The sequence below is a fragment of the Salmo salar genome, chromosome ssa03 (assembly GCF_905237065.1).
Source record: "Salmo salar chromosome ssa03, Ssal_v3.1, whole genome shotgun sequence".
Classification (NCBI taxonomy): domain Eukaryota; kingdom Metazoa; phylum Chordata; class Actinopteri; order Salmoniformes; family Salmonidae; genus Salmo; species Salmo salar.
This window is the reverse complement of record NC_059444.1, coordinates 64,986,118-65,128,076: the sequence shown is the minus strand read 5'-3', so window position 1 is coordinate 65,128,076 and position 141,959 is coordinate 64,986,118. Positions and strand designations below refer to the sequence as shown.

At 46.9% G+C, this 141,959-nt stretch overlaps 5 protein-coding genes and 1 pseudogene across 7 annotated transcripts; 3 read left to right on the top strand and 3 right to left on the bottom strand.

Moving 5' to 3' along the window:
• Positions 1–8,471: 8,471 nt before the first annotated feature.
• LOC106601296 (glucose-6-phosphatase catalytic subunit 1-like) lies at positions 8,472–12,318 on the top strand. Its single transcript, XM_014193403.2, has 5 exons — positions 8,472–9,051; positions 9,269–9,378; positions 10,102–10,207; positions 10,393–10,508; positions 11,484–12,318. The coding sequence occupies exons 1-5, from the start codon at positions 8,834–8,836 to the stop codon at positions 11,990–11,992; spliced, it is 1,059 nt and encodes a 352-aa protein (XP_014048878.1). The 5' UTR covers positions 8,472–8,833; the 3' UTR covers positions 11,993–12,318.
• A 6,876-nt stretch (positions 12,319–19,194) lies between these two features.
• myst2 (Histone acetyltransferase MYST2) lies at positions 19,195–31,636 on the top strand. 3 transcript variants are annotated; one of them, NM_001279036.1, is given in 14 exon segments: positions 19,195–19,336; positions 22,885–23,032; positions 23,883–24,044; positions 25,028–25,267; positions 25,447–25,529; positions 25,684–25,770; positions 25,963–26,061; positions 26,352–26,462; positions 26,922–27,107; positions 27,249–27,338; positions 27,445–27,585; positions 27,673–27,766; positions 28,494–28,747; positions 29,298–31,636. In NM_001279036.1, coding segments are annotated over 14 exon segments (1,809 nt in total). In that variant the 5' UTR covers positions 19,195–19,321; the 3' UTR covers positions 29,397–31,636.
• A 9,966-nt stretch (positions 31,637–41,602) lies between these two features.
• LOC106601180 (shiftless antiviral inhibitor of ribosomal frameshifting protein homolog) lies at positions 41,603–45,924 on the bottom strand. The gene is made up of 8 exons (XM_045715125.1): positions 45,645–45,924; positions 44,880–45,015; positions 44,172–44,221; positions 43,942–44,001; positions 43,314–43,607; positions 42,990–43,093; positions 42,738–42,898; positions 41,603–42,576 (listed from the first exon to the last, which is right to left on the bottom strand). The coding sequence occupies exons 5-8, from the start codon at positions 43,506–43,508 to the stop codon at positions 42,359–42,361; spliced, it is 678 nt and encodes a 225-aa protein (XP_045571081.1). The 5' UTR covers positions 43,509–43,607; positions 43,942–44,001; positions 44,172–44,221; positions 44,880–45,015; positions 45,645–45,924; the 3' UTR covers positions 41,603–42,358.
• Positions 45,925–59,520: 13,596 nt separating this feature from the next.
• On the top strand, positions 59,521–66,494 carry LOC106601273 (retinol dehydrogenase 8). Its single transcript, XM_014193355.2, has 7 exons — positions 59,521–59,709; positions 61,316–61,472; positions 61,609–61,770; positions 64,224–64,403; positions 64,520–64,613; positions 65,822–66,005; positions 66,145–66,494. The coding sequence occupies exons 2-7, from the start codon at positions 61,382–61,384 to the stop codon at positions 66,358–66,360; spliced, it is 927 nt and encodes a 308-aa protein (XP_014048830.1). The 5' UTR covers positions 59,521–59,709; positions 61,316–61,381; the 3' UTR covers positions 66,361–66,494.
• Positions 66,495–67,566: 1,072 nt separating this feature from the next.
• On the bottom strand, positions 67,567–68,822 carry LOC106601181 (microfibril-associated glycoprotein 4-like; annotated as a pseudogene).
• A 461-nt stretch (positions 68,823–69,283) lies between these two features.
• On the bottom strand, positions 69,284–117,220 carry LOC106601274 (neurogenic locus notch homolog protein 2-like). Its single transcript, XM_045715124.1, has 27 exons — positions 116,921–117,220; positions 114,882–114,954; positions 95,862–96,004; positions 95,310–95,645; positions 94,104–94,460; positions 93,723–93,878; positions 93,417–93,602; positions 91,406–91,519; positions 89,049–89,162; positions 84,360–84,593; positions 83,774–84,223; positions 81,510–81,896; positions 81,037–81,265; positions 80,702–80,903; positions 79,970–80,126; positions 79,256–79,440; positions 78,991–79,123; positions 77,058–77,315; positions 76,736–76,848; positions 75,967–76,502; positions 75,389–75,864; positions 75,015–75,240; positions 74,639–74,898; positions 74,100–74,404; positions 73,758–73,905; positions 73,530–73,627; positions 69,284–73,411 (listed from the first exon to the last, which is right to left on the bottom strand). The coding sequence occupies exons 1-27, from the start codon at positions 116,982–116,984 to the stop codon at positions 71,927–71,929; spliced, it is 7,425 nt and encodes a 2,474-aa protein (XP_045571080.1). The 5' UTR covers positions 116,985–117,220; the 3' UTR covers positions 69,284–71,926.
• Between the last annotated feature and the right edge of the window lie 24,739 nt (positions 117,221–141,959).

The window sequence follows — 141,959 nt, the reverse complement described above, 5'->3', positions numbered from 1 at the left end:
CAGAGGCACCTTCATTCTGAGAGTCACTCCCTTGGAGTTGAAAAGTCTACACCAAGATTACTAGACTTAGACTAAGCAGTAAGAAGATTTGAATAGAGGAATATACACAGGATAGCCTATAGCCTACATAGAAAAATAACATATTAGATCAAATGCTGGCCAGATAAAATCACACATCTTTAGCTATTTACCTGAGTTCACTTGAGTTTGATTTTCATTTCATAATAAAAGACCCATGCACAACTATTAGGTAACTTCAACCATGGGAAATGTTTTTCTTTATGGCAACAAGAAAATCTAGCATAAAATACTTAAGGTCAGGGTCTCTTGGTTCAGTGCATACTGTGAGGAGTCTGAACTGACTTGGGAAAGTTTGTTGGAAGTTTCTATAAAGAACCTTACTGTCATAACAAGACTGTTTATAATTTGGATTCTCTTGGCAGACTGCCTGGCGAGACATCGATAGCAACATGGGTGTCACATCTGTCTATTCTCAAGGGCAATAGATGGAAAGTCGCCAATAAGTTGAGGTTCATGATAGTATAGTACAACACTTCCTTTGAGCCTGTAGTTCTTAATTAGTCTAGTTTCTCTTTCAACAACAACTTCTATAACAGATGTATAAATGCTGAACAGACCAGATGACCTTATAAACAAGACCTCAACTTTATGGCTAAATTGTACTGTGTAAACACAGTGATGCTATTTTAATATGCTAATCTAGCTAATGCAACACATCCGATGATTGTTTATTCAATATTGTGCTTGTACCCATCCCTATTAAAATAAACCATAAATTAAATCTAGGCCTATGTATGGTGTGAGACCCCAGTATTTGACTACCCTTTGGAACTTCCTCAAAGGTAAGCCTCTCCAGCTGACGAAAGAGGATACTGACAGAGTCCAGAAACTCAGGGTGGAATCCTACCATGTGATCTGCAAGGATAACTTTCACAAAAATCTCCCATTGACATGAATGCATTATTTCCGCAAAAGTCTGAGCCTTGTGATTCCCTGGTGCTAAAAGTCTCCAGTAGACCATTATCCTCCTTTTATAACGTGGTGAACAACAGCAACACTAGACAATGTAATGAACGCATGGTGCCCTGCACAGGTTTCCTCTCTAATGCATCATGCATCCTCACACTTGTGATGAATGTGTTGGGGATGTCTGTAATCATTAACTAATAGACCTAGTTTGGTCATAACTCACAGTCCCAAACAGCCACAGCTCAGAAGCCTGATCTCCATACAAAGCAGACAACCATCAGCTGAACATTCAATATTTGGACAACTGTGTGTTTTTCAGCACAGTCCACTGGGACAGATGCTACCTTGGTGTGCAGGGCAGTGATGTTGGTGATGTGGTCTATGGCAAGGGTATTATTGGTGATGGAGTGCCCGGTTTAACCTCTGTTTTAACTCTGTTTATTAAACCTGGTTATAGCACTCTGGTAATCAACATGGCGCAATTAAGACAATTGCCTTGTTATTCACAGACGTATATGTGTAGACATAAACAAGAGGCTCTTGACTGAGTAAACATCTTCACAGTGATATGTTGCATAGCAGAGATCAACCACAGTTAATGGCCTTCTTGAGTTGGAAATAACAACTTTCTCCCCTCTCACACCAGTAGCAAGTCCCTTAGCTGGCTAGAAAATATCAATAGGTTTGTAATGGATTTATATATCCTATCCTATTATACCATCAGGGAAGAGTTCAACAAAACACACTTAGATCATGCATCTCTCACCTGGTTTCCCTCCCCACCCCCCACACACGTTCACTTGTCTCCCCCCTCCCTGAACGTGTTTCTCAAGGGAAAGCCATCCGCTCCATTAGTGCAGTTGGAGGGGTGGGGGACGGACATGAAATGTGAATTGTAGGATGTGTGTGTACGTGTGGTGGGCTGCACAGTGGGACCATGCTAGTGTTATTTTTAGCTCCCTGGGGAAGATTATGGTTTGTGGAGCAAACAATAGCAGCAGCAGGCAAGGAGCAGGCCTAATGTCTGTCAGCCGGCCACGGCCAGATAACATATCACCTTGGAAACTTGTGCTGGTTGGGAACACTCAGCTAGAAGTAAACACAGACCCTCTCCTCCTTCCCTCCTCTTCCCTCCTTCACTCCCCTCCATGCCAACACTCACTAAACGAGGCTACACTCTTTTCCATCACTAGCTCGACGTGCCTGTCCAGCGTGGGTTTTTCCATATTGTCCTCTTTTTTTCTCTCCTCCTTTGGCCTTCAGCAACACATGCTAAGTAGTATGTCCGGAAAAAGTCATCTTTCTTAACATGGTTAACCATACGCTCTTAGAAAAAAAAGAGCTATCTAGAACCTAAAAGGGTACTTTGGCTGTCCCCATAGGAGAACCCTTTTGGTTCCAGGTAGAACCGTTTTGGTTCCAGGTACAACCCTTTTGGGTTCCAAGTAGGACCCTTTCCACAGAGGGTTCTACATGGAACCCAAAAGTGTTCTACATGGAACCAAAACGGGTTCTCCTATGGGGACAGCCAAAGAACCCTTTTGGAACCTTTAGAGAGTACATGTAGTTTAAAGCAGTCTTTGAATGAAATAAGAATGACGGATCACCAATCACCACCTTCCGGAGACACCTGAAACCCCACCTCTTCAAGGAAACCTGGGATAGGATAAAGTAATCCTTCTAACCCCCCCCTTAAAAGATTTAGATGCACTATTGTAAAGTGGTTGTTCCACTGGATATTATAAGGTGAATGCACCAATTTGTAAGTCGCTCTGGATAAGAGCGTCTGCTAAATGACTTAAATGTAAATGTAAATGGATGAATGAGACATTGAGGGCATTTTGAACTCTTGAAAGGATAAATTTGTCAGCGATTCATTGGCGCTTATATTGAACCCATACTCTTGTTATTGTTCAACTCCACTAGCCCCATAAGAGGGACAATCAGGCGGCGGGGGAAAAAGAACACTTCACATTTTCTTCATCTGGTATCTACTCACTCTGAGCTCTCAACAGGGCAGAGAGCGATAACTGGAGGAGCAGCCCCTGCACATGCATGACGTGATGATGGTGATGAGTATGTGTGCATGCATATGTCTTTCAGTGGAGGCTGGTGGGAGGAGCAAGAGCAGGACAGGCTCATTGTAATGACTGGAATGGAATTAATGGAATGGAGTCAAGCATGTGGTTTCCGTATGTTTGATGCGTTTGACACCGTTCCTGTCACGACTTCCACCGAAGTTTCTCATATATCCATTTGTTTTGTCTTGTTCCATTACACACCTGGTTTTCATTCCATAATCACTGCATGTATTTAGTCCTCTATTCCCCTCCATGTCTTCGTGTGTACTTGTTTGTTAAGTGGATATTGTCAGGCGCTATACTTTTGCTATGTTCCGTATTTTTGGCACGTTATTGTTCTTATGTGCTGTCATTTTTGGACCGGAATTAAAGTGCGCCTGTTTACTACACTCTGCTCTCCTGCACCTGACTTCGCCTCTCGTACACACCCCTAACAGAATTACACACCGAACCATGGAGTCAGCAGGAGCAGGGACCCTGGTTAGAGGAGTCGAGGAGCGCATCCAGGAACATTCTGCTATGTTACATCATCTTGGTGCCATGATGGATCACGTTGTCCAGACTATGGACCGCTGGGAGAGACAGGAAGTCTCCCCAGTGCCTCGACCAGCGCAACCAGGGTTACCTCTACCCGTGCCATCCGGAACCAGTCCCAGTGGGATGCGTCTCTCCCTTCCCAGGGAGTATGATGGGACGGCAGCACAGTGCCAGGGATTCCTGTTACAACTGGACCTCTACCTGGCCACTGTGCACCCAGCTCCCTCGGAGAGGGAGAGATTGTCTGCCCTCGTCTCATGCCTCTCAGGGAGAGCTCTGGAGTGGGCAAACGCTGTGTGGGGAGAAGGAGACGCGGCGTTGAACCACTTCGGGGGAGTTCACCCGTCGCTTCCGGGCCGTCTTTGACCATCTGCCAGAAGGTAGAGCGGCGGGGGAACGGCTCTTTCATTTGAGGCAGGGGACGAGGAGCGCCATGGAATTCGCCCTGGAATTCCGGACCTTGGTCCGCCAGAGCAGGCTGGAAAGACAGGGCCCTCATCGACCACTATAGGTGCAGCCTGCGCGAGGGCGTCCGACGTGAGCTTGCCTGCAGGGATGCCACCATCTCCTTCGACCAACTGGTGGATTTGTCCATCTGGTTGGATAACCTGCTGGTCACCCGCGGACGTCAGAGGGGGCTCTGTCGGTGCCATCTTCCAGCACTCCTGCTCCGGTGCCCATGGAGTTGGGAGGGGCTGTGCGTAGGGAGACTGGAGGAGGAGCCATCACGTGCACAATCTGTGGCCGCAGAGGGCACACTGCTGGTCGGTGCCGTGTCAGTTTCTTTGGGAGTAGAGGCAACAGGCAGGGCACTCTGGCGTCACCCCAGGTGAGTCTGCACCACACTCATCCAGAGTCCTCTGTTGACCACCTGTTTGTACCTGTTTGTTTCCCTGATTTTCCCCCGCATTCCCAGCATAAAGCGCTCGTCGATTCAGGCGCAGCTGGGAATTTTATTGACAGAGCGTTAGCCCTTAGTTTAGGGATCCCCATTATTCCTGTAGTTACACCTTTCCCGGTTCACGATCTGGATAGTCAACCATTAGGGTCCGGGCTAATCAGGGAAGCCACCATCTCCTTGGGCATGGTGACGCAGGGGGGTCACGAGGAGAGAATCAGTCTCTTCCTCATTGACTCTCCAGTGTTTTCCGTGGTACTAGGCCTTTTCTGGTTAGCTCAGCATAACCCCACTATCTCCTGGCAACAGAGGGCTCTCACGGGGTGGTCGCGAAAGTGCTCGGGGAGGTGTGTAGGGGTTTCCGTTGGTGCTACCACGGTGGAAAGTCCAGACCAGGTCTCCACCGTGCACATCCCCCCAGAATATGCAGATTTGGCTCTCGCCTTCTGTAAAAAGAAGGCGACTCAATTACCACCTCATCGACGGGGGGACTGTGCGATAAATCTCCTGGTAGACGCTGTGCTTCCCAGGAGTCACGTGTATCCCCTGTCGCAAGCAGAGACGGTGGCTATGGAGACATATGTCTCTGAATCCCTGCGTCAGGGGTACATTTTGTCCTCCACTTCACCCGCCTCCTCGAGTTTCTTTTTTTTTGTGAAGAAGAAGGATGGAGGTCTACACCCGTGCATTGACTATAGAGGTCTCAATCAAATCACAGTGAGGGACAGTTACCCGCTACCTCTTATCGCCACGGCATTTGAGTCAATGCATGGGGCGCGCTTCTTCACGAAACTGGATCTTAGGAGTGTGTATAACCTGGTGCATATCCGGGAGGGAGACGAGTGGAAGACAGCGTTTAGTGCCACCTCAGGGCATTATGAGTACTTAGTCATGCCGTACGGGTTGATGAATGCTGTTTTCCAATCCTTTGTAGACAAGATTTTCAGGGACCTGCATGGGCAGGGTGTAGTGGTGTATATCGATGACATTGTGATATACTCCGCTACACGCGCCGAGCATGTGTCCTTGGTACGCAGGGTGCTTGGACAACTGTTGGAGCATGACCTGTACGTCAAGGCCGAGAAATGGCTGTTCTTTCAGCAGGTTGTCTCCTTCCTAGGGTATCGCATTTCCACATCGGGGTGGAGATGGAGAGTGACCGCATTGCAGCCGTGCGTAATTGGCTGACTCCCACCACGGTAAAGGAGGTGCAGCGATTTTTAGGGTTTGCCAATTACTACCGAAGATTTATCCGGGGTTTTGGCCAGGTGGCTGCCCCCATTACCTCACTGCTGAAGGGGGGTCCTGTACGGTTGCAGTGGTCGGCTGAGGCGGACAGGGCTTTTGGGCAGCTAAGAGCTCTGTTTACTTTGGCTCCCGTGCTGGCCCATCCGGATTCCTCTTTGGTGTTCATAGTGGTGGTGGACACGTCCCGAGGCTGGGATAGGAGCCGTGCTCTCACAGCGCTCTGGTACGCCACCAAAACTCTGCCCCTGTGCTTCCTTCTCGAAGAAGCTCAGCCCAGTGGAGCGTAACTATGATGTGGGGGACTGGGAGCTGTTGGCTGTGGTTAAAGCATTGAAGGCATGGAGACATTGATTGAGGGGGCTAGACTCCCATACTCACGGCCTCTTGCCTGGTAGCGCCGGTCGTGTGGGAGCTGGACGCGGACATTGAGCAGGCGTTGCATACAGAGCCTGCTCCCCTCCAGTGTCTTGTCAGGCGTATGTACGTTCCGTCTGCTGTCATGATCTATTGGGCCCACACGTCACCCTCCTCTGGTCATCCGGGGATCGGTCAGACGGTGCGCTGTCTGACTGGGAAGTACTGGTGGCCCACCTTGGCTAAGGACGTGAGGGTTTATGTTTCCTCCTGCTCGGTGTGTGCCCAGTGTAAGGCTCCCGAGACACCTGCCCAGAGGTAAGCTACACCACTTACCCGTTCCACAACAACCATGGTCACACCTGTCTGTGGATTTTTTAACCGATCTACCTCTTTCACAGGGAAACACTAGTATCCTGGTCGTTGTGGATCGTTTCTCTATGTCCTGTCATCTCCTCCCTCTGCCCGGGTCTTCCTACGGCCCTACAGACTGCGGAAGCCCTCTTAACGCACGTCTTCCGGCACTACGGGGTGCCTGAGGATATAGTGTCTGATCGGGGTCCCCAATTCACGTCGAGAGTCTGGAAGGCGTTCATGGAACGTCTGGGGGTCTCGATCAGCCTTACCTCGAGAGAGTAAACCAGGATGTGGGCAGGTTTCTGCAGTCCTATTGCCAGGACCGGCCGGGGGAGTGGGCGGCGTTCGTGCCCTGGGCCGAGATGGCACAGAACTCGCTTCGCCACTCTTCCACTAACCTTGTCACGACTTCTGCCGAAGTCGATGCCCCTCCTTGCTCGGGTGGTGTTCGGCGGTCGACGTCACCGGTCTTCTAGCCATCATTGATCAGTTTTTCATTTTCCATTGGTCTTGTCTTCCTACACACCTGTTTCCAATTCCATTAATTACATGTGGTGTATTTAACCCTCTGTTTCCCCTCATGTCCTTGTCAGTGATTGTTTTTGTGATGTTATGTTACGTGTGTTTTGTATCGGTGTGCGACGGGTATATGTTACCCATGTTATTTTGTATTTTGGTTTTGGAGTTAGTTTTTTAAATTAAATACTCCAGATGAACCAATTTGTTTCTCCTGCGCCTGACTTCCCTGCCACCTACATACACGAATATGACAAATTTCTCCCCCTTTCAGTGCGTATAGGGGTAGCAGCCGGTTCTGGCGCCGTGACATCAGGGTCAGACAGAGGCTCCTGCGGTGGACGACTGGTTCAGGCACGCGGAGGAGACATGGGAGGCTGCCCATGTTCACCTCCAGCGAGCCGCGCTTCGCCAAAAGAACAGCGCGGACCGTCACCCCAACACCGGGGGACCGGTCTGGCTCTCGACTTGAAACCTGCCCCTCCGCCTGCCCTGCCGGAAGCTGGGTCCGCGGTTTGTGGGGCCATTCAAAGTTCTGAGGAGGGTGAACGAGGTGTGTTACAGATTACAGCTTCCCTCTGATTACCATATTAACCCCTCGTTCCATGTGTCTCTCCTCAGGCCGGTGGTGGCTGGTCTGCTCCAGGAATCTGAGGAGCGGGAGGTCCCTCTGCCCCCTCTGGACATCGAGGGGACCCGGCGTACTCCGTTTGTTCCATCCTGAATTCGAGGCGTCGGGCAGGGGGCCTTCAGTACCTCGTGGAGTGGGAGTGGTACGGTCTGGAGGAGAGGTGCTGGGTTCCGTTTGCGGATGTTTTGGACCCCGAACTGCTGCGGGAGTTTCACCATCGCTGGCCGGATCGCCCTGCGCCTCGCCCTCCGGGTCATCCCCGAGGCCAGTGTCGGCGCGCCGCTGGAGCCGTGCGTTAAAGGGGGGGCACTGTCACGACTTCCACCGAAGTCGGCTCCTCTCCTTGTTCGGGCGGCGTTCGGCAATCAACGTTACCGGCTTTCTAGCCATCGCCGCTCCATTTCTCATATATCCATTTGTTTTGTCTTGTTCCATTACACACCTGGTTTTCATTCCATAATCACTGTATGTATTTAGTCCTCTCTTCCCCTCCATGTCTTTGTTTGTAATTGTTTGTTGTTATGTGGATATTGTCAGGCGCTATACTTTTGCTATTTTCCGTGTTTTTGGCACGTTATTGTTCTTATGTGCTGTCATTTTTGGACCAGAATTAAAGTGCGCCTGTTAACTAAACTTTGCTCTGCTGCACCTGACTTCGCCTCCCGTACACACCCCTAACAGTTCCATTGATTCCGTTCCAGCCATTACAATGAACCCGTCCTCCTATAGCTCCTCCCACCAGCTGCCACTGGTGTGTGTGTACATGCGTGCATGTGTGTGGGGGTGGGGGGCTTCCAGCAATACCACACCACAGGTAGTCCCCATGGTGATGCACTGACCAGCTGGCTGCAGTGCAGTCGGTCATGATGTAATGTTTGTCCAGTTCTTTTCCCTCCTCACTCTCTCCAGTTCAAAGATCAGGCGTGGTGGAGTGACCAGGTGTTCACACAGGGTATAAAAGGGATAGCAGCGGTGACAGGAGTGCACTGGACAGACAAGCAGCACACACTACAAGGGCTGCACAGAGATCTCACACCACTACCTCTTGACTTTATCAGACAATACACACAGAACTATGGTACTGCCAGCGGGCATCTCAGGAGACACCTCTGCTCTTCTGACATAGGATATCAGACACAGCAGCAGCAGCTATAGACTAGTTGTCGAAGACTGTTCTTAACGTTAGTGTGACTGTCAGATACAGTGAACTAGAGAGCAGCCATGGACACTGTCCACGCCTATGGGGTTAGCACCACACGATACCTCCAGACTCACTACAGGGACACTCAGAGCTGGTTCCTGTTTGTTTCCATGGCAGCCGACCTGCGGAACACCTTCTTTGTCTTCTTTCCTGTGTGTTTCCACCTGCGGGAATCAGTAGGGGTCAAGCTGGTCTGGGTGGCTGTGGTGGGAGACTGGCTCAACCTTATCTTCAAATGGTAGGTGACTACTAATACTAATCACAGTGCTCAGATGCTAAGATAAAGAATAACAATATAATATGTATATTTACAGGATGAAAATACTGTAGGTTCCGAATGTTTTAACTATGCTATGAGAACGATCCAACAGATGATCCCTCCAGTGCGTATGTTTCCAGACAGAGGAGGATTCAATATGTGATACATGATATATTACTCTCTCATGTCTACACAGGATCCTGTTTGGCGAGCGTCCCTATTGGTGGGTTCAAGAGACTCCTTACTATGGCAACTCATCAGCGCCACAAATTGAGCAGTTCCCTATGACCTGTGAGACTAGTCCAGGTGAGTGCCTGTTTGTCTGCTGCTGGTGGCAAAACCACTTTCCTTTCTGGAGAATCCATGCAGTATTATCAACTCAAATGAATTCAATTCCATTATTTTATTTTATTTTTTATTTATTTAACCTTTATTTAACTATGCAAGTCAGTTAAGAACAAATTCTTATTTACAATGATGGCCTACCAAAAGGCAAAAGGCCACCTGCTGGGACGGGGGCTGGGATTACAAATAAAAATATAGGACAAAACACACATCACGACAAGAGAGACAACACAACACTACATAAAGAGAGACCTAAGACAACAACATAACATGGAAGCAACACATGACAACTGTCAGTAAGAGCGTCCATGATTGAGTCTTTGAGTTAAGAGATTGAGATAAAACTGTCCAGTTTGAGTGTTTGTTGCAGCTCGTTCCAGTCGCTAGCTGCAGCGAACTGAAAAGAGGAGCGATCCAGGGATGTCTGTGCTTTAGGGAAATTTAACAGAATGTGACTGACAGAACGGGTGTTGTATGTGGAGGATGAGGGCTGCAGTAGATATCTCAGGTAGGGGGGAGTGAGGCCTAAGAGGGTTTAATAAATAAGCATCAACCAGTGGGTCTTGCGACAGGTATACAGAGATGTCCAGTTTACAGAAGAGTATAGGATGCAGTTCGATTCCATTCAGTTCGCACATTTTCTTTCAAGCAAAACTGTACTTGACGGCAGTTCTCCTCCCACAGGAAGTCCGTCGGGTCATGCCATGAGTGCTGCAGGGGTTTACTACGCTATGATCTCATCACTCCTCGCCATCCTCCTCAAGGAACATGGGGGTCACATCAAGAACTGGTAAGAGGACAAATTCTATGTTGTTTATCAGAGTTTATCCGCTAGATAGTTATCTAGATTGAATGATCAAACTCTGCTAAGTAGGTGACTGTGTCCTTTTGTGTGTGTGTGTGTGTGTGTGTGTGTGTGTGTGTGTGTGTGTGTGTGTGTGTGTGTGTGTGTGTGTGTGTGTGTGTGTGTGTCAGGTGTGTCCGAGGGACCCTGTGGGCTGTCTTCTGGTGTGTGCAGGTGTGTGTCTGCCTCTCCAGGGTTTTCATCGCTGCCCACTTCCCTCACCAGGTTGTCGCTGGGGTCGTCACAGGTCAGTGGAGAGCCCCAAGTCTTATACTGAATTCTAAATCAAACCCTACACCCTACCCTGTAGGCCCTTCTTTCAGTTCTGGATAAGCAATATGGTAATAGCCCTGCTTTGCACACTGATTGACTTGGTGTAACTTCTGCCATAAATGTAGTTTATGCCATAGATGTTGTTTATGCATACACACATGATAACATACGCACTGTACACACACATGATAACATACGCACTGTACACACACATGATAACATACGCACTGTACACACACATAACATACGCACTATACACACACATGATAACATACGCACTGTACACACACATGATAACATACGCACTGTATACACACATGATAACATACGCACTGTATACACACATGATAACATACGCATTATACTCACACATGATAACATACGCACTGTACACACACATGATAACATACACACTGTACACACACGTACACATAGATTTAGTGTTGTAGATATGTGCTAGTAGAGTAGTGGCCTGAGGGCACACACTCAATGTGTTGTGAAATGTATTGTGATGTTTTACAAATTGTATAACTGCCTTAATTTTACTGGACCCCAGGAAGAGCATCTACAAATGCAAACTTTTCAGATATACACTGAGTGTACAAAACATTAAGAACACCTGCTCTTTCCATGACTTAGACTGACCAGGTGAATCCAGGTGAAAGCTATGATCCCTTATTGATGTCACTTGTTAAATCCACTTCAATCAGTGTAGATGAAGGGGAGGAGACAGGTTAAAGAAGGATTTTTAAGCCTTGATACAATTGAGACATGGATTGTGTATGTGTGCCATTCAGAGGGTGAATGGGCAAGACAAAAGATTTAGGTGTCATTGAACAAGTTATGGTAGTAGGTGCCTGGCGCCTTTGTTAGGTGTTTTCCCAATTGAGAACATGCAAGTGAAAGCTGGGAAATAACTTCTCTTTGACAAGCCTGTCCGTTTTCCTAGGCATCCTAGTGGCGGAGACCTTTGACCGGTTCCAGTGGATCTACAGGGCTAGCCTGAGGCGCTACATCTACACCACCCTCTCCCTGCTCTCCTTCGCTGTGGGCCTTTACCTGGTCCTCAGGGGCCTGGGGGTGGACCTGCTCTGGACCCTGGACAAGGCCCAGCGCTGGTGCCAGCGGCCCCAATGGGTCCACATAGACACTACACCCTTCGCCAGCCTCTTGCGCAACACCGGCACTCTGTTAGGCCTGGGCTTGGGCTTGCACTCGCCCCTCTACACCGAGGCCCGAAGAGTAGGCGGTGGCGCCACATATAGGCTGGCATGCGTGGGCGCCACACTGCTGCTGCTCCACCTACTGGACTCATTCAGGCCACCAGCCCACACCAGGGCTCTGTTCTACCTGCTGTCCTTCTGTAAGAGTGCCACTGTGCCCCTGGCCACTGTGGGCATAGTGCCCTACTGCTTGGCCGGGGCAGCGGGACGGAATGGAAAGAAACACCAGTTTTGAACTAATTCGAACTTATTGTAATTCTGTGAGAAATGCCCTGAAGGGACAGACAGAGACGGACTGTCATAGGAGAAGCAGGAATGTTCACCCCAGTTGAAAGGGCTTGAAGGTCGGTCAGTAGACACTTGTTGCTGCATGAGGTGGATGTTTAATATGACATTTTTTTTCTCTTTTTTTGTCACATGCACAGATGTAGTTGCAGTGTACAGTGAAATTCTTAAGCTCCGAGCTCCAGCAGTGCAGGTGTGAATGAAACAATAAAAAAATACAATAACAATTATTATTATTATGTATACATGTTTACAACATGACAATGATAAATATAAATGTTCATTGGGTGTGGGCAGGGTAATTGTCCGTTGGGGGGGATAAAATGTCCATAGAGGGATCAGCTGTCGTTTTTCAATGGAAAAGTGCTGGTAACCTCACACAGTGCAGTGGTCATGGACAGGGCTTGCCCTGACAAATTAGACAGCAATATAAAGCCGTTATTAGCTCACTACTTCATTTTATTTTTATATGATATGAGAGACAATTATTTTAAAATTAAATATACATATATTTTTATTGTGTACAATCCAGATTAATCATGTTCTATGAAACAGGCCCTATCCCTGTAAATGCCCTGTGATTTGTAATACCCAATGGCACATTTTATTTGACTACCAAATAGCATAATTAATCATCACTTACTGTAGATAGACCACAGTTCATTTATTTGCTATCGCTCTCAGCCAGCAAAGCCTGTGGAGGATTCAGACTTTAGATTGTAAAATCAAGAAGCACTCCCAATCGGTTTCTTGTCCTCATGAAATATTGTTATAGGGAGAGAAGGAGGGTGAGCATAGAATTACATATATACTGAACAAAAACGCAACATGTAAAGTGTTGGTCCCATGTTTCATGAGCTGAAACCAAAGATCCCAGAAATGTTCCATACGAACAAAAAGCAGATTTCGCTAAAATTTGACGTACAAAATCCCTGTTAGTGAGCATTTCTCCTTTGCCAAGAGAATCCATCCACCTGACAAGTGTGGCATATCAAGAAGCTGATTAAACAGCATGATCATTGCACAGGTGTCACACAACACAATGCCACAGTTGTCTCAGGTTTTGAGGGAGCGTGCAATTGAATGACTGCAGGAATGTCCACCAGAGCTGTTGCCAGAGAATTGAATGTTCATTTCTCTATCATAAGCTGCCTCCAACGTTGTTTTAGAGAATTTGACAGTATGTCCAACCGGCCTCACAACCGCACACCACGTGTACTGCAGTCCGCCGCGTAACCGACTTCAGTGGGCAAATGCTCACCATCGATGGCCACTGGCAAGCTGGAGATGTGTGCTCTTCATAGATGAATCCCGGTTTCAACTGTACCGGGCAGATGGCATCGTGTGGGCGAGTGGTTTGCTAATGTCAATTTTGTGAACAGAGTGCCCCATGGTGGTGGTGGGGTTATGGTATGGGCAGTTATAAGCTACGGACAATGAAAACAATTGCATTTTATCAATGGAAATTTGAATGCACATCCCGTGACGAGATCCTGAGGCCCATTGTCATGCCATTCATCCGCCACCATCAACTCATGTTTCAGTATGATAACGCACTACCCCATGTCACAAGGATCTGTACACAATTCCTAGAAGCTGATCATTTCCCAGTTCTTCCATGGCCTGCATACTCACCAGGCATGTCACCCATTGAGCATGTTTGGGATGCTCTGGATCGACGAGTAAGACAGTCTGTTCCAGTTCCTGCCAACATCCAGGAACTTCGCACAGCCATTGAAAAAGAGGCCACAATCAATAGCCTGATCAACTCTATGCGAAGGAAATGTGTCGCACTGCATGAGGCAAATGGTGGTCACACCAGATACTGAGTGGTTTTCTGATACACGGACAGCCCTACTTTTTTTTTTTAAAGGTATCTGTGACTAACAGATGCAGATCTGTATTCCCAGTCATGTGAAAGCCATAGATTAGGGCCTAATGAATTTAAATGGACTGATTTCCTTATATGAACTGTAGCAGTAAAATCTTTGAAATTGTTGCATGTTGCATTTATATTTTTGTTCAGTATAGAACTCTATAGAACTCGGTGGGAGTGAGACTTAGTAGCATGGGCGAAAATCTGATATCAACTTTGGAGGGGACAATTACATGAAATTACATTGTAATATGGTAAATGTATATTGAGGAACCAAAGAAATAAGGTGTTTGCCGTACTCCTAACTACGGGTACCCAAAACTACACAACTAATCACAACAGCAATACCATTGCCTTTAACAAATCTTAGTTCAGTCACCAGTTTAAGTTGAGAGTGGGGGTATCCATGGCATTTTTCAATTATGTTCCTATTTTACAAGTAAAAAAAATTGAGAACCTTTCATAATGTTGCCAAAGACTCAACAAACTTACCTGAGACTCCCTGTCTCTGCCAGTCTGTCCCTGCATATCTGTCCCCACTGCTGTCTGTGTGCCATCTGTTGCCTGCTCTGCCTAATGACATCATTGTGAAACATTTCCATTAGAATTTCATTTCTTTCTTATGAACATTTTATCAACTAGTCTTTGAGATATTAGGCTACTAGGGTTCTTACTTTGCGTTTTGGTGTACTGAAAAATACTCTGTCCGTCTTTTATTTTTCTGCCATTTTTCTACCTGGCTGGCTGGCTACACACAGCTGTATGAGTTCACCATTTACACAACATATGCTGCAACCTTTTGTAATTTTAATAGTTTGTTTCTTATTGGCTGGCTTCCAACAATAGCTGAATTTGCAAAGCTAGCGAGCACCAATTCCGTTTCAGTGGTGTTTGCTATAATCTTTGCTACCCGGGTTAAATAAAGGTGAAATAAAATAAATAAATAAAAGTTCCCTTGCGACAATTTAGTTTTTGCAACGAGACCATTAAATATATTTAAGACAATGGTAGAAGAGAGTGTAGTTCTGTTCAGTTTGGACTTCAGTTTATCGCTAACCTTATCAAAGGGACTTTGAAGCACTAACTTACATCATCTGCGTGCTGATCTTGGAATAAATTGACGATAGCAAAGATTCCATCTTTGACGAGGCCACATAAATGGAATAGGTACTAGCTAGCTTAATAGTTAATATTTGCCCGCTAGCTCTGCATATTCAGCTAGTGTGTGTGCGCGATTGACTGGATTAACCTCACGTCAGTTACGTTCATTGAGTGCCTTTCAGACAGTGGATACCACCCCTCTGTTACCTTGCCAAATAAGGAACTGGCAGTGGATCAAACCATTGTGAGGCAAAGGGTGGGGGGGTCGCAATCTTTTGAAACTTAAAAACGTGCTATTAAGTGTCTATAATCAGCACAATTGCTTTCATTGCGTATTATTGATATTATTTAAATTACATAGTTATGTTTCAGTGATATATGATATGTGATATATCCCCCCCCCCGGGATTTCCGCCCCTGCTTAGTAGTAAAGACAGAATGTGTGGGGGAAGGGAGGTCAGTTACACAAGACCTCCCCTGATATACACTCAATGAGCGCTCTATGATGAATGAATGGTCTATTTACATCCTCATCAAACGACTTGCTATGCATCTTGTGTACTGTACTGTATCTTACCTCAGAAAAAAATACACAGTCTACTTTTATGTAAACTATATGTGTCAGTGTAATGTCAATGTATTTCCCTGTATTTTTGGATCCTGGGACTGAACACCTCCCTCTGCAACTGGATCCTGGACTTCCTGACGGGCCGCCCCCAGGTGGTGAGGGTAGGTAGCAACACATCTGCCACGCTGATCCTCAACACTGGAGCTCCCCAGGGGTGCGTACTCAGTCCCCTCCTGTACTCCCTGTTCACCCATGACTGCATGGCCAGGCATGACTCCAACACCATCATTAAGTTTGCAGACGACACAACAGTGTCTGATCACCGACAACGACGAGACAGCCTATAGGGAGGAAGTCAGAGACCTGGCCGGGTAGTGCCAGAATAACAACCTATCCCTCAACGTAACCAAGACTAAGGAGATTATTGTGGACTACAGGAAAAGGTGGACCGAGCACGCCCCCATTCTCATCGACAGGGCTGTAGTGGAGCAGGTTGAGAGTTTCAAGTTCCTTGGTGTCCACATCAACAACAAACTAGAATGGTCCAAACACACTAAGACAGTCGTGAAGAGGGCACGACAAAGCCTATTCCCCCTCAGGAAACTAAAAAGATTTGGCATGGGTCCTGAGATCCTCAAAAGGTTCTACAGCTGCAACATCGAGAGCATCCTGACTGGTTGCATCACTGCCTGGTACGGCAATTGCTCGGCCTCTGGCCGCAAGGCACTACAGAGGGTAGTGCGTACGGCCCAGTACATCACTGGGGCTAAACTGTCTACCATCCAGGACCTCTACACCAGGCGGTGTCATTTGCATTGTGTGCCCCCCCAACCCCTCTTTTTACACTGCTGCTACTCTCTGTTTATCATATATGCATAGTCACTTTAACTATACATTCATATACATACTACCTCAATTGGACCAACCAACCAGTGCTCCTGCACATTGGCTATCTGCATTGTGTCCCACCCACCACCCGCCAACCCCTCTTTTACGCTACTGCTACTCTCTGTTCATCATATATGCATAGTCACTTTAACCATATCTACATGTACATACTACCTCAATCAGCCTAACCGGTGTCTGTATGTAGCCTCCCTACTTTTATAGCCTCGCTACTGTATATAGCCTGTCTTTTTACTGTTGTTTTATTTCTTTACCTACCTATTGTTCACCTAATACCTTTTATGCACTATTGGTTAGAGCCTGTAAGTAAGCATTTCACTGTAAGGTCTACTACACCTGTTGTATTTAGCGCACGTGACAAATAAACTTTGATTTAATTTGATTTACACTATCTGGGGCCCTTGGGATGTCCCTACCTCTAAACCCTAACCTTACATTTCAACTTCAATGTGGGGGGTAGGGACTTCCCAAGTAGAGGTTGACCGATTAATCGGAATGGCCGATTAATTAGGGCTGATTTCAAGTTTTCATAACAATTGGAAATCGGTATTTTTGGACACCGATATGGCCGTTTTTTGTTCAATTAAAAAACAAAATGTTACACCTTTATTTAACTAGGCAAGTCAGTTAAGAACACATTGTTATTTTCAATGACGGCCTAGGAACGGTGGGTTAACTGCCTTGTTCAGGGGCAGAACGACAGATTTTTACCTTGTCAGCTTGGGGATTCAATCTTGCAACCTTACGGTTAACTAAACCAACGCTCTAACCACCTGCCTTACATTGCACTCCACGAGGAGCCTGCCTGTTACGCGAATGCAGTAAGAAGCCAAGGTAAGTTGCTAGTTAGCATTAAGCTTATCTTATAAAAAACAATCAATCAATCAATCATAATCACTACTTAACTACACATGGTTGATGATATTACTAGTTTATCTAGTGTGTCCTGCGTTGCATATAATCGATGCGGTGTGCATTCGCGAAAATGGACTGTCGTTGCTCCAACGTGTACCTAACCATAAACATCAATGCCTTTCTTAAAATCAATACACAAGTATATATTTTTAAACCTGCATATTTAGTTAATATTGCCTGCTAACATGAATTTCTTTTAATTAGGGAAATTGTGTCACTTCTCTAGCGTTCTGTGCAACAGAGTCAGGGTATATGCAGCAGTTTGGGCCGCCTGGCTCGTTGCGAACTGTGTGAAGACTATTTCTTCCTAACAAAGACAGCCAACTTCACCAAACGGGGGATGATTTAACAAAAGCGCATTTGCGAAAAAAGCACAATCGTTGCACGACTGTACCTAACCATAAACATCAATGCCTTTCTTAAAATCAATACACAGAAGTATATATTTTTAAACCTGCATATTTAGCTAAAAGAAATCCAGGTTAGCAGGCAATATTAACCAGGTGAAATTGTGTCACTTCTCTTGCGTTTATTGCAAGCAGAGTCAGGGTATATGCAACAGTTTGGGCCGCCTGGCTCGTTGCGAACTAATTTGCCAGAATTTTACGTAATTATGACATAACATTGAAGGTTGTGCAATGTAACAGGAATATTTAGACTTATGGATGCCACCCGTTAGATTCTTTCACTGAAAGAAAAAAACGTTTTGTTTTCGAGATGATAGTTTCCGGATTCAACCATATTAATGACCTAAGGCTCGTATTTCTGTGTGTTATTATGTTATAATTAAGTCTATGATTTTATAGAGCAGTCTGACTGGGCGATGGTAGGCACCAGCAGGCTCGTAAGCATTCATTCAAACAGCAGTTTTGTGCATTTTGCCAGCAGCTCTTCGCTGTGCTTCAAGCATTGCGCTGTTTATGACTTCAAGCCTATCAACTCCCGAGATTAGGCTGGTGTAACCGATGTGAAATGGCTAGCTAGTTAGCGGGGTGCACGCTAATAGCGTTTCAAACGTCACTCGCTCTGAGACTTGGAGTAGTTGTTCCCCTTGCTCTGCATGGGTAACGCTGCTTCGAGGGTGGCTGTTGTCGATGTGTTCCTGGTTCGAGCCCAGGTAGGAGTGAGGAGAGGGACGGAAGCTATACTGTTAGACTGGCAATACTAAAGTGCCTATAAGAACATCCAATAGTCAAAGATATATGAAATACAAATCGTACAGAGAAATAGTCCTATAATTCCTATAATAACTACAACCTAAAACTTCTTATCTGGGAATATTGAAGACTCATGTTAAAAGGAACCACCAGCTTTCATATGTTCTCATGTTCTGAGCAAGGAACTTAAACGTTAGCTTTCTTACATGGCACATATTGCACTTTTACTTTCTTCTCCAACACTTTGTTTTTGCATTATTTAAGCCAAATTGAACATGTTTCATTATTTATTTGAGGCTAAATTGATTTTATTTATGTATTATATTAAGTTAAAATAAGTGTTCATTCAGTATTGTTGTAATTGTCAGTATTACAAATAAAATAAAACAATTGGCCAATTAATCGGTATCGGCTTTTTTTGGTCCTTCAATAATCGGTATCGGCGTTAAAAAATCATACTCGGTCGACCTCTACTCCCAAGGATTCCGAATAGCAAGGGGCCTTTACACAAGGGACCATCATGTACACGTTACAACACTACCATCTGGTGGCCAATTGAATAACAGTTGAACCGTTTCAAAACATTCCGAAACGTGTCGACTTGCTTGAACATACCACGGAAGTGTGAGAGAAACGTTGAGCGGTATGCCCAGTCAACCAGTTTCTTTAGTGAGCATTTTCATTTTAAAACGCTGTGTTTATTTTTACTGCTAAGGAATAGCTAACGTCTTAAAACAGACGCCGTTAAAGTGAAATATGCCTCGGAGAAAGGTAAGAACGTGGTTGATTTTGATACGTAACGTTGGTGGTAAAATACAGGTGACTGACTCATGCTAGCTATATGTAATGTTGATTTGTTTAGTTAATTAGCTATCATGTCACTATAACGTGACAAGTAGGAGCTATTTGAGCCCAAGTTTGCGTTAAAGCATAGCACAGCACAATAAGTTTTGTGTAACATTTAGAATAGCACAAATGCCATGGCAAGCTGATGCGATACTGGTCTAGCTAATGCTAGCTATCCGTGAGTGTGTGCATTCATGGCTATAGTGATGGGGCGCATTTGAACATCATTTCACAATCGTTTTAGCTAGCTAACGTAGTTATCTAGCTAACAGATTAACCACCAGTTAGCAGTGATAAAACCAAAAGCTTGGTGGAACAGGCCCGCAGGGTGTACGGAAAATGTGTTATCTAGGTTCAAACCTCTCTGGCTTTAGCTACTTGAATCGTGCTGGTGGTGAGGGAAATAATTGTCTTCCTCAAAACAACGATTTCATTGGCCTGATTCAGGCATAACATAGTGTCAATTGGTTTAATTTTCTCATGTCCCGCCTTTCCTCACTTGCAATTGGTTTAAAGACATATAGGGTCTTCATGATTGTTGAGTCATTTAAATCTCGAATGTATTTTCGCTACGCTAGTTGTTAACGTAACAGTATGGTAATGTTGTTTAATATACATATGTATGGTCTGTTTCATGTTCATGTTTGTTTTGGAACATTTCCCGAGTGGATTTCAATTCTGGCCGTTGGTAAATGTTTTGACATGGTGCATTGTGGGAAAAGTACTGCGGAAGTGTTGCTTGTACACATGCTCCTCCTCCATATTAATTAAGATGTAAACCATTGACGCCTGTAAACAATATTTTCGGTGATTCTTGTATTTTATGTGCTTGTGCCGTTGGATTATGATTTTTTTCTGTGTAGAGTACTAGCTAGTATTCCAGTCCAGTTTTGCCTTCAGAAAGTATTCATACCCCTTGATTTATTCCACATGTTGTTTTGTGACAGCCTGAATTCAAAATGGATTAGATGTTTTTTCTCACCCGTCTACACACGATACCCCATAATGACAAAGTGAAAACATGTCGTTTTAGCAAATTTATTGCAAATGAAATCAGAAGTATTCACACCTGTGTCAATACATGTTAGAATCACATGATCAGCAATTACAGCTGTGTCTTTCTGGGTAAGTCTCCAAGAACTTTGCACACCTGGATTATACAATATTTGCACATTATTATTTTTTAAATTCTTCAAGCTCTGTCAAGTTGGTTATTGATCACTGCTAGATAGCCATTTTCAAGCCGAATTCAAGTCAAAACTGTAGCTAGGCCACTCAGGAACATTCAATACCATCTTGATAAGCAACTCTTGTGTATGTTTGTCCTTGTGTTTTAGGTTATTGTCCTGCTGAAAGGTGAATTTATCTCCCAGTGTCTAGGTTTTCCTCTAGGATTTTGCCAATGCTTAGCTCTATTCCATTTATTTTATCTTAAAAAACTCCCTTGTTCTTGCTGATGACAAGCATACCCATAACATGAGGCAGCCACCACCATGTTTGAAAATATGAAGAGTGGTACTTCGTGATGTGTTGGGATTTGCCCCAAACATAATGCTTTCTATTCAGGACATAAAGTACATTTCTTTGCCACATGTTTTTGCAGTTGTAGGGGGCTTTCACACAATTGGTTTGGTGCGTTTTTTCCGACCTCTGGTGCGTTTACCCCCTATTTGCACTTGGGAGCACACTGAACAACGCACCATGATTTGTTCAAAAAGGGTGTACTCGGTCCGATTCAATTCATACCGTGGTGCAGTTCACTGCAGGTGAGAATGCAGTCCAGACTAAACACAGGAAAATAACCTGTATCACATTATTATTTGTTGTTTGACTGCGGGCATTTGATGAAATGCACGCAGCATCATAACTTGAGATCTCTGAAACATTCTGTGAGTAGCAGAGAATTTATGAGTGCATCCGATGCAGATTAAGGGAGACCGGAGCTATATTGGGGATATACAGTGCATTCGGAAAGTATTCAGACCCCTTCCCCTTTTTCACATTCTGTTACGTAACAACCTTATTCTAAAATATATATTTTTTTAAACTCATATCTACACACAATACCCCATAATGACAAAGCAAAAACAGGTTTTTATAAATTCTTGAAAATGTATTAAAAATATCCCACCATATTTACATAAGTATTCAGGCCCATTGCTATGAGACTCGAAATTGAGCTCAGATGTATTCCGTTTCCATTGATCATCCTTGAGATGTTTCGACAACTTGATTTGGAGTACACCTGTGGTAAATTCAATTGATTGGACATGATTTGGTACCACAGTTAACAGTGCATTTCAGAGCAAAACCAAGCCATGAGATTGAATTAATTGTCCGAAGAGCTCCAAGACAGGATTGTGTCGAGGCACAGATCTGGGGAAGGGTACCAAAACATTTCTGTAGCATTGAAGGTCCCCAAGAACACAGTGGCCTCCATCCTGGGGCGGCAGGGTAGCCTAGTGGTTAGAGCGTTGGGCCAGTAACCGAAAGGTTGCAAGTTCGAATCCCTGAGCTGACAAGGTACAAATCTGTCGATTTGCCCCCTGAATAAGGCAGTTAACCCAATGTTCCTAGGCCGTCATTGAAAATAAGAATTTGTTCTTAACTGACTTGCCTGGTTAAATAAATAAAATAAAATCCTTTTTAAATGGAAGAAGTTTAGAACTCTTCCTAGAGCAATCAGAGCCTTGGTCAGGGAGGTCATTAAGAACCCGATGGTCACTCTGACAGAGCTCCAGAGTTCCTCTGTGGAGATGGGAGAACCTTCCAGAAGGACAAGATTCACCTACCAACAGGACAACGACCCTAAGCACACAGCCAAGACAATGCAGGAGTGGCTTCGGGACAAGTCTCTGAATGTCCTTGAGTGGCCCACCCAGAGCCCAGACTTAAACCTGATCGAACATCTCTGGACAGTCCTGAAAATAGCTGTGCAGTGATGCTCCCTATCCAACCTGACAGAGCTTTAGAGGATCTGCAGAGAAGAATAGGTAATGGGTAATCACTGCCAAAGGTCCTTCAACAAAGTACTGAGTAAACAGTCTGAATACGTATGTAAATGTGATATATATTTTATACATTTGCTAAAATAAAAAAAAAACATTTTGCTTTGTCATTATGGGGTATTGTGTGTAGATTGAGGAGGGGAAAAAACGATTTAATCTATTTTAGAATAAGGCTGTAACGTAACAATGTGGAAAAAGTCAAGGGGTCTGAATACTTTCCAAATGCACTGTAGGCTACTGAATATAGCCTATTCACGTCGCAGTTAGCGCGGCTTTTGCGCTGTTTCCTCCCACATGTTGTTGGAAGATTGGGGCACACAAGTGATGCTTCATGATAATCATAAATGGATTCAACGATAGCATTTTTGTTCATACAAGCTAACAGAAACCAAACCAAAGAATCGTGATGTTTATGTTACTGATGTGCATAACTGATGATCGATCTTTCCTCTTGTTCTATGAAAGAGGAATGCTGGGAGCAGCTCCGAGGGCACTGAGGATTCAGACTTCTCTGCTGACCATGAGCACACAGACAGAATCGAGACCTATGGGAGAACACGGAGGAACACGCGCCTCACCCGGGCATCGCTGCGACTCAGCCAAAGTTCACAAGGTAAATATGTTGTTTTCAAATCAAATTTTATTTGTCACATGCGCCGAATACAACAGGTGTTGTACAGGCCTTACAGTGGCGTGCTTACAAGCCCCTAACCAACAATGCAGTTTTGATATGGAACTGTCATGAGATGGCCAAGATATTTATATTATTATGTTTCTGCAATAAGAATATGCTGAATAACTGTGAATCCTATATGAGTCCCTTGGATTCCAGCCCTATGAGTTTTCAGTCTCGGTCATTGAACCAAATGTTGTGACAATAATCTGTCAGAAGATTCAAAATGAAGATACTGACTGTAATGCGGGGGTTGTCTTTTGTCTGTAGATATACCCATAGATGTGCTCATGGGTTGTTATCGCTTGCTGTACAATAGCCATTGTATATCAGCATTCAAGCTCATGAACTGTGAATGGGTTTAGACAGCAGTCATCCCCCCCCCTGATCCCTATTCGGTCTGGTGGTCATGGTTTGAGTAGAGGATGATATAGTTCCCACTCCCTTTTGTTATTGAAAAAAAACTGGATGCATTCTATGTGGTTTTTGAAAAGCTTGGCATGTCCCTTGGTCCTCAATTTGATAACTGAACTGATATTGTTATTAAGTTGTTATATACAAGAAGTAGCCTACTGCTTGGGCCTATGTTTTGTTTTGTTGCCTGTATATGAATCCTATATGGTCAGGTATGTTGTGGAAATGAATCCGTTTGTTAAGGGAGTGTAAGTGTCTCTGCTTGAAAGGGATTTCTCCATTGACGAGACAGAAGACTTGTAGCTCCTAGCATGCTACATTACTGCTGAGGGCCAGAGACCCCTGAAAACGACTGTTAAAAAATATATATTTTTAGATTCCAGCCCTGTCCAGATCAGCCCAGCAGAGGTGGTGACCTTCTCTGCCCGGCGAGTGACCCGTAGCCGTAGTCTGCAGCAAGGGCCGCCGGTCACCCCCAAGAAATACCCTCTGCGTCAGAGTCGCTCTTCGGGGTCGGACACGGAGCAGCATGTGGAGGGTAGGAGGACGATGCAGCATGGTCACTTTCTCTCACAGTTCCCCCCCCCTCCATTGTCCACACCTGAGAGCTGGCCACCCACTGCGTTATTTATGATATATTTTCATTGTATCATTTTAAGTTTTTGAAGAGGCAGTGGTGCTCAACCAGCACATTTCTACTCTTTAAGTTTGTTTTGGACTTGTGTCCTCAAACATAGATGATTTGAGCTTGTGTTGTCCTCCACATGTTATTCCACTCATTTGTTATGTTTCTGCTGGTTACTCACAGTTCTGCTGAAAATTGCAGCCTATGCTTGTAGCTACCATCCCTATTCATTCCTTTAGGTTCCGTTGCTGGTGTGGTGGGGTCGTTGTATGTGATCATGTATTGGGTGTTTGGTGTCACGAGAGTCATCATCCCCTCTTGCCCTATTTCATACCCCTCACTTTTTGCCTTTGGAAAAACATGCCTTGGGAAAACCTGAAGGGGGCGTGCAAGAATTTTGTGAAAAACAAATGCATCACCAACATTGACAAAAAATATATAGCATAGTGTGTGTGTATAACAGCATCACAACAAAATGGAATCTTGTGTCCTGAAACTGTATAAACATGGTACTGTGAGATAGTTGGAATGTCCTCATTCATAATTCTTGATACATGCCAGGCACTTGAAATATGAACTAAGCCCCATCGTGTGGGCTCCCGAGTGGCGCAGTGGTCTAAGGCACTGCATCTCAGTGCTAGAGGCATCACTACAAACCCTGATTCGATTCCAGGCTGTATCACAACCGGCCGTGATTGGGAGTCCCATAGGGCGGCGCACAATTGGCCCAGCGTCGTCTTGGTTTGGCCGGGGTAGGCCGTCATTGTAAATAAGAATTCGTTCTTAACTGACTTGCTTAGTTAAAAAAGGTAAAATAAAAAAATGTGAGGTGCCTGTCGGGCTTGTGAGTATAACAATTCCTTTACGTGTGTTCTTCTCCTCGTTGGCTCTTCCAGACCTGAAGCGAGTAGCAGACCAGGACGAGTCTCCGCCCCGCACCCCAACAGGGAACGCTCTCTCATCGGAGTCGGACATTGACGTGTCCAGCCCTAATGCCTCTCATGACGAGTCCCTGGCCAAGGAGCTGTCACTCAAAGACTCTGGCAGCGACCTCTCCCACAGGCCCAAGCGCCGTCGCTTCCACGAGAGCTACAACTTCAACATGAAGTGCCCCACACCAGGCTGCAACTCCCTGGGTAAATTATCTCATTCTTAACTGTCAGCTCCACCGTCAATAAGGGCAGGACATTTATTTACATAGTTGACTTTTTGTGCAATATGGACCTCAGAATGCTACAACTTCAAAACACACACTGTTAATTGTTATGTTCTGCATTTGTTTCACTTGACGTTCTCTGTTTTATTTGTTTTTCAGGCCATTTGACAGGGAAACATGAGAGGCACTTCTCAATATCTGGCTGCCCTCTCTTCCACAACCTCTCTGTAGATGAATGCAAGGTAAATCTACAAGACCTTGGAAGTTGGCTTTAGTGTTGAGGTGTGGGATTCTTGGGCCGTGTCTGAAATCTGTCTGCCTACTACTTAATAAAACAACATACTGTAGGCATATCTTTAGTAGGGATGGCTTACCAAACGGGATTTCTCTTCACAGACGAGGGCCTCCTCTCGTGACAAACAGGTGGAGGAGCGGACGTTGTCCCACCGGCAGGATGAGAACAGACACGCTACCCGTCACCAGGTACTATGATCCTGATCCTGGGCCTTTCATTTGGTCAACCATCTCATTTTATCACTACGCTATTGTTTTTGGTTTGGATTTGTCCTTCCTTGCAATAAATGTTTCAAGAAAGGCAATAGGGTGCAAATTAGTTAAGGATTTGGATATAAAGGCAGTATCATGGCAGTATCATAACATTGCATAATGGATTAGGCCCCAACGGAGAGGCAGATGAGGTACAAGGAGAAGGTGACGGAAATGAGGAAGAAGAGGAACTCGGGTCTGCTAAAAGAGCAGAAAGACCAGTACATGGTGAGTGTGATGATCTGACCTCTAATCCAAACTCTAGGAAAGAAAAAACTACCCTTTTCCATTAGTACCAGAAGAAAAAGCTTCCTTGTAGCCTTCGCGTTGTAATAGACCCTTATCCCCATACGAAACGTAAACAAATATAATACTTGCAAAATTAAAAAGTGTCTTGCAAGCACAGTTTGACAACTGTTCGGACAACAGATATGTTGAAGGTAAATAATGTGTCCGGTTGAAGAGATGTGCTGATTGTTCTGAGGTTAAAGGCTTCTTCTCCCTCTCTGATGTCCCAGGATCACCGGCAGTCCCACGGCAACAACCGAGAGCCCCTCCTGGAGAACATCACAAGTGATTACGACCTGGAGCTCTTTCGAAAAGCCCAGGCACGTGCTTCGGAGGATCTTGTAAGAGAGAGAACTCATCGCCCTTCCTCCCATTTTCCTCTTTCTTTTCCTGAGCCTGTACTAGTGACTGTCTGGACTGGGCCCAGTCGACGCCCAGCTCTCAGACGGGGAGCATTCTGGGTAATCTGGCTACTCACACTGTCTGGTGTTGTCAGTTACAAGACCGGGTAGTTTATGGAGAAGTTCTTCTTCGCTCTCTTTGAGCTAGATTTACTCTAGCCGATATCTTTAAGAGGCTCCCCTTTCAGTCTTCCAAATCAAAGCTCTCTCTTATCCTTTCCACACACATTTCTAACCTTTTTTCCAACTGAAAGCGTATTCTCCGTGGTCGCTTCCACGGAGAGTAATGAGTTCTTCTCCTGTGGCGTTTTGCCTGCCCCTCTCCCTCGCTGCGTTGGTCAAACCTCTCTCTTCCTCCTCTCTTTTCTGTCCCCTCTCCCTGTTCTCCGCCTGGTGCAGGAGAAGCTGCAGGGCCAGGTGGCGGAGGGCAGCAACATGATCAAGACCATCGTGTTTGGCCGGTACGAGCTGGACACCTGGTACCACTCGCCCTACCCCGAGGAGTACGCCCGCCTGGGACGCCTCTACATGTGTGAGTTCTGCCTCAAGTACATGAAGAGTCTGACCATCCTGCGCCGGCACATGGTGAGCGCGTTGGTGCATGTCAATTAGTTTCTCTGGTGTTTTCTGATTGTTCTTAACGGATGGATTCAGACGTTTCAGAGTGGATCTCAGTTCTCAATAGGTTTTTATATGATGATTGGTGCTGTCCCTCCCCCTGTACAGGCCAAGTGTGTCTGGAAACACCCACCAGGGGATGAGATCTATCGAAAGGGAAACATCTCCGTCTTTGAGGTGGACGGTAAAAAAAACAAGGTGAGAGATTGCTGTGGTCCCAGGAATGTTATGTTATCGTGCCTTGCAAATGTTATGACTACCCTGCTCTGACCATAGCCCTGCTACATGACCCTATCGTCCACAGATCTACTGCCAAAACCTGTGCCTTCTGGCTAAGCTCTTCCTGGACCACAAGACCCTATACTACGACGTGGAGCCCTTCCTCTTCTACGTCATGACAGAGGCTGACAACACCGGCTGCCATCTTGTTGGCTACTTCTCAAAGGTAACCAGTCACTCGTAGTTATAATGCTATGTTTTATTTATAAACTGCTTTTCTCAAACTCAAAACGTCTATTCCCTCCCATTTTAGGAGAAGAACTCGTTCCTGAACTACAATGTCTCCTGTATCCTCACCATGCCACAGTACATGAGGCAGGGCTACGGAAAGATGCTGATTGACTTCAGTGAGTACAGCCACTAGCTTGTGGTCTCTCTGTAACTCTACCTGACCTCTCTGTAACCCTGTGTGTGGTCCTGGTTTCTCTCTAACCCTGATCTCTCTGTAACCCTGTGTCTGGTCCTGGTTTCTCTCTAACCCTGGTCTCTCTGTAACCCTGTGTGTGGTCCTGGTTTCTCTCTAACCCTGATCTCCCTGTAACCCTGTGTCTGGTCCTGGTTTCTCTCTAACCCTGGTCTCTCTGTAACCCTGTGTCTGGTCCTGGTTTCTCTCTAACGCTGGTCTCTCTGTAACCCTGTGTCTGGTCCTGGTTTCTCTCTAACCCTGGTCTCTCTGTAACCCTGTGTCTGGTCCTGGTTTCTCTCTAACCCTGATCTCTCTGTAACCCTGTGTCTGGTCCTGGTTTCTCTCTAACCCTGATCTCTCTGTAACCCTGTGTGTGGTCCTGGTTTCTCTCTAACGCTGGTCTCTCTGTAACCCTGTGTCTGGTCCTGGTTTCTCTCTAACCCTGATCTCTCTGTAACCCTGTGTCTGGTCCTGGTTTCTCTCTAACGCTGGTCTCTCTGTAACCCTGTGTCTGGTCCTGGTTTCTCTCTAACCCTGGTCTCTCTGTAACCCTGTGTCTGGTCCTGGTTTCTCTCTAACCCTGATCTCTCTGTAACCCTGTGTGTGGTCCTGGTTTCTCTCTAACCCTGACCTCTCTGTAACCCTGTGTGTGGTCTGCCCTCTCCCAGGTTACCTACTGTCCAAGGTGGAGGAGAAGGTGGGCTCTCCAGAGCGGCCCCTCTCAGACCTGGGCCTAATCAGCTACAGGTCCTACTGGAAGGAGGTGCTGCTGCGCTACCTCAACCAGTTCCAGGGGAAGGAGATCTCCATCAAGGAGATCAGCCAGGAGACAGCTGTCAACCCAGTGGACATCGTCAGCACCCTGCAGTCCCTCCAGATGCTCAAGTACTGGAAAGGGAAGCACCTGGTCTTGAAGAGACAGGTATGTCACCTACCATTTCTTCATATATTTATTCTTTATATATTATTTAATCAGCCAAGAACAAATTCTGATTTAGTATGACAGCCAGGACATTTCTCCAACTAACTGTGGAATTAGTTGGGGTTTGGGTTATTCCATTAGACGTCAGTTCAGTCTCGATATTGTCGTAGACATCCACTTATCATTGAGCCTAGCAGTGCTAACGTGCTACTAACCTCACGGAGGCCTCCTTTCAAGTCTCGTCACATTGACTTTACTATTGGAAGTCTGGAGAACTTTGGTATTGGATTTTGAGTATTAGTGACGTTTCCCCTCAGGAGAGGCTTTATTTTTTTTATTTGCTTTGTTTCTCTTTCTACCGCGTCAGACTGTTTGCCTCTGCTGTGTTAGTTGTGTATTCATTTAAAAAAACTAGAAAATGTCTAGTTTCCATCTATACCACTGTTGTCTGTCCTTTTTTATTGTCTTCCTGAGGAGAACTTCCACAGGTTTTGGAATGGAGCGTGACAAACCTTGGCTTCTGAGGCTAACATGCTACTATCTCCTCCAGGACCTAATCGACGACTGGAAAGCCAAGGAGACCAAGCGTGGCAGCAGCAAGACTATTGAACCCACCGCCTTAAAGTGGACCCCACCTAAAGGAACATAGGACACTCTTCCCCCTTCCCCCTACACCATACCACACCAACTCTCCAACCCACGGACCTGGGTTCAAAGCTCACTATCAGAATAGTTTACTTCAAACAACTTTTTGCTCATTATACTGTGTTAGTGCAGAATCATTGATAATTATTATTGAGAGTCCTAACCAAGCTTAAGTAGTAGATCATAATATCAAGAAGAATACTGATGGTGGGTTGCTTGAATCCAGACCCTAGCTTTCCTCACACAACTTCTCAGTAGAACCGTGTTAACCTAGTGAGCCAGTCAATATGTATGGAAATATAGCTGTCTTTCTGGGGAGGGGTCAAGGTAACACAACAATGTATCCATGTGTCTTGATTGGCTTTAGTGTTTCTGTTTGGTTTTGGCTTTAATTTAATGTAATTTTTTTTTACTTCTGTTTGGTTTTACCACTGTTTTAAGCTGTTTTGGCTAATGTGTTTTTTTAAGCTATTTTAAATGTGGCTTCCTAAAAGATTGCCAATTCCCTTTCTTCCCCTTCTCTCCACAGTGTGCACTCTTTCAAGTATTTAAAAGCATCGGGGTGGTGAAAACGTTGGCTGGAGGAAGTTCCTTATCCCAATCCATTCCTTTTAAATCCATGAGGGAGAGTGCACAAGTAAACACTTTGGGAGAGAAGGAGGAAGAACGGAACTGGAATTCAGTCAGGCTCTGTCTGAGGCCGAAGTACGAATTTGATGTCAAGTTCAAGTCATGCTGTCAATATATTTAAATGATAGAGAGAAGATTTTATGGTACAGGTTTGGCAAGACAAAGTATATTTGAAGAAAGTTTTTAAAATGTGCAGGACTGGTTTCCTAGCCGTACTGAGAACTAGATTTGAACGAACATGTTGCAGAGGAACAAGCAAATGCACCCAGCAAAAAAGACAATTTGTTTTGCGTTGTGGTCAACCCATTTTATGTCAGTTTGTGTATAAGGATAAAATAATGGATGTTTTTCACCAACATTTTGAATTGCTGCAAATGTTACTGACTGCTAGACTGATTGTGCAAATACATTGGATGAAACCAGAAATTACCTCCATCTGCTGTGTGTATATATAAAGATTTTGAGTTCCACAGCAACGTATGGCCCTCATCTCAAGAATTTATAGCCACAATAAGGCAATAAATATATAAAGTGCACATCTTTATAGTGGCAGAAGAAATGGCCTTTACTGTCCATATGTCAAAAGTTAACTCTTTACTAACATTGTAAAGAATTGACAAACTTCACTGTCATTCTGAAATTGTGTTAATCCTTGTGTAGAGTTTTTATTCAGTTGTGTTTCTGGGTTCTTGTTTATCTTGTGTATTTTAAAAATAAGCTATTTGATCTGTGCATTTGTATGTCATAGGGGAGAAACAAGCTCAAAATCTGAGAGGTATTTCTTCAAGGCTGCCAAATATACTGTATATTTCACCGTCATATTTCAAAATGTATTTCAATGGATCCAGGTTGAACTAAGAAAGTAATTCTCCAATAATATGGCGTTTTATGATTATTTTCTGAATATAAGCACTGGTGTTGAAGTGTTGCATTTCCAATTTAAATTGCATGTTAAAATAGTTTTTGGCCAGTCAGGCTTTATTCATTCCTTCTGCTTTTGAATGTTAAGTAAAAGGCCTTGAATTATACCTGCCCATCAGATTGTTTACTTCCTTATTTTGACTCTAAAACTAGATTGTACACGGTCCACTATATTTTGGGGTATGATTTAGTTGCAAAGTTCATCAAGAATCTATAATATCAGCATCTTTGGCATGAATAGATGCTAACTTGGCCTAACATCACACAGAGGTATTATAGCAGGTCAACTTGCAGCTCGTTTCACTGTATATTTTATTGGAACCTGAGAACACTGCTACAACAGGTCAACTGTTAATTGCCCACTAACAATTCTCTTCCTTTACCTCTGCCTTTCATATTTTGCCTCCCAACATGTTGCTGTGGTCTGTGTTGTCTTGATGCTTCCTCCTGTGCCAGTCATGGCAGCTATAGAAAGCAACTCCAGGACAGCTCGGTTTACCTGAAACCAGTGTGCGTGGTCAAAATGTTCACCTTCATACAAGCATTTGTTCTTCAATAAGCTATCAAAAGAGCAGTAGACCACTGTAGCTACACAGCAGTACCTATGTACAGCATTAATATGTAGATAAGTTGTGTGCACCTGCTTTTGTACTTGGTTCCTCTCCAATAAATCTAAACTCCAAAATGTCTTGATCCTGTGTGCAAGGTGTTTTTTCTGAACTTTCTGGGGCAGCATCCTGTTTCCTCAACCAGTTGCCACTACACACTGCAATATGTTGCTGTCTCCGGTGCATGGATTAGTCTAAAATGGCTTCATCTCCACTCCATGACCTGCACCAATCTGGTAGATCTAGACAGTTGAAAGCAAATCAACACTAGAAAAAGTGCACTTGATTGAACAAATTGTTTTTATTAAGGAAATTTGAACAGCATTGAGCCATTGCCACAGATGTGTAGGGGTTCACTGACAAATTATCAGTATTTGATATGAAGCACAGAAAATATTAATGAATCTTGAAGTTCAGTAATGCTCTCGTGTGAATTATCTTAAGTTAGACAAATATACCTGTTTGTATGCATAACAAGCCATCTAATATTATGCAACAACAAAAAAATACTTGATTGAACATGACAAGCAGCTTGTATTGCAAAGGAGAATACAGAAAGATACAGTTAAGGAAGACATAAAATGTCAATTAGTAGCAGCAAATCCCTGCCCCAGTTTTTAAACACATGGGTCAAATAATTATTTACCCTTATTACACATTCCTTACTTATGCTACATCAATTAAACTTTGTTGCATGTATTGGATTGCTTTGACCCAGATGAATAATTTGAGCAAGATTGATTATTCCAGTAACTTTGAACAATCAAGTTATATCTCATCTCTAGTAATACTAGGGCTTGTTCCATTCCTCTTGTGACTGAAAAAACAAATATGGAATAAATACATTAGATTGAAATTGCTCTGAAGAATGATAGCTAACATATTTATCATCTGGTAAGGTGCTTGACTCTACCTCCACTTGGGGACCTTCGACCCATGAGTCCAAAAAACATTTCTTTATTTCCTGATTAAAAACACACACACACAGTTTTATTTGAGAAGTACATAATGTAACGACCCTGGGTTTATAAGCGCGGATATCGACTCTGCCGCACGAGCATGCTTTTGCGGCACAGTCGATAGCGCGCTGGACTTCGGGCTTAGAAGGTCGAGGGTTCGAGACCGGCCAAAGCCAAAGCAGGCCAATTAATAATTTAATTTAAAATGCTTTCAAATTTGAAACACCTACTTCGAATCTGTTGAGGGACTCCTAAATCTGGAAATTAAATGTTGAATTCATTCTAACATTTCTATAAATTATAGCCTACAAGCTCATTTTACTATGACCCCCCCAAAGAACAGACCAAATCAAAAGATATGAAAATTGTATTGACCTGAGCTTTTCTCCACGAGTTGTTGAACCTGCTGCGATTTGGACCTCTTGGTGAGGTCAACCACGCGGAAGGCCAAGCCACTCTCCAACGGATCCCTCTGTAACAATAATTGTAACAGTGAATAGGTAACAGAAGCCTTCTATCAACCTTTGCCATATCAGATGTCCTAAACGTGAAACCTAAAGATAATAGCTTGAACGCAGCAGGACGCAACAACATTCGCTGCTAACCAACTAGATCTATACACTTCAGAAGAGGGACTGCGTTTTACCTGCCAGTTTTCAATCGACCAAATATCTCAATCGTCGCTGGTTGGGGTTCCCAGGGCACAGTAAACCTGCGCAAACACTACAATTATCAAAACCACTAACTTTAACACTGTCATCTCGGTAAATTTGAGGGAATAGATGATAGGCTGCAGTGTTTCTTCTGTTTGAAACAAACAGATATCTATTAAGCAAAGCCAAAGTTGTAACAGGCTTTTTAGTGTGGTCTCTCTCGTGTGCCTGTCAATCGGTAACGCAGTGGTCAATTTATATTCCAATGTTTTGCTCCGCCCCTCTTTCCATATACCATCATATGTGCATTTTTATGAGTAAATATTGTTTTTGACATAACTTTGTGCGCAACTGGTGAGCAAACTCACGATTGTCTAAAGCCATCTGACCTTTTTCTCATGATGCATGTGTTGTTTTTCTCAACCCATTTGTTTTACATTGTGTGTTCGAATTGTTTACCTCTGGATAAATTATCGTCCAATAAGGGCAGAACACCCAGAGGTGAGTACTATTGAGTTAGGACAATAAGCAATGACTTATTGAAGAAATATATATTGCAGTTGACTTGGTGAAAAAAGGCTAATGGAATCAATGTTGGACAAATCAAACCCTCTCTAATGAATGTATTGTAATGACCTGACTAGATCATAAAGGAACAATTGTCCAGACAGAGGATGGAGTTAACGAATGGACGGTTTATTAACTCAACTTAACACAGGCTACTATTTGGCCGTAGCCCACGCCAAATGAATGAAAGGTACCCTACAAACCAACCGTGGCCTTCTCTTGTGAAGCACAGACGTAAGAGAGAGAACAATGGCTAAACCCGGTCTTAACTTCCAATGCTCCATCCCCCTGCCCAATGCTCCATCCCCCACGCCACTCCGCCAACCACCAGGCTACCCGGTATCAGAACATTCCAGGCATTCCCGTGATTGGCAGATAGCAGGTTGATTGGCATGACCCCGCGAACATTGGTAGGTACGACACAACCCACTAATAGCCTAACACATAACCCACGGCTGTCTGTGCGGATCGCTACAATATGTACTGAAAAAGGTTTCTTAGATCTTAACAGTTCTTATTCGGTAATTTCACTCTTTCTATCTCTGTGTCAGACAGGGGCGTCATGCAACCCAAAAACCTGAGGGGGCACAAAGTATGCGAGGATGGCTGGTGGGGCTAGAAATATAAAATCACAATAGCTAATTTACAAATTAAATCCGGAACGCAATTATGTCATTAATTAGGAATGTATGACATTGCTTTGTTCATTATCACCAATAATTCGGATATTTGCCAATTTAGAGAATTTAGCATTTTTCAAACATCTGAAACAGTTTTTTTCTGCAATCTAGAGCCATAAGCATTATGCTTAATTATATGTAAAGACAACATGGTTATTTTTCTGCATATCTAATCATACCTCTTGAGCTGTCTGTATCCTACTGACGGGTGTTTTTTTTATTTAAGAAACTAAATATGCTACTCTGCATTTCTACTAAAATCTGAGTAAAATATTGAAAGGAATGAGTCTTCTTCAGTACATTTAGTAATTGCTTGCTTTTCTAGTCCACCAACCTTGCCAGCAGGCATACCAGCTAAGATAGTTAGACAAGTTACTCTAACTTGATAGCCTGAAATGTCTTGGTAGCTAGTTATGAGGTTGGGCGATTTGGAACATATCTGGACTAGCTAAAGCCAACTTCATCAAATTGCTACAGATGTAGGATCTTCATTTGATCACTTGAAATATTAAACGAGAGCCGCACACTCTAGGAGCTCAGATGCAAAAATGTAATTACCTAATAACCAACATTTTGACAGACAAGCTGTCTTCATCACGGTATAATGACAAACACTGCGGGGTGACTAGTTTATATAGTGTCAAAGGACACACACAGGTGTCTGTAATCATGGCTGGGTGTGGCCTGACATCATTGGTTAATTCTCAGATATAAAAATAACATACCAAAAACATGAATGGATAGCATACAATCATAGATACAATTTGGCTACATAGGCCTACAAACATTTACAATAGCAAAATCACAATAATCACAAGAATGGCTTCAGATCAAAGTCTACGTTAAGACCGAAGGGAGCAAGGGTCTTTAAATTAAAGATCCAGGCAGCCTCTCGTTTTAACAATAAATTGTCGAGGTCACCCCCTCTCCTAGGGAGGGTGACATGTTCGATGCTGATATAAAGTAGGGATGCAATCGACATGGTTTCATTCCAAAAACTTAATTAGGTCACCCTGTTGCAGGATAAGTTTCCTGCAATGCAGGAAATGTAAACTTGTAGTGTATTTGAGGTTTAAAACGGTTTCTGAAGTCTGTCACTTCCACTCTGAAATAACAGACTTGATTTTCCCTTACAAAAAATGTGCATTAATTATAATCCACATAATAATTCCCATTTCCTATTGCTGCAGGATTATTTTCCTGCTGTAGTAAACTGCCTCAAATTAACATCCTACATCTGCAGGTGTCTAGTAGTATTACAGAGAAACAATAACAACAAATTAAACAAAAAAATGTTATGTTATTTTTTTCTTTTTTCCCAGGACACATCTGAGGGGGCACGTTATCATGTGACCCTTATGGGCATGACACCTCTGGTGGCAGATCTGCAAGTAGCATGTAGGCTTACAGCTTCCATGTGTTTTATGGCATGCATCACATAGCAGGCATAGGCTAAGGTCTATGTTAATACACACAAACAGTTGAAGTCGGAAGTTTACATACACTTAGGTTGGAGTCATTAAAACTTGTTTTTCAACCACTCTACAAATTTCTTGTTAACAAACTATAGTTTTGGCAAGTCGGTTACTTCGTGCATGACACAAGTAATTTTTCCAACAATTGTTTACAGACAGATTATTTCACTTATAATTCGCTGTATCACAATTCCAGTGGGTCAGAAGTTTACATACACTAAATTGACTGTGCCTTTAAACAGCTTGGAAAATTCCAGAAAATGATGTCATGGCTTTAGAAGCTTCTGATAGGCTAATTGACATCATTTGAGTCAATTGGAGGTGTACCTGTGGATGTATTTCAAGGCCTACCTTCAAACTCAGTGCCTCTTTGCTTGACATCATGGGAAAATCAAAAGAAATCAGCCAAGATTTCAGAAACAAAATTGTAGACCACCACAAGTCTGGTTCATCCTTGGGAGCAATTTCGAAATGCCTGAAGGTACCACGTTCATCTGTACAAACAATAGTACGCAAGTATAAAGACCATGGGACCACGCAGCCATCATACTGCTCAGGAAGGAGACGCGTTCTGTCTCCTAGAGATGAACGTACTTTGGTGCGAAAAGTGCAAATCAATCCCAGAACAACAGCAAAGGACCCTGTGAAGATGCTGGAGGAAACAGGTGCAAAAGTATCTATATCCACAGTAAAACAAGTCCTATATCAACATAACCTGAAAGGCTGCTAAGAAAGGAAGAAGCCACTGCTCCAATTTGGATTGTTTACGCAACCCTACCCAGCATATGCGACATCTTATAACTGAGGGTATTCATGAGTAAAAAAGTGTTCCTAGAATTTGACCTCATTGAAAAGTCATCCCATCTGGGCGATACATGTCAGTCATTTCTATTACAGGTACCGAGGAATGCATCGGTTAGATTGACTTCAAGCCACTTAGGTTGAGAATTTCTGTCAGTTCCTTCTCAACACTTCTGCCTTCAGTCTGGAATGTCACACTGCCAACTAAAACGCTCCTGAGGGAGAGCATGATTAGTCCTTAGTGTTATCTCTCGTTCCACCAATCAAATCAAATCAAGCTTTATTTATACAGCACATTTCAGACACGGAATGCAACGCAATGTGCTTTACAGGAAAAAATATATATTAAAAACCTACGAAAATAAAAGCTGAAATATTTACTACACAACAAACATAATATAAAAAACCAAAAGAATGACACAAACTGAACAACTACAAAGCACCCTAAGGAATCAGCAGCTACTCTTCCTGGGGTCCACACAAAAACATAGAACGCGACAAGTAACAAAACACTGATACACTGATATACAAGAACCGTCACACAAATATAAAATACAACAATATACAAACAATACAACTAAAGAATGTGTATATATATTTTTTTAATTTTACCTTTATTTAACTAGGCAAGTCAGTTAAGAACAAATTCTTATTGACAATGACGGTCTACACCGGCCAAACCCGAACAACGCTGGGCCAATTGTGCGCCTCCAAATGGGACTACCAATCACGGCCGGTTGTGATACAGCATGGAATTTAACCAGGGTGTCTGTAATGACACCTCTAGCACTGAGATGCATTGAGTTAGACCGTGTTAGAGTGTGTGAGTGTGTGTCATTTCACAGTTCCTATTGTGCCATGAGATGTTGTTTTATAAAACATTTTTAGGTCATTTTGATGTTTGCTTGCGTAATTGGAGATAGAATGGAGTTCCATGCGATCATGGCTCTGTATAACACTGTGACGAGTCCCCTGTCTTGTTGTCACGTCCTGACCATAGAAAGCTGTTATTTTCTATGGTAGAGTAGGTCAGGGCGTGACAGTTTTTTTTTCTAGTTTAGATTTGTTCTAGTTGTTCTAGTTTTGCATTTCTATGTTGGGTTTTGTTTGGGATGATCTCCAATTAGAGGCAGCTGGTCATCGTTGTCTCTAATTGGAGATCATACTTAAGTAGGTGTTTTTCCCACCTGGGTTTGTGGGAGATTGATTTTGAGTAAGTGTATGTTAACGCTTTGTCACGGTTTGGTGTTTTTGCTCATTCAGTTTATTTTGTATGTATTGCATAGTTTCACAGTTCAATAAAATATGTGGAACAATAATCACGCTGCACTTTGGTCCGCTTCATCCCACGACAACCGTGACACTTGTGGTGTACGTATGGGTGTCTGAGCTGTATGGTATTTGATTATGCAGACAATCTGGAATTTTCATCAAAGTTATATTTCTCATAAACTACAAGATAAGTATTTAATCTCTCTTTAACCCTCAACAAGGAAAGATTGGCATGCATGTTGTTGATGTTATGCAGTTACTGTGCATTCGGAACATTTTCAGACCCCTTTTCCACATTTTATTAAGTTATAGCCTTATTCTAAAATTGATTTAAAAAACAAATCCTTATCAATCTGCACACATTACCCCATAATGACAAAGCGAAAACAGGTTTTTAGAAATTGTTGCAAGTTTGTTAGAAATAAAAAACAGAAATACCTTATTTACATAAGTATTCAGACGCTTTGCTATGAGACATGAAATTGAGCTCAGGTGCATCCTGTTTCCATTGATCACCCTTGAGACGTTTCAACAACTTGATTGGAGTACACCTGTGGTAAATTCAGTTGATTGGACATGACTGGTACCACAGTTAACAGTGCATGTCAGAGCAAAACCAATCCATGAGGTCAAAGGAATTGTCCGAGGAGCTCCAACACAAGACAGGATTGTGTTGGGGCACAGATCTGGGGAAGGGTACCAAAACATTTCTGCAGCATTGAAGGTCCCCAAGAACACAGTGGCCTCCATCCTTTTTAAATGGAAGAAGTTTAGAACCACCAAGACACTTCTCAGAGCTGGCCACCCAGCCAAACTGTAACCAAGAACCCGATGGTCACTCTGACAGCGCTCCAGAGTTCCTCTGTGGAGATCGGGGAAGCTTCCAGAAGGTCAATCATCTCTGCAGCACTTCACCAATCAGGCTTTTATGCTAGAGTGGCCAGACAGAAGCCACTCCTCAGGAAAAGGAGCATGACAGCCCGCTTGGAGGCCTCTAAAAGACTCTCAGACCATGAGAAACAAGATTCTCTGGTCTGATGAAACCAAGATTGAGCTCTTTGTCCTGAATACGAAGCATACGTCTGGAGGAAACCTTGCACCATCCCTATGGTGAAGCATGGTGGTGGTAGCATCATGCTGTGGGATGTTTTTCAGCCTCAGGGACGAGGAGACTAGTCAGGATCAAAGGGAAAGATGATTGGAGCAAAGTACAGAGATCCTTGATGAAAATCTGCTCCAGAGCGCTCAGGACCTCAGACTGGGGCGAAGGTTCACCTTCCAACAGGATAACGACCCTAAGCACACACCCAAGACAACGCAGGACTGGCTCCGGGACAAGTCTCTGAATGTCCTTGAGTGGCACAGCCAGATCCCAGACTTGAACCCGATTAAACATCTCTGGAGAGACCTGAAAATAGCTGTGCAGCGACACTCCCCATCCAACCTGACAGAGCTTGAGAGGATCTGCAGAGAAGAATGGGAGAAACTCCCCAAATACAGGTGTGCCAAGCTTGTAGTGTCATACACAAGAAGAATCGAGACTGTAATCGCTGCCAAAAGGTGCTTCAACAAAGTACTGAGTAAAGGGTCTGAATACTTATGTAAATGTAATATTTCATTTTTTTTGTATATAAATTAGAAAATGTCTAAACCTGTTTTTGCTTTGTCATTATGGGGTACTGTATGTAGATTGATTAAAAAAACAACAATTGAATCAATTTTAGAATAACGCTGTAACATAACAAAATGTGGAACAGTCAAGGGGTCTGAATATTTTTTGAATGCACTGTAAAGGCAAGGCGTGCTGCTGTTTTCAACCAGCTGCAGATTTGCTAGGTTTTTCTTTGCTTCATTTGACCATATTACCGGACAGTAATCAAGATGGGACATACCCCTCACCATCTTCACAACAACTTAGTCAGTATGATAATTGACCATCCAATGATCAACCTATGAGCTTAGTCCCTCTGTAACTTTCTCACACATCATTATTTACTATTCATTAAGGATTATCCGCAATCAAGGTAGAACCAACATTAATGTAGAAGTGTTTAGAAACACTATATTCTTATTTACAATAAAATTGATTCCAAAAAGACAATTCATGATTTACCATTCATTTCTATTGGGCACAAAATTATCTGAAACACAACTTAAACTAACTGCAAATGCGTCCAAAAAGTTTGTAGTCACAAGCTTGATGTAGTCATTGTGTGCTAGGAACATGGGACCAAATTCAAAACCTTTGACTATTTTATTTATAACAATCTTTAGGGGTGTCAATTTTGACCACTACTTTTTTGAGAGAAAAAAAAGTGTTACTTGTTAAACAACATCTCTTTCTCTGAGGAATTGTATTATTAGTATGAAATACATTTCCCAATGTCTTTCCGCATACAATATAGCTCAGTATTTCAATTATTTCGTTTATAAAGTCAATATTGCTTATCTTTATCAATCTTTATCAATAACTTTGAACCCCACTATAAATGTTTTTCTCAGGTTATTCTTAAACAAACAGAATAAATTGTGCTTTATTGGTGTACAGGTATCTTCTAAATTATTTACAGTGATATTTTAAAATCCACGGTGGCATGTCTGTGATTCTTTTTCTCCTAAAAATTGTGAAAGAATCCAGCCACCCATATCATAGACTGTTCTGTCTGCTACCACACGGCAAGCGGTACCGGAGCGCCAAGTCTAGGACCAAAATGCTTCTTAACAGCTTCTATCCCCAAGCCATAAGAGAAACATGCTAAAAACCTTGGCGTGATCCTGGACAACACCCTGTCGTTCTCCACTAACATCAAGGCGGTGACCCGATCCTGTAGGTTCATGCTCTACAACATTCGCAGAGTACGACCCTGCCTCACACAGGAAGCGGCGCAGGTCCTAATCCAGGAACTTGTCATCTCCCGTCTGGATTACTGCAACTCGCTGTTGGCTGGGCTCCCTGCCTGTGCCATTAAACCCCTACAACTCATCCAGAACGCCGCAGCCCGTCTGGTGTTCAACCTTCCCAAGTTCTCTCACGTCACCCCGCTCCTCCGCTCTCTCCACTGGCTTCCAGTTGAAGCTCGCATCCGCTACAAGACCATGGTGATTGCCTACGGAGCTGTGAAGGGAACGGCACCTCCATACCTTCAGGCTCTGATCAGGCCCTACACCCAAACAAGGGCACTGCGTTCATCCACCTCTGGCCTGCTGGCCCCCCTACCTCTGAGGAAGCACAGTTCCCGCTCAGCCCAGTCAAAACTGTTCGCTGCTCTGGAATGGTGGAACAAGCTCCCTCACGACGCCAGGACAGCGGAGTCAATCACCACCTTCCGGAGACACCTGAAACCCCACCTCTTTAAGGAATACCTAGGATAGGATAAAGTAATCCTTATAACCCCCCCTTAAAATATTTAGATGCACTATTGTAAAGTGGTTGTTCCACTGGATATCATAAGGTGAATGCACCAATTTGTAAGTCGCTCTGGATAAGAGCGTCTGCTAAATGACTTAAATGTTAAATGTAAATGTAATAAGACTCCTGAACAGTTAATCAAATGGGTATCTGGACTATTTGCATTGACCCCCTTTTTTACCCTGCTTCTACTTGCTGTTTATTATCTATGCATAGTCACTTTACCCCTATCTACATGTACATATTACCTCACTGAACCTGTACCCCGCACATTGACTCTGTACCGGGAACCCCTATATAGCCTCGTTATTGTTATTTTATTGTGTTACGTCTTTGAATATTTTCTTATTTTCGTACTTTTTTTAAACTGCATTGCTGGTTGAGGGCTTGTAAGTAAGCATTTCACGGTAAGGTCTACACCTGTTGTATTCTGTGCATGTGACAAATACAACTTGATTTGAACCCGAGTCGTATTGAAAATTAATAATAGTAAGATTTCATAATGCATTATTTGTGTTTTTGGGGGGGGAAACCAAAATGCATTATTTGTGTTTTATAATATATTCTTGTTCAAGTTGATATGACAAATCTATTTGAACACACACATTACTAGAAGGCTAACTCCTGAATAGGTAACCAAAAGTAAAGTCAGAATTTTGGGCAGTAGCCAGTGCGGTCAATCTCCCCTTGTCATTCAGACATTAACAAAGCAATAACACGTGGCAATAAGCATGAACAAAGTCAAAAGCGAAACACAAAACTAGTTATGTCATCTCACTTATATCATCTGACTGTTGTGAATATTGAGTGGTATTTTCATGGTTTTTAAAATGAAAGTAGAACCAATACTATGTCAGTAGCCCTATGAGATGCCATCCTTACACTGAATGTGAACCTAAGATAAGCGATCATATCCTGATCGTTGGAAGCACCATTGGGGAAGCATGGAAGCTGCTCACGACTGTTGGTCACTGGTAACATCAGTGCTGCTCTAGCTGCTGCTGCTACCACTACTGCTGTCCTCTTCACTCTCCTCTCTGATGTCATCCATGATGAGGTCGTACAGGTTCTCCAGGCTTCCTTGGCTCAGGCAGGTGTTGACGGTGGAGCCGGAGCTGATGTGGATGGAGCTGGGATTGACCACGCGAGGCTTCCTGTTCCTCTGGCGACTGCGGGGGTGGACACACTCTGTCCCAGGAACATGGGGCTCTGGAATGGAAGTACAAGGCCAGTTAGTTGGCTGGAGCCAGCAGCCAGACAGACATGTAAAAGGACGCCATCTGGTGGTACTTGTTTGTAGTAACACACTCTACAAACCACAGTACATTGCGCTAAACAGCAATCCTGTGTGTGTGTGTGTGTAGTTTAACCTTGTCTGTTGTAACAGTCCTCAGCGAGGCAGCTGTGTGGGATAGGTTTTCTGGGTCCAACTACTCCTACCCCTCCCTTGCGTGGAGGGAGAGTCTCTGTTGGGATCACCAGAGTTCGGCAGGAGTAGCAGGGGGAGCCCAAATCCATCCTCCCAAAGCCCCTGATGGACAAATCAAACCAAGTGCATAGAGATTAAATCACATTTATCATTTATCATAATCGCACATGTACAGGACAGCTCCAGCGTTTACCTGAAGGAGCGTGTGCATTTGGTGCAGCAGAACTCTCCAATACCCCACATTTTGTCATAAGGGACAGGGTCATATTTCTTCTTGCACAGGTGACAGTGAGATACCTAGGAGAGATGACAGTCAGTGGAGGCCCCAGTTAGTTGATGAACTGGCCATGTGAAATACACATCCTAAGACAAAGTAACAGGAACACCGTTACAGACACAGGCAGGGAGAAATACGTTTGAACTATTGTGCATGGGTTTGGCATGCATATCAAACAGAGTGTACCAATGTGTGAAGACCACGGTGTATACCAGGTGGGTATGTATGGAAGAGCATTACCCTCTTCCTCTGGGGTACCCGACGCCACCAGTCCTTGTCACAGGTCTGGCAGGCAAACTGGTGCAGGACCGAGGGGGTGAGGTGGCGCTGGGCATTATCAAACATTCTCTTGTTCTTCTCAGTGAGAGGCAGGACCCGCAGATGCTCTCCCAGCTCCTGAAGACTCAACACACACAAAGGCAGGGACGCACTCATGCGCGCACACACACCTTTCAGTTAGCCATCCACTTAACCCTTAATCTCTTGACGGACCTTGATATCATTATCGTCTTCAGGCTGTTTGTTACCTCGGGGCTGTAGGGAAGACAAATGTAAGTCATATAATTAGAAATAGTCAAGGCAACTAATTTACCAACCTGATTATCAGATTGGATATAGGACCAATGTAATATGACAGGAGTTTTATCCCCTCTTTCAGCCCTTGAACAGTGTTGTTATAATAGCTCACAAATCTATTACTAATGTGTTAATACCCATTAACAATATGGTTATGGAATAAAGAACTTCAAAATCAACAGAGATTTTTAGCATTATACTGAAATGCCAAAAAATCCAGATGTCTTCTGATGAACATTGACTCTTTAACCTAACGAAAGAGGGACTAACTAACACTGCGACTGCGTTGTACCTGCTGTGCAGGAGGGACCTGAGGTTCCCTGTCCTCAGCTGTGAGTCTCTGCACCACATTCTGAAAGAGAGAGAGAGAGGTGGGTCAAGGGTCAGGGTACAACTGAACTATCATGTTTATGACCACAAAGACCACATGTTCAAAGAAATACAGACCAGCCTGGATACACCCCTAAGCCAAATGGACACACACAAAGCGACAGAGAATAGTATGGAATTTATTCATGTGACCTTGACTGCCCGATCCGTCTGTAAGCATTTTCTGTCCTCATCATCCAGCTCTGCACGGCAAGAGTAGAGAAAGAGGAAGAATCAGAGATTAGATTGTCAACATGGCCAACCCTTTAACGCAAATAAAATAGGTATGGTTGTTAAACCACCAGAGACCATGTCTGAATAGAGAGGTTAAAGAGGAAATCAGCAGCTGAAACAATAACAAAGAGTCTTCCTCGCCTCTGTTTCTGTAAAGAAATGTAGGGATGGGGCTGGAGAAATGTAGCCACTTTTAAATGTATACGCAGAGCTATGGATGCAAGGACTGACCATCCATGATATAAAAATGATAGTTTTAACCATGTTTTGAGGCTATATAGTGTTTGTTTTTCATTTACTTTGTTTACAAACAATGGAGTAAAACAAGCTTATATTTTGTGTTCTGATGGGTTACGACAGTTGAACTAAGCTCATGAGGCATTTAGAAGTTATATTCTTCAAGAATCAATAGGTACATATCATAAATGCATAAGTCCAACAAATGGATGCAGCAACTGCAGATTGCCACTTTAAGGGATATTTTCCAGGACAGATTAATCCTAGTTCCTGGAGCATCCCCATGGTACAAGCTTTTTAGTACAGGACCCGGTGTCTTGGAAACCCCTCCATAGGGTTTCCTATGGTGGTATGACTGGGGTTTGCATTTACTGTAAACCATTTCTTTACCGTTGCCTTTCTTCAGTATAACTGCCCAGGTGACCATTTGGTGGTTGTTGGCATAGCGCCTCATCAGTAAGGTTGCCTTTTCCACCGCTATCTTTCCATGGAACGTCTCCCTGAACCGCCTGACACTTTTCTCCAGCTGAGTTAACAGACAAATTAGAAAAGGACAGTAAGAATCTAAAATAAACAGGCTGGTCTCAATCATGTTGTAAATAAAACATAAGCTTGGGCACATTCAAGCTGGTTCCTCTCTAGGTTTCTTCCTAGGTTTTGGCCTTTCTAGGGAGTTTTTCCTAGGGAGTTTTTCCTAGCCACCGTGCTTCTTTCACATGCATTGCTTGCTGTTTGGGGTTTTAGGCTGGGTTTCTGTACAGCACTTTGAGATATCAGCTGATGTACGAGGGGCTATATAAATACATTTGATTTGATTTCAACAGGAAGATCGACAGAACATTGCAATGAATGCAAATGTAGCCTAAGGGCAAGGTTTATTCAAAAACAGATCACAACACAACGCACAATGAAACACACTGCTCTTGCCCTGTCCTCTCTAACCACACAGGCCTACTTATAAAGTGTAATAACTCTATAGTGTTTGATGACGTTATTTAGGTTTAGGCTAAACGTATGAGAAATGTGATTAAAAAAAACAACATAATTCTTATCCAACGTTTCACATCGACCAAAACACAAATTGTACATTGGATCCGTAGGACAACAATTCAAACAAGAAAGGCGTAGCGCTGCAGTTGCAATGTGTTGACTAACGTTAACAACTTTCACTTTGATAAGATGGCGCGTTCAAAACCACTGGGAACTTGGAACAATACGATGTCAGATCATTACGTCAGGGATCTTGGGTGAAAAGTCGGAGCTCTGGAGAGAGGCTCGAGTTCACGAGTTGAAATTCCGAGTTGGATGACCGTTCAAATCAATTTATTTTCCAGTCGGAGACCCTTTTGTTGTGCTAGTTCCCATTTGTTTAAACGCACTGAAGTCGGATTTCGGGATTCCAGTTACGAGTTGTTTTGAACGTATCATTAGACTGGTCATACATACCACGCGCCCACGCACACCCACGCACGCCACACACCGTAAAAACAAACACACACCAACCAATGAACACACAACCAGCCCCCGCTACTTCTTATTATTATTCGGTATCATGTCGTTGCACATTTTGTTTGTGCATTTCGCCACCTACTGTGCAGCAGTGTATGTTCAATCACATTATACACAAATTAAAAGGGTAATATATATGTATATATACATTTCACCACCAACCAACCCTACAACTATATACCACTATTTCATTAAAAAACATCAAAACAATCTCACACCCAGCTGGCAGCTACACTCATTAAAAAACCCACTTCCCCATTCCACTACTTTGACCCTATCTGCTCCTACACCATGCCAACGGCCTGGGAGGACAGGACACCACCACTCAACACACCCTGTAACTCTTCTGAATTCAAATATCATATACCCAAATACTTCTCTGCAGCTGCCACCACAACATCTATTTTCTGTGATTTACGTTCCCTTTCTGCGGTACAGTTGATTACCATTGCTATGAACGCTAAGAAGGCAGCCTCCCTGTAGCTCAAAACACTATGGCCTCTCCCTCTGTGCTGACACAGATCTACGACTCACTGGGATCCTCTCAGGGTTCCTCACCTTGGACCCATCCGCCTCTACTTTCTTCACTGCCTCAGCATACAACACCTTCTGCACTACTCTCTGGCCACTTCAACCTGCCTCTCTCGCATCGGACACTTCCGATCCCCAGCAACATGGGCACCACTACAGTTGACACACACAACTTTTACCAAAACTACACAATCCTCTGTCCAATGCCCTACTGCACACTTCTCACATCTTGGAATCTCCCTCCTACACTGTGCTGCAATATGACTATAAACGTTGTACCTGAAACAGAGCAGTGGATTCACCACAAAAGCTCTAACAGGACAACTGATATATCCTGACATGACTTTGTCTGGTAAAGACTCAGGCTCAAAACTCAAAAGGACTGACAGTGACTCCTCTGTTTCACCATGCTCCCCACCAGGTCTGTGTCGCACCAAACAGCAGGCATCACAAACACCCTGAATCTTCAACTTCAATTGCTCCACCTCCACACTTAACGCTTCCCCAAAAATCACTCCTTTCAATGTTGCCCTGTTCCTAAGAGCAAAGCACGAAACAGATCTTGACCCAAGTTGCGTGACACAGAGCACCTGCTCTCCTCTCGTCAGAAGAAACATAAACAAAAAGAAAAAGTCCACTTCAGGTTACCTTCACGGATTCTACTGCACCCAACTCCTTTCCCACCCATCCTGAAACCACAAATGGATCTGCCAAAAGGCAAGGGTCCATTTTCTCCAACAATGTCACTCCTATTGAACTAGATTATTTTGTATTTTGTTCAACGATGTCAAGCTCTCACCACACCTTCCACCTCACTTAACTCGCCCTCATTCACTTTAATTTATCCTCTAGAACGCAGTCTGGCTCATGGCTCACTCTGTTTGACACCAATCATCTTCAACACCCCATCTCCATTTTTATCTCCATCTTCCTCCAGATTGAAATCCAACCTCTGCTTTCCTCATTCTCTTCAACCTCCTCTTCCTCTTTTTCCACCTCCATTCCTCCTCAGAAATCCACATTTGTGTCCCTGTCCCAATATTCCTGTTCTTGCTCCAGGATTCCTCTTCAGAACCCCTTTCAAGTGAACTGTTCCAACCAGCCCTCTCTGCTTCATCTTCTTTGGGATTGGATTGGTGGATCGCATCCAAATTTTAAGGTGCATACACCACCACCTACTGTACTGGAGTGTAAGGCCAGTCACAGCCTACCAAAATGTAATTATCTTCATTAGTCCTGTTCCTCTAAGAAAGTGAAATACCACTTCCCTCCCATTTACTCCCCCCACTACACCACCCAAACCCCAACCCCGTCCAGCATCTCTAAACATTTCACACAATCTCTCCCTATCTACATTACCAGTCAAAATGTTAATACAAACCTACTCAGTCAAGGGTTTTTCTTTATTTTTACTATTTTATACATTGTAGAATAATAGTGAACACATCAAAACTATTAAATGACACATATGGAATCATGTATTAACCAAAAAAGTGTTAACAACAAAATATATTTTAGATTTTAGATTCTTCAAAGTAGCCACCCATTGCCTTGATGACAGCTTTGCACACTTGGCATTCTCTCAACCAGCTTCATGATGTAGTCAACTGGAATGCATTTCAATTAAAAGGTGTGCCTTGTTAAAAGTTAATTTGTAAAATGTCTTTCCTTCTTAATGTGTTTGAGCCAATCAGTTGTGTTTTGACAAGATAAGGGTGGTATACAGAAGATAGCCCTATTTGGTAAAAGACCAAGTCCATATTATGGCAAGAACAGCTCAAATAAGCAAAGAGAAATGACAGTCCATCATTACTTTAAGACATGAAGGTCAGCCAATCCGGAAAAGTTTCTTCAAGTGCAGTCGCAAAAACCGCCAAGTGCCATGATGAAACTGTTTCTCATGAGGACCGCCATAGGAAAGGAAGACCCAGAGTTACCTCTGCTACAGAGGATAAGTTCATTAGAGTTACTAGCCTCAGAAATTGCAGCCAAAATAAATGCTTCACAGAGTTCAAGTAACAGACACATCTCCACATCAACTGTTCAGAGGAAACGGCATGAATCAGGCCTTCATGGTCGATTTGCTGCACAGAAACCACTACTAAAGGACACCAATAAGAAGAGACTTGCTTGGGCCAAGAAACACGAGCAATGGACATTAGACTTGTGGAAATCTGTCATTTGGTCTAAGGAGCCCAAATGTGAGATTTTTGGTTACAACCGCCGTGTCTTTCTGAGACGCAGAGTAGGTGAACGGATGATCTCTGCATGTATGGTTTCCACCGTGAAGCATGGAGGAGGTGGTGTGATGGTGTGGGGGTGATTTGCTTGTGACACTGTCTGTGATTTATTTAGAATTCAAGACACACTTGACCAGCATGGCTACCACAGTATTCTGCTATGATACGCCATCCCATCTGGTTTGCGCTTAGTGGGACTATCATTAGTTTTTCAACAGGACAATGACCCAACAAACCTCCAGGCTGTGTAAGTGCTATTAGACCAAGAAGGAGAGTGATGGAGTGCTGCATTAGATGACCTGGCCTCCACAATTACCCGACCTCAACACAATTGAGATGATTTGGGATGAGTTGGACCGAAGAGTGAAGGAAAAACAGCCAACAAATTAAATCAAATCTAATCAAATGTATTTATATAGCCCTTCTTACATCAGCTGATATCTCAAAGTGCTGTACAGAAGTGCTCAGCATATGTGGGAACTCCTTCAAGACTGTCAGGAATGGCCTTCCAGGTGAAGCTGGTTGAGAGAATGCCAAGCGTGTGCAACGCTGTCTTCAAGGCAAAGGGTGGCTACTTTGAAGAATTTAAAATATATATATAATATTTGTTTTTGGTTACTACATGATTCCATATGTGTTATTTCATCGCTTTGATGTCTATTATTCTCCAATGTAAGAAAAACCCTGTAATGAGTAGGTGTGTCCAAACTTTTGACTGGTATTGTACGTCATACAGTTCACAAAATATCAACAAATGCTCCACTGTTTCGTTCACTAAACACTCATCACACAGACCTGTCTCATGTCTCCCTATCATCCACAACGTGTCATTCAAACCTGTGTGCCCAAACCGTAGTCTACTCTACACAGGTTCCTTTCTCCTACATCCCATACTCCCCACCTCTTTATTTCCTGACCGGTACACGCAAACAATTTTCCTCCCCTTATAACTAGCATCCCACTGCCTTTGCCAAAGATCAAACCCTTTTGCCCAGATCAAGGACTTGACTTCCCTGTGGCCCAGCGGGACCTGAATATCTACCCCTTCTCTCCTCACAGCACTCTTAGCCACCACATCGGCCTTCACATTACCCTCCACACCCACATGGGCGGGAACCCAGCAAAAGCTCACCACAAACTCCCATCCTCTCCAATCCCATTAACAGCACCGTCATCTCCACTAAACAAGTCTAATCTATCCAACCTGCCTATCTTCACACTACCCAACACTGCAGCCGAATCAGAGCAGATCACCACTCTGAGTGGTTTCACCTCCTCCACCTCCTCCACCCATCTCAAACCTATAATCATGGTCATCAACTCGGCCGCATACACTGACACATAATCAGTTAACCGCTTACGAAAACTAACATTGAAATCTGGGATATACACCCCTGCCCCCACCCTACCACTGACTGGATCCTTTGAACTATCTGCATATATCATTAAAAACTCTACACACCGTCTCACGTCACCCAATTCTCTCCTGCCCTCAATCATGTCCACATCTACACTTGGTTTAGGAAACAGCCATGGAGGAGCGGTCCCCAATGCAATTGCCGGCCCTCTCCCTCTCTCCCCCAGTCCATACTCTACCACCTTCTGCCCGATTGTCCAGTATGCTAATGCAAGTCCTTATCCTCAGTTGCAGATCGCCACTATCCACCTGCAATGCCTCAACAGGTGTCGTCCTGAAGGCACCCACACACAATCTCAGGGCCCTTGACTTTATACTATCCAGGCGCTGTAGTATAGTACCATTTTGGCTGCTGATCAATATACAAAGCCCCCATAATCCACAGATGACCTGATCAACGCCTGGTACAAATACAACAGTGCTTGTCTATTCGACCCCCAATCATATCCTGCCACTGCCCTCATGAGGTTCAGCACCTTCCTACACTTAATTTCAATATGCTCAACATGTCTCTTCCACGTAAGACTCTCATCAAATCACATACCTAAATACTTAAACTCAGACACCCTACACTCTTAGAAAAAAAAGTGCTCTCTAGAACCTAAAAGGGTTCTTTGGCTGTTCCCATAGGATAACACTTTGAAGAACAATTTTTGGTTCCAGGTAGAACCCTTTTGGTTCCAGGCAGAACCCCTTTGGGTTCCATACACAGTGCATTCGGAAAGTATTCAGAACCCTTAACTTTTTCCACATTTTGTTACGTCACAGCTTTATTCAAAAATGTATTGCTTCTACACCTGCCTTGCTTGCTGTTTGGGGTTTTAGGCTGGGTTTCTGTACAGCACTTTGAGATATCAGCTGATGTAAGAAGGGCTATATAAATACATTTGATTTGATTTGATTATTAAATTGCTATTTTTTTCTCATCAATCTACACACAATTCCCCATAATGACAAAGCAAAAACAGTTTATTTAAAATTTTTGCAAATGTATCAAAAATAAAAAACTGACATCACAATTACATAAGTATTCAGACCCTTTACTCAGTACTTTGTTAAAGCATCTTTGGCAGCGATTATAGCCTCACTACAAGCTTGGCACACCTGTATTTGGGGAGTTTCTCCCATTCTTCTCTGCAGATCCTCTCAAGCTCTGTAAGGTTGGATGGGGAGCGTCGCTGCACAGCTATTTTCAGGTCTCTCCAGAGATGTTTAATCGGGTTCAAGTCTGGGATCTGGCTGTGCCACTCAAGGACATTCAGAGACTTGTCCCGGAGCCAGTCCTGTGTTGTCTTGGGTGTGTGCTTAGGGTTGTTATCCTGTTGGAAGGTGAACCTTCACCCCAGTCTGAGGTCCTGAACGCTCTGGAGCAGATTTTCATCAAGGATCTCTCTGTACTTTGCTCCAATCATCTTTCCCTTTGATCCTGACTAGTCTCCTAGTCCCTGAGGCTGAAAAACATCCCACAGCATGATGCTGCTACCACCATGCTTCACCATAGGGATGGTGCAAGGTTTCCTCCAGACGTATGCTTCGTATTCAGGACAAAGAGCTCAATCTTGGTTTCATCAGACCAGAGAATCTTGTTTCTCATGGTCTGAGAGTCTATTAGAAGCCTCCAAGCGGGCTGTCATGCGCCTTTTCCTGAGGAGTGGCTTCCGTCTGGCCACTACCATAAAGGCCTGATTGGTGGAGTGCTGCAGAGATGGTTGTCCTTCCGGAAGGTTCTCCCATCTCCACAGAAGAAATCTGGAGCTCTGTCAGAGTCACCATCGGGTTCTTAATGACCTCCCTGACCAAGGCCCTTCTCCCCGATTGCTCAGTTTGGCCGGGTGGCCAGCTCTAGGAAGAGTTTTGGTGATTCCAAACTTCTTCCATTTAAGAATGGTGCAGGGCACTGTGTTCTTGAGGACCTTCAATGCTGCAGACATTTTGGTACCCTTCCCCAGATCTGTGCCTCGACACAATCCTGTCTCGGAGGTCTACAGACAATTCCTTCGACCTCATGGATTGTTTTTTGCTCTGACATGCACTTTCAACTGTGGGACCTTATATAGACAGGTGTGTGCCTTTACAAATCATGTCCAATCAATTGAATTTACCACAGGTGTACTCCAATCAAGTTGTCAAAACATCTCAAGGATGATCAGTGGAAACAGGATGCACCTGAGCTCAATTTCGAGTCTCATAGCAAAGGGTCTGAATACTTATGTAAATAAGTTATTTCTGTTTTTAAATTCTCCTTAAATATGTAATCTATCATCAGAGTGTACAACACCAGACTAACCACACTTCTCTGAGGAGTACCATTGTCCACTTCAAACCACATTGACAATTCTGACCTCACCCGTATGACTCAATCGAACAGGAAGTCCATGATCCAGTTATCCTCCACATGGTATCATAAGCTTTCTCAATGTCAAAATACACAGCACTCATCACCTCTTTAATTGTCAGGGCCTTGGCTATCTCTGTACTAACTGTCAACAGGGCATCCATGGCAGACCGCCCTCTCCTGAACCACTCTGTGCTACGCTCATCAAACCCTTAACTTCCAAGAAATACATCATCCTACTCACTATGATCTTTCCATCAATTAACACATGTTGGATGACAGCGCAATAGGCCTATAACTGCCCGCACTAGCGGGATCTTTACCTGGTTTTACAAAGGGCAACACCAGCTCACGTTTCCACCCAGCAGGTATCACCCCAGTCCTCCACACCTTATTATACAACCCTAACACTGCTTCCAACACGCTGTCTGGTGCATGCTTAAACATCACTTAATACACCCTATCAGGAGCAGTCTGCCCGCAGCCCTCCCAACACCCTTGGCATCTCAAACATCCATAGCTTCTCCTGACTCTCCTTTTCTCTCTAAGACATTTCCATGCTCCTTTAACTTTTCCCTACGTCTCCTCTTTCTCTCATCACACAGGTGCGCACATCTATGAACCGCTGCAAACACCTCCTAGGCCATTTGCCTTTTCTTCACTTGATACAGCTGTGACGTTTCCTTCTACCAACACTGGAATTTCAGCAGTTTAACCCTTCCCAATCATTTTTTAAAACATTTTCCAAACCTCACCATTTTTGGCCCCTATACCAATAGTGGAGCAAAATTCACACCATGCCTCCCCTTTCACTGTCTTAATCATTCTTCTGGCCATCGCTCTCTTCCTTTGATACTTCATGATACACACTGGAACAGTCACATCGGCAGCTGATATAATTACAGACATTACTGCCTCGGTGCACTCCTTCACAGACCCCTCCATTGATCACTTTTGTCCCACACGCTCACACAGGTACTAATATCTTCCAGTTAGCTTTCTCAAAGCACCACCTTATGTTATTTTTTTTATTTTACCTGGTAAATTTACTGAGAATACATTGTCATTTACAGCAACAACCTGGGGAATAGTTACAAGGGAGAGGAGGGGGAATGAATGAGCCAATTGTAAGCTGGGGATGATTAGGTGACCATGATGGTATGAGAGCCAGATTGGGAATTTAGCCAAGACACCAGGGTTAACACCCCTACTCTTACAATAAGTGCCATGGGATCTTTTAGTGACCACAGAGAGTCAGGACACCCGTTTAACGTCCCATCCGAAAGACAGCACCCTACACAGGGCAATGTCCCTGGGGCATTGGGATATTTTTTAAACCAGAGGAAAGGGTGCCTCCTACTGGCCCTCCAACACCACTTCCAGCACATGCACGCACACACACACACACACACACACACACACACACACACACACACACACACACACACACACACCTAACCGGAAAATTATTACTCCCGACTGTGGTTTCTCTCATCACTTCCCATTCATTCACACCTCCCTGCCACCGCTGCAGATACCAATGCCAAGTCAGAGCATGACTCTCTACCACTCACCACATTGATTCTCGTCTCCCTCCCATCATTAACACACACTAATCCCCTGTTATCCATTTACTGTTCAACTGTACTCCCATTGTCGTCTTCATTATGGCTATTAAAGTCACACCATATTAGCTTCTACCCCTACAAGTCCTATCAATCCCTTTAACTTTGCTAACAAGAGAGGTTTGCAGGGGTTATAGAAGTTAACTATTACAATGTTACCACTATTCCTACATAGAGTTGAAGTCAGAAGCTTACATACACCTTAGCCAAATACATTTAAACTCAGTTTTCCACAATTCCTGACATTTAATCCTAGTAAAAATTCCTTGTCTTAGGTCAGTTAGGATCACCACTTTATTTTAAGAATGTGAATTGTCAGAATAATAGTAGTGAGAATGATTTATTTCAGCTTTTATTTCTTTCATCACATTCCCAGTGGGTCATAAGTTTACATACACTAAATTAGTATTTGGTAGCATGGCCTTTAAATTGTTTAACTTGGGTCAAACGTTTTGGGTAGCCTTCCACAAGCTTCCCACAATAAGTTGGGTGAATTTTGGCCCATTACTACTGACAGAGCTGGTGTAACTGAGTCAGGTTTGTAGGCCTCCTTGCTCGCACACGCTTTTTCAGTTCTGCCCACAAATTTTCTATGGGATTGAGGTTAGGGCTTTGGAATGGCCACTCCAAAACCTTGACTTGCTGTCCTTAAGCCATTTTGCCACAACTTTGGAAGTATGCTTGGGGTCATTGTCCATTTGGAAGAAGCATTTGCGGCCAAACTTCCTGACTGATGTCTTGAGATTTTGCTTCGATATATCCACATAATTTTCCTTCCACATGATGCCATCTATTTTGTGAAGTGCACCAGTCCCTCCTGCAGCAAAGCACCCCCACAACATGATGCTGCCACCCCCGTGCTTCACGGTTGGGATGGTGATCTTCAGCTTACAAGCCTCCCCCTTTTTCCTCCAAACACAACGATGGTCATTATGGCCAAACAGTTCTATATTTGTTTCTTCAGACCAGAGGACATTTCTTCAAAAAGTATGATCTTTGTCCCCATGTGCAGTTGCAAACCGTAGTCTGGCTTTTTTGTGGCGGTTTTGGAGCAGTGCCTTCTTCCTTGCTGAGCGGCCTTTCAGGTTATGTCGATATAGGACTCGTTTTACTGTGGATATAGATACTTTTGTACCTGTTTCCTCCAGTATCTTCACAAGGTCCTTGCTGTTGTTCTGGGAATGATCTGCACTTTTCGCAACAAAGTACTTTCATCTCTAAGAGACAGAACTTGTCTCCTTCCTGAGTGGTATGACGGCTGCGTGGTCCCATGGTGTTTATACTTGCATACTATTGTTTGTACAGATGAACGTGGTACCTTTAGGCGTTTGGAAATTGCTCCCAAGGATGAACCAGACTTGTGGAGGTCTAGAATTTTGTTTCTGAGGTCTTGACTGATTTCTTTAGATTTTCCCATGATGTCAAGCAAAGAGCACTAAGTTTGAAGGTAGGCATTGAAATACAGCCACAGGTACACCTCCAATTGACTCAAATGATGTCAATTAGCCTATCAGAAGCTTCTAAAGCCATGCCATAATTTCTGGAAATTTCCAAGCTGTTTAAAGGCACAGTCAATTTAGTGTATGTAAACTTCTGACCCACTGGAATTGTGATACAGTGAATTATTGTAACGGCTGTCTTCTGTGGAAATGGACCAAGGCGCAGCAGGTATGTGAATACTCATCTTTATTAAAAATAAAGGAGTAGAGCATCCACTTAACAATACAAAAAATATAAGACAGGAACAGTTTTGCAGGCACACAACACGCAGTGCAAAAACAACTACCCACAAAACCAAGTGACAAACATACTCCTACATATATGACTCCCAATCAGGAACAACGATCCCCAGCTGTTCCTGATCAGGAGTCACAAGACCAACACAGAACAATCACACACACAAGACTGCCACGTCCTGACCCCAAAACTACAACAACAGCTCCATCTGCTGGTCAGGACGTGACAGTACCCCCCCCTCAAGGTGCAGACCCCGGAATGCACCTAACAAACGAAAAAACACCAACAAACAAAATCCCCAACAAAACCCATAAACAATAACCCCTAAACAATAAGGGAGGGAAGGGAGGGGTGGCTGCCGTCAACGACGGCACTGTGCTACACCCTCCCACCCCAACCCACCTATCCTGGAGGTGGCTCCGGTGCAGGACGTGGACCCTGCTCCACCCTCGGCGTCGCCCACTTCGGTGGAGCCGATAGCTGCGCCAGGCAGACGGACCCCTCGAGCCGGGCCGGAGGACAGGAGGGCCCCTCGGGCCGGGCCGGGGACAGGAGGACCCCTCGGGCCGGGCCGGGGGGCAGGAGGACCCCTCGGGCCGGGCCGGGGGGCAGGAGGACCCCTCGGGCCGGGCCGGGGGGCAGGAGGGCCCCTCGGGCCGGGCCGGGGGGCAGGAGGACCCCTCGGGCCGGGCGGCAGGAGGACCCCTCGGGCCGGGAGCAGGACGGCCCCTCGGGCCGGGCCGGGAGCAGGACGGCCCCTCGGGCCGGGCCGGGGAGCAGGACGGCCCCTCGGGCCGGGCCGGGGAGCAGGAGGGCCCCTCGGGCCGGGCCGGAGAGCAGGAGGGCCCCTCGGGCCGGAGAGCAGGAGGGCCCCTCGGGCCGGGCCGGAGAGCAGGAGGGCCCCTCGGGCCGGGCCGGAGAGCAGGAGGGCCCCTCGGGCCGGGCCGGAAGGCATGCGGGCCACTCGGGCCGGGCCGGAAGGCATGCGGGCCACTCGGGCCGGGCCGGAAGGCATGCGGGCCACTCGGGCCGGGCCGGAAGGCATGCGGGCCACTCGGGCCGGGCCGGAAGGCATGCGGGCCACTCGGGCCGGGCCGGAAGGCATGCGGGCCACTCGGGCTGGGCCGGAAGGCATGCGGGCCACTCGGGCTGGGCCGGAAGGCATGCGGGCCACTCGGGCTGGGCCGGAAGGCATGCGGGCCACTCGGGCTGGGCCGGAAGGCATGCGGGCCACTCGGGCTGGGCCGGAAGGCATGCGGGCCACTCGGGCTGGGCCGGAAGGCATGCGGGCCACTCGGGCTGGGCCGGAAGGCATGCGGGCCACTCGGGCTGGGCCGGAAGGCAGGAGGACCACTCGGGCTGGACCGAAGGGCAGGAGGACCCCTCGGGCTGATCCTGACAGGCCGGGCACCCTGGCAGATCAGGGCAGGCGGGCACCTCTGGCAGAACAGGGCAGTCCGGCCACTCCGGCAGAACAGGGCAGTCCGGCCACTCCGGCAGTTCAGGGCAGTCCGGCCACTCCGGCAGTTCAGGGCAGTCCGGCCACTCCGGCAGTTCAGGGCAGTCCGGCCACTCCGGCAGTTCAGGGCAGTCCGGCCACTCCGGCAGTTCAGGGCAGTCCGGCCACTCCGGCAGTTCAGGGCAGTCCGGCCACTCCGGCAGTTCAGGGCAGTCCGGCCACTCCGGCAGTTCAGGGCAGTCCGGCCACTCCGGCAGTTCAGGGCAGTCCGGCCACTCCGGCAGTTCAGGGCAGTCCGGCCACTCCGGCAGTTCAGGGCAGTCCGGCCACTCCGGCAGTTCAGGGCAGTCCGGCCACTCCGGCAGTTCAGCGCAGTCCGGCCACTCCGGCAGTTCAGCGCAGTCCGGCCACTCCGGCAGTTCAGCGCAGTCCGGCCACTCCGGCAGTTCAGCGCAGTCCGACCACTCCGGCAGTTCAGCGCAGTCCGGCCACTCCGGCGACTGTTGACTGGCGGGCAGCTCCGACGACTGTTGACTGGCGGGCAGCTCCGACGACTGTTGACTGGCGGGCAGCTCCGACGACTGTTGACTGGCGGGCAGCTCCGACGACTGTTGACTGGCGGGCAGCTCCGACGACTGTTGACTGGCGGGCAGCTCCGACGACTGTTGACTGGCGGGCAGCTCCGACGACTGTTGACTGGCGGGCAGCTCCGACGACTGTTGACTGGCGGGCAGCTCTGGTGACTGTTGACTGGCGGGCAGCTCTGGTGACTGTTGACTGGCGGGCAGCTCTGATGACGACTGTTGACTCCTGATGCGTGGGGCAGGTATTGGACGTACCAGCCTGGAGACACGCACCTCCATGCTAGTGTGTCTAGCGGGAAACACCGGACCGAAAGGGCGCACTGGCGGTCTTGAGTGCAGGGTTGGCATCACCCCTTCCGGCTCGATGCTCCCCTTGCCCTGGCACCTGCGGGGCGCTGGTACTGGGCGCACTGGGCTGTGCGTCCGTATAGGCGAGATGGTGCGCACCTCAGCGTAACATGGCGCCCTCCACCTCGTACGCACCTCCCTGTAGTCACGGGTAGCTGGCTTACGGCTCTTCCCTGGCCTGGCCAAGCTACCCGTGTGCCCCCCCCCAAAAAAATCTTGGGGCTGCCTCTCGGGTTTCCTAGCCAACCGTGTTCCAGCGTAACTTTCCCGATGGTTCCTCTGTCCAGCTGCCTCCACTCTCCTGAGTGCCTCCACCTGCTCCCATGGGAGGCGATCCCTTCCGGCCAGGATCTCTTCCCAGGTGTAGGCTCCCTTGCCGTCCAGGACGTCCTCCCATGTCCATTGTTCCCTTTTTCTCTCCTGTGGCTTCCTCCTCTTCTGCTGCTTGGTCCTTTGGTGGTGGGTAGTTCTGTAACGGCTGTCTTCTGTGGAAATGGACCAAGGCGCAGCAGGTATGTGAATACTCATCTTTAATAAAAATAAAGGAGTAGAGCATCCACTTAACAATACAAAAAATATAAGACAGGAACAGTTTTGCAGGCACACAACACGCAGTGCAAAAACAACTACCCACAAAACCAAGTGACAAACATACTCCTACATATATGACTCCCAATCAGGAACAACGATCCCCAGCTGTTCCTGATCAGGAGTCACAAGACCAACACAGAACAATCACACACACAAGACTGCCACGTCCTGACCCCAAAACTACAACAACAGCTCCATCTGCTGGTCAGGACGTGACAATTATAAATTATATAATCTGTCTGTGAACAATTGTTGGAAAAATGACTTGTATCATGCATAAAGTAGATGTCCTAACCGACTTGCCAAAACTATAGTTTAAAAAAAGAAAGAAGTGGAGTGGTTGAAAAACAAGTTTTAATGACTCCAACCAATGTGTATGTAAACTTCCGACTTCAACTGTATTTATATTCCTCCTACACATTCCAATTCCTGTATCTCCAATACTCTGTATGCCATCCCCTCTTTAACGAATGTAGCACAACCCCCACCGTCCCCTCCACTCTGTCACACCTAAGCGAACTGAATCACGGAATCACCAGCCCCCTCTCCTAAACCAACGATTTAATTAAAACCTAATGTAAATTGCCGACGAAGAACTACAACTCCCATTAGAGCAGCCACAGTTTGCAAAATGACATGACCCAGTTAGGTCATCGGGCTAGCCTCTGTTCGGTCGTCGTTATGTGACTGTACACTTTGCTTTAGCGTTGGTTAGAATAAGCTACATGTTTAGACGTTGCTCTAAATTGGCAATCTTTACCTAGATATATCTGTATTAGATTACACATATACGTGGGATATATACCTGCACCGTAGCAACTGCGCACTATTTCCCACACTACAGGTTAGTATACCGGTACACTATAGCCATTTATAATGGGTGTAGCTATAGGCTGCTGTAGCTGTATTAACCGGCACATGGGGCATTTCAGATAGCAGCACCAAGCAACCTTTTTTTACAGTCATTGCAAGCAACGCAGCTGGCAACTTCTTCAACTTTGTGTTGCAGCCTTTTAGGCTGACCTGAACTTGCATAACTTTCACTATTACATTATAATTAAGCAATAAGGCCAGAGGGGGTGTGGTATATGGCTGTTCTTAAACACGACCCAACGCGGAGTGCCTGGACACGTCCCATAGCAGTGGTACATTGGCAATTTACCACAACCCGAGGTGCCTTATTGTTATTACAAACTGGTTACCAACGTAATTACAGCAGTTAAGACAAATGTTTTGTCATACCCCTGGTATACATCTGATATATCACGTCTGTGAGCCAATCAGCATTCAGGGCTCGAACCACTTAGTTTGTAATTAAGCAATAACGCACGAGGGGGTGTGGTATATGGCCAATATACCAAGGCTAAGGGGTTGCGTCGTGCTTGCATAGAGGCCTTAGCCGTGGTATATTGGTCATATACCACAAACCCCCGAGGTGCCTTATGGGTATTATAAACAGGTTACCAACGTAATTAGAGCAGTAAAAATAAATGTTTTGTCATACCCATGGTATATGGCTGATATACCACGGCTGTCAGCCAATCAGCGTTCAGGACTTGAACCACCCAGTATATAATATGATGTAATGTATCATCATGGGTAGCTGGTGTGTAGGCTATGTATTTAAAGATGTATGTATTTAAAGATGTATATTATAAATGTATTTCGATTTGTAAAGAGGTGCAGACCCGTTGTCATTAAATCATTTGCATTTGTAAAGCCCAGCAAAAATACTTAAATGATTGAAATACATTTAGGGGCCTGAGGGAAGGCTTTGTTACTGAAATCCACCTAGCCATCCATATAATGAACCTTACCCTTTAGAGTGAAATGAAGTAATCAGCAGGCTACTGACATCTGAATCAAGTGGGGCAAGCAGCGACACAGACCCGTTGTACCAATCGGAAAGGCTGTACAGCATAGATGGGTTAGCTGACAACGTCACGAAAACGATGGGCGCCCTTCCATGTGACGTGTTGTTGTGATTCTGGATGGCCAGATTGCTAGCAAAACTGACAAGAAACTGCCATGTGGGGAATCCAAAGTGGCTCGTTTAATCTTGTTCTTGATAACATCTCTTGTTTTGAGGTGTTTTGACTGATTTCATGTCAATGCTAATATGGCTAAAATTCGCTAGCTAGCTAACCAACAACTGTAATGATGTATTTGAGAGACAACAACTGCAAATTGAGTTGTTTTCAACAAATATTGTAAACGAAATATAGTTTACATGTTGTCAACAATCTAAGCCAACCCGGTCAGTTTTGCCCCATAGTTGCGCACGTGTCGGTTTTGTTGCTAAACAGCCAACCCGTCTATGGAGCCAATGCGTTCCCAGGATAGACACATAGGATTAGCCTTCTAATCTTCTAACAAAGCACCTGCTTCACACACTGGCCGTGACCGCAAGGTTGACTGGTAACTAAGGTCCATGCATTCCAACTGCAAAGGACTCTGGGAGAGTTGCAGAGAACCCAGTTTCAATCAGGAGCAACTGTAGCTGCTGTGAGGTATCCATGGGGACCAGGAGGGTGCTGGTGACAGGCTGTTCCTCTGGGATCGGGATGGCTGTGGCTGTACGACTGGCCAAGGAGAAGGGATTCAAAGGTCAGAGAGGCACTGAACCCTTCATTGTAAAACATGGTGGTTTTCATAAATGAAATTGACAGTTTGACACGCTCAACCCCATCAGTTGAGATGCAATGCAAGAGTTGTTAACTTGCAGTGTGTCTGTGTGAGGCAGTGGTTGCCACCATGAGGGACCTAGAGAAGCGGGAACCCCTGGAGAGAGTGGCTGGGGACACCCTGAACAGATCCCTGGAGATCAGACAGCTGGATGCCTGCTGTGAAGACTCCATCAGAGAGTGTGTGGACAGCCTGCAAGACCGACGGGTGGATGTACTCGGTGAATATTAGGCTTCCACGCATGCTCGCTCACACCCACCCACTCATTCATACTGACTCTACACACACACACACACACACTCACATGCAATAATCATATACGCTGCTGCTACTCTGTTTATCAAATGTCCTGATACCTTACCCCTAGTCACCTTACCCCTATACATATCTAACCCTACCACTCCAATATCCCTGCACATTGTAAATATGGTTTTGGCACTGACCCAGGAACTGACCCTGTATACAGCCTACTGACCCTGGAACTGACCCTGTATACAGCCTACTGACCCTGGAACTGACCCTGTATACAGCCTACTGACCCTGGAACTGACCCTGTATACAGCCTACTGACCCTGGAACTGACCCTGTATACAGCCTACTGACCCTGGAACTGACCCTGTATACAACCTACTGACCCTGGAACTGACCCTGTATACAGCCTACTGACCCTGGAACTGACCCTGTATACAGCCTACTGACCCTGGAACTGACCCTGTATACAGCCTACTGACCCTGGAACTGACCCTGTATACAGCCTACTGACCCTGGAACTGACCCTGTATACAGCCTACTGACCCTGGAACTGACCCTGTATACAGCCTACTGACCCTGGAACTGACCCTGTATACAGCCTACTGACCCTGGAACTGACCCTGTATACAGCCTACTGACCCTGGAACTGACCCTGTATACAGCCTACTGACCCTGGAACTGACCCTGTATACAGCCTACTGACCCTGGAACTGACCCTGTATACAGCCTACTGACCCTGGAACTGACCCTGTATACAGCCTACTGACCCTGGAACTGACCCTGTATACAGCCTACTGACCCTGGAACTGACCCTGTATACAGCCTACTGACCCTGGAACTGACCCTGTATACAGCCTACTGACCCTGGAACTGACCCTGTATACAGCCTACTGACCCTGGAACTGACCCTGTATACAGCCTACTGACCCTGGAACTGACCCTGTATACAGCCTACTGACCCTGGAACTGACCCTGTATACAGCCTACTGACCCTGGAACTGACCCTGTATACAGCCTACTGACCCTGGAACTGACCCTGTATACAGCCTACTGACCCTGGAACTGACCCTGTATACAGCCTACTGACCCTGGAACTGACCCTGTATACAGCCTACTGACCCTGGAACTGACCCTGTATACAGCCTACTGACCCTGGAACTGACCCTGTATACAGCCTACTGACCCTGGAACTGACCCTGTATACAGCCTACTGACCCTGGAACTGACCCTGTATACAGCCTACTGACCCTGGAACTGACCCTGTATACAGCCTACTGACCCTGGAACTGACCCTGTATACAGCCTACTGACCCTGGAACTGACCCTGTATACAGCCTACTGACCCTGGAACTGACCCTGTATACAGCCTACTGACCCTGGAACTGACCCTGTATACAGCCTACTGACCCTGGAACTGACCCTGTATACAGCCTACTGACCCTGGAACTGACCCTGTATACAGCCTACTGACCCTGGAACTGACCCTGTATACAGCCTACTGACCCTGGAACTGACCCTGTATACAGCCTACTGACCCTGGAACTGACCCTGTATACAGCCTACTGACCCTGGAACTGACCCTGTATACAGCCTACTGACCCTGGAACTGACCCTGTATACAGCCTACTGACCCTGGAACTGACCCTGTATACAGCCTACTGACCCTGGAACTGACCCTGTATACAGCCTACTGACCCTGGAACTGACCCTGTATACAGCCTACTGACCCTGGAACTGACCCTGTATACAGCCTACTGACCCTGGAACTGACCCTGTATACAGCCTACTGACCCTGGAACTGACCCTGTATACAGCCTACTGACCCTGGAACTGACCCTGTATACAGCCTACTGACCCTGGAACTGACCCTGTATACAGCCTACTGACCCTGGAACTGACCCTGTATACAGCCTACTGACCCTGGAACTGACCCTGTATACAGCCTACTGACCCTGGAACTGACCCTGTATACAGCCTACTGACCCTGGAACTGACCCTGTATACAGCCTACTGACCCTGGAACTGACCCTGTATATAGCTACTGACCCTGGAACTGACCCTGTATACAGCCTACTGACCCTGGAACTGACCCTGTATACAGCCTACTGACCCTGGAACTGACCCTGTATACAGCCTACTGACCCTGGAACTGACCCTGTATACAGCCTACTTACTTTCTTGTGTTCTTCTTATTTCTATTTCTTGTACATTTTTGTTGTACTTGACTTTTTTTTAATGTTATAGTACTTCTGATATTGATTACTGCATTGTTGGCATTTCACGGTACTAGTGCACGTGACAATAAAAAGCACACTCCAATATAAACTGACTTGTACTGTACACAGTACACCATGAGTGATAACACGTTGTCATCCATAATGAGGGAACAGGGTGTGACATGGCGTTATCTGTCACCCTCAGTGAGTAACGCAGGTGTAGGCATGATTGGGCCGTTGGAGTGCCATAGTGTGTCTGACATGCAGGGGCTCTTCGACACCAACTTCTTTGGCTTGGTGCGGCTGGTGAAGGAGGTCCTGCCAGATATGAAGCGACGTCGAAGCGGACATATTGTGGTGATGAGCAGCATCATGGGCATTCAGGGTGAGTAGTCAGTACATACATGCAGCTTCAGAAATAAATAAGGTGTTTACTTCCTAAACGTATCCCTATAGAATCTTACATTAAAATGAATGAATGGATTGTATTTGTATTGGTAGGGCTACTCTTCAATGATGTCTACTCTGCTTCAAAGTTTGCTGTGGAGGGGTTCTGTGAGAGTCTAGCAGTACAAGCCATGAAGTTCAGTGTGAAGTGAGTCTACATTAAAGGAGATCCATCCGCATCCCTTCACATGAGTCATGCAGCAGTAGCTAAACCAACACTCTGCAGTAATATGACTTTGCCCTAATGCCACGACAGTGAACCCGCAAGTTATGTTTTGATGTAGATGATTAGCCTGAGACAGGGAATAGCTGATCGCACATGCATGTGCAAGCAGGAGGATTCCCTCAGTTAAAACAGCGGTCCTTTATCTCTCCCTGCTCTGTCCATCTGTCCTTCTCCCTGCTCTGTCCATCTGTTCCTCTCCCTGCTCTGTCCATCTGTTCCTCTCCCTGCTCTGTCCATGTGTCCTTCTCCCTGCTCTGTCCATCTGTTCCTCTCCCTGCTCTGTCCATCTGTCCTTCTCCCTGCTCTGTCCATCTGTCCCTCTCCCTGCTCTGTCCTTCTCCCTGCTCTGTCCATCTGTCCCTCTCCCTGCTCTGTCCATCTGTCCCTCTCCCTGCTCTGTCCATCTGTCCTTCTCCCTGCTCTGTCCATCTGTCCCTCTCCCTGCTCTGTCCATCTGTCCCTCTCCCTGCTCTGTCCATCTGTCCCTCTCCCTGCTCTGTCCTTCTCCCTGCTCTGTCCATCTGTCCCTCTCCCTGCTCTGTCCTTCTCCCTGCTCTGTCCATCTGTCCCTCTCCCTGCTCTGTCCATCTGTCCTTCTCCCTGCTCTGTCCATCTGTCCTTCTCCCTGCTCTGTCCATCTGTCCTTCTCCCTGCTCTGTCCATCTGTTCCTCTCCCTGCTCTGTCCATCTGTCCCTCTCCCTGCTCTGTCCATCTGTCCCTCTCCCTGCTCTGTCCATCTGTCCCTCTCCCTGCTCTGTCCATCTGTCCTTCTCCCTGCTCTGTCCATCTGTCCTTCTCCCTGCTCTGTCCATCTGTCCTTCTCCCTGCTCTGTCCATCTGTCCCTCTCCCTGCTCTGTCCATCTGTCCCTCTCCCTGCTCTGTCCATCTGTCCTTCTCCCTGCTCTGTCCATCTGTCCCTCTCCCTGCTCTGTCCATCTGTCCCTCTCCCTGCTCTGTACATCTGTCCTTCTCCCTGCTCTGTCATCTGTCCTTCTCCCTGTTCTGTCCATCTGTCCCTCTCCCTGCTCTGTCCATCTGTCCCTCTCCCTGTTCTGTCCATCTGTCCTTCTCCCTGCTCTGTCCATCTGTCCCTCTCCCTGCTCTGTCCATCTGTCCTTCCACTCTGAGGATGACTCTAGTGGAGCCTGGTCCGGTGGGGACAGAGTTTGAAAGGAAGGTGTACGAGGACGCTGAGAAGATGGACCTTGCGGGGGCAGACGAGGAGACTGCTAGGATCTTCCGTGAGATCTACCTGCCCTACTCTAGGATGGTGTTCAACTCTCTCGCACAGACACCCGAGGAAATAGCAGAGGTAACACTCTGTTATGTCACTATCTTATATTTTGTGACTACTATCCTAGTATTATTTGGTATGCAGTGTCAACATGTCATCCTTTGGTGGCGAAATGGGAAACAGAATATACTAATCGCTCTACTCTACACTCTTGCAGCAAACACTTCAACTGATCACAGCGAAGGAGCCTCCGTTTCGCCACCAGACCAACCGGGTGTACATGCCCATGACTGCCCTGAAGCACGCAGACCCTACGGGTCGTCTACCCCTGGACACCTTTTATAAGCTGCTATTCAAGCACGACAGTCTATTCACTGCCAGTCTGGGGCTGCTGCGCATGTTGCAGAAGAGGACGGGGAAGAGCTCCAATTGAGCAGAAGGTTGGAGAGACAGAGTGAATAACCTGCTGAGGAGAGATAGGAGGATAGAGAGAGCAGAAGGTTGGAGAGACAGAGTGAATAACCTGGTGAGGAGAGATAGGAGGATAGAGAGAGCAGAAGGTTGGAGAGACAGAGTGAATAACCTGGTGAGGAGAGATAGGAGGATAGAGAGAGCAGAAGGTTGGAGAGACAGAGTGAATAACCTGGTGAGGAGAGATAGGAGGATAGAGAGAGCAGAAGGTTGGAGAGACAGAGTGAATAACCTGGTGAGGAGAGATAGGAGGATAGAGAGAGCAGAAGGTTGGAGAGACAGAGTGAATAACCTGGTGAGGAGAGATAGGAGGATAGAGAGAGCAGAAGGTTGGAGAGACAGAGTGAATAACCTGGTGAGGAGAGATAGGAGGATAGAGAGAGCAGAAGGTTGGAGAGACAGAGTGAATAACCTGGTGAGGAGAGATAGGAGGATAGAGAGAGCAGAAGGTTGGAGAGACAGAGTGAATAACCTAGTGAGGAGAGATAGGAGGATAGAGAGAGCAGAAGGTTGGAGAGACAGAGTGAATAACCTAGTGAGGAGAGATAGGAGGATAGAGAGAGCAGAAGGCGTGAGTCATTGAGTGACTCTCCAGTCTGCAGTGGACAAGCCCCCTTCTCTTCTCTGCTAGTCATGTTGGTGTATAGACACAACAAAAGAGTACTGTTGAGACCTTCCTGATAGATCCTTAGTAAAAGACCCACGCCTCAGACCAGAACCCTTCCTTATGAACATTCATAACCACTCCTTAAACTATCAATGACTGTGCTCAACAAAGATGAGACTTTAACAAGTTAAGGACTGATGTTTGTGGGCCTCTAATCAAACCCAGTAACCTAGCCATACGGACTAAGGGCTCAGTGTGTCTCAGACCAATCTGGACTCCTTCTGTTCCTTCAGCTTTTAGAGGATATTAGTGTGTTACTACTGTATTTTAACAGTGTATTGAAGGTTTATGGTAAGACTGGCAACACTTCAATAAAACCAGGCAAAACATTTTAATTGTTTTTTATTAGCTTTAAAATGTTTAAACTTCAGTGGCTTTCAAAATATTTTAATAATTTGAAAGGTAATATTTGAATGCAAAGTGTGAGTTCTGCACTTATTACACAGGCCTTATCTTCATTTCAATGGCTTTTAAAGAGTATTTATAACCTTTCCAATACACCTAGTTGCTACCAATACCATAGATTGAGTCGCCCCACAGATATACCCCGTTGGGATTGACACTGGCATTCTCCATACCACCATCCTCCTAGATAGGATTTAGCACAGTTTGAAACGTGAGTGTCCTGGTCTTTGTCGAAGGTGGAGAACCCATTGTGTTCATCCATAGATGTTCCTGAAATGCAGAAGGGATTGTTCCACATGTCCATTTACAGTATAACTTTCTTCATACTGTACCGACCAAGTAGTCATTTCAGATTTGTAATACTGTTATTTCACGGGAAAGGAGGAGAAATTGAAATGTTCTTTAGACTCACCGGCACCTCCATCTTTGAAGCAACTTAAATGCAGCTTGTATCCTTCATGCTCAGAGTCGACAGAGGAGGAGTACTGGATGTGGACTTTAGCCCCTTCAAAGTCCTCCAGGTCCACTCTCAACTCATACTTCTTCCTGAGTGAGGGGATGGATGTTTTCTAGGCCTGAGGGAGAGCACAAGGTGCTGGTGGAGAACATAACACGAGGTGAGTACTAAAGATAGTAATAATACACATGAACAGAGATTTAATGCATTTCGTATCTCAGCATAGACATTTCAAATGTGTCCAGTGCGTCATGCTCTTACCTAACCAGTACTCTCCAGATGCCTGCCCAAACCCACTCCTGTATTGGTCCCATCTTTTCTCTTCTGGATCACCTGGAATAGAGGGGCAATTTGAGATTTTCCACAGAAATATGAGATGTTCCACACAAGGGGAATTTTTATCCATATCCGGGTTGATAACATTCTCTACTTCAAATGCTAATTGTGCAAACAACAACATGGATTGAGCCCTGAGGTAGTGGTCGTGAAACAAACTTTGATGAAGCTCAAAAGACTATAAACAAAAGGTCTAGTCACTGTACACACTGTCCACCCCCCAGGTTGGTCCTCACAGCCCATGTCACAGTAGACCTGGATGGGGGAGGTTGTTCCTGCAGGGTAGATGGTGTACACTCCACTGTGTCCAAAGCTCCTTCTATACACATCAACACAATCCACTGGCATGATATCATATGGTAGAGTATTGACTGCCACTGGGAGTAGTAGAATGAGCACATCCAAAGCCTGCAATAAATGTCAACTTTAACTTAAAGACATTATTATAGAATAGTAATCCCCACCCCCTATTCAAGGTAACCAATCTCACCTTCATTATTTCTCTGATAGGATAGAATTACCTTAGGGAAGTTGTCCAAAGTTGTGATCCTTCCTTGCTCCGAGACTAACGTTGAAATGGAGGAAAATCATGAATAGCAAGGTCTTTGGAAGTTCAGTTTTATACCATTTAAAGAACATGCCTGTCCCTCCTTGTAGACTCATTTACTTTTGTGTAATTGTGACAGAGTGGAAATCCACTACAAATGTGACAGTGGAAATTCCACCCGACATGGGCACGAACTCACAACTCTCAGCGCCGTAACAACGTACTCAAGAAGTACTGTCAATACCACAGACCCAGAAATGCTAAGGCTTTTCTAAACCCAGGGAGACAGTACCTCTAGGTGTCAGGAAGGCTGTAACGATGCCTTTAACCATCCACTAAAACAGCAATCAACATCATATTCTACATTTGAAACTATTTGCTTTATTCACATGCAATACATAATAATTAGTACATTATTATAAGCCAAATATAAATGTGTGAAAATATGATGAATGCAAAAAGATACACAGAAATGTAGTTCCCTACAGTTTTTATTAGAAGTGACTTATTTTACAACTTTTGTCTGTAGAAAGAAACACTGTGGAACGTTTTTTTTATGTACAATGATTTTTAAACTACTTTTAAACAAGTATAGGAATTAATAATAATGATAGAAAATATCTATGACTTCTAATAATACAAGACCAATAAAATATCAGTCACATCCTCCTCAATTTTCACAATAATCCTAAAAGGAAGTACATTTTCTTTTTGTCCTTTTTAGTACATAATCATTTTTAGAAACACAAGATGCATCATAAACAAGTAGATCTACCCAGGACAAACATTATTTACAGACAGAAGTTGGGATATCTGAAATGTACAGACAGAGCATAGTAATGTCGCCAGGAAAGGAAATCAAAGGACAACAAATAAACACTTCACTAAATGAACCCTGAACTGGAATCTGAACCTAGTATCAGTCCAACCCAGAAACCTCCCAGGTCTGACTGTACTGTAGTAGCTGGTTATAGTGAACAGGCTTGGACCAGTGAAGGAAACATAGTAATGAAATCGAACAGGGGAGGATCTGATTGGCTCTCCCAGTAGTAAGTATCCTGTCCAGGGAGCAGCAGTGGTCTGGTTGTGAGGGCTAGTTGGATCTCTGGGGAGTGACCTCCATAGTAAAGGGCTACAGTAGGGGGGTGCAGCACTACATAGTAGTGTTCTCTCCTTCCACGTCTTCTAACAAGTCCTATGTAAATGTCCTCTCTGTGGCTAGTGGGGTGCAAGCTGCTAACGACGCAGGGGAACGCTCCTCTTCATGCTGTAGAACAGCACCTCCCTGAGGAGAGACAGAGCACTGACAATCCCAACCCACCAGCCACGCCCTCACACTGGCCGACTGACTGACGACTGACTGACCACGACTGGAGCGCACCAGAGTTGGAATCAGTCCACAGACTGATCCGTAACTGAACCGCAGGAGAACATACCAACACCTCAATTACCAATGGAACCGCAAGAGAATGTGCTTCTATTGGCCAACACGACAGCTAGCCTGAGTCCCAGATCTAGGTGTGCGGTCTTGCACGCACAACAATGACAGCAACGGAGTCGGAAAGAGAGCCCAAATAGATGTGGGACTCAGGCTACACAAAAACAGGACCAGGGGTCAAAGAATAGAATAGAAGCAATCAAAAACATGCTATCACACTGCCAGGCAACATGCAGGAATGTTTGCAGGTTAGTGGTAAAAGAATAGCAGCTGATAAACATAGCTTAGTACACCGAGGAGATGTTCCAAAAGGTAACCATGGTGTCAACACATATACAGTATATAAAAAAACACACATAACTGAGTAAAAACCAAAACTAAAGGGCAGTGACAGGCTGATTTAGAATGAGCATAATAATGCCTTCATCTGAATGAATGATCAGAATGAGTGAAAACAAGCTGCATGACTGAAGTAGTGATGGCAGACTGGGAGGCAAACCCTTTATACCAGGACCAATGAGACTAATGACTAGGATGACTGGAGCCATGCCTGGGGCTGACACGCAGACGGCCCTGGGGGAGAACGTGGCTTAAGTCAATGGGAAGTTGAAACTTTAACACATCACTGTTTTTGTTGAGTTGTCTGTCTGACTGAACACTGGCCAATGAACGTACTGTAATGAATGTTTAAATGCCTTCCCGGCTCTGTGTGTGGATAAGCAGAGTACCTCATTGCCGTGTCAGAACCCCACCTCACCATCACCCTCCCTCCCAACGCTCTGTCCCGTCAAGTGCTTCAGAGACGCCCATCATTCTACATTCTTACACATAATACTTCTACGGAATGTAATCAGTTCTTTTTTCCCTAGTTCATCAAATCAGAACATAATATCACTAATGACAGCCAACTTAAAAGAGTACATATTTGTTCCCAAGCCAATCTTATCGTTTTACCTGTTGGCCTAAATAAATAACATCAGTCAAGAGAGGCGAGACCTCTTCCTCTTCCTGTCTGAAGCCCATGTTGATCTGCCTACAGAGTGTTAGACACTGGTGGTGGTGGTGGTGGGTGGAGAGTGACTGAATCACTAGTCGTCTTCCTTGTAACACCACTGGTCTCAGGTGAGCCCAGGACGTGTTCCATGTAACAGGTGAGTGTGAAACACTGTGTGAGAGGACAGGACAGAAAGAGGCTGAGAAAACACCTGAAAAGGCAGCTCTGAGAAACACAAAAAAACAATAAATAAAAATAAAGGAATTCCCTTCAACATTGTTGCTTTTTTCTTTCTTTTATCTACTTTTTTAAAAGTTTGTTAGTTTTTCAGGAGAGCATCCCTAAGTCTTTGAAATGAAAGACTTCATTTCTTCATATACTTTTTATAATAATAAAAAAACAAGTCCATCTGTGACAGAATAAGTCTTACTTCATTAAATTGTCTGTTCTTTTATATCCAGACAACACACATTTCCCTTTACTCTTTCTCTGCAAACAACACTAGCAGACGGTCCTCGTGATAAAACACAGTCAATCCAAATCCAATGGAAAACCTGGATCCAGGCTGACGCATAAACTCCAGACACACAGGCCTTTACAGCCAGTCGTCTCCTCTCTCCTCTCCCCCAGGCAGGTCTCTGTTAACCAGGTGTTAACCAGGTGTTAACCAGGTGCCTTGGGGGTTCATGCAAACACCTGCATCTTGCCGTTGGACTCCTGGACATGGGAAATCTGGGTTTGGGCAGGACCGGCCACTGCCGGGCTGGGGGTGGAGTCTGACCAATCAGACACACAGTGGGGGGAGGGGCTGGACCAGGGCTCGGGCGACTCTGGGGAGGGGGTCAGGTAGGGATGCTCGCTGGACAGGCGGAGGTAATGCTTGGGGGTGGCATCCAGGGCGGAGTAGCTGTGCTGGGAGGGCGGGGTGGGGTAGTCCTCCAAGCCTGCAGTGCTGCCACTGGCCTGGGGAGGAGGGGCCTGGGAGGCCTGTGGAGAGGTGGGCTGAGGGGCTGGCTGGGGCTGAGGAGGCTGCTGCTGCTGCTGGAAGAAGGCTGGAGGGGGCTGTGTCGTCTGGGGTGTGGGTGGGGAGGAGGTGCCCATGCGGAGGCTCTGCTGGCTGGCCATGGAGTGGTTGTGAAGCTGCTGCTGCTGCTCTGCGATGGAGGGCAGCTTGACGGGGCTGTGGGAGATGGGCGTGCTGGCGATGACAGGCGTGGGCTGCAGCATGGCCTGCTGGGCGCTGCGGTACAGGTGCTGCTGGTGCTGCTGGTGCTGCTGCATCATGAGGCTGTTCTGCTGCATGGGGCTCTGAGGGTGCATGCCCGCCTGGCTGCTGTGGACCAGGTTCACCACCTGTCCCCCGCACTGGGAGGAGGAGGGCATGCGGCTGTGCCAGTCGAAGGGCACGCTGACAGGGCTCACCAGGCCCATGTTGAGCCCCAGCTGGCCGGCGTTGAGCACGTAGCCGTGGGGGCCCTGGTTGACCTGGCTGGCCATGGACACGCGGCCCTGCATGGACATGCCTCCATCTCCCAGGTCGTTGAGCTGGGCCAGAGACACAGCGAAGGGGCCAGAGCCGTCCATCATGCTGCTGTGCACCATGGGAGTGCTGGGCACCGACATGGAGGAGTGGAAGAGCCCCGAGGAGGGCATGGCGACCGGGGAGCAGGGGTTGGTGATGTAGCCGGCGTTGTTGGCCCCTCCGCGGGGGGAGTCCAGGGAGTCGACGGGGGACAGGGTGACAGAGCTCTCCAGCAGGGCGCTCTGCATGTCCAGGGTCAGCTTCTTGTTGCGGGCCTTAGCTGAATCCTTGAGGTTCTGGGCATGCTGCCCTCCCAGACCTGAACCCTTTGCCCCGGGGCGGCGACTCTTCTTCCCCTGGGGGGTGTTCTTCAGGCCGGGCATGAAGGCGCTGGGGGGGCACATGAGGGGGGACAGGGTGTGTCCCCCGGCCAGGTGGTGTGGGGCCCCACCGTGGCCCTGGGGGCTCCTCACTGTGTTGTACTCATCCAGCAGCTGAACGATGTCATGGTGCATTCTCTCCTGGGCGATGTCCCGAGGCAGACGGTCCATATGGTCGGTTATCTCCCTGTTGGCGAAGTGGGCCAGGAGGATCTTGACCGCCTCACAACTACCCTCACGCGCCGCCAGGAAGAGCGGCGTCTCCTCCTAATATACAGAGAGAGAGGGATAGTTAGACATGTTGGCTCCTCAATATCTCTCTATATATGACTGTATGACTGTGGGTAGCTGACAGTTGTAGATATAGGTGGAGAGCTGTGTGTACCTTGAGGTCCTGCATGTCTTTGTTGGCTCCGTTCTTCAGCAGGGCCATGGTGGCCTCCACGTTGTTGACAGCAGCTGCCCAGTGCAGAGCAGATTTACCTGGGATGGGAGGAACACACCCTGTTGTTACTCATCCTGCCTGTTACCACGAAACACAGCATCACCATTCAACTGCATCAACTCTCTCTTCAACACACACACTCACACACTAGTTTAGCCAATCACGTACCCAGTTCGTCGACAGCGTTGATGTCTGCGTGGCAGGTGATGAGTTCCTCCACCATGCCCTCTACGGCCAGGCGGGCAGCCAGGATCAGGGCGGTGGAGCCGTCGTACATACGAGAGTCCAGGTCTGTAGCCCGGGTTCGGATCAGAATCTAACCAGGTCAGACAGGGAGAAATAACAGGTCAGTCTGGCAGATGACCCAGCAGTCTACTCAGCAAGTGGGCAACCGTAAGAAGTAGCAAAGTCAAGTCCTACATGTGTAATACTGTATAGAAAGACAGAGGAATACATTGAGTAAATATGAAGATATAACTTAAACATTAAGCATCTGAAAAGTGTGTTTACCTGGAAGACCCCCTGGGCGTCGGCGGCCACGGCGGCGTGTAGCGGCGTGCGCCCTGTGTTGTCCTGCGCGTTGGCGTCGGCCCCGGCATCCAACAGCCGCTTGGCGGCGTCAGCGCGGGCGTAGCGGGCAGCCAGGTGAAGGGCGGTCTCTCCGGTGCGGTCCGTCTGGGCGGCCAATGTGGCGCCCTGGTAGATGAGGTCGGAGATGATGTTGGCGGAACACTCCTCTGACTCCTCCTCCTCGGGGAGCTCGGGCTCCAGACCGCCTCCGCAGAACGACGCCAGCATCAGAGGGGTGAAACCGTCTGGAGGGGAGAAGGACGGGAGAGGTGAAGGGTCAGTCAATGTGTCAATCAAAACACAACGGACGGGAACAGGTCAAAGAGATCAAACGTAGCAACTATCAATAAACACTGGGAATACGAATTAGGAGGAGCGGTTTTAAAGGATAAACTACAGCCTTAAGGATTCCAGTCCAGACACATACAACACTGCACATGACACAACAACGCTCCCATGTTCTTCCTTTCAATACTGACCAGGTCCTCGGACGTTGACGTCCATGCAGTCCTGGTCGAACTCTCCCTGGGGCGGGGTGAGGGCCATGGAGGGGGGCATGCGGATGTCTGCAGCCGCTAGGTGGTGCTGGGTCCACTGTCTACAGTCTACAGTGTCTTCACTTTCTGACAGGATGCTGGGCTCCTCCACCTTCAGTCTCTTGGCCTCGGGGCAGTCTGTGTCCATCCACGAGTCACTGTGGTCGCCAAGCAGAGACTCCTCCACCGTCTTGGGCATGTATCTGGAGAGAGACAGGTAACACACAGTCACAATACCATAGTGGAGCAGATACATTGATTTGGAATCACCATAGGAGTGCTGGAAGTGTACTGAGGAGACAACAGAGTGACTACTCACTTCATGCCCAGTGCGTCCTGGCCTAAGGGTTCCCTGCGGTTCTTGTTGCTGCTGGGTTCCTTCTTGGGGAAGAAGCCCTCGGGGAACCACAGGGTGCTGTGTTCTCTCTTCCTGCGGCCAATCAGCACACCCACCACCAGGATGACCAATAGGAACAGGGCTGCCACGCCCACCAGCATCAGCTTGCCCCACTCTGGCATGTCCAAAGGGTCTTGGATCTTCTCACCTACATGATATAACAAGGACTTTAGTATACAAGCTGTGGTTACAGTATTTGATGGAGAAATGACATATATATATAAATGTTTGTAACGTTATCTCCTGTTATGTTTAGATGCTGTATCCTGGTATAGTGTCAGAGGGTTTCTGCTCACCGCGGACTTCTTTGATTTGGAAGGGGAAGCGGAGCATCTCCACGGCTGACAAGGCTCCCAGGTAGTCTGCTGCGCTGTCTGCCGACGGGAAACAGTCGTCAGACCGCTGGGAACACAGACGGTTGTCTATCTCCAGGTACACTATGGACCCAATGACCTCCTGGTGGGGCTGCAGCTCTCGTTTGAGGCGCGCCTCTCGGCGGGTGTAGGGTCGGATCATGGGCTCTCCGTTGTGGTCCAGGCGGAAGCGCAGGGTGGTTCTCAGGATGGCGCTGAGCTTCTGCAGGAAGGCAGGGGCCGTATTCACGAGTTCGTCCGGGGGTAGCAGGACCACCAGGACCAGCACCCCGTCAGCCAGGTTCTCTGGAACCTTCCCTGCACAGTCCAGACCGTCCCAGCCACACTCCTCTGAGTTACAGCCCTGGTCACAGCGGCCGTCAGCGTAGTGGTCGATGCAGTACGCCTCGTAGATGGGACTGGTGGAGACCGAGAGAGTTACAGAGATCAGCTTAGAGGGTTTCATATAGAGGGTAAGGTGAAAGAATGAGAGAACAGAATGCTGGTGGTGGAGTACTTACTTGCAGATTTTGTCCTTGTTCTTGCAGTCAAAGTTGTCGTAGAGGCAGTCGGCGTTGTTGCACGACTCGTCACACTGGCTGTTGTTGAAGACACGCCAGCAGCGCAGGTCGGTGCAGCGCGCCCACGGGTTCACCGCCAGCGAGCAGTCGCCCCCGTCCCAGCTGCAGGGGAATGTGTTGCACTCCTTGTCGCAGACACCGTCGTTGGCCTTGCCGTGGCAGTCGGCCAGGGGGCAGGCGGGCGGCAGAAGGGTCTCTACCAGCCTGGTGCTGCCCTGCTCGCAGCGCTTGCCCGTCCAGCCTTGGGCACACTGGCAGAGGAAGAAGGGGAAGCTGGTCTCCTCGGTGCAGAGGCCTCCGTTGCGGCACGGCTGCGAGGAGCAGCCCTCGTTGCTTCGGTGCTGGCACTGGGGCCCGGCGTAGCCTGTCAGGCAGGTACAGCGGGCGCCCCGCGTGGTCAGAGCACAACTACCTCCATTATAGCAAGACAACTCCCGACATGACATGCTCCTCTCACAGTTGTTCCCAGCATAGCCCTGAGGAGGGAGAACAATCACATACAACGTCAGTGTGGGTAACAAACAGATGTGGTCCACTACAGGATGTTAGCGTTGTAATAAATCCAGGGCTCTTTGACATATGGTTCTAGGTTATGCTATGTGAGCAGGGAAGTTCAGGGAGATAGAGATGGTTGTAGTAATACCAGCTGTTTCCACAGGAGGACTAGACACTGGGTAAAGGTGTGCGACAGTGACATGTTGATACTTACCAGCTGACAGGTACAGGCGTATCCAAGGGCTGAGCTGCTGGAGACAGAACAGGCCCCTCCGTTCTGACAGGGCTGAGACTCACACACACTGAACCTGCTCTGGCACCGCCGACCTGCACACGATAACACACACACACACACACACACACACACACACACACACACACACACACACACACACACACACACACACACACACACACACACACACACACACACACACACACACACACACACACACGTTAGAGTGGCGCAAACAGATACAAACACACACATTTATTACACAACAATACGACTATATACACACGCGCACCCTCCTTACCTGTGAAGCTGGGCTTGCAGACACACTGGTAGTCGTTGGGGAGCTGGATGCAGTCCAGACTGTTGGCGGGGCTGCAGGGGTTGGAGTGACACTCGTTGATGTCCCCCTCACACCTCTCTCCAGTGAAGCCAGGGGGACAGTTGCAGCGGTAGCCCCCCACCCTGTCCACGCAGGTACCATTGTTCAGACACTTAGGAGGAGTCCCGCGCAGCCTCAGAGGAGGAGCACAGTCATCCTCGTTGATCTCACACAGAACACCTGTAGGAGGGATGGACAGCTATCAATATTGAGTATGTTTACATGCACATGTCATGAAATATCAAACTGATTAGGTCAGAAGGCAGAGTATGGCATTAGTCATGTAAACACCTTACTCTGCTTATCTTGATCAGCGTAAGGTTCTAATGGTAGTTAGCATACGCCGATTTCTGAGCAATCTTTTCTAATTATTAGGACATGTCAACAGCTTAATCTGACTTCCAGCAGTGTATTTGATCTGTACATGTACCAGGCAGCACCAGCAGTGTATTTGATCTGTACATGTACCAGGCAGCACCAGCAGTGTATTTGATCTGTACATGTACCAGGCAGCACCAGCAGTGTATTTGATCTGTACATGTACCAGGCAGCACCAGCAGTGTATTTGATCTGTACATGTACCAGGCAGCACCAGCAGCCCAGCCTCCCTTATGAGCAAGTGAAGTGAGTTCGGAAAAACTGAAAGTATGAATCTCAGAAGTAGCTTTCACATACAAACTTTACATGTCCAAACTCAGAATGGGAAGTCTATCAAATAGACCTCCCAAAAATAACATGGCCGCTGTGGTACAGTTTATTTTGATTGGGCATTTTCTGCATTCATGAAAGTTCTATCAGGCAGCCTGATTTCAGATGTGTCCATGTAAACAGGATTATTAGGGAAATCGTTCTTCTTGCAAAGCATGTAAATGTTTTAAACTAAGTAATATGTTAATCTATCCACAATACTCGTATTATTGTGTGCATGTAACTATACTCCCTATAGGACTCTCTTTATTCACTTCACAAGGAAATAACAGTACATGTTGTGATTATGGAAGAGGACACGTTGTGAGTATGGAAGAGGACACGTTGTGAGTATGGAAGAGGACACGTTGTGAGTATGGAAGAGGACACGTTGTGAGTATGGAAGAGGACACGTTGTGAGTATGGAAGAGGACACGTTGTGAGTATGGAAGAGGACACGTTGTGAGTATGGAAGAGGACACGTTGTGAGTATGGAAGAGGACACGTGGTGAGTATGGAAGAGGACACGTTGTGAGTATGGAAGAGGACACGTTGTGAGTATGGAAGAGGACACGTTGTGAGTATGGAAGAGGACACGTTGTGAGTATGGAAGAGGACACGTTGTGAGTATGGAAGAGGACACGTTGTGAGTATGGAAGAGGACACGTTGTGAGTATGGAAGAGGACACGTTGTGAGTATGGAAGAGGATACGTTGTGAGTATGGAAGAGGACACGTTGTGAGTATGGAAGAGGACACGTTGTGAGTATGGAAGAGGACACGTTGTGAGTATGGAAGAGGACACGTTGTGAGTATGGAAGAGGACACGTTGTGAGTATGGAAGAGGACACGTTGTGAGTATGGAAGAGGATACGTTGTGAGTATGGAAGAGGACACGGTGAGTATGGAAGAGGACACGTTGTGAGTATGGAAGAGGACACGTTGTGAGTATGGAAGAGGACACGTTGTGAGTATGGAAGAGGACACGTTGTGAGTATGGAAGAGGACACGTTGTGAGTATGGAAGAGGACACGTTGTGAGTATGGAAGAGGACACGTTGTGAGTATGGAAGAGGACACGTGAGTATAGAAGAGGACATGTTGTGAGTACAAACGAGGACATGGGTGAGGACATAGGTGAGGACAGAAGAGGACATGAGGAGGACATACCCAAGGTGCCAGGTGGGCAGGAGCAGATGTAGTGTCCCACCAGGTCAATGCAGGTGCCACCGTTCTGACACGGGTGAGACTGGCACTCGTTGACCTCCATCTCACAGTTCTCTCCGGTGTAGCCCGGCATACACTGTAGGGCCATAGACACATACCATTAACATCATATCTAGAACCATATTACAGCAACATTAAGACATTCACTTCAGAGTTATTAGACACACTGCAGTTTATACAGAATTCTGACTTGACTAATCCGACTCACGTCACACTGGTATCCTCCCACGTAGCCCCTGCAGGTGGCGCCGTTGCGACAGTGTTTGTCCTCACAGTGGTCCACCTGGCTCTCACAGTAGCTGTCTGTGTAGTCTGTGGGACACTTACAGTAGTGGGTGTTGCCTGTGTTGACACAGTGACCTCCGTGATGACACAGCTCGTCTGTCTGGAGGCCTGGGAGCAGACAAGAGGCCGGGGACGGTTATACCACGGTATAAATACAAACACATACTGCATACATGCACTAAACCAGGGGTGTCAAACATACGGCCTGTGGGTGGTTTGAGTAAAACAAAATATATATGTACGAACTCAATATACTTTAAAAAGACTAAAACCAAATGGAAACAGAGTAGGAATGACAATGGACCTACATTCTTACAGTTTCTTGACTGTTTCCAGCTCGCTAATAATCACCAAAATGAAGCTAGACAGTCAGGGAGCATCGGAAAATCCCACAACTATGGATCGAGGACAATTCTTTGCTAACTTTGATGGAGAGGAAATTGAAAGATGTTTGTGTGCGACCCTCTGGACCTCGTTGAAGACCGAATGCGGCCCCCTGGGGCAAAATTAGTTTTACACCGCTGCGCTAAACACTTACAGTAAACACACACACACACACACACACACACACACACACACACACACACACACACACACACACACACACACATAACAAGAACAGAGCATGCGTCCGTACCTCTCTTGAGTGCGGCAACCTCACAGGAAACCCCAGGGATGTCACAGTAGCGTCCAGACCAGCCTCCCAGACACTCACAGGAGAAGGAGGCGTCCTTCTGACGACAGCGCCCTCCGTTCTGACAGGGAGACGAGCGTCTGCACCAGTCCACTGACATCTGGAGAGACAGGGAAGAAAACCAGCTTAACACCACAGTATCTGAACATGTGTTTGTGTTAATGCTTTCTGGATTAGTATAGAATAGAATAGTATAGAATAGAATAGTAGTGTATAGCAAAAAATAGTATAGTATAGAATATAATAGTATAGTATAGAAAATAATAGTATAGAATAGAAAAGTATAGAATATAATAGTATAGTATAGAAAATAATAGTATAGAAAAGAATAGTATAGAATAGAATAGTAGTGTATAGTAAAAAATGGTATAGTATAGAATATAATAGTATAGTATAGAATAGTATAGAATAGAAAAGTATAGAATATAATAGTATAGTATAGAAAAGAATAGTATAGAAAAGAATAGTATAGAGAATAGTATAGAATATAATAGTATCATATAGAATATAATAGTATAGAAAAGAATAGTATAGAATAAAATAGTGTAGAATATAATAGTATAGAACAGAATAGTATAAAATAGTATAGAATAGAATAGTATAGAACAGTATAGAATAGAAAAGATTGTATAGAATATAATAGTATAGTATAGTATATGCTGTGTGTGTGTGTACCTGGCAGCGGTTGCCTGTGTATCCCTTGGGGCAGGAACAGCGGAAGGACTCCAGAGCGTCCTGGCAGACCCCTCCGTTGAGGCAGGGTTGGGAGTCACACTCATTCACCTCATACTGGCAGTGGGAGCCTGTGAAGCCTGAGCGACAGGTACAGGAGTAGCCGTTGATCTTGTCTGTACAGGTACCTCCGTTGAAGCACGAGCTGTGGGTGTAGGGTAAAAGATAGTTAAATCATCACTGCTGATCCATTCTGCACACATCAGAACACGCACTGTTTCAAAGGTCACAAAGGGCACACGTGCACGCACACAAACACAGCGGACTATGAGACTCACCTTTCAGTGCAGTCTGGGATGTTGGTCTCACAGTTAATGCCAGTGAAGCCAGGTCTGCAGGTGCAGGTGTAGCTGTTGACGTAGTCTGTGCAGGTGCCTCCGTTCTTACAGGGGGCGCTCTGACACTCGTTCACCTCCACGGCACAGCGAGGCCCCGTGAAGCCTGGCAGACAGCTGCAGCGGAACGAGTTTACACCGTCCGTACAGGAACCCCCACTCAGACACGGGTCTGCAGGAAGACGGAGAGAGAGGGAGAGAGAGAGAGAGAGAGGGGTTAGGGATAGAGGGAGCGAGAGGAGGATGATATGATGTCTATACAGTACTATAGTTCTATGGATAATGTGATAAACTGGAGTTAGAGGAAGTAGAAGCAGAATTGGAGACCAGTATTGTACACCAGCAGCAGAGACTGTGGTCCTATGGATAATGAAGTACAGTAATATAATATTGCTCGTCTCTCATTGGTCACTCACTAGGGGCACAGTCGTTGATGTCCGTCTCACAGTTGTGCCCGGTGAAGCCGCCGCGGCAGGAGCACACGAACCCTCCCAGCGTGTTGGTGCAGGTACCACGGTTCTTACACGGGATGGCGATGCACTCGTTCACGTCAATGTTGCACAGTTGACCTTGCCATCCTTGCTGGCAGTTGCACTGGTAGCCCAGGTAGTCAGGTGTGTTGGTGCACAGGGCATGGTTGGCACAGGGGTTGGGGGAGCAGGGGGTGAGCACGTCGGCACAGGTGGGACCGCTGTAGGGCAGCTCACACAGACAGGTGAAACTGGCCACGCCGTCCACACACGTGCCCTGGTTCAGACACGGACTGGACGAACACTCGTTGATGTTTACCTGGCACAGGTTACCTAGGCAACGCAGGACAGAGCGACACAAGGGAGATGTGTTAGATTACGATACAGAGTAGAGTCATTGAGTAGGTTAATTTAACATGGGGATAAACCTTACTAAGTAAACTAGTAAACTGTCTGTCACTCTCTGCAGTTCTTTTAGATATACACTAGGGGGCGTTATGAGCCAGTGTATTAGATGAGACCCTTTATGGATGATCTGGAAACCAAACAAGGCCTGAGTTGGCATGAGAACAACGTACAGAAGTTTACACGGTCTGTAGATGTTCAAATGTTTTGGTGCATACATGCATCTCCAAGTTCATTTTCAAACCGTGATTGGTGTTTATCTACCATGTGTTTTTATACTGTGAGAGTGTATACATAACGGGTGCCTGGTGTATGTTTGTAGTGCCTCTGTGTGTCTAGAGTCAGGGTTAGGGATAGAGATAGGGTTTGGGGTAGAGTCAGGGTTAGGGATAGAGATAGGGTTTGGGGTAGAGTCAGGGTTAGGGATAGAGATAGGGTTTGGGGTAGAGTCAGGGTTAGGGATAGAGATAGGGTTTGGGGTAGAGTCAGGGTTAGGGATAGAGATAGGGTTTGGGGTAGAGTCAGGGTTAGGGATAGAGATAGGGTTTGGGGTAGAGTCAGGGTTAGGGATAGAGATAGGGTTTGGGGTAGAGTCAGGGTTAGGGATAGAGATAGGGTTTGGGGTAGAGTCAGGGTTCGGGATAGAGATAGGGTTTGGGGTAGAGATAGGGTTAGGGATAGAGATAGGGTTTGGGGTAGAGTCAGGGTTAGGGATAGAGATAGGGTTTGGGGTAGAGTCAGGGTTCGGGATAAAGTTGGGGTTAGGTATAGAGATAGGGTTAGGGATAAAGTTGGGGTTAGGTATAGAGATAGGGTTAGGGATAAAGTTGGGGCTAGGTATAGAGACAGGGTTAGGGATAAAGTTGGGGTTAGGGATAAAGTTGGGGTTAGGTATAGAGATAGGGTTTGGGATAGAGATAGGGTTAGAGATAGGGTTAGGGATAGAGATAGGGTTAGGGATAGAGATAGGGTTTGGGATAGAGATAGGGTTAGGAATAGAGATAGGGTTAGGGATAGAGATAGGGTTAGGGATAGAGATAGGGTTTGGGGTAGAGATAGGGTTTGGGATAGAGCTAGGGTTAGGGATAGAGATAGAGTTAGGGATAGAGATAGGGTTGGGGATAGAGATAGGGTTGGGGATAGAGATAAGGTTTGGGATAGAGATAGGGTTGGGGATAGAGATAAGGTTTGGGATAGAGATAGGGTTAGGGATAGAGATAGGGTTGGGGATAGAAATAGGGTTGGGGATAGAGATAGGGTTAGGGATAGAGATAGGGTTAGGGATAGAGATAGGGTTTGGGATAGAGATAGGGTTTGGGGTAGAGATAGGGTTTGGGATAGAGATAGGGTTTGGGGTAGAGATAGGGTTAGGGATAGAGATAGGGTTTGGGGTAGAGATAGGGTTTGGGGTAGAGATAGGGTTAGGGATAGAGATAGGGTTTGGGGTAGAGATAGGGTTTGGGGTAGAGATAGGGTTAGGGATAGAGATAGGGTTTGGGGTAGAGATAGGGTTTGGGATAGAGATAGGGTTTGGGGTAGAGATAGGGTTAGGGATAGAGATAGGGTTTGGGGTAGAGATAGGGTTTGGGGTAGAGATAGGGTTAGGGATAGAGATAGGGTTTGGGGTAGAGATAGGGTTTGGGGTAGAGATAGGGTTAGGGATAGAGATAGGGTTAGGGATAGAGATAGGGTTTGGGGTAGAGATAGGGTTAGGGATAGAGATAGGGTTTGGGGTAGAGTCAGGGTTAGGGATAGAGATAGGGTTTGGGATAGAGATAAGGTTTGGGGTAGGACAGCAGGCTCACCTCTGAAGCCCTGGCGACACTTGCAGGTGAATCCGTTCAGCTGATCGATGCAGGTGCCAGCGTTCTGACAGGGGCTGGGCAGACAGTCATTACGGTCTAGGTCACAGTTCTTCCCCACCCAGCCGGGCTCACAGTCACAGCGGTAGCCGTTGATGTCGTCTCTGCAGGCGCCGTGCACACAGGGGTTGCTGCCACACTCGTCCACCTGGGAGTAACAGTAGGGAGGCTGGAAGCCCTCGGGACACTGGCAGTGGAAGCCGTTCTCCTCGTCCACACACGTCCCCCCGTTCCTGCAGGGTCCGGACGAGCACTCGTCCATCTCCACGTTGCACAGAGGGCCGGTGAAGCCTGGTTTGCACACGCAGTCGTAGCGGTTGATGCCGTCCTTGCAGATGCCATAGTCACATGGTTTGCTGGCACAGTCATCAAAGTTAATCTCACAGTTGGTACCTGTGTGTGCAAGAGAGAGAACACCAATCAAACAGCAGTACTATGACACAGACCTTAGCAGATATTCTGTGTCCATAACCAGAATAAAGTAGAAGATATTTAGTGTTCTGAATCTCTGTTGGTACTGCTCTCTCACCTGAGGTGCCGTGCTGACACTGGCAGATGTACTTGTTGACCAGGTCCACACACTTGCCCCCATTCTGACAGGGGTTACTGTGGCACTCGTTCAGCTGGTTCTCGCAGCGGTAGCCCGTGTAGCCCGCCTCGCAATTACACGTGTAGCTGGCGATGCCGTCCACGCAGGTGCCGTGGTGGCACGGGTCGGGCTGGCAGTTGTTGGTGTTGCTCTCGCACAGTGTGCCCTCGTACCCTTGGGGAAGAGACAACAGGAATTAGGACAGGCCTCTTGGGGTTTCTTTACGTCTCAATCTTCATCTTTTACACAGTTTTTTGTCTTTAAATCTGCCTGCCACCCAGCCACCTCTCCTCATCCAAACCCCTCCTACCATTTCCCCTCTCCCATTCACTTCTCTCCATCTCCACTTCCCTCTTTATCCCTTTCTATTTCCTCCCCCTATTTCCCACTCTTTCTCTCTCTATGAAAGCTTCTACAGTTTGGAGTTCTGGGCCCCGTGGTTTCCATGCCGACGGTGGTGTGTGTGTGTGTGAGACTGAGCAGTGTTAGTTGGTTGGTTAGAATGCAGAGCAGAGCCGTGTGGTGGTGCAGAGAGAGTTGAGCGCTGCTGTGCCGGGTGATAGGTAGGCCCCGTGGTGCTGTGGGCCAGGGGACAGGGCCTTGCGGTGTAGAAGGAGTAGGGCCCTTGACAAGGCTCACAGGCCTGGCTTTGTTCCCACCGGGGACAATGGGCCGCGCCACGTCTAACAGGGCCACTTCACTCAACAACAGAGGAGGGGGGGACACAGGGAATACCAAGCAGCTGGCCACCGCTAAACAATGCAACAGGCTCCCCCATACACACACATACACACAGCCTCCGACAAACACACACACATACACACAACCTCCGACAAACACACACACATACACACAGCCTCCGACAAACACACACACATACACACAGCCTCCGACAAACACACACACATACACACAGCCTCCGACAAACACACACACATACACACAGCCTCCGACAAACACACACACATACACACAGCCTCCGACAAACACACACACATACACACAACCTCCGACAAACACACACACATACACACAGCCTCCGACAAACACACACACATACACACACAGCCTCCGACAAACACACACACATAGCCTCCGACAAACACACACACATACACACAGCCTCCGACAAACACACACACATACACACAACCTCCGACAAACACACACACATACACACAACCTCCGACAAACACACACACATACACACAGCCTCCGACAAACACACACACATACACACAGCCTCCGACAAACACACACACACTAGACCTACTAACACAAACACACCTGCTCAAGAAACAGCTAAAAACACTGTAGCTGAGCTGTTCACAGTCTTACACATAGATGTTAATATGAATGGGAATGACCTTGAGTGAGCTAAGATATACCAGAAGGCCAGTGCAGCGTGTTGGGGTGTGTGGGGGTATGTTTTGTGGGGTACAGAGGAACAGATGTCGGGGGGATGACAAGCCCTAACCCCCCGCCCCCCCAGCAGCTGCTGGCCCTGGGTGACCCTGTGTGTGATCCTGGGGTCCGAGAGACCGGCTGGGGAGAAGAGGGGGATTAGGGGCCTCAGCCCAGTCTCAACACCAGCCCAGTCTCAACCCCAGCCCAGTCTCAACCTCGGCCCAGTCTCAACCCCGGCCCAGTCTCAATCCAAGCCCAGTCTCAACCAGCCCAGTCTCAACCCCAGCCCAGTCTCAACCCCAGCCCAGTCTCAACACCGGCCCAGTCTCAACCCCGGCCCAGTCTCAATCCAAGCCCAGTCTCAACCAGCCCAGTCTCAACCCCAGCCCAGTCTCAACCCCAGCCCAGTCTCAACACCGGCCCAGTCTCAACCCCGGCCCAGTCTCAACCCCGGCCCAGTCTCAATCCAAGCCCAGTCTCAACCCCAGCCCAGTCTCAATCCAAGCCCAGTCTCAACACCAACCCAGTCTCAACACCAGCCCAGTCTCAACCCCGGCCCAGTCTCAACCCCGGCCCAGTCTCAATCCAAGCCCAGTCTCAACCCCAGCCCAGTCTCAACCCCAGCCCAGTCTCAACACCGGCCCAGTCTCAACCCCGGCCCAGTCTCAATCCAAGCCCAGTCTCAACCCCAGCCCAGTATCAATCCAAGCCCAGTCTCAACACCAACCCAGTCTCAACACCAGCCCAGTCTCAACCCCGGCCCAGTCTCAACACCAGCCCAGTCTCAACCCCAGCCCAGTCTCAATCCAAACCTAGTCTCAACCCCAGCCCAGTCTCAATCCAAGCCCAGTCTCAATCCAAGCCCAGTCTCAACCCCAGCCCAGTCTCAACCCCAGCCCAGTCTCAACCCAGTCTAAACCCCAGCCCAGTCTCAACCCCAGCCAAGTCTCAACCCAAGCCCAGTCTCAACCCCAGCCCAGTCTCAACCCCAGCCCAGTCTCAACCCCATCACCATCTATAACCCCTATAGAGGTGAGGGGACAGACTCACTCTCACTGAGACCATCACCATCTATAACCCCTATAGAGGTGAGGGGACAGACTCACTCTCACTGAGACCATCACCATCTATAACCCCTATAGAGGTGAGGGGACAGACTCACTCTCACTGAGACCATCACCATCTATAACCCCTATAGAGGTGAGGGGACAGACTCACTCTCACTGAGACCATCACCATCTATAACCCCTATAGAGGTGAGGGGACAGACTCACTCTCACTGAGACCATCACCATCTATAACCCCTATAGAGGTGAGGGGACAGACTCACTCTCACTGAGACCATCACCATCTATAACCCCTATAGAGGTGAGGAGACAGACTCACTCTCACTGAGACCATCACCATCTATAACCCCTATAGAGGTGAGGGGACAGACTCACTCTCACTGAGACCATCACCATCTATAACCCCTATAGAGGTGAGGGGACAGACTTGCCTGCTGTAGGGGCTGACTGTCAGTCTAGGACCACTCATGCATGTACAGTGAGGGGGAAAAAGTATTTGATCCCCTGCTGATTTTGTATGTTTTCCCACTGACAAAGAAATGATCAGTCTATAATTTCAATGGTAGGTTTATTTGAACAGTGAGAGACAGAATAACAACAAAAAAATCCAGAAAAACGCATGTCAAAAATGTTATAAATTGATTTGCATTTTAATGAGGGAAATAAGTATTTGACCCCCTCTCAATCAGAAAGATTTCTGGCTCCCAGGTGTCTTTTATACAGGTAACGAGCTGAGATTAGGAGCACACTCTTAAAGGGAGTGCTCCTAATCTCATCTTGTTACCTGTATAAAAGACACCTGTCCACAGAAGCAATCAATCAATCAGATTCCAAACTCTCCACCATGGCCAAGACCAAAGAGCTCTCCAAGGATGTCAGGGACAAGATTGTAGACCTACACAAGGCTGGAATGGGCTACAAGACCATCACCAAGCAGCTTGGTGAGAAGGTGACAACAGTTGGTGCGATTATTCGCAAATGGAAGGAACACAAAAGAACTGTCAATCTTCCTCGGCCTGGGGCTCCATGCAAGATCTCACCTCGTGGAGTTGCAATGATCATGAGAACGGTGAGGAATCAGCCCAGAACTACACGGGAGGATCTTGTCAATGATCTCAAGGCAGCTGGGACCATAGTCACCAAGAAAACAATTGGTAACACACTACGCCGTGAAGGACTGAAATCCTGCAGCGCCCGCAAGGTCCCCCTGCTCAAGAAAGCACATATACAGGCCTGTCTGAAGTTTGCCAATGAACATCTGAATGATTCAGAGGACAATTGGGTGAAAATGTTGTGGTCAGATGAGACCAAAATGGAGCTCTTTGGCATCAACTCAACTCACCGTGTTTGGAGGAGGAGGAATGCTGCCTATGACCCCAAGAACCCCATCCCCACCGTCAAACATGGAGGTGGAAACATTATGCTTTGGGGGTGTTTTTCTGCTAAGGGGACAGGACAACTTCACCGCATCAAAGGGACGATGGACGGGGCCATGTACCGTCAAATCTTGGGTGAGAACCTCCTTCCCTCAGCCAGGGCATTGAAAATGGGTCGTGGATGGGTATTCCAGCATAACAATGACCCAAAACACACGGCCAAGGCAACAAAGGAGTGGCTCAAGAAGAAGCACATTAAGGTCCTGGAGTGGGCTAGACAGTCTCCAGACCTTAATCCCATAGAAAATCTGTGGAGGGAGCTGAAGGTTCGAGTTGCCAAACGTCAGCCTCGAAACCTTAATGACTTGGAGAAGATCTGCAAAGAGGAGTGGGACAAAATCCCTCCTGAGATGTGTGCAAACCTGGTGGCCAACTACAAGAAACGTCTGACCTCTGTCATTGCCAACAAGGGTTTTGCCACCAAGTACTAAGTCATGTTTTGGAGACGGGTCAAATACTTATTTCCCTCATTAAAATGCAAATCAATTTATAACATTTTTGACATGCGTTTTTCTGGATTTCTTTGTTGTTATTCTGTCTCTCACTGTTCAAATAAACCTACCATTAAAATTATAGACTGATCATTTCTTTGTCAGTGGGCAAACGTACAAAATCAGCAAGGGATCAAATACTTTTTTCCCTCACTGTACACACTGACACACACAAACACAGAACACACACATGGACATAAAGAAATGTACATTATTATTGCTCCTTACCTTCAGCACAGCGGCACTCGTATCCATTGGGCCGGTCGTAACACTTGGCTCCGTTCTGGCAGGGCGTGCTGGCGCACTCATCAATGTCGATCTGACACATGGTGCCAGTAAACCCTGGGACAGGCAAATACAGAGGTGAGGGGTCAGAGAAAAGCTCCAGTAGACGGGTCCACGGTGAGGTCAGCCAGAGGTCTCCAGGTTAGGCTAGGTGGGATGGTAAGGTTCTGAAGTGTCTGGACAGGGTGATCCATGGACTTGAAATGTCTACTGTGATCCACAGTATAGGACCTAAACATGGTTCTGGAGAGGGTTAGGTTCTGCAATGTCTACAATCTGCAGTGTTCTGTTACGTCTGGACTATCATGCATTCTGGGATGTCTGGTGAATTTGAGAATGTCTGGACTCTAAAGGGCTATGTTGTGTTCTGGAATGTCTGGACTCTAAAGGGCTATGTTGTGTTCTGGAATGTCTGGACTCTAAAGGGCTATGTTGTGTTCTGGAATGTCTGGACTCTAAAGGGCTATGTTGTGTTCTGGAATGTCTACTAATGTCAAATCATGGCTCCAACTTCCAACACATCTACCAATCGCTTAACCGAGCAAGATTTTATCTCCCACATGCTTACCATTTAAATGGATTTCTTGCCCCGACATTAACGTAAATGTCAAACCAGAATAGTGAGTATGGCTGATGCCTTGGTCATTTCATATTGTACACGATCTTCTACAGTGTCTGAAACAGCTCGTTCTCAATTTGTTGAGATGGCAGCACCAAAGTAGGCTTTAAATGAACTTGCATTCCATGTCTGAGAAAAGGTTCGGCTGGCAAAGCAACAGAAATCAATGGGGAAGAGGCCCTTGGAGGAGTCAATTGGTGCAGGAGGTTCAGGAATACCTAGTGGTGATTAACAGTGTGAGGAGGATGGACCTGGTCTGTGTCTCTGTGTGTCTGTGTTTCTGCTTGGTGCAGGAGGTTCAGGAATACCTAGTGGTGATTAACAGTGTGAGGAGGATGGACCTGGTCTGTGTCTCTGTGTGTCTGTGTTTCTGCTTGGTGCAGGAGGTTCAGGAATACCTAGTGGTGATTAACATTGTGAGGAGGATGGACCTGGTCTGTGTCTCTGTGTGTCTGTGTTTCTGCTTGGTGCAGGAGGTTCAGGAATACCTAGTGGTGATTAACAGTGTGAGGAGGATGGACCTGGTCTGTGTCTCTGTGTGTCTGTGTTTCTGCTTGGTGCAGGAGGTTCAGGAATACCTAGTGGTGATTAACAGTGTGAGGAGGATGGACCTGGTCTGTGTCTCTGTGTGTCTGTGTTTCTGCTTGGGGCAGGAGGTTCAGGAATACCTAGTGGTGATTAACAGTGTGAGGAGGATGGACCTGGTCTGTGTCTCTGTGTGTCTGTGTTTCTGCTTGGTGCAGGAGGTTCAGGAATACCTAGTGGTGATTAACAGTGTGAGGAGGATGGACCTGGTCTGTGTCTCTGTGTGTCTGTGTTTCTGCTTGGTGCAGGAGGTTCAGGAATACCTAGTGGTGATTAACAGTGTGAGGAGGATGGACCTGGTCTGTGTCTCTGTGTGTCTGTGTTTCTGCTTGGGGCAGGAGGTTCAGGAATACCTAGTGGTGATTAACAGTGTGAGGAGGATGGACCTGGTCTGTGTCTCTGTGTGTCTGTGTTTCTGCTTGGTGCAGGAGGTTCAGGAATACCTAGTGGTGATTAACAGTGTGAGGAGGATGGACCTGGTCTGTGTCTCTGTGTGTCTGTGTTTCTGCTTGGTGCAGGAGGTTCAGGAATACCTAGTGGTGATTAACAGTGTGAGGAGGATGGACCTGGTCTGTGTCTCTGTGCGTCTGTGTTGCTGCTTGGGGCAAGAGGTTAGAGGGGGAGAGACAGTGGGATTGTTTTCTCTCTCAGGGACCCCCCCCTCCCTGCTTGCATCAGCTACACAGGCTCAATAGCTAGATGGGGGGGTGAGGGGGGATGTCTGCCCCAGATGTAAATTGCCAACCTGAATAAGAATCTCATTAGTAGGACTGCTGTCCCTTCCACATTCCACCATAGATGGGGAGAGGAAGGGGGAGGGGTTGTGGGGGGGGTCACAATAGTGTCTTTGTTCAGTGGAAAGGATAGGCAGGCTGCCTCTGGGGCCTGCATGGCTTTTATGACTGGGCTCGGTTGCTCTAAACTCCCATCAGACAAAAACGAGCAAGAGGAGCACTGATTCACAGGGACATTTAACTCTACATCTCACACCGACCGACACCGGCACAGGTCAGCTAGTTTCATTCATGACAGGCTGGAGAGGCTCTTTGCTGTATCTCAACAGCTCAGAGAGACTGAGACATGAATCGGGTCTTACCTGGCTGGCAGGTGCATGTGAAGCCGTTGACCATGTCCCGGCAGATTCCGTCGTTCACACAAGGGTTGCTCTCACACTCATCCACATCCACCTCACAGTAGGTCCCCATGTAGCCTGGAAAGTAAATACGCATTTATATATTTTAACATATTTATTGGATTTTTCAAACAGGACAATCAACGTCATTATTAAAGAACACCGCCCTGCGTATACATTATTAAAACAAATATCAAAGATCATAGTTATTCATAAAATACAAAAATGTGAAGTGAAAAACGATTCATGTTGGCCTTCTATGTCCAGGAGACATGACTATATCGTTTCCCTGTCTATCTAGAGGAGTTCTAGCAGTGGAAAGAGTTCTCACAGTCTCAGTCTCGGGGGGCCACAGAAGGTTTTCAATCAACACTGCTCATGTCAAAGTCCCAAACCACAGGGGGAACGTTAGCTTTCACTCCCTGGATGGGGAACCATCACAAATACACCTAATTGAAGTGCTGCCTGGGCTAAGGCTGTGACCTGGATCACCAAACCCAACCGTGGTTCCACACAGTATTACCACTCCTTGTCCCTGGGTCATCTTTCCCCTTAACAACTGTCCTATATGCAGTGGAATCGTGCTATAGAGTGTTGCAGTGTCCCCTCCATTGAGGTGAAGCTGAGTGTGGACTGGGCCGCGGCGGCTCAGAAGAGACAGAGGCGGCGTGGAATCAGGAAGAATCGGCCCACTCCACATGGCGCTCCACCAGGCTAGCCGATGATGAGGAGGGTGGAGAGAGAGGAAGGGGGCTGTCTGTGGAAAATGAACGGGGAGGTGGAGGGGAAGGGTAGAAGCTCTGGGAAAAAGCCTCTCTCCCTTCTCTTCTCTGTGTGTGTATGAGGGGTGCAAAGTGGAGCACAGAGGGGCTCTATTGTTCTGCTCCATTCCCACCACTCCACTGCTCATTATTATTCACAGCACACTCCTCCCCCTCGCCTCGCTTCTCTCTCTCCCTCTCTCTCCCTCTCTCTCCCTCTCTCTCTCTCTCTCTCTCTCTCTCTCTCCCTCTCTCTCTCCCTCTCTCTCCCTCTCTCTCCCTCTCTCTCTCCCTCTCTCTCCCTCTCTCTCTCACCATCCAGCCCTATAGACCACGACTCCCATCCCTAATTTGCATAGTCCCCCAAACCAAACCCCCAGCCAGGATGCATGGACTGAGGACGGTGCCGTGCGTGAGAGTTTCAATGTGTTTGTGAAGGAGGGTCGGGAGCCTTGACTCTGTACCGTTCTAACTAACACACTGGCTGGCTGTCTTACTGGGACCACCGGTGGGTGGCAAGGTTATGAGCACCTCTCTAGCCCGCCACCACCAGCAGCAGCAGTGAGAACGAGTTACATAATAAGATCTAGTGCTGAGGGTTGGTGGAGGGTTAGAGCTGTGGCTACTGCTACTCTGGGAAAGTCAAGTGTAAATCCATCATCTCCAGAGTGTCTGGGGCTCAGAGGGTCTATTGTAAACAAGAGGGATGGGAGAGCAGTGAGAGATGAGATGAGACAGGACTGGGCTGTAGTTCCCTGTAGTTCCCTAGGTGTATTTCTCTGTAGTTCTCTGGCTGTAGTTCAGTAGCTGTAATTCCCTGTAGTTCCCTAGCTGTAGTTCCCTGTAGTTCCCTGGCTGTACTTCTCTGTAGTTATCTGGCTGTAGTTTCGTAGCTGAAATTCCCTGTAGTTCCCTAGCTGTATTTCTCTGTAGTTCCCTGGCTGTATTTCAGTAGCTGTAGTTCCCTAGCTGTATTTCTCTGTAGTTCTGTAGCTGTAGTTCCCTGGCTGTATTTCTCTGTAGTTCTCTGGCTGTAGTTCCCTAGCTGTAGTTCCCTAGCTGTATTGCTCTGTAGTTCCCTGGCTGTAGTTCAGTAGCTGTAGTTCCCTAGCTGTATTTCTCTGTAGTTCCCCGGCTGTAGTTCAGTAGCTGTAGTTCCCTGGCTGTAGTTCTGTGCTGTGAGGTGTCTCCAGGTGGTCGAGGTGTGGTCCTACCTGGCATGCAGATGCAGGTGAACTCTCCGATGCGGTCCAGACAGGTGGCATCGTTCTGGCAGGGCATGGACAGACACTCGTTGATGTCGATCTCACAGCGGGGGCCGGCGTAGCCTCGACCACACTGGCACTGGAAGGACCCCTCCGTGTTCACACACTTCCCAAAGTGTTCACAGGGGTTGGCACCTGCAGGCAGAGGGAACAGGGGTCAGTGCACCCGCTCACACACAGTACATATAGGGCGGGGCCAGGTGAGATAGGACCAACACAAAGCAGAGGGCGGTGCTAAATAATATGCCATCTTACCAATGGAACACTCATCCATGTCCTGGTTGCAGGCTCCGCCCACGAAGCCAGCGGGACAGGTGCAGATGGCGCGCCCGTTCAGGGGGTTGGTGTCACACACGGCGCCCTCGTTACACGGGTTGCTGACGCACGCGTCGTCCAGGTGACACAGCAGACCTGAGGGAGGGGACACAGGGACAAACAGAGCCATGTCAGGAACACTGTCCTCCTGTGAGTTAACAAACAAGACCCTAACTAACATGGGACTAGGACTGCAAAATTCTGGAAACTTCCATGGTTTTCCAGACCGGGATTTCAGGAAAACCAGGTAATTTGGGGAAAGTTCCAGGAATTTCACAATCCTAACTAGGACACAGAGAAACAGTGGACCAGTGGACTCACCGGTTTTCCCCACGGGGCATTCGCAGAAGAAGGACGCCACGCGGTCGTGGCAGGTGGCGCCGTTGAAGCACACGGCGGTGGCACAGTCGTCGATGTTCTCGCTGCAGTCGTCTCCCGTCCAGCCGTTGACACACACGCAGGTGTGCCCCCCGATGGTGTTGAAGCAGGTGCCTCCGTTATGGCAGGCGTTGGGCTGCATAAGGCACTCATTGACATCCTCTGCACAGTACTGACCTGTCCACTCAGGTGGGCACTGGCAATTATAGGTGTTGACTCCATCCACACACAGGCCCCCATTCATACACCTATGCCCTGGGCAGTCGTCCACGTTCGTCTCACAGTTGTGTCCCTCGAACCCTGACAGAGAGAGAGAGAGAGAGAGAGAGAGAGAGAGAGAGAGAGAGAGAGAGAGAGAGAGAGAGAGAGAGAGAGAGAGGGAGCGGAGAAGGGGGAAAGAGAAAGAGAGAGAGAGAGAGAGAGAGAGGGAGAGGTGAGCCAAGAAGCTAGGTCTCAGGGATAACAGGCACTCCCATTAGAGTTAAGTGTTCACTAACACATCCAATGCCCCCCACTTCCATTCATATGGTCTTCCTAAACATTCCCCTCTGCTTCCCACAGCCGTGGAGGTGAAGGGCAGAGAGGGGCAGTAAAAGTGTTTACATGTTCTCATTGCGTGGTGTTTCCCACAGTAGGCAGCAGCAGCACCAGCGAGAGCCCTGACATCACCGGGCTAACACACAGCGCTGTGCTACAGAGGTCCACTACTCCCTGCCATGTTTGCTTGTTTTATAATCTCTCACAGTTTCAATGACTTCCTCTCCGGCCCAGAGACATTTCCTGTCAGCTCCCAGGAGGGAAGCCAGAAGGGCCATGAAGTAAATTCCTCCTGAAGGGAGGCAGTTTGGAGTAGAGCAGCGGCCCACTCTCCTCTCCCAACCCCCGTTTGTCCCCCCATCCCGTCAACAAGCTATTAATAGCAGCCAGAGGGAGAGAGAGAGAGAGAAAGGCATGGGAACCTGGGAAAGACAGGGGAGTAGATCCACATCCCACCAGACAGCACTAGCAGCTACGTCAGAGAGCCTGCCTGGGGACCCCTGAGAAAGACCTGGGGTTTATAGTGACTGGAGGGGCTCTGGGGTCTGTGTTGAGGCTGTGTGTGTGTGTGTGTGTGTGTGTGTGGGCCAGTTTATGAGCCAATCAGTTTACCTGGCAGGCAGGCACAGTCGTAGGTGTGATCTCCGGTCGGGCGGCAGGTGCCCCCGTTGATGCACTGGGAGGGGGCGCAGGGCAGGGAGGACACCTCGCAGGTGCGCCCGCTGTACCCAGGTGGGCACTGGCAGCGGAAGGAACCATGGGTGTTCATGCAGAGGCCTGCGTTGAGACAGACGCCAGACTTGCGGCACTCGTCGATATCGTTGCGGCAGTTCTTCCCCTGGAACCCGGGCGGGCAGGAACAGTTATAGTGGTTATTCCAACTGGCACAGCGGGCGCCATTGGCACAGGGGCTGGTGGCACAGGCGTCTATGAGGGAGCAGTCTTGACCTGTAGATAGATAAGGGATGCAATGTCTCATTATGAACATTTTAGTTAACGCCTAAACCTAATATATGCTTTATAACTTGTTATAAGCATGCATGAGCCTTCAACTGCCTCTCATAAATGTACTTGCATACTGTACATAAATGTGCACAGATCAGCTCTTTCCCACACCCCTCTCTCAGTAAACACTGATCCACACGGACAGACAGACAGACGTACCTCTGAACCCTCTCTGGCACACACAGGTGAATTGTGGCATTCCGTTGGCCACCTGGCTCTTGCAGGCGGCTCCGTTGAGGCATGGCGACCTGTGACAGGGGTCCAGGCTTTGGCACAGAGGCCCGATGTACCCCGGCCGACATCTGGACAGAAATACGGAACACAGCATGTTAGACCCTAGGTTAGACTGACAGACAGACTGGCAGCAGAGCAGCAGGCCTCAGAGCTGAGGCAGTTGGGAGAGATGAGAAACTAACTACAACTACATCAGTGTGATTTTCCAGCCAAAAGCCAGGCAGGCAACCCCGTTCCCAGCTCCCATCATGCTCCTGCTCCACTCCCCTGACAGACACCTTGGCAGGCGCCCCTGACTCTGACTCAGACCCTGGAAGGAGTCAGTCCCCTTGGCCCTGGACTGGGTGGGTTCCATTCAGTCAGAATATTTATACTGCACACACACACACACACACACACACACACACACACACACACACACACACACACACACACACACACACACACACACACACACACACACACACACACACACACACACACACACACACACACACACACACATTACACACATTACACACACTATTTCTAATTCGGAAACAGATGTAAACCATCAGTCATTGTCTTTCTCTCTCCATTTCCTCTCCCTCTGTTGTTCCCAGCTGGAAAGCATCACTCTCTCCATTTCCCTCTCCCTCTGTTGTTCCCAGCTGGAAAGCATCACTCTCTCCATTTCCCTCTCCCTCTGTTGTTCCCAGCTGGAAAGCATCACTCTCTCCATTTCCCTCTCCCTCTGTTGTTCCCAGCTGGAAAGCATCACTCTCTCCATTTCCCTCTCCCTCTGTTGTTCCCAGCTGGAAAGCATCACTCTCTCCATTTCCTCTCCCTCTGTTGTTCCCAGCTGGAAAGCATCACTCTCTCCATTTCCTCTCCCTCTGTTGTTCCCAGCTGGAAAGCATCACTCTCTCCATTTCCTATCCCTCTGTTGTTCCCAGCTGGAAAGCATCACTCTCTCCATTTCCCTCTCCCTCTGTTGTTCCCAGCTGGAAAGCATCACTCTCTCCATTTCCCTCTCCCTCTGTTGTTCCCAGCTGGAAAGCATCACTCTCTCCATGCCAGTTCACATTCTTCCACCATTACTCCTTTTCCGTTCTTCAGCTCTCACTTTTCCCCTCGTCCGTTAAAACCAGCAGCTTAGACCACCTGTGACATAGCTGACCAATGAGAGATGCAGACATTAGGAACCAGGATTCCACTAACACAACATTTCACTGACTCTGAGAGCTGCTTTGAAACGATTGTAAAGACTAGGTGAGAAATAAATGTCTGCTTCCTGGACCTCTTCCTAGTTGTTGTTTTCCAGTAACGCATCACACCATCTTGATGGACGACTAAAGCCTGAACTAAAAGTGTGCAGGTAGGGTGAGGTAAACAACAGGTTTCCTGTGGCCCACTCCAGGGGCCCCAGGGGAGGGAGAGCTCGGCGAAGCAGTACCTATTGGGGTCTGTTTGAGAGGGAGGCCAGTGTGATAGGTAGATAACCCTACATCCGCCCAGGGACAGGGAGCCCCGGTCCGGCCAAGGGATAGGGACGGGAATTGGCTCCCACTTCAAACAGGTCGTTTGAAGCTGATGACAGGGCAGTGATGGCTGGGCCCTGGCCCTCCCTCGGGGCCGCTCTCTTCTTTCACTGTAAAATAACCCCCGGGCAGAAAACAACAATGGCTTTTCCTCTTCTAGTTTGCAGGAGGGAGTAGATCATCTCTGTTACTTTTTGTGCATCTTTTGTGACCTACTCTCTCTCTCTCTCTCCTCCCTCAATCTGCTTTTCTGACTCTGCACTCTGACTGGGGGGCCTGAGGCTAGTGCAGGGAGAGGAGGTGCTGTTCCTGACCCGTAGGGGCCACTCTTCTTGTGGGTTACCAGGCCCTGTGTGCTGAATACTGAGCCAGCCTGCTCTCTGTCTCTCTATTACACTGTGTTCCACTGGCTGCTCTGCTCCGCTTCCTAAAAACAAGACTGCTCAGTGTTCTGTGGCCTTTCTTTCTACCTGCCATGACAATGGCGAGACCGAGAAGCCACAGGGCTCAGCATGGAGAGGCAGGCACACCCACATGAATGTGCAGCCGTAGAGACACACACACACACCGGACCTAAAATCCAGAGAAACCCAGGAAAGTCCAATTTGTTTCCCCTCTACACTTTCAATGACATGCTGAGAAGAATTACAATATTATTCAGGAACGCCGCTCTGATTGAATAGACAACCGGTCATTTTGAACAAAACTGCCATTACAGTAAGAAGCGAATGGTTGTTGGCAGTTGGGACCGTGTTGGGGCCGTGTTGGGACCGTGTTGGGGCCTGGGAGAGTTATGCTCCTCTACATGGAACAGCTAGAGCAGCAATATGGAGAGAGAGAGAGAGAGAGAGAGAGAGAGAGAGAGAGAGAGAGAGAGAGAGAGAGACAGAGCGAGAGAGAGAGAGAGAGAGAGAGAGACAGAGCGAGAGAGAGACAGAGCGAGAGAGAGAGAGAGAGAGAGAGAGAGAGAGAGAGAGAGAGAGAAAGAAAGAGGGGGGGGGGCCCGCTGGCTCACTTAGTTTCCACGGCTACTCCTCCGTGTCCCAAAGCTCCTGCAGCATAGGCCTGGCTTTCCCTATGAACCCACTCACACGCTGGGAGGTCAGATGTCAAAGGTCACCAGTCTGATTGTAATGATAATGTCAGTCAGGCTGTGGAAAGGAGGGGGCGGAGCTGGCCGGGGGATGTGGGTGGTTGTGTGAAGGGAAGGCGGGGGTTGGGGGATTCTGTTGGAGAGAGAATATCTTTGAGAGGGTATGGGTGGGGTATAGAGGGGGTCTGGTCCAGAGAGAATGTCTTTGGGAGGGTATGGGTGGGGTATAGAGGGGGTCTGGTCCAGAGAGAATGTCTTTGGGAGGGTATGGGTGGGGTATAGAGGGGGTCTGGTCCAGAGAGAATGTCTTTGGGAGGGTATGGGTGGGGTATAGAGGGGGTCTGGTCCAGAGAGAATGTCTTTGGGAGGGTATGGGTGGGGTATAGAGGGGGGTCTGGTCCAGAGAGAATGTCTTTGGGAGGGTATGGGTGGGGTATAGAGGGGGTCTGGTCCAGAGAGAATGTCTTTGGGAGGGTATGGGTGGGGTATAGAGGGGGTCTGGTCCAGAGAGAATGTCTTTGGGAGGGTATGGGTGGGGTATAGAGGGGGTCTGGTCCAGAGAGAATGTCTTTGGGAGGGTATGGGTGGGGTATAGAGGGGGTCTGGTCCAGAGAGAATGTCTTTGGGAGGGTATGGGTGCGGTATAGAGGGGGGTCTGGTCCAGAGAGAATGTCTTTGGGAGGGTATGGGTGGGGTATAAAGGGGGTCTGGTCCAGAGAGAATGTCTTTGGGAGGGTATGGGTGGGGTATAGAGGGGGTCTGGTCCAGAGAGAATGTCTTTGGGAGGGTATGGGTGGGGTATAGAGGGGGTCTGGTCCAGAGAGAATGTCTTTGGGAGGGTATGGGTGGGGTATAGAGGGGGTCTGGTCCAGAGAGAATGTCTTTGGGAGGGTATGGGTGGGGTATAGAGGGGGTCTGGTCCAGAGAGAATGTCTTTGGGAGGGTATGGGTGGGGTATAGAGGGGGTCTGGTCCAGAGAGAATGTCTTTGGGAGGGTATGGGTGGGGTATAGAGGGGGGTCTGGTCCAGAGAGAATGTCTTTGGGAGGGTATGGGTGGGGTATAGAGGGGGTCTGGTCCAGAGAGAATGTCTTTGGGAGGGTATGGGTGGGGTATAGAGGGGGTCTGGTCCAGAGAGAATGTCTTTGGGAGGGTATGGGTGGGGTATAGAGGGGGTCTGGTCCAGAGAGAATGTCTTTGGGAGGGTATGGGTGGGGTATAGAGGGGTCTGGTCCAGAGAGAATGTCTTTGGGAGGGTATGGGTGGGGTATAGAGGGGGTCTGGTCCAGAGAGAATGTCTTTGGGAGGGTACGGGTGGGGTATAGAGGGGGTCTGGTCCAGAGAGAATGTCTTTGGGAGGGTATGGGTGGGGTATAGAGGGGGGTCTGGTCCAGAGAGAATGTCTTTGGGAGGGTATGGGTGGGGTATAGAGGGGGTCTGGTCCAGAGAGAATGTCTTTGGGAGGGTATGGGTGGGGTATAGAGGGAGGTCTGGTCCAGAGAGAATGTCTTTGGGAGGGTATGGGTGGGGTATAGAGGGGGTCTGGTTCAGAGAGAATGTCATGTCATATTTCCTGTAATCCCTCGTCCCCTGCTCTGAAAACACTCTCTCTGAATCCCATATCCCTGTTGCCCTGGCAACCTCACAGACGAACGAGCAAGCCCTGACACCCAACCAATCACCCGCCTCACCCCCCACCCCCTCCCTCCCAAGCCTTCGTCCCCTTTGCTATTTGTCATGGCTTGGCTGAGTTTATTTAGAAGCAAATGAACTATGTCTGGAATCTAGGGTGTCACCCAGGAAGAAAATGAAACGCGGACAGCGCTGCGTCGCCACAAAGAGAGGTCTGGACGGACTGAGGAGGGGAAGGGGAACCGCTTGGAGGTTTTCAAACTAACAACAGACTGACACTCAAACTCTTCTGAGGCCATTTAAAACGCTGAAGAAAGAACCGCAGAACAGCCATCTTTTATGGCCTGTTGTTCTGTTCTAAAGGCCTTCACAACTCTCCTGGACAGACACACACACACACAGACACACACACAGGGAATAACTTACAGCTACTTCTAGAAACTAGCGGATGTGAGACTGTGTGTGTGTGTGTGTTTGTCTGAGGCACAGTGAATGAGACCCGGGCAGTCACACTCAAATCTTTTTGACTTCTATTCTGTTGATACGGCAGTTAAAAGTTTAAGGGAGAGAGGAGATTCTCAACCGAGGACTGTGGACAGAGCTGCATAATGTGTAGATAATACTGACTGAGAGGAAGTTCAGGAAGTAAGGCTAAAAGAGTATGACTGGATTGTGAGAATAAATTAGGTGTGTGTGTGTGTGTGTGTGTGTGTGTGTGTGTGTGTGTGTGGTAGAGCAGCGGTAGAGCAGGAGGGAATGCAGTGGAGAGATTGTTTGCTTTCCTTTAAAAACACAGAGTCCAGCAGCCAAAACACACATTCTTTTGTCTAGGGCCTTGGCCATTGTCAACATGCTACTCCGGGAACACATAACTAAACCAGGGTTCTGTCAGTCTCGTGGCTGTGGAGGATGCTATTTTGTCCTGCAGCCTTATCAGAATCTGGGATTTCAGTTCAGCCTTTTACAGCCATCTGGATTCCACCACTGTTGTGAAAGTCCTTGTCCACTGAGACTGCTGTAGTGTAGCCTAGCAGAGCAGTAGCTGTTGGACCTTCGACCAGAGCCAGGGAGTGTTAAGTGGTAGGATGTGGGGAGAACAGGTGTGTGTGTGTGGGGGGGGGGTTGCGTAACCTCTGTCAAGATTTACCGAGGGCTGACTCCTGACCTTTGAGGAAGAGAGTGCGCCAGAGCCAGACGAGGGGGAGGTCTGTGGGGTGCAGCGGGGCCCGGGGCCAGAAAAGCCAGGGTAATCTCCTCACGTCACAACAGACCTGAGGGTCAACGCCAGCTGCAGCCCCACTCAGCCCCAGCCAGCATCATGCATCTGTCCACATCTGTCAGAGAGACTCAGGCTGCCAGGGCTTTACTTTACTCTTGCTAGAACAATGGAGCTATTCTGCCTGGCTGGTGGACGAGGCACGAACACCAACACACACACACACACGACATTACCTCACAAACACGCACATGCAATGGAGTTAGTTTTTACACCTTCAACCACAAGGGCACCAACGACAACAAAAACAATGCAAATATTCACATGGTATAATGTGCCACATGGTATAATGTGCCACATGGTATAATGTGCCACATGGTATAATGTGCCACATGGTATAATGTGCGCACACATGCAAAGAAACACCACAGAACACACCCAAACACAGGCAGGAACTTACAACCACTATAGTTGCTGGAAGAGGAGGGAGGCAGTACGGTGAGCCCATCACAGGGCCGGGGATACACTGGGAAATGACAAAACAGGTGACAATGAGATTGAGCTACTCCGACGTTCTACACTTCTGAACAACATGAAGGGACCCAGACAGACCTACCGCAAAGACCCGTAACTCCTATGTTTTACATGTTGAAAAGCAGACCCTGTGTTCAGGCTGAGCGTGTGTTCCTCTCCAGAGAAAGGAGACGTGATTTATGCGTGTGAATCAGGACACCTCCGTTCAGCCAGTGTGAGTGACAGTAACTCAGAGACACTTTTTCTGCTCTGTGGGTCATTGTGCAGGTAACCTGAGCCCACCCTCTCAGACACAATACATCACCCAGCCTGACACAGGGGTCGCAGGCCAGCTCACCTGTGGACGTCACGCAGTAATCTGTGACACGGTTCGACACGCCACGGTCACGGACTACAGAGCAACAAGTATGGATGAATGGCCTGATCCCCACTCAGACAGTGACCTATTCCACAGGTATTGTGAACCAACCAAAAGCCCATACAAGAAGAGGGACAATAACAATAACAGGATAGAAAGCACAGCAGGGCCACCATCTTGTCATCCCCTTCAGCAGGAAGGAAGGAATCTCCAACCTCTACACTTCTGAGAACTGTCATGGAAGTCTTTCCTTCCCTTGTTTGCGAGCTTGCTTTGGGAGGAATTTATGAAGGTATGGGAATTTGGTAACCTCCAACAAAAGTCCCTCTGAGGCAGTGTTCTGCCCACAGCAAAGCACAGCCCCCGTCAGCCAAACTCCCACCACCATCACCACCACCACCATCACCACCACCACCACCCTCCCCACCACCACCACCACCACCACCACCACTACCATCACCACCACCACCACCACCACCACCCTCCCCACCACCATCACCACCACCACCATCACCACCCTCCCCACCACCACCACCACCACTACCACCACCACCACCACTACCATCACCACCACGACCACCACTACCATCACCACTACCACCATCACCACCAACCATCACCATCACCACCACCACCACCACCACTACCATCACCACCACCACCACTACCACCACCACCACCACCACCTCTACCATCACCACCACCACCACCACACCACCACCATCACCACCATCACCACCACCATCACCACCACGACCACCACTACCATCACCACTACCACCATCACCACCACCACCACCACCACCACCACTACCACCACCACCAACACTACCACCACCATCACCACCACCACCACCACTACCATCACCACCACCACCACCACCACCACTACCACCACCACCACCACCATCACCACCACCACCACCACCACCACTACCACCAACCACCACCACCACCACCACCACCACCATCACCACCACCACCACCACCAGGAACCAGCAGCTCCATTTCTTATTTCTTTGTGAGAGTCCATACTGACACCACACTGCCAACAAGAAGAGATCCTCCTCCCCCAACACCCGCTCTCCTCTCTCTCTCCCTGCTCTCCTCTCTCTCTCCCTGCTCTCCTCTCTCTCTCCCCGCTCTCCTCTCTCTCTCCCTGCTCTCCTCTCTCTCTCCCTGCTCTCCTCTCTCTCTCCCTGCTCTCCTCTCTCTCTCCCTGCTCTCCTCTCTCTCTCCCCGCTCTCCTCTCTCTCTCCCTGCTCTCCTCTCTCTCTCCCTGCTCTCCTCTCTCTCTCCCCGCTCTCCTCTCTCTCTCCCCGCTCTCCTCTCTCTCTCCCTGCTCTCCTCTCTCTCTCCCTGCTCTCCCTCTCTCTCTCCCCGCTCTCCTCTCTCTCTCCCCGCTCTCCTCTCGCTCTCCCCGCTCTCCTCTCTCTCTCCCTGCTCTCCTCTCTCTCTCCCTGCTCTCCTCTCTCTCTCCCTGCTCTCCTCTCTCTCTCCCCGCTCTCCTCTCTCTCTCCCCGCTCTCCTCTCTCTCTCCCTGCTCTCCTCTCTCTCTCCCTGCTCTCCTCTCTCTCTCCCTGCTCTCCTCTCTCTCTCCCTGCTCTCCTCTCTCTCTCCCTGCTCTCCTCTCTCTCTCCCCGCTCTCCTCTTTCTCAGAGAGGAGCCAAGAGGTTGGGGGTAGGGGAGAGTTATGTGGGCCAAATAAAAGAGCTAAAGTAGTCAGAACTGCATTGTGTGAGGGGGGGGGGTTGGAGCGGAGGGAGGAGGGGCAGTGACCCAAACAGACAGTCTTTCAGGCCTGAGCTTACACAAACCAACAGATCTCAGCTGTAGCCTGGCAACAGTAACCCATGGTTGGGGAGAGGGTGAGAGGTGAGGGGGGCGTTTGGGAGAGACATAGGGTTCTGTGAAGACAGTTTGTAAAGTTCTGGAGAGCATACAGCAGGGCCACCACATGAAATAAGAAGAAATAAGAATTTAAAGTCATAAGACATGGCCAGATATGGAATTATTAACACATACTAACTACACTACAGCCTCTGAATGAGTGTCTTCATTTTGTTGTCAGCAAACTATTCAATGATCTCTTAGGTAACTTAGAGTTCAGTTAGTGACATGATCAAACAGAATGACCATGATCAACTATAAAAGGATGTGTGTACGAGAGTTTCCCCGTTTAAAGTCCAACGTTTTATTGAACAATGGTGCTTGGCGACAGACAATGGAGGTATTGAAATGAGCAGAGGGAGGTTTGAGGAGCGCCCCCATGGCATGAATATTAACCATGTGAACATTAAGACAATTAACCTCCTCTTAGAGAAAAGCAAATATGAATCTGAGCAGAAAAAAGCGGTCACTAAACGCTCTTAACCCTCGAGGGGACAAGAACACATATCAGTGAATTTCAAACTCCTGTGGCTTTGCTCGTCTCAATGCCCTTTGTAAGTCCTTGTTTTCTCTGGCCAGAAGACTGCATGGACATGGTGCAATTTTGTACCTTGGCGTGACACATGGCTGCAATTGTGTAAATAAGGGCTCAGTAATGCAGTAAACACACACATTTACCTCACATTAAACTGAAACGAAGACACTGATTCTTTAGGAGACAATGCAACACTAAAGTTGATATCTTAAGAAATACCTCAAATGTCAACACCCTTTCTTCTGGAAAAAAAACCTCCCTGAAATAGTTTGAATAGCAAAGCAGACGTCCATAACCACATCACATGTATCCCAGGGTCGAGGTCTTCCAAAGCATTCTTCAGTGTGCTCCACCACAGACCCCCCCCCACCTAAACTGAACCAGACTGCTGCAGAGCCTGAGAAAATAAAATGAACTTTTTCCAGCATAAAAGGCAACTTCCTCACAGAGTTTCTCAACAAATGATTTCCCGTCATCAAATGACAGAACTTCCCTTCCAATATCTTGCCTGTTTCTCACTGTGATGGTTCCAAGTTCATTCAGGAATAATGTATAGCCAGGCCTAAATGTGACTAATGATGATGAGACAGCATTTGTTCCAATCCAAAGACCAGGTTCATTTATCATAGTTGGCTATCCTACTGCTCAGTGAACATTTATTTCACAATGACTTTGGGAGAGAGCAATGAATGTATTTCAATATATTCAAACAAAAGCTTTTATGAAGACAGGCTGATGGATTAGAATGTGGAGTCCAAACCAAACAGACCAGCGCAGAGCAGACCTTTTTACAGGAGAAAGGCTGTGTGATAATCAGAGTCACTGGAGGTATGTTTACAAGACAGGGACTATCTTCCACAGTGATAAGAAACCTGGGGGAGAATACTAGGAAAAGGGCCAAAGAATGTCCATTATCTCAAGCACTCTCACCAATAAACCGCTGGAGAACTTTAAGATGAAGGGTGAGGTCCTCACTTCTATCTCCTCTAACATCTTATAAACACCAAAACAAGCACTCGACAACGTGGGATTTGACTTGTATCTTTCTGTAACCATGTCTGGTTTCTATCTACTTTAAAGGTGCACTATGCAGAAATCGCTCCACCATTTCCTGGTTGTTAAAATTCGAATAGTTCGCCAACATTTCAGTTTATGTGACAAAACAAGCAGGTATAGTGTAGAGAATCATTGTGCCATCTAAACCGCTGTGAAATGTCTTTTCTATAACCAAAACTATTGTATTTTCAGCTGTTTGAAGCTGGTGTGCAAAATCGAAAGTAAAACTAAATTTAAGAGTGGGAAGCATAGAAAGAGCACACATAGAACAGATCTACTGCTTCTTTGACTTGCTTTCAATGAGAACGACAGATCTATAACTGATCGCCCAGATCGTCCAAAAAGTTTCGATATTGCAGCTTTAATGCACCCTGCTGCTCGCCGGCTACATTAACACATTTCTGTGTTGTGGAAAAATGTGCTTGCCTTTCCTCTGGTCATCTGAGGGAAGGACCCATTCCTTCCTCTCCTCAGCTAGTCTGGGTCTGAGAGGAGAGGGAGGGGAACATGGGGAGGAATCTCGATCGGCTGGGCTCAACCTCAGTTATTCCAATGACATGTCTCTTTAGAAGCCGTAGTCTCCCAGCGGAAAGAGAAACAAGCAGGGGATGAGACATCAGAGAAAGGACTATCCCTATCTAAGCACGAGATTTAGACATATAGGGACTGAAGCATAATGTAGTAATAACATAGGACTTCATTGCATATTTTCTTCCTCTTTGGGCCACACAATAATGGACAGTCTGACAATGATTATCTAGCTCAGTTGAGTGTATGTGTCTCTGTGTCTGTGTGTCTCTGTCTCTGTGTCCCTGTGTCTGAGTGCTGTGTGCGTGTGAGTCAGTGTTTGTTCTTAGTAGAGATTCCAAATATAAAACATGAAGAGTTCACATGAGAAAAACAAGCAGGCAAGTTGTACCACAATCCCTGATGATGAGTTGTGGCAGTAACATGATTGCGTAGGGGACGCTGTTGGTGGTATTGTGGTCAGTGTGGATGGAGGGATCAAGGAGGAGGGCAGAGAGCAGTGAGGAAGCTGCTTTAAGCTGCACAGACAGACAGGATGTGCGTATGACAGCGGGTCAGAAGGCACCACTTCCTCTGATAGGGCCTGGGAACCACAGCCCCCCAGTTCTCCTCCAGCCCCCATGACCCAGGAGCAGTGGGGACAAACCCTTCTACCCCCTACCTGCTCTCTCTGCTCAGACCCAACCACCACTCTCTCAGATAAATACACTTCATCTTCCCTTAGATATGCAACCACCTCAAATCCTATCTACAGGTCCAACAAGCTGAATCCACAGGTTCCTTCAAGTCGGGAAGAGACCACTGACTCCTTGGGAGTGAATCTCAATTGTGTTTACTTGATTCCATGGATCCTCACTCATGGATGCGTTTTGAGGAGGTGAGGGAAGAGGATGCAAGGAATCAAGAAACACAATTGAGAGTCACCCATGGAGTCAGCGGTCTCCTGACATGACGGATTGGGGATGGCTCAATCTGAATGTCAACCAGACACGAGAGATCTGTGGTTCCCTCCCGCTGCATGTTGGCGTGAGAGAACCTAATTGTCTATCTATCCCACCAGTCATTCCAAACATGCCGCTTTAAATGAGAGCCTGTGGTCAGGGTGTTTGAAGCATTCCTGAGAAGCCTGCAGGGTGGACGGGCTGGAGGTGAGCAGGACAATGCACCGAGAGGAGCAGCAGAGGGGGAGAGGAAAGGAGGGATCTTACTAGGCATTCCTCTCTAATCCAGCATGACGACGCCATAGAAAACACTACTATCCCCAAGGTGCTCCGGGCAAAGCCAACAGTACTAACTAACTGTGTTGTCCGCCTGCTTCGCTCTGCCTGTCACCGTTGTTGAATCAACATTGTTTCCACGTCATTGCAACAAAACAAAATCAGTGTGATGACGTTTAATCAACGTGGAAAACTGATTGGATTTGCATAAAGTCATCAACGTAAGTGAATTCAGGATTTTTTTTGTACCTAAATCCAATGACATGGTGCCATTTTGTGTTGATTTCATGTTGAATTCATGTTAGTTGACAACTCAACCAAATGTACATCAGAATTGTTGTTGAAATGACATCTGTGCCCAGTGAGTGGGGAATGTGTGTAAATCTCTCTTTCAAGGTGAATTGGCTCTATTCAGGGGTACTGTACAGGATTACATCTCAGGGATGGGCAACTTTAATGGGGGTGGGGGTCACAAAAAGCTGAACTCGTCATGGGGGGGGATATCTGACTGAGATTGACTAACAAAATCAATTGGGGCCGCCTGGTCGGTAATTCAACCGTGATTACTACAAGTTTAGATAGCTGGCCGCAAGACTAACTTACAATCTAAAAAATGTTTGCTGACCAGGGCTATTTGAGTGACCGCCAGTTACCCATCCAAATCAAAATCAAATGGTCTATCTGGTCTATCTGGTTTGGATCCAAATGACAATAATCACATTCAACAGAACCTGATGCATTTTTCATGAGGAAACTCAGAATTCTGCTCAGGTCTTTCTTTCCTCATGGAAAATAAAGCAAACATTAACGCATAAAACCCTCCTACACAGAGACCCTACTACACAGACCCTACTACACAGAGACCCTACTACACAGAGACCCTACTACACAGACCCTACTACACAGAGACCCTACTACACAGAGACCCTACTACACAGAGACCCTACTACACAGAGACCCTCCTACACAGAGACCCTACTACACAGACCCTACTACACAGAGACCCTACTACACAGAGACCCTACTACACAGAGACCCTACTACACAGACCCTACTACACAGAGACCCTACTACACAGACCCTACTACACAGACTCTACTACACAGAGACCCTACTACACAGAGACCCTACTACACAGACTCTACTACACAGAGACCCTACTACACAGAGACCCTACTACACAGAGACCCTACTACACAGAGACCCTACTACACAGACCCTACTACACAGACCCTACTACACAGAGACCCTACTATACAGAGACCCTACTACACAGAGACTCTGCTACATAGAGACCCTACTACACAGAGACCCTAGGACACAGAGACCCTACTACACAGAGACCCTACTACACAGAGACTCTACTACACAGAGACCCTACTACACAGAGCTCCTAGGACACAGAGACCTTACTACACAGAGACTCACACACACACACACACACACACACACACACACACACACACACACACACACACACACACACACACACACACACACACACACACACACACACACACACACACACACACACACACACAGGCTGAAGTGACTGTTCCCTATCAAACTGAAAAACTGTCCCTCATTCATCATGTCCTAAGAGGCCGGGAGCTTCCATGGAGGTCATTATAACACAACACTTTGAATTTATAGACCTCACTCTGCTACTGAGGTCACATCACAGCTATTAATAACACACAGAGCCACTGTTTCCATCCCTCCATCCGCCTGGCCTCACAGACAGACAGACAGCAAGAGAGAGAGAGAGAGAGAGAGAGAGAGAGAGAGAGAGAAGAACATATCTTTCAGATCCATCCATCCCTGACAGAGGATCTGAAGCCATTGTGCAATCTGTGGTGGGGTCCACTGTGGGCTTTGAGAGACACAACACACAGAGGATAGATAAACCGTCGGAGGAGCTGGGGGAAAACACAGAGACAAAGAGCGTTCATCCCCAATGGCAGTGAGAGAGAAAGGGAGCATGTTCAGAGAAGAGGAGGCCTGTGGGCTGGTCCGCCGGCCGGCTCCATTCCTCCACGCACGAGCCCGTCTCTCCCAGCATGCGGCCAGCAGGCCGCTCAATGGCAGCACCTGGCCCTCCGCTTCTCCCCCTTTGTCAAAGATCTGACTTCACTGGATTACCATCACAACATCCACCAGCTGTCCCCTACACCCCCCCCCCTCTGAATGACACCCTCTCAATCTGCCTAATTATCTCCAGCACTCCAGCGGCCCCTCCGTTGCACATTCCATCTACACACAGACATACAGGGGCAGGGCAGGGCGGAGCAGAGGGGGCCCGTGGCCCTTCAACTGACTGCTCACCTAGAGGGCCACTCTCTGTGATACTCAACCTCTTCACCATCAAGTGCACCACACGTCTGTCTGTCTGTCTGTCTGTCTGTCTGTCTGTCTGTCTGTCTGTCTGTCTGTCTGTCTGTCTGTCTGTCTCTGGGCTTTGTGCTCCCTTGGCCTTGTGTTCAATTATGGGATTCAGAGAGAGAATGAGGGACAGAGAGAACAACAACGTTCTGTCCAATGATTTGTGTATGTTTTGTACTTTCCCCAACCATCCAGGATGTTGATGTTAGCAGGTGCATCAAGAGAAGAGAAAAGAATAGCTAAGACTCATAATATGACACAACAGGGAGTATCATGTCCTGAAGCCAAAGCACTAGATCCAATATACTGTTATCATGATTCAGAGAAGAAGAACAAATCACTTGGATCGCTGTAGTGTGTGTTACAGGTGCATCAGCATAGTAGTCCCTCCCAGGCCAGACCAGCCAGCCCCTACACCTATCAGAAGTGACCCATCATGCTGGCTCAGTGAGACGGTGGAACAGGTTCCAGAAGGATTACTCCTGTAATCTGCTATCCACTACACATGTCTGAGACCCTGCTTATTCACCTTAGACAGGGACACAGAAGTGAACCATGAGGGGCAGGGGCGGAAATCCCGGGGGGGACGGGGGGGGACACGACCCCCCCATCCTGGGGAAAATATGATTTGTCCCCCCCAATATATCACTGAAACATAACTATGTAATTTAAATAATATTAATAATACGCAATGAAAGCAATTGTGCTGATTATAGACACTTAATAGCGCGTTTTTAAGTTTCAAAAGATTGCGACCCCCCCACCCTTTGCCTCACAATGGTTTGATCCACTGCCAGTTCCTTAGTTGGCAAGGTAACAGAGGGGTCGTATCTACTGTCTGAAAGGCACTCAATGAACGTAACTGACGTGAGGTTAATCCAGTCAATCGCGCACACACACTAGCTGAATATGCAGAGCTAGCGGGCAAATATTAACTATTAAGCTAGCTAGTACCTATTCCATTTATGTGGCCTCGTCAAAGATGGAATCTTTGCTATCGTCAATTTATTCCAAGATCAGCATGCAGATGATGTAAATTAGTGCTTCAAAGTCCCTGTGATAAGGTTAGCGATAAACTGAAGTCCAAACTGAACAGAACTACACTCTCTTCTACCATTGTCTTAAATATATTTAATGGTCTCGTTACAAAAGCTAAATTGTCTCAAGGGAACTTTTATTTATTTATTTTATTTCACCTTTATTTAACCCGGGTAGCAAAGATTATAGCAAACACCACTGAAACGGAATTGGTGCTCGCTAGCTTTGCAAATTCAGCTATTGTTGGAAGCCAGCCAATATGAAACAAACTATTAAAATTACAAAAGGTTGCAGCATATGTTGTGTAAATGGTGAACTCATACAGCTGTCAACTCTTGTCATTTTAATCCGTTTCACATTTGCTAGCTACCTTTTAGATCGAAGCCCAAATAGAATGATAAAAGATAAGATGATAGAAGCCCATCTCCTACTGTAAATAACCTACACACTGTGTGTGTAGCCAGCCAGCCAGGTAGAAAAATGGCAGAAAAATAAAAGACGGACATCAGACTATTTTTCAATACACCAAAACGCATAGTAAGAACCCTAGTAGCCTAATATCTCAAAGACTAGTTGATAAAATGTTCATAAGAAAGAAATGAAATTCTAATGGAAATGTTTCACAATGATGTCATTAGGCAGAGCAGGCAACAGATGGCACACAGACAGCAGAGTTGGGGACAGATATGCAGGGACAGACTGGCAGAGACAGGGAGTCTCAGGTAAGTTTGTTGAGTCTTTTTTTGGCAACATTATGAAAGGTTCTCAATTTTTTTGACTTGTAAAATAGGAACATAATTGGAAAATGCCATGGATACCCCCACTCTCAACTTAAACTGGTGACTGAACTAAGATTTGTTAAAGGCAGTGGTATTGCTGTTGTGATTAGTTGTGTAGTTTTGGGTACCGGTAGTTAGGAGTACGGCAAACACCTTATTTCTTTGGTTCCTCAATATACATTTACCATATTACAATGTAGGCTATGTGTTACAGTACTACTTTTGGTGTCCCCCTCAGGAATTGCTCTTGAGAAAATGTAATGTAATTGTCCCCTCCAAAGTTGATATCAGATTTTCGCCCCTGATGAGGGGGCCAGGCAGACAGGGCCACAGCAGTGAACCATGAGGGGGCCAGGCAGACAGGGACACAGCAGTGAACCATGAGGGGGCCAGGCAGACAGGGACACAGCAGTGAACCATGAGGGGGCCAGGCAGACAGGGCCACAGCAGTGAACCATGAGGGGGCCAGGCAGACAGGGCCACAGCAGTGAACCATGAGGGGGCCAGGCAGACAGGGACACAGCAGTGAACCATGAGGGGGCCAGGCAGACAGGGACACAGCAGTGAACCATGAGGGGGCCAGACAGACAGGGACACAGCAGTGAACCATGAGGGGGCCAGACAGACAGGGACACAGCAGTGAACCATGAGGGGGCCAGACAGACAGGGACACAGCAGTGAACCATGAGGGGGCCAGACAGACAGGGACACAGCAGTGAACCATGAGGGGGCCAGGCAGACAGGGCTAACAGGGAGGGAGCAAAGCTTCATGGTTCTGGTATGCTTAAAGCAGAGTTTAGTATCATGTCTTTATGTTTGCCAACCAGACAGAGGATACATTGGTATCTGGGACAGTAACAATGACAATAAGAAAATAAAGAATATTATTGTCACCTGAGAACAGAGGAAAATAATACCCATGTTGCACAACTTCAGAGAAGGACCTGATCAACAGCGTCTGCTCTGAAACATCAGGTAGGGAAATCCACAGGTTGATTTCAAACAGAGCGCTAATGACTAGTTTACCCTCGATGATTTTCAGGTAAAATCTCACGTGTCTCACCAGCTCTCTACAATTTCTTCCTAAAGCTACCACTTTTATCTCTTCTCTATCTGCCATTTCTCTCTCTCTCTCCATTCCTCCCTCACTCTCCTGTGCCCTTTCCTGTTCTCACCCTCTCCCCAGCTCTCAGCTCTCCTGATGGTGCCCGGTTACAGTCAGGTATCTGGGAGAAGAAAGGACCTTTTCTGCTGTTGTGGATCTCCAGTTACACTGGGATCCCAGGGGATGGGGCTGGGGTGAGGTGGGTCCTCCAGTCGCCTCTGTCTAGGACTGGGACTGGTTTGACCACTCCGATCTGCTCTCCCGTTGGCCGGGCTGAGGCTACGCTGCCTGTCCTGGTCATGGGCCTGCTGTGGGCGTGTTACCATTTTGTGTGGTATGGCATTTAGATTTTCTAGTGGGAATCTCTTCTATGTACCGCTGTTGACACTGACCCAGAGGGGTGATTACACATTAATGGACGCCATTAAAGTTAGGAGATGAATGAATACGCTTGGTCCAAGTTCAAGGGTTTAACTATGTACAATAATACAGTAATGACCAGTAGAAGGTAGAAACATAGGCTAGCTGGTAGCAGAGTTATGTGAAGACACTGAGAAGTCTTTTGCTCCAGAAAGTCTAACCAGTTTGAAAACAGAAGAGAGCTCATCTCACAAAGAACAGTTTGAGGAGCTATTAACACAATTATCATTTACCCAGCGCTTTCCCTGCCTTAGGTAATGATTTGAGAACTATATTGTCGCTTGTGGTTACTGGCGGCACATGCGTTTACACAGACGCTGCCTGCCACTTGTATACCTTTATGCGGTGTCTGTGACTGATCTTTTACAATGGCCATGTTTTCAGACAGATCAGAACTAGGATGTAAGTAATGAAATGAGGTGGCAGTGTAGAATGTTCCAAGCAAGCAGCAACTATAGTATAGTCTACTCTAGTGGAATCAGTGGTCCATCCCTAGTCTACATAGGGATCTACTATACAGCCTGGTTGAGAAACTCGACTGAGAATTGGAATGATGATTGGTGAGGTCAAAAAGCCTTTGGCCCAACTGTAGCATGAAGGTGAGGGTCTTGTCACCAACCAAGTCCTACAAACGACTGTAGTGGAGGGAAGCTGCCTGTCAGCCAATCACATCAGACAAAAGTAAAAACCAAAGGAACCAAGCATTATTGTTCCATCCAATTCTCAGCTCTGGTCCAACTTCAAACCCTAATGTATTATAGGCTTTGGTTTTCCCAATGGTAAAAACCCTAATGGCCCCCTTGCCATCATCACACTGTATTTATCCTAACTACTGCGATTGTTTCCCACGTACCCCCTCGCCTACTGGAAAAACAAAGACCCCTAATCACTGTGAATGACTGTGAGAGCTCACACAGAAAATGTCCAAATCAGGCGGGAAAGTAAAAACAGCAGCCCCTGGCTCTCATGATAACAATCATGTTGCTTCACAGATATAGAAACCGTGGGAAACTCTCAAAAGGAATTCTGCTGGTTACGAAACAATCCATCGAATTGCGTATAAGGAACACCTTAGTCATGCTATAACCCGTTTAATACTGTGATTTATGTTTCACAAAGCTCTTCATCTTCAACAGGTGTAACTGCAAGTGAACGGTGTGTCACAAGCCAAACAAGTCCAGGCTGGAACACTCCATTCAACCTGTCTCGTGTGTATCCATGCATTGTTCATTATACACATTACACCCCAAGTAGTGGTTCGATTGCAGATTGAAACATTTAACTAAACGTGTCAAATGTTCACCGTAAACACGTGCAATTGTCCACAACTTAGCGATAACCACCCAGCACTTGGCTGAGTTCCAGCCCATTGTGAGCGCAGTGCAGCTCCAGTAGTTTGCGATACAATGATTTACTAACCAACTCTAAATAACACAAGTTCTGCATACTGATACAAATGACTAAACTATGGCTTCTTGAACCGTTTCTACACCATAACTCCTCAACTAATCGTGATAGTCTACTCATAGGCCTGGGCCTGTACTGTTTTCAGACTTCCTCCTCATCATGTGACCATTTGGAACAATGCAGGCCTGCAGTGATTTCGTACATGTGTGATCCATAAAACATGATGTTGCACTTACATGCATCGCGAGGGTGAGTCTATGCACGTTCCTCCATTGTCACAAGGTCTGTATTTATCCACGCAGCGGAATCCTGTGGAGAGGAAGGAGAGATGAAGGGAGTCCTGCCCATGGTGATCAGGCCCTTTTCTCAGGGCAGGTTTGAAATATGAATTTAATCCAGACATTTGATAGAGCATCCTATATCATTTGTGGGCGGAGAAGTGGGCATTTAAAAAAAAAATATATATATATATATATATATAATCAAATTACACTTTTCTGCTGTTCAGAATCAATCATTCCAACATACCGGTAAGCCATGTGCTGGATTTCAAACATGTTGCTCTTGGCTAGACAGTTCCATTTTCCCACTCGTTAAAATGACACTTTATGGACACACCCGCTTACATGGGTACGTTACGTTGACTTTCTTGGCATGAGCTGATAGTGTTATCTGCGACTGAATGCAGATGCATGCTGAGATCGGTGTAGACAGAGAAACGAGATAGGATTCCATTTCTTTTTCATAGATTCAAAATCGTTTTAGTAATAATAGGTTTGATATGGTAATTATTGACTATATGGGATAACTATAAGAATATCTGCCAACCCGTTTCGTTGAGGGTAGGCAAAGCCTATAAGCCAATGAACGGTTTCCATAATTTGTTTAATTACAGTGTAATGTAGCCGACTCAAGTTGATTCATGTTCAGGGTTATTGCAAGATAATTAATTAATTCAGAGTTCAACTATGAGCTTCCCTGTATACAACCAATCAAATGTTGCAACCATAAAGTTGTATTTTACTGGATGTCAACAAAATAGACCTATAGGTTACTTTCTCAACAGTAGGCCTAGTTCAAAGGATTTTCGCGCACAAACAGATCTGGAACTCACAACCCTATCAAACATCCATCCAAAAGGTTTGTGAGCCATATGTGGTAGCTTATTACACAACATAGACAGATTACCTTTTAAAAAAATCATGTTCAATTATATTCTAGCACTCATCCCATCCCCCACATCAACACAGTTCAATTGTTAAAAGCTCTTTGTTCAGATAAGGAGGGGTAAAGTTGCCTCATCACCCCCCTTCACTCACAAACAAATCTCACCCTATAACGTTACCCCCACGAACGAGGATAATAGACTTCAATGAAATAGGGAAAATACTTATCTCCTACAAGACATACATATGGAATTCCGTTTTTATGTGAGTAAACCGTGCTTCTAGCCTACAACTTGTGGACGAATGCCCGAAGTAACTTTCTTTCAATTCTTCCATTCCGCGTTCCGTTGTTGCGGGCTTGCTCAGCGCTGCCAGCGGCACTCCATACTATCGCTTGTAATTATGTTCTCACCGTGGCGATCAGCCTCGCAAAGTTACCCACAGAGACGCATACCAATCCCGCAGAGACAAGCGGATTCTTTGCTGTTATCGGATGCAATCTGTAAACAAAAATCTCACCACAAACTAGAAGATACAACATTTATATCAACCTCCACAAAACACCTCCCAACTTCCTTCCATTGAATACATTGGGCTTTGTCACTCAAACACTGCTAGAAGTTAGAATAACTTCAGTGGGAACATATTCCAGGATAGAATCCTCCTTGTTCACTACCAGTCTACAAAGAACATTATGCAATTACAAAGTTGGTAGCCTGTTACTGTAGGCTAAACAAAAACGAATGCTTGTTATCCAGTTATTACCCCGTTATAATAGCCTTCTTAGGTGTTATATTAACCTGTTAGAAATCTAATTTTGAACCGCACTAACAACCAACCATGCTTTTGTAAATGAAATGCTTAAAACAAATCGTTGTAGCCTAGACTAGAGATCAGCTAGCATGTTGTCTGGCATGTGCTTCAATCTGATGCCATTTAAATTGCGCAGCGCACAGGTGACAAAATGTAACTTTAACAATTTGTGAAGGAAAAAAACCCGCAAAAAGCTAGAATATGTCCAGACTTGTCTGCTAGTCAAATTTAGAATAAAGCTCACATACACATTCATTGTAATTTATGTGACTGTCAAATAAATAAAGTGTCCTTACCTTCGCAATTATGGACCAAGAATAAAATTGGTAAAAATATCCAAACTTTATAATTCCCCCCCATCTCGGTGGAATTGTGTCCCAACTCTTCTCTTTGAAGTGTTAACTTAGCAGTAATACATCCTTTGAGTTCACCGAGAGATAAAAGTTCCAAGAGGCAGTGTCTGGGATCTTCAAAAAGTTCATTAATCAACTAAAAATAAAAACGGTGTATAAATGGTATAGGTCCTATCCCGGATTAGCATTGGCAGCTCGGACACGGCTGCTGTGCGTCTCCTCCTGGAACTTTTGAAAAACTTTTTTTCTTCTCAGCTTGAAGTCTGCGCTGGGAAACAACTTGGTATCACTCCGCCCTCCTTTCCTCCTCTTTCCACTTGCAGTAAGGGGTTACACTCCGCTCAAGACAAATAGTCCGCAAGCCACCCGTCAATGGACCGGGTAAAGTGTTTTTTGTATGTCATTAGCAACATTTAGGGAGAGACCAGTCTTGTTGTCTTTCAAGAGTATGAAACGTGAAAATAATTTCAAAGAAACAGTAAATTATCTATTTAATATGACACCACGTTAAGACATAAATGTAGACAGTCAGTTTATACTGGCACTTTATATTGAGTTTTTTCAGCATTGTAGTCGATCTGTAATAGCCAATCTAGAGTAGACTTACATTAAAAAAGTTGTGATCTCAATGCAACAAATCCATGAATTAATGTTGACACACTGTTAGATATCTAATTTCTGATTTATGTAATTTTTTAAGTAGCCTACATTTTCCATGGGTCATGTTGAGTGTCAATCAAGTCGATTTTGAAATATCAAAGGAATATATAGAAATGTCAACTTCTACCATAAAAAATCTTTGCCATTACTACTTGATATGATCTGTTATTATCAACTTTATAATAGCAGATAACACTCTTTGTAGAATAACAACATGTTTACAGTTTAGTGTGATGGACTAGACTACTGTTTTCCTGACAATGCACCTCTTGTTATCCTGACAGGAGTGTGTCTAGGTGCTACTTGTTTGTTTGTTTGTGTGTTTACACTTGATGCTTTGCAAATAAGACTGTGAATAATGTTTACATGATGGAAATGAGAGCAGACATCCCTGTTACCACCCTTTATACTGCTACTGTCAGGGCTACAGGCCTCTCTTTCTCTCAGCCTGCCTCTCCAGTGTCCACAGCCCTATGTCAGTGGACTCATTTTCTACAGCCTCGGTTGTTCTGTGTGCTCAGAGCGGAGCCGGTCGCTTACAGAGACAATAAGCGGGATTTGAATGAGAAAAGGAGTCCGGCATTATGACACAGTTTCTCTCCGCGGGGGACTGAGGAGAAGGGGGGCAGTAGCACACTGACATTCTGCTCCTGGCCTTGAATAAATTAACAAGCGCTAGATAGGGGGTGTGAATGTAGCAGAGTGGTTCGTTACAGCCAGTGACGTCACTCTATAGGGGTAATTGAAAAGAGCTTGTTAGGGCCCACCAGACACCTGCCTCTTTTGGCACCGGCCCTCTAAAACTTGTGTTCTGCTGTAACCATCCCAGTCAATAGCCGGATTCAGCAGCGAATACAATGGTTGATGATGTACACATGGTGGGTGGATGAGTTCATTTCTTCACCACCACCACCAAATCATGTTGATGTTCTCACACTGAAATAGCCACTGGATGCAAACTCACTCTCAACCAAGACTCTCTGACTATGTGTGAGTGTCTCCATATGTTTGCGAAAGACAGATGTAGAGAAGAAGAGAGGTTGCAAGTGTGTGTGATCGGGTGTGTTTGTGTATCTCACCTGGCTGGCTACAGTTTTGTCTTGCAGCCGCAGGGCTTGTGGTATAACCTCTCCATATGGGTCATGGCAGGCTCCCATCTGTGTTGAGAGTCCTTTCCAGCTGGAGGACTTCCCAGAGAGGGTTTTCTCTCTGTGTGCTGTAAGACAGAGAGTCTGTTAGGGGAGTCTATAATCACCCAGGAATTCCATGTCTGACTGTGACCGCCTTATCATCCCTCATCCTTCCCTGATGACTTTCACAATAGAGGTCAAAATGGGCAGTTGACCAATCCCAGCTGCAACCTTGTCATACGCTAAAATATCTCAGTAGAAATTGCTGTTGGAGATGCTATATTTGGGGGTAATGGACCACTGAGAGGGGCATTCCCTAGCACCACAATGTAGTTTGGGGACACTTTTGTTTGTGTATGTGTTCTGGTATTTCCGATTTATGCACGGCACGGGCCCGGCACGCCCTGCACCTATATCTCTGTCATATCACTGAGTGAAACGGTGTGTGAGTGTGTTTCTCTGCGCTTACAGCTAGCAGGCTGTTTGGCTCTGTTCCATAGAGGTTGTTCTACTCTGACAGTGCTTTGACAACAGAGGTGTTACCGATCAGTCACATCACTAAATGTGACAGAGTAATGGTGGCACAGGATAGGAAACCTGTAAAGTCTATTCATTTTTTTACTGCTGTAAATACAGTGTAACAATACAGTGTAAAAATGTACAATATTCTTGTAACACTGTACTTACTGTAAAACAATAATTACACTGTTATAACAACACGTAGTTAAGTGTTACAGTGTGTAAGTGTGTAACGTAATCCAATAAGCATCACAGACACGGGCTTGCTAGTGTAGAGCCTTGACACTATTTGAGGTGTAAGAATATAGGCCTATTATTAAAGCTGCGCTATGTAACTTTTTGGGTGACCTGACCAAATTCACATAGAAAAGTGTGTTGTAGATCTGTCATTCTTATTGAAAGCAAGTGTAAGAAGCAGTAGATATGTTCTATGTGCACTATTTATATGCTTCCCGTTCTTAAGTTTAGTTTTTGCGTCTTTTACTTTCGGTTTTGTACACCAGCTTCAAACAGCTGAAAATACAATATTTTTGGTGATGGAAAATATATTTCACAGTAGTTTAGATGGTACAATGATTCTCTACACTATACCTGCTTGTTTTGTCACATAAACTGAAATTAGGCAAACTATTACAATTTTCGAATTTTAGCAACCAGGAAATGGTGGAGCGATATCTGCATATTGCATCTTTAAGGATAATTCGTTGGATTTTGGAGCACACAGTGGGACCAGAGTGGGACAGCAGATGGAGTAGCGTGATCAAAAGGATAGTTATTTACAATTTTGTAGGCCTACAATGCAAAAGTGATGTTGAGGATATTTACAAATGTACAGACCAGGAACTTTAAAAAAAAATGGTTGTAGTAGTAGGTTTTAAGTTGACAAAAAAGACAGGTTAAAATGATCCAAAGAAGGCTAGGCCTACTTACTGTAACAACCAAACTGTCACGTCCTGACCAGTAAAGGTGTTATTTGTTCTTATGGTTTGGTCAGGACGTGGCAGGGGGTATTTGTTTTATGTGGTTCAGGGTGTGTTTGTGTATGTGTTCATGTAGAGGGGGTATTTGGTTTATATTGTTCGGGGTGGTTGTGTATGTAGAGGGGTATTTGATTTATGTATTCCGGGGTTTTTGGGTTATCGTTCTATGTTAGTTTATTTCTATGTTCTGTCTAGGTGTTTGTATTTCTATGTTTTGGTAATGGGGATTGGGGCCTTCAATTGGAGGCAGCTGTCTATCGTTGCCTCTGATTGAAGGTCCTATATTTAGGAGTGTGTTTGTTTTGGGGATTGTGGGAGATTGTTTCTTGTTTTGCTGTGTGCCTGACGAGACTGTCTAGTTTGTTTGTTTTTTGTATACGTTGTTTGTGTTTTTCCTTCTTCACTTAATAAAAAGAAGATGAGTATACATTTTCCTGCTGCGTTTTGGTCTACACCCTACAACACCCGTGACACAAACACTGTAACAACGTTGTCTATACACCACCAACATCAGGTGAAAAAGCGCAAATGGCTTAAGTAGCCTGAAAGCAGAAATGGTCATAGTATGACCTAACGACAGGTGGATCCATTCAGGATTTTTTAAAATAAATAAACACCTCAACGAGATTCAATAAACATGTATTTTACATCAATACACACAGTGGTAATTGGAAATAGTATAAGCCATTTTAATTAGCACAGAATTTTATATTATGTCACTGACAATTCAGAATGAATTATCCCAAACAATGTGCGTGCACTACACAGGTAAAGTAGTACATGAGAAGGGCATGCATGCTCTCTAGAACTCCCAACATGAAGACAGATATTGGCAGGAACGGAGTGGGGAAATGGCGGCGAGTAGTGTGGTCAAAATGGAAGAAATGGAGAGAAGGTTGGAGAAGCAACAGCTGTGCTGGAATGCATACAATATGGATGACCGTTCTGATGATATGGAGCGGGAGGATGAGGGTCAAGGATCTGAATGGTCTGTAGTGGAAAGACATAGGAAAAAGAGAGCTCATGTGATCGCGCTCGCCGTAGCCGATGTGAGTAAGACCGTTTCAAGCCGACTACCATAGTGTCTGTACCCAAGAACACCAAGGTAATCTGCCTAAATGACTACCGACCCGTAGCACTCACGTCTGTAGCCATGAAGTGCTTTGAAAGGCTGGTCATGGCTCACATCAACACTATCATCCCAGAAACCCTGGATCCAATCCAATTTGAAATACCGCCCCAACAGATCCACAAATGACGCAATTTCTATTGCACTCAACACTGCCCATTCCCACCTGGACAAAAGGTACACCTACGTGTGAATGCTGTTCATTGACTACAGCTCAGCGTTCAACACCATAGTGCCCTCAAATCTCATCACTAAGCTAAGGACCCTGGGACTAAGCATCTCCCTCTGCAACTGGATCCTGGACTTCCTGACGACCGCCCCCAGGTGGTTAGGTTAGGCAACAACACATCTGCTACGCTGATCCTCAACACGGGGGCCCCTCAGGGGTGCATGCTTAGTCCCCTCCTGTACTCCCTGTTCACCCATGCCTGCATGGCCAAGCACGACTTCAACACCATCATTAAGTTTGCCGACGACACAACGGTAGTAGGCATGATCACTGACAACGATGAGACAGCCTATAGGGGGGAGGTCAGAGACCTGGAAGTGTGGTGCCAAGACAACAACCTCTCCCTCAATGTGATCAAGACAAAGGAGATGATCGTGGAGTACAGGAAAAGGAGGGCCGAGCACGCCCCAATTCTCATCGACGGGGCTGTAGTGGAGCAGGTTGAGAGCTTCAAGTTCCTTGGTGTCCACATCACCAACAAACTATCATAGTCCAAACACACCTAGACAGTCGTGAAGAGGGCACGACAACACCTATTCCCCCCCAGGAGACTGAAAAGATTTGGCATGGGTCCTCAGATCCTCAAAAAATTATTTAGCTGCACCATCGAGAGCATCCTGACTGGTTGCATCACCGCTTGGTATGGCAACTGCTCGGTCTCCGATTGCAAGGCGCTAAGGCGTTATAGAGGGTAGTACGTACGGCCCAATACATCACTGGGGCCAAGCTTCCTGCCATCCAGGACCTCTATATCAGGCGGTGTCAGAGGAAGGCCCTACAAATGGCCAAAGTCATAGACTGTTCTCTCTGCTACCCCACGGCAAGTGGTACCGGAGCGCTTCTTAACAGCTTCTACCCCCAAGCCATAAGACTGCTGAACATCTAATAAAATGTCTACCCAGACAATTTGCAGTGACCCCCCCCCCCAGCAAGGGAAGATTCTGCAAATGGAAAAGCTTAATGGGAGGAAGATTAAAAGCCATGTGCTAATGCTAGGTTGAGGGGAGTCACCACTGCGGTCCCAATAGCTATGTCCACAGATAATGCTATCACTGTAAAGGAAAGAAAAGATGTGGCAAGTGTGGAGGGAAACATGATTACGTTGAATGTGGAAGCAATGTGGAGGTTAAGTGTTGTAATTGTGGGGGAGGACACACTGCAGCATTTGGTGCATACCAGGTGCAGAGAGAGGCTCAGAGATATACAGTAGTATCAGTCATGATGTATCATATGCAGAGGCTGTAAGACAGATTGGTAGAACTACAGTGCGGACTGATGGAGTTTACATGGATTTACCTGTAGTAAGTGGACCTACTGTCAGACTGATGGAGTTTACATGGATTTACCTGTAGTAAGTGAACCTACTGTCATACTGATGGATCTGACATGGGTGTACCTGTAGTAAGTGAACCTACTGTCAGACTGATGGATCTTACATGGATGTACCTGTAGTAAGGACCTACTGTCAGACTGATAGATCTTACATGGATGTACCTGTAGTAAGGACCTACTGTCAGACTGATAGATCTTACATGGATGTACCTGTAGTAAGTGAACCTACTGTCAGACTGATAGATCTTACATGGATGTACCTGTAGTAAGTGAACCTACTGTCTGGGCTGGTGTTTCTGATGGTCCTGGCATGATTTCGAGGCCTGTTCAGAAATCTTGTGCTCATGAATGTGTAGTGTCAAAGGACACTTTGATAAATGAGTAAAGTAGACTTCATAGCTATTATTGGTAAGGTTATCAATGCTACTCAGGTTGTGGAAAGCAGAAATGCAAGGTTGAAGGTCATTGTGACGGCAAAAGAGATATTTGGGGAACAGATGTTACTGTTGAAATGGTTGTTGACATGTTGAACAATCCTAAGGGTGGAGTGTTTCAGCATGATATAGATCAAGTTTAACGGGGTAGGGGGTTGGGGAGTTTTTTGGGGGGAGGGGGTGGTAGAAGTTAGTAGGGATTTATTTTTTATTGTTTTTGTATTATTTTTTCATGGTAGTACAGAATTGGGCAGATCATGATTGATCGTACATTCCAGCACAGTAGGTGGCGGCATGCACTTAAACGTTTGTTTGCGGACCGCCATGATATCATAGAAGAATAAGACTTCCCAACGTGATTTTCAAGCAAGCAGGTGAGTTGCGGTAGAAATGTTACTATCTAAACAGTGTCTTTTTAGGCAAAATAGGCAACATAATGACTTGGCCTAATGTCACGTTTGTCGTAAAGATGAGACCAAGGCGCAGCGGGAATGTGTATGCTCGTCTTCTTTATTACGAAGAGAACCAAAACAAACACTTAAACAAAAAACAACGACGAGAAACAGTCCTGTAAGGCACACAGCTACACATGGAACAACTACCCACCAAAACCCATGAAAAAACACCCCTACTAAATAGGACCTTCAATTAGAGGCAACAAGGAACAGCTGCCTCCAATTGAAGGTCAACCCAACAAACTGTCATAATCCGTGTATGTAGGTGGCAGGGAAGTCAGGCGCAGGAGAAACCAAAGTGGTTAAAAAAATGGAGTATTTATTAACAAAAACAGTGTAGAAAATAATCCGGGTAAACAATAACCCGTCGTACACCGATACATCAACAACACGTACATAACATGACAAACAATCACCGACAAGGATATGAGGGGAAACAGAGGGTTAAATACACAACATGTAATTACTGGGATAAGAAACAGGTGTGTAAGGAGACCAGATAAAACCAATGGAAAATGAAAAACTGATCAATGGTGGCTAGAAGACCGGTGACGTCGATCACCGAGCACCACCCGAACAAGGAGGGGCATCAACTTCGGTAGAAGTCGTGACACAAACTAAGCATAGTAATAGAAAAACTAGACACAGACATAGAAATAGACTAACATAGAACATTACCCCAAAAAACCCGAAACACATAAAACAAACACCCCCTGCCACGCCCTGACCAAACTACAATAACAAACAACCCCTTTTACTGGTCAGGACGTGACACCTAAGCTTGACTGTAAAGAAACACTAACACATACCAATGTGTGTGTTCATTTGAAAATGATAGGCAACTGTAATCACACGTTGTCACAGGCGTCGAAATGAACAGACGAAGGCGCAGCGTGTTGAGTGCTCATTCTTTACTTTTAATGAGTAACACTTCACAAGAAAAAAACAAACGACAGCCAACAGTTCCGTAAGGTACACAGACTATGGGGAAAACAACCACCCACGAAACCCAAAGGAAAACAGGCTGCCTAAGTATGGCTTCCAATCAGAGACAACGAAAGACACCTGCCTCTTATTGGAAACCATACTCGGCCAAACATAAAAACTAAACATAGAAATAGAAAACAAGAACAAAATCCCCTAGAACCAAAAAACCCCAAGGCACACAAAACAACCCCCCTGCCACGCCCTGACCATTCTACTATGGCAAATGACCCTTTTCACTGGTCAGGACGTGACACACGTGACAGCGCAAGATACAAATAGGCCTAGGGCCTACTCTGAATAAGTGTTATTACGCTAGCCCGTATCGTCACAGAGATGCAAAAAATATTGGCTAATATTTCCTATTCATTGAGTCAGTTGCCAGGTATTGCAGCAGTGATATGTTTTGTTGTTAGAAGGAATCCTAAATCCCCCATTGGCCATGTAGTGTTGAGTTGGCCGTGACTGTTTGAGGTTGGGTTTGACCTGCCCCAGCATCTGTGCGTTCGAGATGTCGACGATGAGTATGACGTGTCTCCTCTCCTCTTCTTTTTCTTCTTTTGAGTTTAACGGCGGTTGGCATTCAATATGTTGCATTACCACCCCCAACTGGACTATAATATAAATCCATTATACTTTGTGATACAAAGGGAAAAAGGAAAAAAAAATTCATTAAATACCCACCAACCCACTTTGACCCTATCTGCTCCTGCACCATGCCAACGGTCTGTAACTCTTCTGAAGTCAAATGTCGTATACCCAAATACTTCTCTGCAGCTGCCACCACAACATATATGTTCTGTGATTTACGTTCCATTTCTGCGATACAGTTGAAAACCATTGCTATGAACTCTAAGAAGCCAACCTTACTGAAGTATATATCACTCGTTGGCCTATCCGTGTGCTGGCACAGATCCTCTACTCACTACTCTGACTCTAATCACCTCAACCTGCCTCTCTCGCATCGGACACTTCCGATCCCCAGCAACATGGGCACCACTACAGTTGACACACACAACTTTACCAAAACTACACAATCCTCTGTCCAATGCCCTACTGCACACTTCTCACATCTTGGAATCTCCCTCCTACACTGTGCTGCAATATGACTATAAACGTTGTACCTGAAACAGAGCAGTGGATTCACCACAAAAGCTCTAACAGGACAACTGATATATCCTGACATGACTTTGTCTGGTAAAGACTCAGGCTCAAAACTCAAAAGGACTGACAGTGACTCCTCTGTTTCACCATGCTCCCCAACAGGTCTGTGTCGCACCAAACGGCAGGCATCACAAACACCCTGAATCTTCAACTTCAATTGCTCCACCTCCACACTTAACGCTTCCCCAAAAATCACTCCTTTCAATGTTGCCCTGTTCCTAAGAGCAAAGCACGAAACAGATCTTGACCCAAGTTGCGTGACACAGAGCACCTGCTCTCCTCTAGAACTCAGTCTGGCTCATGGCTCATTCTGTTTGACACCAATCATCTTCAACACCCCATCTCCATTTTTATTGCCTTCTTCATCAGATTCAAATCCAACCTCTGCTTTCCTCATTCTCTTCAACCACCTCTTCCTCTTTTTCCCTTCCTTTCCTCCTCAGAACTCCTGTCCCAATATTTCTCTTCTCCCGACTTTTCTTGCAGCCCGGTGGCATCCCGATGTAACTCCATCTCATAATCGTCCCGCTCAACTCAGAAACATGTCTTCTCCTGGCGCCGACATTTTGATAGCATGAGCCTTACATCAACCAAACTCGTTCTCCTGATGTGTCTCCTCTTCGTCGTGCCCCAGTATCGGTGCGTTCGAGATGTTGCCTTGTGCCGCGTTCGCGTGCTAGTCGGAACTAGGAAACTCGGAAATGTCCGACTTGCTAACTGGTTGAACGTGGCACGTGTATAACTCCAAACAGTTATCAAGTCTTACATTTCTGAGTTTCCTAGTTCTGACTAGCACGTGAACGTGGCAGATGAGTATGACATGTCATAGTCATCATTGCCATCTCGAATGCACTGATACCGGGGCAGGTTTGACCTTGCCTGAGGACCAGATGGTGAACTTCTAAATACACTGTCTGGAACATGAGTGTTTGATTCTGCAAATGGTCCTCTACAAGCCAGAATTGTTGAAAACAATTATATTTCAACTTGTCCATGGTGTTGGTCCTTCAACTACTCAACATTTGAGACAAAATATACACAGGAAAGTATTGTTTACCGAAGTTTTTAGAGCACAGATACTGAAGTTGAAATTTGTTTAACCTGGCACATGCGCAAAACCATGTAAACATCTCCAAGACTTCGGTTCATATGCATGGGGGCCTAGTCTTTTCTTCACCCTGCAGGCCCAGAGTCCTGCGTTAAACCCGTTAATGTGTTAATGTGTGGGAATAATATCAGGTTCATCTGATCTTAACCCAGGAAATAGGAACACAATCACATAATATTCTGGTTGGATGTATTTTCTCTGAACTCATCAGTGGAAGAGCCAGCCCTTCACCTCTGGAAATATGAACTCTCCCTGGTTGTTTGAAGAATTAAAGAAAACACCGTGACCAGACTACTTCTGTGGTGGTGAGTGTGTAGTGTACTGTTGTGTTGTTTCGGCTGTGCACAGCAACAATCGTTTGTTTGTGTGATGCGTTTTAGGGACTAGGTGAATTTAGAACTTCATGCTGATTCTGTAGCCTACATTACTGCACATAGTTTCACAGACATAAATATGCGTGTGGGTGCGCACACGCACACAAACACACACACACAAACACAAACAGAGAGAGGGAACTTAATGTTTGTTTGTGTTAGGGATAGAGAGTGTGAGAGAGGAAAAGGCTGGTGACAGAGTTCTCGCAGGACTCCGAGGGGATCTCACATCAGATAAACAACACTGACAGCAGTCAGGATTTATAGCCCCTGGCCACTGATGGGAACCCAGTAACACTCCCTGTGTTACCCTTTGAACCCTCACTCCTATAGGAGACAGCAATGCACTGAAGAATTCTACAGATATGTGGATCTGTGTCTCTATTAACAGTCTACATACAGTACATACTGTATTGACATGAAGGACATACATCAAATTACCCTCACCCCTATGGCATTCAGCAATTCTCTGAGGAATTATTTCGGTGATATAGATCTATCTGTCCCTATTAAAATTCTATATTTACACTAAGGACATACATCCAAGGGCTTGGCTATTCAAAGTAGCTTTTTGTAAGATCTTGTTGTTGACATTTCCCTACAAATAGTTAGTTGTATGTTCAGCTGTACTAACTAGTCCAAATTATACTATTCCAAATCTGATTACCATGAGTAACCTACAGTATGTGTTTCTGTGCTATTGTGGTGCAACACTGGCCTGGCCTGCATGCATGTCTGCTTTTATCCACTCAGCAGCGCATTAGAATGATACTGTATGTTCTGTTTACCGAGAGGAGAGTGAAAGCTTGAGGTTAAAGCCACTTAGTGAGGAGGACCACCCTGGTGTGTGTGTAGGTGTGTGTGTAAAGAGAGAGTAAAGCTGCCTGCATAACATCCCCCCACCTCGCACCCAGACCCCAGGGGAGCACGTTGATACCCTGCAGGGGTCACTTGGACAAACATAACAGACACACTGACCACTAAGATATGTCTAATGAGATACAGTTTTCTTTTGAAGCCCTAATCTGGAGTCTGTTTCTGCCCACTGGCAGTCTGTAGGCTAATCACTACTATGTAGCAGCAGGTAGCCTAGCGATTAAGAGCATTGTTCCAGTAACCCAAAGGTTGCTGGTTAGAATCCCCAAGCCGACGTGGTGGAAAATCTGTCAATGTGCCCTTGAGCAAGGCACTCAACCCTTATTGCTCCTAAATTGCTCTGGATAGGAGTGTCTGCTAAATGACTAAAATGTAAATGTACTGTAGACAGTAAGACAGTAGGGAGAAAAATGCTGTTGGGGATGTCATCAAAACATTTGCTTAAAGTATTGTGCCCTGTACTAACCTAACATGCCTCATATGATAGGAAGGGAAGGTGAGTTTGTAACATGCAGTATGACCTGATAGAACTAATGCTAAAACGGACTGTGGCAAGCCCCTGTGCTGTGAGTGAGTGCTCTTCTAGCCTAGTCTAGTGGCCTTTGAGATCTAGGCTAGCCTATCCTGCTCTGGGATGTCAGTGCTAACAGGCTGTTTGGACTGAGTGAGGGGAGGTGATGACTTTACCACCCAGACCAGACTGATTTATGTGGGAAAAGCCCTCAGAGCGCCTGTTGAGTGTGGAGAGGATTAGAGCCCTCTCCACACAACCCCGTCATGGCCAATCAGCAACTCTGACCCCCTACAGACAGACATCACGGCCAATCAAAACGCAACATTCAGGTCTGCTGTCTTTATTAGCTACCTATAGCTCCTCCCGGTTCCTTTATGATCTTATGATCTCTCTATCATCAGGCTCTGTAGGTTGAATCCATTTGTATGCTTTATGTGTCGGCCATGGAATTGTAATTCAGTACGTATACGATAGATCCCTCTATTGATTAAGTGTGTGTTATGTCCGGGTGGAGAAACAAAAAGCGGCTTACAGGCCCAAGGGTCAAGGGTCTTGTAAAATTGACAACTTTGATTGTTAAAATAATGTTTGGGGTTCGGAGGGGAATGTGATCTATTCCAACCATATCTATTGTTGACACATTGACTTATTATTGTGGTGTTGTGTTCTTATCATTAATAAAATATGTTCTACACGTAGTGCCAGAACACACACACACACACACACACACACACACACACACACACACACACACACACACACACACACACACACACACACACACACACACACACACACACACACACACACACACACACACACACACACACACTCAGACTCACACACACACACACACACACACACACACACACACACACACACACACACACACACACACACACACACACACACACACACACACACACACACACACATACACACACACACTCCTTTTCCCGGGATGATAAGACATCACCTCGCTTGCTCTGCTCTGAATGGAAAGTTGGGATCATCTCTGAGGGCGGGAATGGGAACACCTCTGCCTTTCCCAGGATGATAAGTAAATGGAGAGGAACAAAATAGCATTTTCCCTTTCTTCCTATCTGAGTGGTTTGTTCATTTCCTGTTTCCTAATCTTTCGAGAAAATCCTGCTGAGCCAACAGAGCGGCTAGAAGGCTAAATAATGTGTTGGTGAAATGTGTGTTCATGTGGTTTGATCTTGTAGTTTCTCTGCTGTGTGTATTCTTGAACTGTACTGTTGAATTAGTTTGCTGGAGGCTTAAAAACGGAAATACCTTTTCTTTCATATTAATGAAGCATAATTTCCCCCATCCTGCCTCCTTCACACTTTCTCCCCTCTCTCTCTCTGCCTTCGATCTTTCTATCTCTCTCTCTCTCTCTCTCTCTCTCTCTCTCAACCACACACACAGCGAAACTGAGGCTTGTTACCTAAAGTAAACAATTGTGAGTGATGGATCTTTTTACGGATTGTGGGAAAAGGTGTTTGACTTTCACACAAGTCCTCTAAACGGCTAATAAATCTTGCATGTGTGTACGTCTCCCTCAGGGTGGAAGTTTGTGTGTGTGTGAGAGAGGGGAACGGTTCGATTTTTTTCTTCTGGATCTTTTTTCCACTCTCCACCCTCCCTTTTCTCATTTACTCTTTTCTCCTGGTTAGTGATTGTTGCCCCTGGTGTTTCTGTGTGGAAATGTGCCATGGCTCTGTTGGAGTGTTAGATCACATGCCCCGAGGGGAGAGGCACCTAAAGACAAACCCTGTAGTAGACCTGTGCTACAGTGGACCTTTTATCCCCCCAGTCCCCTGGAGAACACAACAGAATCACTCCCCACAAAACAGACCTCTACTCTGATGTTCCTCCTATGTAAGACGTAGCCCCCCACCTATGGGGGTTTACACCCCCCACATGAGAGGAACACCCCAGAGCTCCTGTAAGAGAACCCGGTGGTCCGCTCGCCCCTCAGTAGTCAGTCAGTCCGTCCCCAGCAGAGCAAGGAGGAGGAGGCCGCAGAGTACAGCAGAGCAGAGTGGATGGTCTGTGTGAGGGAATGTGTTTCAGATCAGGGCTGGAGACGAGCCAGCTGGAGGAATCCAGAGTGCCATGGCTCTGTTTCCGTGTGAAATAGCTTCTTAAGACCACAGTGAACAGCTGCCGGACAGTGTCCCCTCCCTCCTCTCTCCCCTTCCCCCTCTCCCCAAGGCTATAAATCTCAGCGGAGGAACGGGAGGTGCTGGCGACTTGTTGAAAGGGCTCCAGAGGGGTTCCTGGGGTTTAGTGTGTGGGGTCAGGTCTGTGTTAGCAGGGTCCCGGTGCCGAGGCTCATGGCCTGATACCCACAGATAACCCAGCACAGTGAGCACACGCCTAAAGGCCAGGGAGCTGCTCCTCACTGCAGCCCTGGAGCACCATGTCCACCATGATCCACCACACCTCTCCACCCAGCCCTGCCCTGCCTGCCTGCCTGCCTGCCTGCTTGCCTGCTAGGTTTATAGATGTGAGAGAGAGAGAGCATAAATGGCGCCCCCCACAACAAGATGGCTTATCTGAAGGAATGTTGAGGGTCATTTAAACCAGTCGTCAAAAACCAAGTCCTGATTCCAAGTAATCTGACAAATAATCACAAAACAAATAAGTTGGGGAATGTATTATTCATGAACACTGTTTTAAACTTTGAACCTCGGTTTGGAGAAGCATATGTTCCACAAAATATGTCAAAATAAGAGAAATGACTGAATTACAACTGCAATTGATCCTTCATTTGCCTCTGAAAAAAAGAGGAGAAAAGAGTTGGAGGGGACCCCGTCTCTGTTGGTCCTCTGTCCCTCCTGAGTCAATTGTTCTGGAGGCATGGTGTCAACCCTGCGCCATCAATCACCCCCTTTCAGAGGAGGGCAGACAGGCTGGGGACCCGCCCCCCAGGACAGGGGGGTGGTGGTTCTCATGCCCTCCCCGCCTCCTGCAGCCCCGCGCCCCTACAGACACAACTCTGACAGCTGGTCTGGCCATTAGGGATAGGCCGAGACCTGAGGGCCCCCTCACAGCACAGCGGCAACAGCTGCCAGCCCACTGCACTGCCCCTCCCTGCACCTCCGCTCTGCTCTGCTCCTCTCTGCTGGCCCAGCCCCACCCAGCCCCATAGCTCCATCAGACCCACCCAGCCCCATAACTCCACAGACCCACCCAGCACCATAGCTCTACAGACCCACCCAGCCCCATAGCTCCACAGACCCACCCAGCCCCATAGCTCCACAGACCCACCCAGCCCCATAGCTCTACAGACCCACCCAGCACCATAGCTCTACAGACCCACACAGCCTCATAGCTCCACAGACCCACCCAGCCTCATAGCTCTACAGACCCACCCAGCCCCATAGCTCTACAGACCCACCCAGACGCATAGCTCTACAGACCCACACAGCCTCATAGCTCTACAGACCCACCCAGCCCCATAGCTCCACAGACCCACCCAGCCCCATAGCTCTACAGACCCATCCAGCCCCATAGCTCCACAGACCCACCCAGCCCCATAGCTCTACAGACCCACCCAGCACCATAGCTCTACAGACCCACCCAGCCCCATAGCTCTACAGACCCACCCAGCCCCATAGCTCTACAGACCCACCCAGCCTCATAGCTCTACAGACCCACCCAGCCCCATAGCTCTACAGACCCACCCAGCACCATAGCTCTACAGACCCACCCAGCCTTATAGCTCTACAGACCCACCCAGCACCATAGCTCTACAGACCCACCCAGCCTTATAGCTCTACAGACCCACCCAGCACCATAGCTCTACACACTCACCCAGCCCCATAGCTCTACAGACCCACCCAGCCCCATAGCTCTACAGACCCACCCAGCCTCATAGCTCTACAGACCCACCCAGCCTCATAGCTCTACAGACCCACCCAGCACCATAGCTCTACAGACCCACCCAGCCTTATAGCTCTACAGACCCACCCAGCACCATAGCTCTACAGACCCACCCAGCCCCATAGCTCTACAGACCCACCCAGCCCCATAGCTCTACAGACCCACCCAGCACCATAGCTCTACAGACCCACCCAGCCCCATAGCTCTACAGACCCACCCAGCTCCATAGCTCTACAGACCCACCCAGCCCCATAGCTCTACAGACCCACCCAGCCCCATAGCTCTACAGACCCACCCAGCCTCATAGCTCTACAGACCCACCCAGCTCCATAGCTCTACAGACCCACCCAGCCCCATAGCTCTACAGACCCACACAGCCTCATAGCTCTACAGACCCACCCAGCCCCATAGCTCTACAGACCCACCCAGCCCCATAGCTCTACAGACCCACCCAGCTCCATAGCGCTACAGACCCACCCGGCCCCTTAGCTCTACAGACCCACCCAGCCTCATTGCTCCATAAACCCACCGCTATAAAATCTGTATTACACTGCCCCTCCCCACCCATGCAGAAGTCCTGATTGTTACATCTTACACGTTTAGTTATGTACACTTGGTTCTGTTTGTGCGCATGTAATTGAGGTGTGTGTGGCTGAGCGGGTGGGTATGTGACCGTTTGTGCGTGTGCATGCACTAGAGCTCTGTGGAGTATAACTGCAGCGTTGTTATGGAGGGCGTGTGCTAGAGCTCTGTGGAGTATAACTGCAGCGTGTTATGGAGGGCGCGCGCTAGAGCTCTGTGGAGTATAACTGCAGCGTTGTTATGGAGGGCGCGCGCTAGAGCTCTGTGGAGTATAACTGCAGCGTTGTTATGGAGGGCGCGCGCTAGAGCTCTGTGGAGTATAACTGCAGCGTTGTTATGGAGGGCGCGCGCTAGAGCTCTGTGGAGTATAACTGCAGCGTTGTTATGGAGGGCGCGTGCTAGAGCTCTGTGGAGTATAACTGCAGCGTTGTTATGGAGGGCGCGCGCTAGAGCTCTGTGGAGTATAACTGCAGCGTGCTAGAGCTCTGTGGAGTATAACTGCAGCGTGCTAGAGCTCTGTGGAGTATAACTGCAGCGTTGTTATGGAGGGCGCGTGCTAGAGCTCTGTGGAGTATAACTGCAGCGTTGTTATGGAGGGCGCGTGCTAGAGCTCTGTGGAGTATAACTGCAGCGTGCTAGAGCTCTGTGGAGTATAACTGCAGCGTGCTAGAGCTCTGTGGAGTATAACTGCAGCGTGTTAGAGCTCTGTGGAGTATAACTGCAGCGTGTTAGAGCTCTGTGGAGTATAACTGCAGCGTGTTAAAGCTCTGTGGAGTATAACTGCAGCGTGTTAGAGCTCTGTGGAGTATAACTGCAGCGTGTTAGAGCTCTGTGGAGTATAACTGCAGCGTGCTAGAGCTTTGTGGAGTATAACTGCAGCGTGTTAGAGCTCTGTGGAGTATAACTGCAGCGTGCTAGAGCTCTGTGGAGTATAACTGCAGCGTGTTAGAGCTCTGTGGAGTATAACTACAGCGTGCTAGAGCTCTGTGGAGTATAACTGCAGCGTGTTAGAGCTCTGTGGAGTATAACTGCAGCGTGTTAGAGCTCTGTGGAGTATAACTGCAGCGTGTTAGAGCTCTGTGGAGTATAACTGCAGCGTGCTAGAGCTTTGTGGATTATAACTGCAGCGTGTTAGAGCTCTGTGGAGTATAACTGCAGCGTGCTAGAGCTCTGTGGAGTATAACTGCAGCGTGTTAGAGCTCTGTGGAGTATAACTGCAGCGTGTTAGAGCTCTGTGGAGTATAACTGCAGCGTGTTAGAGCTCTGTGGAGTATAACTGCAGCGTTGTTATGGAGGATGTTAGATCATCTTTTATTTCACCATCATGCAAAGCTGAACAATGTCACTATTGACACAACAGAGAAAGTGGATATATATTATGTACATGTTATTTACTGAGGGGAGCATTCCAGTTTTGTCATGGCACTTGACTAGCAATTATCAAGTTTTACACACGGTGGGTGGTTTGGCTATAGTTGATTTAATCCTGTGTATTACTTATTCACTAGCTCCTGATGTGAAGAATGTACTTGTATAAAACGTTACAACAGTAGACTGGGTTAGACTCTGTTGTGTTGAAGTTGATGGACGTGACTAGAAAATATTAAAGACAATTTTCCTATTGCACACATGTTGCATACTAAAAACAGCTCAACCGTACTCTGTATTGTTGCTCAACCAGCCCTGTCTCGTTGTTTCATATCCAGGTGTGTTGTAATTGTGCACTAGTTGTTTTGGCTATTTCTTTTTACAAGAAGGATCTTACATACACTAAATGGTTATTACTATATAGACCTGTATTTGCAATATCACATACTTACCATACATTGTGTTTATGTGGTTATAGAGCGTGTGTATTCATTTGCAGACTAATGTTTGCGAATGTACACTGATTGAGATGAACGTGTTTGTGTGAGGTTACCTGTTTATTGGAGTGAGTGTGTAGGTCTGTGTGTGTGTTCCTCTGAGAGCCGGTTGGGAGAAATAGAGGGAAAAGAAAAGCGTTGGAGGAGATTACGCCACTCTCCCTCAGGGGTCTTGTTTCTCATGCACTACTGACGGCTGAGTGGTTCCCACACCTCCACACTGAGGTGAGAGGGAGGCACCCCCAGCCCACAGCCCCACCTGTACAGGTAGCCTGCCTGTCCCAGCAGAGCCTCACAGATCCCTGCTCTTCCCCAAGAAAAGAAACAGGGAAAACAGGATCAATCTGGCCATGCTACAATCAAAACACCAGCCAGGGAGACACAATGCCACAACACCACTCAGGTATAATTATAACAAACACTACCCAATAGCAGGATAATTACCCTAGTAGTTACCACACACACACAGACATAGGCTACACACACACTTACATGCTGGCACAGACACACCCACACACACAGACCTCCATGCCTCATAGCAGAGACATCACCGCAAGAGAGAGTCTTAAAGACAGGGAGTGTCATTCAGTGCACCAAGCCATCAGGCTGGAAGTGGAGGGAAGTCATGCGTTGGATGGTTTCACTAGTACTTCCTGCTCTGATGTAGTCAGACTTTGATCCTTTGGTCCCATGTTGATTGAACTGACTCATAAACACTCGGGCCAGTGGCACCACACTTTCAGTTTGCTTTTTGAAGTATAGTTTTTATGGCGTTATGGCTTTGTACTGTGGAGGGGCAGTGCAGTGGTGGCTGGTCTGGTGTGAACCCTGCCAAGGCTGGTGAATCCTCTGGCTGTCCTCCTGCTGCCAAAATCAACAGGCCTGTTTGTTCTGAGGGCCAATCCGTCTCTGATCGCTAGGATCCGTGACGGGGGCCCCTTGCCTTTTGTCCCAGCCCAGTGAAGCGGTGTCAGATGACATCTCCGGTTATTACCACAGTCTTCCTCTCGTCCTCTTCCTCAGTCAGTCGGGCCAGGGCTGTGGAGGGAGCGAGGGAGCAGCTATAGCGCCAGCCTGCGTTATAGATGTTATCACGCACCACTTTGCAGCAGCTGTTCCAGTTCATTACAAAGGATTCCATGACATGCTCTGTGTCAGGCTTAGGGAGAGAAAGTGAGGATCCTCAAGTCAAGAAAATGAGGGTGAATTTGAGGAGTGGTGAGCTTTACTCTTACTGGTCTCAGATTCCACAGCGTGCTGCGCTGCACGTCACGTTGTTGAGACAGACTGACTAGGCATGGCAGGTCTGGAGTTTAGGGACATAGGGAGAGGGTAGGGATTGAATGAGAAGGGGGGGGGAAGAGGATGGGTGGTTGGTTGACATGGTTGGAATACTTTATGCCCGAAGGCTAACTCACTTTGACAAAGGCAACTTGGAAAGGAACTTTGACCCAGCTCCTCTGTGGGTTACGCACACACGCGCACACACACACACACACACACACACACACACACACACACACACACACACACACACACACACACACACACACACACACACACACACACACACACACACACACACACACACACAAACGTTTTTTTCACCAGAGTACACGTCACTCCCACATGAACACCTCTGTACAGATAGTGTGTGAAGATAAGGGTTTCCTTAGCCTGCGTCATTGGCTATGGACTGGACACAACATGGCTGTTTATGTTTAGACCAAATGTCTGGCTCCGAGCTTTTCTTCTTAGTCGTAGTTCAGTTGAGTCAGAAAGCATGGGAATGGTTACTTCAAGAGCTAAATATGACTAATTATTTGTCTTTCTCCATATCTGGGTCTCGTGGGTCAAAGTGTGTGATTGGAGTTGAGCGCTGTGCTGTGTTGTCTTCCTCTGAGGGGCTGGAGGGGGACCGACAGGAGCAGACATTCCACACCACCACCGAGGCAGGGGGGAGGGGGGAGGGGGGATGAGTAATACCACTTTTATTAAAATATATTGAAGAAAAACAGCAAGCTGCGCTGTTGCAGGGGAGGAGTAAATCAACATGACAGATCCCCCTTCTCTCTCTTTTCCTCCCTCACTGGAGGCTTGTGCCTCTGCTCTGACGATGAACCTTTCTTCTTCTTTTCCGCCCTCCCTCTCTCTCCCTCTCTCTCCTTCTCTCTCCCTTTCTCTCCCTTTCTCTCCCTCTCTCTTCCTCCCTCTCTCCCCCTCTGTCCCTCCCTCTCTCTCTCTCCCTCCCTCTCTCCCTCCCTCTCTCCCTCTCTCCCTCTCTCTCCCTCCCTCCCTCTCTCCCTCTCTCTCCCTCTCTCTCTCCCTCTCTCTCCCTCTCTCTCCCTCTCTCTCCCTCCCTCTCTCCCTCTCTCTCCCTCTGTCCGGTTCCAAACAGCTGTCCGGCCATCTCTCCTCCTTTAATTTCTCTTCTTCCTCCGTTCAACATCCCACTCCTCTTTCTCGCCCCCTCCTTTTTTCAGTCCTTCACTACTCCACTTCCTCTCTCATGGCAGCCTCTCTGTCTCCCCATGTGAGTAGCTCCCAGTAGTAAACACATGCTCTGTGTAAGTAGAATCGCGGTGCTCCTCCTTCCATGCTTGTCTGCCCTCTGTTAGCCTGGCGTCCTGTGGCTTTCAGTAGGTTGTGGTGCTGGTGGTGTGGTGCTGGTGGTGGGGTGCTGGTGGTGGGGTGGTGGTGGTGTGGTGCTGGTAGTGGGGTGCTGGTGGGGTGCTGATGGTGGGGTGGTGGTGGTGTGGTGCTGGTGGTGGGGTGCTGGTGGGGTGCTGGTGGTGGGGTGCTGGTGGTGGGGTGGTGGTGTGGTGCTGGTGGTGGGGTGCTGGTGGGGTGCTGGTGGTGGGGTGCTGGTGGGGTGCTGGTGGTGGGGTGCTGGTGGTGGGGTGGGGGTGGTGTGGTGCTGGTGGTGGGGTGGTGGTGGTGTGGTGTTGGGGTGCTGGTGGTGGGGTGGTGGTGGTGGGGTGGTGGTGGTGGGGTGCTGGTGGTGGGGTGCTGGTGGTGTGGTGCTGGTGGTGGGGTGCTGGTGGTGGTGGTGGTGTGGTGCTGGTGGTGGGGTGCTGGTGGGGTGCTGGTGGTGGGGTGGTGGTGTGGTGCTGGTGGTGTTGTGCTGGTGGTGGGGTGCTGGTGGTGTGGTGCTGGTGGTGGGGTGGTGGGGTGGAGCCCTAAAGAGCTGTGTTGGCCTAATCTCCTGTGAATGAATACTACACTGTTATTGAGGCGGACGTTATTGTCTGGTTGATTTTACAACCATGCTCCTGGTCCCATTGACCCCGGTGACCCTGGTCACTGTTTCCCCGGTAACTAATGAAGGAACTGTGATAATGCTCCTCACCTCCTCGTAGACTGGATGACCCGTGGGTCTCACAGTGGCTGGCTCTCTAACCTCACATAGCAACAGCAAACATGCCATGCCATGGTCACTTGTCTTAGACATTAGGCATTGCGGGAATGTCTTCTGCTATTTCCTGTTGGAGAAAATAAAAACATTCATATATCAATCTCAAAATGATGCCTTTGTGTTGCATTTCACAGTTATTAGCCACTAATTCTGTTCAGGCCATCTGGGCAATCCAATGTGTATTTAGAATAAGATTATTAGCCTATAGGAACATACATGATGGGCTGGATTATCCTGCATCCTGGTAGAGCTTCTGCTGCAGTTGCAGCCGTCTTCCCAGGGAGCTTCTGCAGGAGAGAGAGAGAGAGAGAGCTGCTGGGACAATCCTGGCATTCCAGGGCTCTGTCGTGTTGTCTTCTGCTCTCTAATTTGGGAGCAGCTGTCGCTCTGCAAACCCTCAACCATCAAAGCTCCTGACTGGAGGAGGGTGGGGGTAGGGGGGCACACATAGAGAAGCAGGGGACTGAGAGGACAGGAGCTATACTCAGCACACGTTCCTTCTAACTGTGTGCCAGGTCATCTCCGGACCACAACACCTGAGAAAGGTAAGAGGGAGGATAAATTACAGGATGGAAATAGATAGTCACCGGAGGCCCCGGTAGTAAAAACACTAAGGTCAGTTATTTTACAGATGGCCATTGATAGAAGTGCCCATCTCTGCCTCCCATCTCTATACTGTGCATTCAGAAAGTATTCAGACCTCTTGACTTTTTCCACATTTTGTTACGTTACAGCCGTATTCTAAAATGGATATATATTCTCAACAATCTACACACTAATGACAAAGTGAAAGCAGTTTTTTAGAAATGTTAGCATTTTTGAAATGTCTGCAGCATTGAAGGTCCCCAAGAACACAGTGGCCTCCATCATTCTTTAATGGAAGAAGTTTGGAACCACCAAGACTCTTCCTAGAGCTGGCTGCCCGGCCAAACTGAGCAATCGGGGGAAAAGGGCCTTGGTCAGGGAGGTGACCAAGAACCAGAGTTCCTCTGTGAGTTCTGGAGTTCCTCTGTGGAGATGGGAGAACCTTCCAGAAGGACAACCATCTCTGCAGCACTCCACCCATCAGGTCTTTATGGTAGAGGGGCCAGACGGAAGCCACTCCTCAGTAAAAGGCACATGACAGCCCGCTTGGAGTTATGCCATGAAAAACAAGGTTCTCTGATATGATGAAACCAAGACTGAACTTTTTGGCCTGAATGCCAAGCGTCACGTCTGGAGGAAACCTGCTATAGGAAGTCTTGGTGATTCCAAACTTTTTCCATTTAAGAATGATGGAGGCCACTGTGTTCTTGGGGATATTCAATGCTGCAGATATTTTTTGGTACCCTTCCCCAGATCTGTGCCTAGATTACAATCCTGTCTCGGAGGTCTACAGACAATTCCTTCGAACTCATGGCTAGGTTTTTGCTCTGACATACACTGTCAACTGTGGGACCTTATATAGACAGGTCTGTGTGTGCCTTTCCAAATCATGTCCAATCAATTGAATTTACCACAGGTGGACTCCAATCAAGTTGTATTAACATCTCCAGGATGATCAATGGAAACAGGATGCACCTGAGCTCAATTTCGAGTCTCATAGCAAAGGATCTGAATGCTTATGTAAATAAGTTATTTATGTTTTTTATTTTTAATACGTATGCAAAAAAACTTTTTTTTTGCGCTTTGTTATTATGGAGTATTGTGTGTAGATTGATGAGGGAAAAAAGATGTAATACATTTTAGAATAAGGCTGTAACGTAACAAAATGTGGAAAAAGTCAAGGGGTCTGAATACTTTCCGAATGCACTGTAAGCTACAGACAACGAACACAATTGCATTTTATCGATGGCAATTTGAATGCACAGACATACTGTGATGAGATCCTGTGGCCCATTGTGAGGCCCATTTCTTTTAAGGTATCTGTGACCAGCAGATGCATATCTGTATTCCCAGTCATGTGAAATCCATAGATTAGGGCCTAATGAATGTATTTCCTCATATGAACTGTAACTCAGTAAAATCTTTGAAATTGTTGCATGTTGCGTTTATACTTTTGTTCAGTATTTCTCTCTCTCTCTCTCTCTTTCTTTCTCTCTCTCTCTCTCTCTCTCTCTCTCTCTCTCTCTCTCTCTCTCTCTCTCTCTCTCTCTCTCTCTCTCTCTCTCTCTCTCTGTGCTCTCTTCTCCAAAGGGACTGGTCTCAGTGGAACAGCACTTGAGGGCCTACATGGGTAATGCTCCTCAGAGGTCCTGTGGAGGTCTCTGGTGGATAGGGCTGTTATCTGTGGTTCTCACACTGAGACCTGAAGGCCCCTGCTGGGTTGTTTGTGCAGAGGATGGCACCTGCTGCTGCTGTGGGTACTGTGGGCTGTCAGCCTCTCTCTCAGTGAAGAGGGAAACAGATCTACAATCACCTGTTGCTTTATCCATTCACCAGATCCAGCATTAGTCATTGCAGAGAGGGGAGTGATTTGATCAGCAGCACATGAGATCCTGAGTCATGGAGGCTTCTCACAGCACACGTTCCCTTAATAGAAAAGCCTAAAACAGAATATACAGCCTACAGGAGGAGCGAGTAACACTCACAGACCAAACCAGTGATGAGACGAAATTAAAGGTTTTCAGGAATTTAAAAAACATTTTCAGGAAACAACAACACCCAAGAGAAGTCGAAAATAAGTTGTAAATAAGCTAAACTACCACTTAAATGCTCAACACCCACCCGAACATATAATTTCATATTCAAAGTGATTTTAATGTCATATTTATAACGCCCTGGCCATAGAGAGGGGTTTTTGTTCTTTATTTTGGTTATGCCAGGGTGTTACATTGGGTGGGCGTTCTATGTTCCTTTTTCAATGTTTTTGTATTTCTTTGTTTTGGGCCATGTGTGGCTCCCAATCAGGCACAGCTGAAGTTCGTTGTTGCTGATTGGGAGTCACACATAAGGAGCATGTTTTTCCTTTGGGTTTTGTGGGTAATTGTTTCTGTTCATTGTGTTTCCTGACAGGACTGTTTCTGGTCGTTTTTGTTTCGTTTTTGTAAAGTGTTCTCTTTTTTGAATTAAAATTCTAATGATGAACACATCCTCTGCTGCACCTTGGTCTAATTCTGACGACGGCCGTTACAGAATTACCCACCAAAAACGGACCAAGCAGCGGAGGAAGGAGAGGCACCAGGAGAAGGAAAGGAATGTGGACTCATGGACTTTGGAGAAAATGGAGAGGATCGTTCAGGATTCCTGGAGATGGGAGGAATTACTGGACGAAGGTGGACCATGGGCTCAAGCTGGGGATTATCGCCGCCCGCAGTGGGAGATCGAGGCAGCGATAGCTGAGAGGCGCTGGTATGAGG

Excerpts from the sequence above, each read along its gene's own strand:
- myst2 (XM_045714322.1), top strand. The coding sequence starts at position 20,034 with ATGGTCTGTTTCATGTTCATGTTTGTTTTGGAACATTTCCCGAGTGGA. Across the intron at positions 27,339-27,444 it reads TGGACGGTAAAAAAAACAAG|ATCTACTGCCAAAACCTGTG; the intron begins GTGAGAGATTGC and ends TATCGTCCACAG. Across the intron at positions 27,767-28,493 it reads AAAGATGCTGATTGACTTCA|GTTACCTACTGTCCAAGGTG; the intron begins GTGAGTACAGCC and ends GCCCTCTCCCAG.
- LOC106601296 (XM_014193403.2), top strand. The coding sequence starts at position 8,834 with ATGGACACTGTCCACGCCTATGGGGTTAGCACCACACGATACCTCCAG. Across the intron at positions 9,379-10,101 it reads GACCTGTGAGACTAGTCCAG|GAAGTCCGTCGGGTCATGCC; the intron begins GTGAGTGCCTGT and ends CTCCTCCCACAG. Across the intron at positions 10,208-10,392 it reads GGGGGTCACATCAAGAACTG|GTGTGTCCGAGGGACCCTGT; the intron begins GTAAGAGGACAA and ends TGTGTGTGTCAG.
- LOC106601274 (XM_045715124.1), bottom strand. The coding sequence starts at position 116,984 with ATGGGGGGGAATTATAAAGTTTGGATATTTTTACCAATTTTATTCTTG. Across the intron at positions 81,266-81,509 it reads CATCAACGACTGTGCCCCTA|ACCCGTGTCTGAGTGGGGGT; the intron begins GTGAGTGACCAA and ends GTCTTCCTGCAG. Across the intron at positions 74,405-74,638 it reads CGTCAACGTCCGAGGACCTG|ACGGTTTCACCCCTCTGATG; the intron begins GTCAGTATTGAA and ends TCTCCCCTCCAG.
- LOC106601273 (XM_014193355.2), top strand. The coding sequence starts at position 61,382 with ATGGGGACCAGGAGGGTGCTGGTGACAGGCTGTTCCTCTGGGATCGGG. Across the intron at positions 61,473-61,608 it reads CAAGGAGAAGGGATTCAAAG|TGGTTGCCACCATGAGGGAC; the intron begins GTCAGAGAGGCA and ends TGTGTGAGGCAG. Across the intron at positions 66,006-66,144 it reads CACCCGAGGAAATAGCAGAG|CAAACACTTCAACTGATCAC; the intron begins GTAACACTCTGT and ends ACACTCTTGCAG.
- LOC106601180 (XM_045715125.1), bottom strand. The coding sequence starts at position 43,508 with ATGAGTGCGTCCCTGCCTTTGTGTGTGTTGAGTCTTCAGGAGCTGGGA. Across the intron at positions 42,899-42,989 it reads AAATGCACACGCTCCTTCAG|GGGCTTTGGGAGGATGGATT; the intron begins GTAAACGCTGGA and ends TTTGTCCATCAG. Across the intron at positions 42,577-42,737 it reads GGACTGTTACAACAGACAAG|AGCCCCATGTTCCTGGGACA; the intron begins GTTAAACTACAC and ends CTTCCATTCCAG.